This window comes from Triturus cristatus, chromosome 3_2, assembly GCF_964204655.1.
Source record: "Triturus cristatus chromosome 3_2, aTriCri1.1, whole genome shotgun sequence".
Lineage (NCBI taxonomy): Eukaryota > Metazoa > Chordata > Amphibia > Caudata > Salamandridae > Triturus > Triturus cristatus.
Genome location: NC_140584.1, coordinates 162,263,929 through 162,408,107, shown reverse-complemented (window position 1 = coordinate 162,408,107; position 144,179 = coordinate 162,263,929). Strand labels below are relative to the sequence as shown.

Genomic DNA, 144,179 nt, shown 5'->3' with positions numbered 1-144,179 from the left:
TCGCTTCACGGGAGACGCTTCGCCCAGGACCAGGAACAGCCATTGAGTGCAGGGCGGCGGGTGGAAGCAGCGCAGGAGGCACGAGCGCTACCCAGCCCCGCCCCCTCACACCGGATATTGCTAGCAGCCTTCTCCGGCCCACGGGACGCGCGCGGGCAGCACCGGGCAAAGGGCGGGCCGTCTACGGCCGCCAGAGGCCGAAAGAGGCCGGGCCGGGCCACCCCCCCAAAGCATCGCAATGGGAAAGCGCAAACATGTAGTTAATATGGAGGGGGAAGGGAAGAAAGCGAAGGTTGCCAGAACATCAAACAGCATAATTTCCTATCTGTCCACCGCTGTTGGGGTCCTATCTAAAGAAATTGCTAATGCAGAGCAGGAACTTGGCTTGGTACCCCCTTCTTTACCCTGTGATCCTATTGACTGTGTGGCAGTGCCTAGCATACCCCTGGAGCCCATGGTGGTTGTGTCCAACCCACCCATTGTGAGTGACCCTGCTAACTCTACCCAGGTTGTTGCTGTTCAGTTGGGGCAATATGCCCATGGTAATGTAGGGCTTGCAAGGGCCTGTAAGAAGAAGAACGTCAAACGGCCCAAACCTCCAAAAGCTCCGCAGTCTACTGAGGGCCCTTTAGGGAACTTTTCGGTGGAACTACTGGGAGATCTAATCACCTCACGATTAAACCCGCTACTTGTGGGCATTGCAAAAGACATCGTCGAGACTTTGAACGCTTGTGTCGCTGACCTGCTTAATAAATGTACCAAAATTGTTGCCTCCATCAAAGAGCTTAGCTCACAACTTGTGGGGGACAGTCAGGCTATGCATGGCTCAAGTGGGCCAGAGGGGGGTATGAGAGTACCTTTTGGGCCGGTGGGCCAACCAGATTCTCGTGTGAATTGTAGTGCCCCGGGCGGGTTGCAGAGCATGGGCCCATCTTCTTCTATCGTGCAGCCGCCATTAGGCAGGTGCACCTCTGGTAACATGCCGTGTGCGGCTAGCCATGATGTAGTCCAGCCCCTGGGCCGAAGTGTGAGTCAGGCAAGGGGTGTTCGGTTACCCTTGACCTTCCCCCGGAAGCGGCCCTGCTGGTGGCTGTATTTGTAGGGGTCCCACCACTCCGTGTGGGAGTGATGGAGTCTACCCATGATCTGTTGACGGTGGTTAGATCTTGGTGCACAGTCTCCAGCTGTGGGGGAATGGACATCTCCTCCAATATCATCATGGCGAGAAGGGTGGGGTGGGTTGGGCGGCGGCCGAAGCGGCTTGAGGGTGATTGTGTAATAGTTAATTTTAATAGCCCTGATATAGCAGATAGACTGTTTTGGGATGGGTCAGAGGTAGCGCATAAGGGAATTAGACCAGTCCCCTTAGGGTTTTTCTACCCACCCCCAGCTAAATTGTCATGCGGTATACACAGTCATGCGGATGTAGCTCGTGTTGCTAAAACCATTCTCCCCCACCCCCCAGGTTTCAACCTTCTTGCCGACAGTCAACCACAGTGAGGTGTCAAAGCTCTGGGGAGACGCCGAGGCTTGGAGACTGGCAGCTACCCACTAATGTTCCTTTGCCCCATCCCTCCAATCTGATTTTGAACAATCGCTATACCCCACTGTCTAATTTGGAGGCAAACGATTGACTGACAGATTTGGACCAGCCACCTGTACCCTGTTACGCAAATCCTGCTGTAGGGGTTAGCTGTAAATTAATTAGTTGGAATGTTGCTGGGATTAGATACAAGGGAGCGGATGCAATTTGGCTTGATTTTTTAGGTAAACATGATATCATTGCAGGAATCATGGGACCCCTCAAGCAACTTTTGTTTGGATGGCTATTCTAGTTTTGCAGTACCAGCAGTTATGGGTGGGGAAGGACGAGCGAAAGGGGGTTTAATATTCCTTTTTGCACTACATTTGAAGGGCACATTCACTCATCTGGTCTCTGGCTCGAATAACTTTCTCTGTGTTGAATGGTCTGTCTCCCATTCTCTGAAAATCCTAATGATTAATTCTTATAACTCTAGGGAGTGCGCTGATTTTAATCAACATGTGGCCGCTTTGCAATGTTTTATTTTAGAGTACAGTCAAAAACAAAACACTGGTTTCAAGATCTTCCTTATGGGCGATTTTAATGTTCATCCTTGTGATGCTGAGTGTCATGCGAGGGTCCATGAAGCCCATGAGGGGCCAATAGGTGCTGCGGTCTTTCATTTTGAGCACACCAAGCTTGGGGAAGCCCTAGAGGAATTCCTTGCCACTACCAATATTTTTTAGTCTAATTTTATAGAGGTAGGGGGTAGGGTTACTACATATAAAGGCACTATCTTGGGGACAGTGATAGATTATATTTTTATGTCCTCTGGCATTTTAGCGAGGGCAAGAGCTTACAAAGCCGTCCCGTCCGCTTTCAGCGACCACAACCCTGTGTACTTGGAGTTGGATATGGCCGAGAGCTCGGGCGACGGGCGCTATGTTTGCCAAAGCGACCTTTCCCGGACCACGAAAGATCAGGGTCGTAGGATCAAATGGGCCAAGGTGGTCCCCGCAACCTTTCTGGAGGTTCTTTGCGCAAAAATTGAGGGGCCGTGGGCTACTTGCCTTAATGATAATTTGCCTGCTGCAGAGGTGGTTAGTGCTTTTGAGGCAATCTGTTTACAGATCTCTAGGGACCTGACCTCCACCAATACCCGTAGATGTAGTAATCCCTCAAGATGGTTTGATGGAAGTTGCTCTAGGGCCCATAGGGTTTTGCTACAGGCGCTAAAAAACAGCCCTAGGGATAAGGCGGCAATTGCCGTAGCGAGAGGGGCCTATAAAGAGGCTATTGCCAAACGGAAAAAGGCGAATAAATCGGAGGCTTGGGATAATCTCCTATCTATCGATGTCCTACGGGACAGCAGAAAGTTCTGGGCAACAATTAATCATCCATTCTTTTCGGGCATCGAGGGCACAGACTTGGACTGTGTAATCCCGGACGAGCAATGGTTTGATCATTTTAGCAACATGTATGGTGCGGGTGGTTCAAGTCCCTTAAGCAGCAGTATCTCTCTAGAACCCCATTCTCTGCCTTGCTTACCTTTTGAAATCTTGGATGTGGAGAGAGCTATAAAGGAATCCTCTAGAAATAAGGCGCCGGGCCCCGACGGTGTGCCGGCGGACTTATATGGCTCTTCCCCTAAACTATGGGCAAGGATTTGAACAAATGTTTTTAATGCTGTCTCTGGCCATAGGTTCCCTGCATCGTGGGCTACTGCGATCATACCAATTTTAAAAAAGGGTCAGCGTGGAGACCCCTTTTGTTACAGACCCATCTCCCTGTTAGACTCGGCAGTGAAGATCTTGCGCAGGGTCTTACTCATTAAACTTAGGGATGCCTTAGACAATCGGGGCGTCTTGTCCAATTTGCAATATGGGTTTAGAGCGAATAGGGGGACTTTGGATCAATGTTTAAATCTCCAGCTTTTAATTAGTAAATATACGGTGGCGAAGGACGGGTCCCTTTTTATGGCCTTTATGGACCTGTCGTCTGCTTTTGATTTAGTTAATCGGTCGAAGTGCTGGAAATAGGTATTGACCCCTCCCTAGTGAGTTTTTTAGCAGCACTCCATCAGGATCTTTCTGCCTCAGTAAGGGTCACTCAGGACGGGAAATGCACTAAGCACTTTAGGTCAGAGAGGGGGGTGAGGCAAGGGTGTATCTTTGCCCCACTCCTCTTTACCATTAATATTAACGGCCTGGAAAAGTCCCTGGGGATTCCGAGGGCGGATGCGCCGCGTGTAGGGGATTTAGTTATACCGGTTCTCCTATACGCGGACGACGCTGTCCTGCTGGCTCGCACTGGCGTGGGGCTTCAGAGACTGCTGGATGCCTTTGGCGCCTTTATGACTGCCTTAGATCTTAAGGTGAATATAAAGAAATCTCATTTTATGGTAGTGGGAAAACAGGGCAAAAAGCTTAAGTCTAGGTCTTTTTTCTGTAATGGGGAAAAGATTTCGAGAGTAAAGGTTTTTTGTTATCTGGGGGTTCTTTTTGACGAGAGAGGCTCTTGGGGCCCACAAATTAAGCTTAAAAGCAACTCGGTAGCCAGGTCCACCTCAGCGTTATTGAGCTTTGCCAAAAGACTGGGGGCAAGGCCAATGGAGGCCCTGCTGAAAGTCTATAACTCAAAATGCTTGGCCATCGCCACATATGGCGCTGCACTGTGGGGCTATGCAGCTCAGGACCTGATTCAAGTGGTTGAAAATAGATTTCTGAGACACTTGCTCTCAGTTTCTCAATCTACTCCCACTTTTTCTATTCACTCGGAGGTTGGCTTGGGTTATGTTAGGGACAAACTGAAGATGGCCCCATTATTGTGTTGGGTGAAAACCTCGTTAAACCAGGAAATCACTCTCAATCATATGATCCTTAATGATATTCTAGCTATGGACAATGTTAAAAGAATAACCTGGCTGGAGTACGTTAGAGTGGCGTTCTCCCGCCTTGGGCGTCCTGAGCTTTTTTCATCCCCATTACATATTGTTAAGGCAGATGTAGCATGGGTTAACCAGTCTTTTATAGATAGAGCAAAATTGGATCGTGAAGAGAGGGAGCTTACAAAACCATGTTGTAGGAGAGTGGAATCTGACTAATGGTTGCCCCCAACTTTTTGCCTGGTATTTGAGTGGTTTTTGACTAGTCTGGCTGGGATCCTGCTATCCAGGACCCCAGCCTATCTGCTTTCTCCCTAAAACTGATGTGAGTACTCTAGGTACAAACCTAATTGGATGCTGGGCATGCCCTACCAGTCCCTTGTAGATGGTACCCTAGGTACCCAGGGCATGGGTCCCCCAGTAGGCCTACCAGGGCTGCAGCACTTATTGTGCCACCCTGGGACAGCCACCCAAACTGACACCACCAGACCACTACTGTAGTCTGGGTAAGGTGGTGCTAGCACCCCTTACAGGGATGTAGGTACCCTATATCCCATACCATTACAACACATATACTCTCATAGGTCACCCCTATGGCAGGCCCTGGTAATCCTACAGGGCTGGGTGCTGAGGTATGTGTGAGGGGGGACCCCTACGTGAGTAGGACCTCTCTGCAACCTTCGTAAAACCGTTACTGGGTTGTTTGTAGTGTAGCCATACCATATACTCTTAACCGCATTATAAGTTATCGCGTCATCGCTGTAACTTGAGAATGGCTACACAGAACCATATCGTGTTTGGTGTCAAACATGTAGGAATCATACCCCCAGTCCAGCCATGGGCATGAGGGTACGATTCCCCCTTGCTAGGAGGGTGATATGGGAAAAGCGGTAGAATTTAGACACCAATTTAAAAGTGCACATGTACCACAAAATGGCTACTGTCCGCCACCTACACGACTCTGGCTGGCTGTTGCTAGGAAAAACCCCAGCCTCGCCATCTGGACAATAGGGCTCCTGTGGCAGGGAGGTGCCAGCACCTCCCCAGACAGGATATGTGGATTGGAACAGGGTGGGTGCACCAAATGTCCTTTCAGAGTTGCACGTAGGCAGCTGCAGAGCCCCAATTCTGCATACACCGCCTGGAACCGGTTCAGGGGCATCCTGCCCCTCGCCCAGGTGGGAAACACACAAAGGGGAGTGGGTGTAGCCACCCTTTCCCGCCTCTACTCTGATTGGTAGGCTCTATTTGGGACCATCCCCTAATCTTGGGGATATATGTGAATAACTTTGCCCCAGAGCCTCAGATTCGTCCAGAACTTCACAGAACTGACCTTCGACGAGCTGCTGCCCAGCTGACTGAAGAAATCTCCCTTGGGATAAAGGAGTTATCCCCCTGCTTGGCAGGCACCTAAAAGACTGCAAGATACCGGGTTGGAACTTCGCTGCTCTCACTAACTTCGACGCCTTCCATCAACCTTCAGGTGGGTCTCCAGTGCATCCCAGAGTCCTGTGAGCGCGCCCAGCAAGCCTGCGCACCGTGGACCACGTGGGTGCCGAGATCCCTGCATACCCCGAGACCCCGGCCACCTCTTGCATAACACACGACCCCGACCAGTGGGGAAGTTGTGCTTTGGCCCATTTCTGAGCCAACCTTCGAGCAGCATCTGTGCCAAAGCTCAGCTCACTAGTCCGCTCCGGTGGCCCGTGGGAGCCCTTTTACGCACTCCATTTTGCTGCCCTCCACGGTCCCTTGTCTCTCGACTTGTGGGCCCTGACAGAGGAAAACCTACCTTTCCAAGAGTTCCCCTGGTTGCTCCAGGCCTGCTCTGCGCTCCCTGCAAAGGTGAGCACCCTCAGACCTCGTGGGTCTGCACCAGCAGCTGCTTTGTACATCTTGCGTGGGTTGCGGTTGCCAATGCTTAGTGGATCCAATCGGGACACTAACACCGCAGCGACCCTCATCCGACGTGGGACAGTCGCTCTCCAGAAGCTGGCCTTCCTTAAAGCCTCCCGGAGCCCGTGACTGCAGAGCCCAGCTGTACCTTCCACACCTGAAGCACCCGACATCCACGAGCTCCTTCCTGTGAGCTCCCTGGTCACTGTGCTGTGACCCAGACTCTGTCCCCTCTGCTTTCAGGTTCATCTTTATCTTCTCTTCATCTTTAATCTTCACGACTTCAATGACGCTTTCAGCTAGCAGCAGTTTGGACTACTTTTCCATAGAAAATCAGCCCGCGACCCGACACCAGAATCGACCTATGCACCCGGCTTCCCTGGGGCAGGTTGTGGTAAATTTAATTACCTAGACTTAATTTATGCGGTAAAATTCAATAAGAATAACTCAGTAAAAATAAGAGGCAGAATCCGTGGTATTTGAGGTTTTAAAATGGGTTTATTCCTTACAAAGGAATTGGTTCGAACCAGGCAATCGGATTCCGTCACCACGAAGGTTCGGGAAGGGATAGAGGCAATACTTTATTGACAGGTTGTCATATATATAGTCAATGCATTACAGTAAATACATATGCAGAAGGCGTGACAGTTGAGAAGAGAGATAAGAATACACATACGTAGTGAAAAGGCGTTACAATAGGCGTGTACTTAGAAACGTCATTATGATGATGACACAGGTGGGTGGATCCATAAGAGAATCCTGCAAAGTCAGCAGAAATACTTGGCAGAGAGGTGCGCGCAGTAGCATGACGTGTGTTTGACGTGTAACTGGAGGGTGAAGGGGACTTGACATTTAGCCCTACATGAGGAGACAGAAGTCTGGGATGTCAGAACAACCTAATCCCAAATCGTATCTAATATCTTGTGTTTAAGGAACTGTATTATCTGGACGGAAAGGTCTCTCAGGCAGAGGCTATCCTATACTAACTACTAGTGCGTGTATAAGCGTCTACGTGTCTAAATGAGATGCGAGGGGGCATGGGCCTACCATGGCAACAAAAGCCATGAATTACTTGCACGGAGACAGTAAGGCCGGGCCCTTTGCTCTGTAGCTGGATGGATGTTTACCTAAACTACTAGACAGGAATGTATTTCTCGAGGAGCGGAGCAGATAACTTGAAGGCTGAATACAGTCTTGGCAGGCAACAGGCCGGGCCAGGCACCGTTAGCCGCGCAGGAAGTAAGACAAAGGTCATGGATACAGATGCAGGTCCAGGCTGGAGCATTCAGAGGCAGAAAGCAGGAAAAGGCTCGATGGCAGAATTCAGGGCCTACCTTGCCAGAACTGAGAAACGTGAAAAGTATACCATATAAAGACGGTGGCAAGGCATACTTAGGAACGGAATATTCGACCCATTCATGGTGGATCTGAAAGAGGACATGTTAACGTTGGACGCATATGTATTTGCGTCTTCATAGCTGGAAGTGGAGGGAACATACATGTACTTGTAGCATGTACATGGAGCCGTTGGGGTCTAAGATAGGGGACACAATTGATCATAAAATTCATATTTCCTCATTCCCTCCTTGTCCCCTACGGACCCTTCATGAGATATCGATCCTCAGGAATCCATCAATCTGTTCATGTAACATCATTTGCTCTTCTTTCTTCTTCCGGGAGTTTGAATTAGAACTTAAGTGTGGAATACATGATGTGGCACACAGGCCGCAAATCGCTGGTCCACATTGTAGACACAGGCAGCAACTGAATACTATGAGAAGGGCAATACCTAGGAAGGATAGGACTTTCCATCCCCAGGCTGACAACATGCTCCAGAACCAACCGGACCACGTCCAGGTGCCTGGATTCTGATGTATCTGGCTTGCAATTTTATGAAGACGAGTTATGGCTTTATATACGGATGGCGCGTTTTCTGGAATGAAAACACAGCAACTTGATCCGATGACTCTACAGGCTCCGCCCCTATCGGCCAGGATGACGTCAAGGACAAGACGATTTTGGAGAACAACAATCCGCATCGCAGACTGCTCCTCTGTTAAGTTGCCTAGGGCAGAGGTAGTTTCATTCACTACTGCTTCAAGGGTTCTGGTTAATCTGCGTATCAGTTTACTATTAGAGACAACACCTATGTAGGGAAAGAGACCTTTATTGAAGTCTGTATATTGTTCCCATGCTGTTCCAGTGTAGTCGACAATCGGGAGATCTCTCTGGGGTCTATTGTGTACTAGATGGGTGTTTCTATGGTAATCAGGAGGGGCTAGGAAAACAGGTGGCAGAAGGAATGCAATGTAACAGGTACCATCCCAATCTAGAGGTAAACGTATATATGCGGTATGACCACAAATGAAGTAGGAATGACGGGAAGCTCTAAATGTAGACTTGCCTTTATCACTGAATTCGATCACAGTAGTACATTTACTATGACCCAGGTGTACTGAACCATTCTTTCTTACACATAATTCACCTTTGACTGGTAATACGGACATAGCAGGCAAGACTAGTGCAGCTTCGGATTCAACATTTAGAATCATGAGGTTAAGTGTAAAGTTACCTAATCCATATACTTCATTTTCTAGGTCAGTTCCTGTCCTTTTGGGAAGTCCCTCCTCGTTAGGGTAACAGGCTTTAAGCAAAACTAAGTTCAGGTTTCCCCATACCCAGTTGCTCTGGTAAACTACGGTATTTGAATCTAAAGAATTAATCAAACTAAACCATGCACCACAGGAACCATTGTGCGTGAATGGATACGGAAAGAGAGGCAGAACTCCCTTGTATTTCTGATAGGGAGGGAGTCGGCCACATATCCAACAATTTGTAGCGTTGTTGGCTTGATGGGAGTGATGTAATATACTAATGAATGTGTTGTTGCGCAGCGCAAGTCTATAGGGCAACTCATGTGAAGGTAATTCGCTAAAAGAATGTTCGGCAGTAACATTGTAAGCAGAATGAGCACGCTTGAAAATAGGATAGTATATGTGCAACAGTATACTTGCAGCAATAATCAGAAGATTTAGGAAAAACATAATCAACAATGTCACTATACAGTGACTATGAAGTAATTTACAATATGCACGCTTCTTGAGCTGTTTTTGTCTATCTCTCTCTCGATTTCGGTCTAGAGGATACATGTCAGAGACTAATTTAACCGATTCACCTAGAAGAGGACTTAAACAATCAAATTGTCTGACTTGCTAGACCTTAGTTTCAGTTTATAGTTTTGGGAAGCAGTGTTCTCGACCAGGGGGAGTTTTGAATCAGTCTGTGGAGGGGGGCAGGGCTGAGAGTTCAAATCAGAAGGTAGTCCATGAAATTTCTTGATGTGGCTCGAGTGTAGCCAACCCTTGCGACCCTCGACCTTCACTGCTGTCCTCGTGGTCAGAAGTACTAACTTCGGCGTTTGCCAACGAGGCTCCAGCGGGCTCCTCCTGTCGAAGTTTCTTATGAAAACAAGATCTCCGGGAACCACTTCATGGGGCTTCACCTCGGTGTTGTCGGGAAAGGCTGCAGCTACCTGTGAACGGCAAGATTGTAGTGCAGACATCAAGGAAGCAAGGTAATCTGTCAGCATAATACAATCAACATCAGTTATTTTACGAGGTATAGGCGTCCCCCACATATTTGGTGGCCTACCGAAGACCACCTCGTACGGGGATAGCCCTGTTCGAGAATGTGCTATCATTCTCATGTAAAATAGTGCAACTGGTAAGGCTACTATCCAGTCGACGCCTTTCTCTCTACAGATTTTAGAGAGTCGAATTTTCAGAGTCTGGTTATGACGTTTCACGAGACCTGCTGCCTCGGGATGCCGGACACAGTGGAATTTCCATTGATAGCCTAACAGGAGTGAAATGTGTTTCATTAGCTCGGATGAGAACGGTTGGCCATTATCTGAGTACACGATACGGGGCAAACCATACCGTGGGAAGAATTCACGAACCAACTGCTTGGCAGTGGTCGGGCAGTGTAATCTGAGACTGGATATGCTTCTGTCCAACGGGAAAGAGCGCATACAACTACGAGGACATATTTGAATCCTCGACAACGTTCCATCTGGATATAATCCATCTGGAGGACTTCAAAAGGGTGATCAGGAGGTTGAAATCCCCCTTGCTCTACAGGAACGCCTTTACCTGGGTTGAACTGACAACAAATCATACAAGTACGGACTTTCTGTTTGGCTGCAGCTCGTAAGTGTTTATTAAACCAAATGTTTTGAATACTGTCTAACATAGCTTTCTCTCCTAGATGTGCTGGACTATGTATTGTGTTAATGATAACTTGAACCATTGAGTCAGGGAGAAACCATGTAGATTTTCCCTTCGTCATCCATCCCTGATCTGTTTGGATCCCTCCTAGTTCAGTCCATTTCTTGATTTCCTCTGGCGTAGCATGTGTCTGTATGTCAATTACATCAAGGGCGGGATCCTTAACTGTCATGCAGTGTGTCGGTGTCGGAACTATTGTCTTTGTCAAGTCAGTATGTAAACAGTAGAGAGAGACCCCTTCGACTGAGAACAAAGGGACTGGAGTACTATCTAATAGTTTGAGTAAAGGTATCCCTTGTGTGCTAGAGCGCGAAACAATGTTATCTGCACATATTGTACTATGCTAGGTTAAAAAGATTCTTTTTATCACAGCCAACATTTATATCAAAAAATATTTTTATTGCATTTTTTCATTAAAAACCTAATCACATACACATGTGGTACAATTTTCTTTAAAACCAAAAAATTAATTTTTCATTAAAAACACTACATCAATAGTATAAAAACATTACAATATTATTCGATAGTCACAAATTAAACACAGAGAAAAACCTATGAGAAAAGACACTATAATTTGTCATCAATTCGACAGATCACATGGAAAGGTATATACACTCGACCTGGATGAGTTCTATAATTTCAACTGCAGGTCAGAGTGGTTCCACAGATTCTGCCGCACAGAAAAAAAGGGCGTCGACGCGTTTCGATGGTATTGAATTATTGTTCCATCTTTATCAAGACTAGCAATTTGAATCTCTCTGTTAGTCACTTGATTGGTTATTACAGCTACCCTGCATTATAAACAGATACCGAAAAATCACCATTATACACAAACAAAATACAAGGGTAATGTTATCAATTTGCATTGTATTTTGTCTAACTAATCTAATACATATGTGTTATCCTATATCTTGTTCTTTTCTTAACAACCCATTTCAAAATTCTCATTATGATATCTTATAGTATCATCTTCATACCATTTGTTATTCTATCTCACCTGTAATTATAGATTGTAACTTTTATTTCTTTAAGATAATTGATGTTGGTATACACTTGCTTCCCACCTTGGGTAACCTAGAGAGACAGCAATGGAAAACAATACTGCTATTAGGATGTTCCTAACCCTTCTGGCTTTAATTTGCGCAATAAACGTCATTTATACCTTTCAGTGATGCTCCTCAAATTTCCATTTGTTGTGGAGAGATGTTTTAATAATCCATCTATTTAATTTCCTTTTAATAAACGTACAAGTTGTACGCGCAGGTATGCCTGCAAGAATAAAATGAATGCGTCCATGCTTATTACGCACATTATTTAGATGAAGGAAACTCTTGTAATGGAAGGACTTCTATCGTACCTTTTTGTTTTGGATATAATGGAGAAGGAATAAATCTCTTTTTCTTATGAAGATTCTGCAGCTTCTATGAAATCAAACAAAGCTCCTCCCCTTAGTTCTCTTCAGTTCATAAACTATTAAAGAGGAAGTGAAAAAATATATCTAAGTAAAACTTGCTACTGGCAAGAGGTGTTATTACAGATTCCTACGCTGTCATAAGAATCCTCTAACTGCTTCCTTGCTCACCTTCAAGTATGAAGAAAAACGGCGCAGTGCTGCATACGTCTCCTCGCGTCCGTACGATGACAAAGAGTCAGACAGGAGCCTGTTTTAAATACCCTGGTCGGCGAAGTGATTGGTCTAGGGGTAATTGTTAATTACCTATTTGGCTTGTGTAAATTAAGCGTTTCCTATCCGTGCTAACTCTCCTTACGTTGACCCGGAAGTTCTAAAAGCACCTCTGCTTACTGATTTAAAATTAAACGCTACAGCCCCTCGTTTTTCACGCGGTATGGGCGCATTTTATTATCTACACTCTACGGAGAAATAATAGTTCAAAATTCCGTATGTGTGACAAATATTGTTATTGTCTATCTCGTTCTCCTATTGTTGACCCGGAAGTAGTAGATACCCGCTACTGCGTGCGATCGTACTACGCGCTGACGCTGCCACATTTCACTCCTTGTTGGGTGCACCCAACAAGGAGTGAAATGTGGCAGCGTCAGTGTAGATAATAAAATGCGCCCATACCGCGTGAAAAACGAGGGGCTGTAGCGTTTAATTTTAAATCAGTAAGCAGAGGTGCTTTTAGAACTTCCGGGTCAACGTAAGGAGAGTTAGCACGGATAGGAAACGCTTAATTTACACAAGCCAAATAGGTAATTAACAATTACCCCTAGACCAATCACTTCGCCGACCAGGGTATTTAAAACAGGCTCCTGTCTGACTCTTTGTCATCGTACGGACGCGAGGAGACGTATGCAGCACTGCGCCGTTTTTCTTCATACTTGAAGGTGAGCAAGGAAGCAGTTAGAGGATTCTTATGACAGCGTAGGAATCTGTAATAACACCTCTTGCCAGTAGCAAGTTTTACTTAGATATATTTTTTCACTTCCTCTTTAATAGTTTATGAACTGAAGAGAACTAAGGGGAGGAGCTTCGTTTGATTTCATAGAAGCTGCAGAATCTTCATAAGAAAAAGAGATTTATTCCTTCTCCATTATATCCAAAACAAAAAGGTACGATAGAAGTCCTTCCATTACAAGAGTTTCCTTCATCTAAATAATGTGCGTAATAAGCATGGACGCATTCATTTTATTCTTGCAGGCATACCTGCGCGTACAACTTGTACGTTTATTAAAAGGAAATTAAATAGATGGATTATTAAAACATCTCTCCACAACAAATGGAAATTTGAGGAGCATCACTGAAAGGTATAAATGACGTTTATTGCGCAAATTAAAGCCAGAAGGGTTAGGAACATCCTAATAGCAGTATTGTTTTCCATTGCTGTCTCTCTAGGTTACCCAAGGTGGGAAGCAAGTGTATACCAACATCAATTATCTTAAAGAAATAAAAGTTACAATCTATAATTACAGGTGAGATAGAATAACAAATGGTATGAAGATGATACTATAAGATATCATAATGAGAATTTTGAAATGGGTTGTTAAGAAAAGAACAAGATATAGGATAACACATATGTATTAGATTAGTTAGACAAAATACAATGCGAATTGATAACATTACCCTTGTATTTTGTTTGTGTATAATGGTGATTTTTCTGTATCTGTTTATAATGCAGGGTAGCTGTAATAACCAATCAAGTGACTAACAGAGAGATTCAAATTGCTAGTCTTGATAAAGATGGAACAATAATTCAATACCATCGAAACGCGTCGACGCCCTTTTTTTCTGTGCGGCAGAATCTGTGGAACCACTCTGACCTGCAGTTGAAATTATAGAACTCATCCAGGTCGAGTGTATATACCTTTCCATGTGATCTGTCGAATTGATGACAAATTATAGTGTCTTTTCTCATAGGTTTTTCTCTGTGTTTAATTTGTGACTATCGAATAATATTGTAATGTTTTTATACTATTGATGTAGTGTTTTTAATGAAAAATTAATTTTTTGGTTTTAAAGAAAATTGTACCACATGTGTATGTGATTAGGTTTTTAATGAAAAAATGCAATAAAAATATTTTTTGATATAAATGTTGGCTGTGATAAAAAGAATGTTTTTAACCTAGCATAGTACAATATGTGCAGATAACATTGTTTCGCGCTCTAGCACACAAGGGATACCTTTACTCAAACTATTTGTCAAGTCAGTTACATGAATCCGATTCTGTGCTGTTTGCTTAGCTGTTCGGTCTGCTAGGTCGTTACCCTGGGAAATGATATCGGTGACTTTTGTATGAGCCTTGCACTTCATGATAGATATCGAAGTAGGCAGATGTATTGCATCTAGCAGAGCTTGAATGAGGGGACCGTGTTGAATGTTGGCACCGTGAGAAGTCAAATAACCTCTCTCTCGCCAAAGGACTCCGAAGTCGTGTACAACTCCGAATGCATAACGTGAATCTGTGTATATGTTGACTCTTTTATTTTTGGCTTGAATACAGGCTTGTGTCAGAGCGATGAGCTCTGCTGCTTGAGCTGACAATGTGTCAATACAATTTGTTTCAATAACTTCGGTGTCTGTCGTGACTGCGTAAGCGGCCACTAACTCTCCTGTACTTGTTCTCATGCATGAACCATCCACATAAAGTGTCAGGTCTGGATCTGGTAATGGAATGTCTGTCAAGTCTTGTCTGGGTTTCGTCGTAATAGTAATGACTTCAATACAATCATGTGCCAATGGGTCTGTTCCACTTAATGGCAAAAGTGTGGCAGGGTTTAATGTACTACAGCGTCTGATTTCTATGTGTGGCTGAAACAATGTTAATTCGTAACCTGTCAGTCGTGCTATAGTCAAGTGCTGAGTCTGAGTTCTGTTTAAAAGAACTTCCACGGAATGTGGAACTTGCACTGTCAATTGATGTCCTAATACTATGGAATCGCTTTGTCTGATTGCTAAAGCTGTCGCTGCGACTGATTTCAGGCACGTAGGCAGAGCCTGAGCTACTGGATCTAATGTGCTAGAAAAGTAAGCACACGGCTTGTGTGAACCTGCTTGTTCCTGAGTGAGTACTGACAAGGCAGTACCTTCGCGTTCTGTAACAAAGAGTGTAAAAGGCTTACTGTAACATGGTGTCGCTAAAACAGGTGCTTGACATAAGGCTTTCTTTAAGTCTTCAAAAGCTTGTGTATGTGCCTGAGTCCAAGGGAGGACAGTCGGAGTCGCTGCCTCCTGGGTTGTCAACTGAATGAGTGGTTTTACTAGAAATGCATATTGGGGAATCCATTGTCTACAGTACGAAGTGAGACCTATGAAGGCCCGCACCTCCTTTTGTGTCTTGGGTGGTGGCATGTTTATAATTAACTGGATGCGATCAGGTGTGAGCTGTCTCCCCCCCTTGGACAGCAAGTGCCCAAGGTACACAACTTGCTGAACACAAAATTGCAGCTTCGAAGGGGACACCTTGTGCCCCTTGTCGGCCAGAAAATGTAAAACCGTCAGTGATGCTTTTTCACATTCGGGTTCGCTTCGGGCGGTGATCAGCAGATCATCGACATACTGAAGCAGGGCAGTGTTAACAGGCATGTGGATACTGTCAAGTTGTCTTTTCAGTGCTTGGCTGTAGATGCTGGGGCTTTCTGTGAATCCTTGAGGTGCGCGTGCAAATTTGAAGCTTCGTCCATTTAAACTAAATCCGAACAAATATTGGCTTTCCGGATCAATTGGGACGCTAAAGAAGGCGTTCTTGAGGTCAATTACAGTAAAGAACGTTGCTTCTGAATCAATAGCTGTCAATAGTGAAGAGATATCTGGAACCACGGGATATTGTGGTATAATGCATTTCTTTAATTCGCGCAGATCAATAATCAATCGATAAACTGGGGGTGCTTTTGGATCAGTTCGTTTAAGAATTGGAATAATAGGAGAATTACACACATTGGAGTCGGTTTCCACTACCACTCCTTGTGCAATGAGCTCGTCAATGATTTGCAGCAAAGCCACTACAGCATCTGGAGGTAACTTGTATTGTCGAATTCGTGGTAATACCACTCCTGCTTTGAGTGTGACTCGATATGGTGTAATGTGCATACAACCTACATCAGTGGGGCCTTGTGCCCATAAATGTGCAGGGACATTCTGTAACCTGTGATCCATGTCTCTAAATACATAGTGACATTTAAAGTCGCGCAAAAATAATCGTACCCCCTCCGGGGAACAACATATTACAGCTCCTAGAGCTTTTAGTGTCTTTATACCTAACAAGTTTTCTGGGCATGATTTTGTAAGCAATAAATCTGTAGTCCGTGTCAATGGACCAACTGCAAGAGGCAGAGGTTGCGATACTTCATTAACAATAGGCTTTCCTGAAAATCCAAGGGAAATATTCTGTGAGCCTGAGAGGGGTGCCCCTGGAACCTCGTCGTGACTTATAGTTGTTCTGCTTGCCCCTGTATCAATTAAAAACTTTCTGTCTTTCCCTAATACTTGACTATGTACATAAGGACCCTCTTGATCTACAGGGACCTCAACAAGGGGTAAGCCAACTTCCCTCTCTAGGCTGTTTCATGTGTATCGCTGATACTCTGGATAGTCATTTTGTGCATACTGGTACATCTGTTGTGCCGTGTTCTGTGTTGCGGCAATAGGCTGCGACTGTGGGACCGCTACGGTCTGTTGTGCAGCTTGCATAGGCTGTACATTCTGGGGAACTTGTTGTTGGATCTGATCCTGTCTGGGCGGACGTGGTCTCTCCTTGGTTTTACCCGTAGAGATATTATGTTTCAGAACTGCACAATCGTTTATATAATGACCTGGCTGTTTACAATAGTTGCATGTCCCTTTAACAGGAACTGCTGAATTACTGAACTGTGTCGCACCCTTTTTATGACTGTCAGCTGGAACTGACTGGGCGACGAGCATTTTCATTTTTGTGTCTTTCATACGTCTTTGTTCGTGTTCTTGTTCTTCTCTAATTCTATTCTGGTGGTACTGTAACATTTGTAACATTTGTGACGGGGTATTAGCTTGCCAAGAGCTCTCTACCTTTAATACTCTGTTCTTAACCTGGGGCAAGGAATTCTCGACTAATTTTGTTACAAAAAGATGTGGATATGAATCGCTACTTGCTTTCAGGCCGCTATTAATACCAAAACATTTTTCAAATCGGGAATAAAAATCACTAGTGTCTTCATCGGGTTTCTGTTTGCAAGCTGAGATTGCTCCCCAGTCTTCCTTTTTCGTAGTTAACAAACGTGGCAACACTTGTACTAATAATCCTGGTAATGCTTTAGTTTTGTCTCCAAGCCCTAGGCCTGCAGTTCGGGCATTTTCTTCATTTTCTAATGCGGTCCAATCAATCTTTTGTTCTCCCACCTCCCACTCTTTTTCTTTGAGTTTCTCGTAAATACCGGCAGGTAATAATACTTTCAATATTTTCATAATGTCAGGATAGGTATAATCACCCATGAGTAACATGTCTTTTATTTCACGGTGAAAACCTGCTGGATCTCTGTCATGGCTGGGCACTAATTTTTTCATTTCCAATAGTTCTATTTTAGTTATAGGCGTGTACACGAACACGCGTCTAAAAGTATTATCATCATTTCTAACTGGGTGCACTTCGCGTAAGGGATTCTGTCTGTCTATGTAATACGTCTTTCTTTCCATGGAGGGAGCTGGATCGTGCTCTGGACACAGAAAGGCACTATATCTGTGTCGATGTTCTAGAATTACTTTAATTAGATCTGTACCTAGACCTCTCCATTTATTCATGAGTAGTTCTATCAGTATATCAGGTAGGGGACCAGGATCGGAGTGTTGGCCTTTATATAATATGAGGAGATGTTGTATCATGTATATACCAGCTAATCGCTGTTTGTCTGGTGAAAGATTCAAGAACGTATGTGCTAGCGCATCATCACTATATTTATCAGAACTGTCAGCCCATTGTACTGCTGACCTGGCTAATTCTTGTTCATCCATAGAATCGAGTACATGGTACCCCATTCGTTCTTGAAGTATTTTATCAGTAGCCTGAAATAAGTGTTCAGGGGTCCTTGGGTTTGACATAGCTGCTTGAAAAATTCTCTTACCTTCTGGACGTATCGGACGTATTGGGTTATTGATGGATCTTCCTTTTCCTACATAAGCTATCGTTTCTCTAGCTGGTAATTGTAATTGTCCTGTTGTCATTTCTAGTTGTTCCTCATCCCCTGAGGACTCGGTTTTATCTGCATCTGTTTCTCTTTCAGGCTGTTCTTTTTCACATATTTGTTCTACTTTTTTCCTGATCCTTCGGTACATACTTTCTATACTATTCTGTTTATCATGTTTTCCGTCTGCTATATTCTGGCCCCATTTGTTAAGGGCTCTCATTTCTTCCGCGTCTACACCTGGCCTATCTCTGTGTCTTATCAGGCAGTTTATAAAGAAGCGTAACAACAGTTTTTGCGTGTCCACTTTCTGGTATGCCATGGCCTCGCCAATACTTTCAGGACCTTGCCCTGTTTGGACAAAGTGATATATTTTGTCTAGATGTTCAATCATTCCTGGTAATATCATTAAATAGTTCGCAACTCGTCGTAGACGTACTGATGATAGCATCATTCTGTCGTCTTTACCTGGTACTGGATCATATCTACAATCTGTAAGAGGTTCTTTAAGTATGTCATAATTCGCTGTTTGCGGTGTACGTTGGTGTGCTAGATCCCTATAAGTCAATCGACGCACTGATGGCGGCGTATGAAAACTTCCTGTCGCACCTCCTGAGGTGCTAGGTCCAAAAGGATTCGTTGGGTGTAAGGTAGGAAGAATAGATGCAGGGAGAAGTGAAGGAACGGGCGGAAGGTTTTGGACGGGCGGAGGAGTATGTTGTTGCAAAAACGGGGGCGGATTATCTCGGGGTCGAGCACCATTAGCAGGTGGTGTGCGTGGCGGCGGAGCATTAACATATTCGGGGGCTACATCATCTAAATAGGAAGAAAGGAAAATGTCCTTTGCAGTCTTGGGGTGCAATTTAGTCGGAAGCAATGGAGGTGGCAGATCTTTCGGTACTTCCGGGGTGGCCTTAGGTAAACCCTCGGCCAGAAGAGGATACATACCATTCATAAGAGTGTTTCGTTGCCTGTCTACTTGTTCTGCTTTTACTCGGATACCTTCCCCAATCAATACGTTTTCTCGGGCTTTGTCTGAATCCTCCCTACTTTTCTCTTCTTTTCTGAGCGCTTTCTCTGTGCGTCTATGCGATTCTTTACGCCATAATTCAATGGCATCTTTCTGTGACTGTCTGGGTTTCTTTTTCCATAATGCTTCTTCTACTCTCATGATGCAATCTGCATCCCATGTCCCAGTAGTGGGCCATCTCTGATTCTCTGCTAAATCCTTGGTGTAGTCTACCCACAATTCGAGATATAATACGGCATCTAGGCCATGCTTATGGTACATAAAGTACCCTGGAGTGTCCCTAGGTGGAATGGGAACGGCTTCCTCGAGTATCCCTTTTCTAGTTTTTATCTGTCTTAATTTCGAGAATAACGGCATCTTGAACCTTACTACTTGGTTCTTACTCGGACTTGAACACAATTAATACAATAAACACAGTAATGAAGATCGAACAATCACTCATACCACGACATTTAAAACATATTAAAACATTTTAAAACGAACAATAATAATTAGAAAAACTAGTTATCTGCATAATACTAGATATACTGCTAAACAGTACAGATACACTGCTGAAACAGTGCAGACCAGGTCTGTGTACCCAAACCCGTCTTGACCGGCACAAACCAATGCGCACGTCTAGATGCGTCCCCAGCAACAGTACTCACCGGGAAGCACGGAACGGAACAGAAGGCCTCGGAAAGTCTGGTCTGGACTAGACCAACCTGGACTGGACTCGACTCGTGACTTAGTTACTTCGGAACTTCGGAATCTGGTGGGCCTCTGTATACCTCGGATCTTGCTCTCTCAGCTAGGCTCTGGTCGGGATCCTCCGCACTCCTCACCGCCTCGTCTGGGTGTTGATCGCAGCCTCAGTCACCCCCGTTGGCCTGAGGGAGATACAGGAAATCCTGCGGGTACGCGTAGTTGTCCGTCCGGCTGTGGCAGGAGACCGGGTCTGCAACGCACCTCCGGCGCGTGAGGTGTGAGAGGTGTCCCTGTTCGGGCGCCAATTATGTGGTAAATTTAATTACCTAGACTTAATTTATGCGGTAAAATTCAATAAGAATAACTCAGTAAAAATAAGAGGCAGAATCCGTGGTATTTGAGGTTTTAAAATGGGTTTATTCCTTACAAAGGAATTGGTTCGAACCAGGCAATCGGATTCCGTCACCACGAAGGTTCGGGAAGGGATAGAGGCAATACTTTATTGACAGGTTGTCATATATATAGTCAATGCATTACAGTAAATACATATGCAGAAGGCGTGACAGTTGAGAAGAGAGATAAGAATACACATACGTAGTGAAAAGGCGTTACAATAGGCGTGTACTTAGAAACGTCATTATGATGATGACACAGGTGGGTGGATCCATAAGAGAATCCTGCAAAGTCAGCAGAAATACTTGGCAGAGAGGTGCGCGCAGTAGCATGACGTGTGTTTGACGTGTAACTGGAGGGTGAAGGGGACTTGACATTTAGCCCTACATGAGGAGACAGAAGTCTGGGATGTCAGAACAACCTAATCCCAAATCGTATCTAATATCTTGTGTTTAAGGAACTGTATTATCTGGACGGAAAGGTCTCTCAGGCAGAGGCTATCCTATACTAACTACTAGTGCGTGTATAAGCGTCTACGTGTCTAAATGAGATGCGAGGGGGCATGGGCCTACCATGGCAACAAAAGCCATGAATTACTTGCACGGAGACAGTAAGGCCGGTCCCTTTGCTCTGTAGCTGGAAGGATGTTTACCTAAACTACTAGACAGGAATGTATTTCTCGAGGAGAGGAGCAGATAACTTGAAGGCTGAATACAGTCTTGGCAGGCAACAGGCCGGGCCAGGCACCGTTAGCCGCGCAGGAAGTAAGACAAAGGTCATGGATACAGATGCAGGTCCAGGCTGGAGCATTCAGAGGCAGAAAGCAGGAAAAGGCTCGATGGCAGAATTCAGGGCCTACCTTGCCAGAACTGAGAAACGTGAAAAGTATACCATATAAAGACGGTGGCAAGGCATACTTAGGAACGGAATATTCGACCCATTCATGGTGGATCTGAAAGAGGACATGTTAACGTTGGACGCATATGTATTTGCGTCTTCATAGCTGGAAGTGGAGGGAACATACATGTACTTGTAGCATGTACATGGAGCCGTTGGGGTCTAAGATAGGGGACACAATTGATCATAAAATTCATATTTCCTCAAGGTAACAGTGGTACTTCGGTACTCCCGTGGTGGTGGGCTCTCCAAAGCCTTAAGTCTCAAGCCTTAACTTTGTACTGTTGCTAGAAGTGTCCTTAAACTTTAAATATTCAACCGCGACATTCTCCATAGGCTAACATTGCGATCCCGATAGCAGCTCTTTGCACTGCACGCGTCTCCCGTGGGTCCCCTTCCTCTTAACTGTGGGTGGATTCTGAAGGGGCAAGCGATCCTGAATGCCCTAGGCATTGCCTGTAGAATTGTCGTGGTTCTTATACCACTATTTTAGTATATGGTTTGGTCCCCCCCTGGGGCCCATTGATTTCTGTGCTATTTATTGTGTTTATAAATGCTTGTTTGAATTGTTACTTTGCCACTAGCCACATAAAGTGTCTGTGGGATTCTGTCTAGAATAAATACATATATTTTATATATATACCTGTGTGGGCTACTCTTTCATTTGGTTATTCAAGAGGTTATTATGGTAAAACAATAAGCTTAACACTCCTTCAAGACTTAGCCTGAAGGCTGCTCTCCACAGCTACCACTAGGATAGCTTTCTTTAAAGGTTGTCTTAAACCTATCATCACTAAGAGTCGAATTGGACTGGTGCAAGGTGTCCCTATAACTAGGAACAGCATATGGCAGGCCAACTTCTCACACATGTGTTAGAGCGCATTATATGCTTCTCTTATCTCCCTCACTGGAACCCTACTTAAGCATTGTCTCCAACCCACACCATAGATTTCTATTGCTGAGATTTAGATTTAACCTGATTCATTACTCACTAGGTTTTTATTCGTCCTGGGGCAAACCTGAACGCAGTAGGCCGTGCCAATGTGATAATTTCTCACACCAAGATACATTGCACTTTATCATGTTTTGCGAGATTTATTCTGCTAGCCGGAAAAAATATTTGCTCCCAATTCTGAAGGAAGCCGGCTTTTTACAAGTTAGACCTGCTTTGTTATTTCTTCAGCAGCTGAGCAGTATCCGCACTGTATCTAGCGTGGCAAATGTTTTGGTGGCAGCCGTGCGTTGCAAACCAAAAATTCTTCCCAGCTTGTCTAATCCTGACTGACCTTTTATTGATTGTTTCTAGGTATGGTATTCTTAACTCTGTGGTTATGTTGTAAACATTGTTGCTATATATCATGTTTATGATTGTATTATTTATTGTATGAAACTTGTACTTTTATGATTTTAATTAATCGAATAAAGTGTTTTCTGACTGACTGACTAGTAAGGCATAGGCCGGCATCCGATGACGATGTGGAGGCGGGCCCGTCGCGTGCAGCAGTGACGCGGCGGGCGCACCCCAGTCAGGGATTGGTTGTCCGGTTCGCGCCCCGGAAGTGATACTAAACACTTCTGGGGCACGCGTCGCACAAACGCCGGGGGCCGGTCTGAACCGGCTACCGGCAGGACTCTATGAGAACGGCGAAGACTGCCTCTTTGCACGCCGCTCCCTCAGCCAACACAGGGATCCGTCTGGTCCTCGCTAGGAGGCTCCATTTAATTTTCTGTCTTTTTTTTTGCAGGTGGTTTCGGGTCATTTGGAACGCGGACCGGCGGCTTTGGGAATTGGGCAGCCTCGCTTTGGGAGGCGTTACAAGCCTTCTTGTTCTTGTCTTCTTGTACTCCTCCCACCAAAAACGCACGAATATCCAGACCACGCGATTGGAATGCGCCATTCAAACTGGTCAACGAGAGTAGGGGGGACAAAGTTCAGTGGCCGTAAAAGGCAGGGAATAGGGAAATGGCCCTTCTGTCAGGCGCAGCTGGCACAGGTAACAGCGGTGGGGCAGGGGTGGAGCAAGTGAACAGACAACAGGATAGGGAAAGTAAAATAAAAAGAGAAACAAAACCACTTACCTTGCGCTCACAGCATCGCCGCAGTGCGGCGAGAGCAACGTAAGTGGTTTTATTAATTTTTTTCTTTTACTTTCCCTATCCCTTTGTCTGTCCATCCCCCCCACCTGCCCCGCCCTACCCTACCCCATCCCACCACTGTTAAATGGGCCAGCAACGCCTGTTCACTATTCCTGAACTGTCACACCCAGCAACACCTAAGGAACAAAGTCCCTGCGTGTCACAGTTCATAGTTGCGAACCTTTCCAGAATTAGTGTGATGGAAGCATCACTATTAAGCATTATCAAGAACAACGAAGGATGGCAGGAAGGCCTAAGGAAGGGTGTGTATGGAAAACTGACGTGTCTTGGGATGCCTAACAGGCAGGCATCGGGGGGAGGAACAGGAGATGAGGAGGTAGTTGTAAAATATACAGCACTCGCAGACCGGCCACGGCCTGAGGAGCCTTCAAGGTCAGACATCAATAGCAAGGGCAGCCTAGAAGCTGCTGCGCTCAACTCACAGTACAGTCCAATGTTGAGTGACAACTGAATTTCCACCAATAAGCAGTGACATTGATTTATGGTTCTTATCAATGATTTATGGCTCTATGGGGGTGATTTAGGGGTACAATCAATGATTTATGGCTTTATGATGAGTGATGCATGACTCTTAACAATGATTTATGGTTTGAATAATTATTAATTAATAAACTCCTGCCTGTATTCTCCAATGAGAGTCTCTGTGTGTTCATTCAGTGGCGTAATTAAACTTGAGCCACCGCTGCAAGTACATGGAGAGCCCCCCCGGCTCCCGACTCAGTCAGGAGCTCTCAGGCCAGGGGCTGGCCACCTGTAAACAGTGCCAGAGGAGCTCGCCCCACGGCGCAGCAGGGGCTTTTGTTAAACCACTGTATTCACGGGTAGAGGGTAGTTTGGGTAGTGGACAGTTGGGACTGGCTAGCATGACTGGGTGGGTTAGAAAAGGTGGAGAAAGAGGAGGTGCTGGAAATGTGAATTTAAGAAAATTAGGTAAAATACATCAAAAGAGGACATGTGGGAAAGTAAGTGTTGGAAGGAAATGGGAGCCAGGAATGGTTCATGAGAAAAGTAGTCACTGCAGTCGCAACGGGACTGATGAACTAAGAAAGGTAGTTACCATTGTCTAGGAACTGCTCCAGCGGAAAAGGCAAATTTACATATTCTCCCTATGTCACAGACTCGTCATCACACTAACTCATTCATACATCCATTCATTGGTGGGGCCCATAACACTGATGTAGCGCCTAAAGGTTTGGAAATTTGTAGGGGTGCATCATATTCACTGTTAGTTGGCACCCGCATATAATCAATGTAAACTTAGATGGGTCGTGCGAAATGTATTAAGAAATGTATCAGCTATATCGCAACATAGAAGTGTTAGAAATGTGAAACTATATTGTGAATGTATTCAGTAAAATACATGATGATTAGTTTTCGTTCAATGCAATGTATTAGTTAAATGTGGGACTTGATTAAAAGGTTACTTATGTGGGTCGCTTATTCATGTATGTGAAAGTAAAAGTACTAATGCTTACGATGTGATTTAATAGCGTGTTTAACCGAGTAGAGGCCCGAATGCACATATATCGTTGAGGAGAAAGGCCTGTTATTTTCTTATGTTAGCTGAATGCGGTAGGCCGCAATGATTTATTCTAGCAGAGGTTTTGGGCTGCAGTAAATTGCAAAGTTAAAAGATGCGAAGTATTTCTCCATCCCATGATCTCACCGCAGGTGCAAGGACAGTTGGTTCGTTAGTAGAAAAGGTCTTTGTCTAAGAATTTAATTATGGGGGAAGCCAGACATGGGAGTACTTTGGAATGTGCCAATCGCAACTCCTAGCGCGGACGGTGTCTGGGACCCAAGGCCAAGCTGATGGACGATGGAAGATGGACAGCGCTGGATGGAAAAGTACTGGAAGAAGACCTGGTTGAGGAGGTGTGCCGGAGGGCGTGTTCTATGTCTTGGGGTTTCGTATTAGGGACAGTGCCCCGAGGGTGGAGAGCAGAGTTGAGAAGAGAGGAGAGGAGAGGAGAGATAGAGAGGAGCGGAGAGGAGCATGGTAGATCAAGCTCTCTCTAAGTGAAGACTTCTTAGGGAGTTTCACTTCTGACACCTTTTCACGATTCTTGGGTCTTAATGGAATGCTAAGTAGGGATGCCAACTAGCATAGAGTAGGGACAGAGATGCTTTGGATTAATGATTCCTAATATTGACATTGGCTTGGTAGTTATCTACCTCATGCTTTTAGAATTTGTACTTTTGTTTATATTTAGCCGAATGCGGATTCTTCGTAGAGTGGCATTTGTTTTAGTGCCTTTTTACCTGTTGTGCCTGGTACTAAGGTGCTTATATCTGCAGATGTTCATGTTGATAATAAAATCCCGAGAGCACTAGAGATTGAGTCTCGGGTCCTTAATTATGTCAAATTGCAGAAGGTATTCTCTGATAATTATGTTTGCTCCCTCCACGCTATTGGGCAAGTAAAAAGGTTCATTCGACCAGAGTGGGTTCTTGGAGATAATTGAGAAACAAGAAACTGGGCCCCAGCAGTTGGTAGCAGAGACGGATGGTTACTTCCGATAGCGAGGGACGATTAGATTAGGATAAGTGATCCTTGAGACCCATAGACGATAAGTGATGGTGAATCATCAGACGTGAGCAGCAGACGACGGCGGATGGTGAACATAGACGGCGAGTAGCAGTGCGGCAGGAAGCAGCAGTTCGTGGAGTGAGTATGAATAGGATGAGATGTTGTAGATTGTGGTGTTGATTTGTTGTGTGATGTCTTGCGGATATGGAGTGAATGTTGAGTGATTGTGAGATCAGGCTGTGAGCGCGCGCAGCCCGGGAATTGTGGTGTAGAAGACACCCGTGGTAGGTTTTGTTGACCACCCAAAGGAGATCGTGAGGTACCATCGATCACCTGGACCGAGATAGGGGGGGCGAATGTGTGAGTGCATGACAACTCGATGTTGGTCGTGGGTTGCTGTATGTGGATTTGAGTATTTGTAACCTATCAGAGGCGATCTGTCTGGCCGGCGGGGACAGACAGTTGCCAACCGAGGTCAACAATTTCGAGAGACTGTGGACGAACAGTCAGAGGCTGTGGACGGACAGCCAGAGAAGTTACTTATTTGGGACAAACGGTTATTTCAGTGTATGAATGGGACGAAGGCAGGCGTGAGACTTAAGTGTAAGGAAAGGGAACTGCTGCGAACGAGGGAAGGTGATGTCAGAGAAGTGTCGCGCTGTGATAGGCTGGTTGGTGTTAGTCGCGCTGTTATTGGAGGCTTCGACATCAAGAGGTAAACAGTGTGTGAGATCGAATTTTGTCAATCATGAAGTGTTTTAAGGTTTTTCGAGAACTGTGTAGAGGTGACAAACATGTGGTTATTCGAGAGGGAGAAGAAGCCCCTCCTGAAGATACTCCAGCACATTACATGGCAAAGAATGTGGGATTGCATACGATAATTTGGCTTGAGAATTGGCATAAAATGACTCAAAGTGAAGGAGAATTAGCATTCCCGAGGTATGGCTCATTCAGATTAGCAGTGTTGTATCAGCTGAAGTCTGTGATGGCGGCTTTACGACCTTTGCCAAGGCAAACACAATTCGAAGCACTACATGCATGGATTAGAGCAGCGCATGATAGAGAAAGAGGAAGAAATCAGGAAAGGATTAAAAAGTCGGTCGGGGCTTTTCAGGATGCCAGATGGGATGCAGCGGAGAAAAGATGGAGGGTACAGGCAATAGAGGGAGATAGACTGTATCCCTTATTGATCAATTCGGAGGGGATAAAGAACGTAAGGTTAGATGATGAGGATGAGAGTGATTTTGAGGATAGCCTATTGGAGAGGTTGTTATCAGAGACCACCTCCGTATAACCCAGAGGTCCCAGAAGAAACGTTGGTTCGGATAGAAGAGACTAGAGGAGTAACCTTCCAACCAGAGACGAGAGTAGAAGGAAGGATCTCGATAGGAACTGAGAGTACAAGGAGCTGTGGCTAGCGTAAAGGTCGCGAGAGATGTGAGGTTACCGGATGCTCTAAAGGTACCGGTCACTATTGGGCCTATTGTCTCGATTTACCATCCAGATTCAGAGGAGGTTGCGGACCCAGAACAGACACCCGAGGGAGTAAGGAGAGAGGTCGCAGGAAGTGGCCTAATGGGAGGAAATGGCTTAGTGGGTGGAATGGCTTGGGCTCCAAACCCTATAGAATGGAGTACGCCATTGCCAGCCATGTCAGACTCATCTCGGAGTCAAGGAGAACAGAGACCAGAGAGGTCGAGGTCTCTGATGGAATCGAGATCGGATTTACGATCATGGGTACCACCAGTGAGAAAGCAAAACCCAACAGTGATGACAGCAGAAAGAGAGCGGGTTACTTTCATGAATCGGTCCGCTCCAATGTGCATACCAGAAGAGAGTAGGTCGCAGGAGCAAGAATGTGAGGACAGCGATAGAGAAGGGGCAGGCTGTAGAGAAGTGCTGAGAGGAGCCATGAAAGGGGGATGATAGATGTAGTAAGGTTAAAGGCGGAAGTGGATGAGATAATAGGTGGAAACTTACCCCTTGAGAGAATATTAATATATGGACCAGATGAATTACTCTTCGTAGCGAAGGATGTGACTCGGAAAGCACGAGTTGCACATGAGAAATTGTCAGAATTGGCTAAGCAATATGAGGTGGATCTGTCCAAGACTATAACATTGCAAGGAAGTCATAGGTACAGTGACCAGGAACTGGAGGAGAAAAGGGTTGCTGGATTGAGGGCCCACAGCAGAGATCTGATCACAGCCATGCGTGCATGGATGATGCTTGACAAATGGGAAGAAAAATGGTCCAAGAAGAAAAGCTCTAGGAGAACGATATGAGAGACCCCACCTCCGGGTGGAGGGGTGTTGGAGATAAAGAATTTCCCTTTAAGGGAAGTGCAGAATGGAGGATACGTGCATGTACCCTGGAGCAGGGGTGATTTTGCGGCGTTTACGAATTATTTTCCCCGGCTTAGGGAGAAGCCCGCAGAGTGGTATAAGCAGGTTGACCGCTTTGTAAAGATCTCGAAGGTATTATGGATTGATCTGAACACCTTATTTGATTTTGTAGTTCCGGGAGATTTGTGGGCAGCATGTAAGATTGCCGTTGATTGGCCGACTTACGAGCCTGATAGGAATGCGATCACCAATGGTCCGGCAATGATAGTGATGAGGAAGTACGAGCAAGTGATTGCATGGTTGAAGTCGAAAGTCTCACCACAAGACATCGATTGGGTGAAGATAGACAGAACAGTGCAGGAACCTAAGGAGACGGTACATGAATTCTATGAGAGACTCTTGCAGGCTGTTAAGCAGTACAGTGGCCTAGATGCGTTGGACACGAAAGATATGGGACAGTTTTTTTCAAAGTTTGTGTTGGGATTGAGGCCGGAGGTTAGTCTTATGATACAGTAGCATTTGATTTGTTGGCAGAACAAGCCTGTTGATGAGATTTTAAGGTACGCCAGATATTGCACAGATGAGATTGAATCAAAACACAGGAAGCTGAAAGATAACCTGATGCTTGTTCAGATGCAAACCGCTCAGTGACAGCCTAATGGGGGGAGCGTTGGTAAGGAGACAGGGAAATTATCCGGCGGGAAATCAGAATGTTCAGGGGCAGGGAAGGCCAAAACCAATAGACCCTAGAACAGGTATGGATGTGGCGACATTGAAAAAGACCACAGCATGTCATCAGTGTCACCAGGTTGGACACTGGAGACGCGAGTGTCCCCTGAACCCATGGAATCAGATACAGCTGGAAGGAGAAATAGTTCAGGTCCCTGGGACGGAGGCGGTACCGACAGTGACTAGACCTAGAATGATAAAAGTGGGGACTGGTGTTCCGCAGTGCAGGGTCCCCAGCCACCCAGAATACAGAATGTACAGCAGGGAGCTCGAACTTATTTGCAAATGCCAATGTTTGAAGTGAGCGAGGAAAACGATACAAGCCTGTTGGCACGCTCATGTTCAAAGAGAGATAAGGATTGCATGCTTAGAGCCATCCTAGAGGTAGATCAGAAAGGACCCTTTGTGGCAGCAGATCTTGATGGTCACCCTACAACCTTTTTGGTTGATACGGGGGCTACCAGATCGACTATAAGATCGGCTGTGGTTCCAGGTCTAGCTCTTTCTGGACAAAGTATCCAGGTTGTTGGTGTGGCAAATAAGAAACTGATTAGTCCACTGACGGAGCCAATTCCAATCAGGATAGGAAATTTCAGTGATCGACGTCAGTTCGTGGTGTGTGATTCTAGTCCGGTTTGCCTGTTAGGGAGAGATCTATTGTGCAAGCTCAACTGCACGATCTACTGTACCCCGAAAGGAGTGGAGGTACAGACGAGAGACGATGACGCGACCTTTAAGGTTGCGAATCAGCGTGTGTGTGTGGAAATGTACCCAGCATTGACAGTGGAAGAGCTTCCACTTGATCTGAGGGACTCAGTGTCTATTGACGTATGGGACCTTAGTGGGGAAGAGATTGGTTTAGTCAAGGGAGTAGACCCAGTGAAAATCCAGATTAAACCAAACGTAGAGTTTCCGAGGACACCCCAGTATAAGTTATCTCCTGAAACTGTTGCAGGGATTAAACCTGTGATTGAGTCTATTATCAAGCAGGGAATACTAATGGAAATTATGGGTAGCCCATGTATTTCGCCTATCATGGGACTACAGAAACCAAGTGGGAAATTTAGGATTGTGCAAGATTTGCGGAAAATAAGCGAAATAGTTGTTCCATGTTGTCCTGTGGTACCGAATCCATCTGTGATCCTATTTCAGATCCCATGTGAAGCTGAATGGTTCACAGTGATTGACTTGTGTCAAGCTTTTTTCTCGCTCCCTCTACATAGGGACAGCCGATTTCTTTTTGCATTTCGGCTGGAAAATCATGTGTTAACGTGGTGTCGTATCCCACAGGGGTATACCGAGAGCCCATCTATCTTTAATCAGATCTTGAAGAAAAATCTCGAATGTCTTGTGTTGCTACAAAACTCTGTTTTAGTGCAATACATTGATGATCTGCTTGTTGCGTCGGAGACGGAGGACGCCTGCAGAATTGATACTGTGGCTCTGTTGAATTACCTGGGAGAGAATGGTCACAAGGTGTCTCCAAATAAGTTGCAATACTGTCTGAGCGCGGTACAGTACTTGGGGCACCGAATTGAGAAAGGCAAGAGGAAGGTGTCTCCAGATCGCATTGATGCAATTCTGAGAATGCCGGTTCCCTCGACTCAGAGGGAAGTCAGAATGTTTTTGGGAATGGTGGGCTATTGCCGCCAGTGGATCCCAAACTTTTTCTTTGAAGCGAAGCCTTTACAGCGGCTGACGCGAAAGGATGTGAGTGATCCGGTACCATGGGATGACGACTGCTTAAGGTCATTTTTGAGGCTGAGAGAAGTTTTATGCAGCGCGCCAGCTTTGGGAATGCCAGATTATAACAAGGCATTCGCCTTATTCTGTTGCGAAAAGGAAGGTTGCGCATTAGCAGTGTTGACTCAGAGTCACAGGGGTGTCTGTAGACCAGTTGCTTATTTCTCAGCTACTTTAGATCCAGTAACTTCTGCGTTGCCCGGATGTCTCAGATCCGTTGCTGCAACAGGTGTCAGTATCGAAAGATGTGAGAGCATTGTGATGGGTCATCCGCTTACTGTTCATGTGCCACATTCTGTTGAATTGTTGATGACTAGGACCAAAACACAGCACCTCACAAATAATAGATTGACTCGTTATGAGCAAGTCATCCTTGCTGCAGACAATGTGACGCTGAAGAGGTGTTCTGTTTTAAATCCTGCTACATTGTTGCCTATTCCAAAAATAGATGATGATGAAGATTGTGAGGACCACGATTGTCTCGATGTGACTGAACTATGCACCAAACCGAGACCTGACATTGTCGATGAACCGCTCCCAGTTTCAGATGAGATTTTCTTTGTGGACGGTTCATGTTTCAGAGACAGTGTTGGTCGACTGAGAGCAGCATTTGCTGTGTGTACCATCACAGGGGTGGTTGAAGTCGCTTGTCTAGAAGGTGTATACTCCGCACAGGTGGCTGAGCTTATTGCCTTGACCCGTGCCTGTTTGGCTGCTGATAAGATCCGTGTAACGATTTACACGGATAGTCAATATGGGTTTGGTGTGGTTCATGATTTCGGACAGCTATGGTCCCAGAGAGGGTTTATGACGTCTTCTGGTTCACCTATCAGAAATGGGGATTATGTACGACAATTGTTGGAAGCATTGCAAGGCCCAGATGAAATTGCTGTTGTTAAATGTTCTGTACACACTAAAGGAAATGATTTTGTGTCATTGGGTAATAATTACGCAGATGAAGTTGCTCAATATTGTGCCGAACAGGGATGTAATTTTACTGAGAACCATGTTGTGGAAAGCGAATAGAAAACAGATTACGATGTGATGTTAGCTATGGCAGACTCATGGGAGGAACTGAAGCAGTTGCAGGACGGGGTCTCCGATCAGGAGCGGGACAGCTGGAGACGAGCTGGATGTGAGAAGGGAGATGTGGATGTTTGGGTTTCGAATGATGGACGAGCTGTGTTACCGGAATGTTTGCTGAACTCCGTGGCGAGATTGATACATGGTGCTGTACATCTTGGCAGAGATGCAATGATGCGAGTGTTTCGTCAGACGTGGTTCAATCCGAAGTTTCGGACGGTAGCTGAAGCTGTGTGCCAGAGGTGTGTTACATGTCAACAGATGAATGTAGGAAAGAGGACCGCTGTGACGTTGAGTCACATAGGTAGGTCAGGTGGACCTTTTAATAGAATGCAGCTGGATTTTATTGAAATGCCGAAGTGTAATGGGTTGAGGTACATATTAGTCATAGTATGTGTCTTTTCCAGGTAGGTGGAGGCTTACCCGACACGTAGGTGTGACACACTCACTGTAGCTAAGTTACTATTGAGAGAACTAATCCCGAGGTACGGTTTTCCGACCTCTTTTGAATCAGATAGAGGAACGCATTTCCACAGTGAAATCATGAAGCTGCTTTGTGCTGCCTTAAATGGAGATCAGAGGTTGCACTGCAGTTACCGACCAGAGGCTTCTGGGATTGTGGAGCAAGTAAATGGGACTTTGAAAGCCCGAATGGCTAAAGTGTGTTCTTCGACATCTTTGAAGTGGCCAGATGCATTACCTTTGGTTCTCATGAGTCTCCGTAGTGTCCCTGATAGGAGGACTGGATTGTCACCCCATGAAATCCTTATGGGAAGGGCGATGCGCTTGCCAGCAATACCTGCTACTGCTTTGATTAATATCACTGATGATATGATACTGGACTATTGTAAAGGCCTGGCTGACGTGGTCCGTTCTGTGTCTCAGCAGGTGCAGACAGCAACGGTTCCAGCCGCAAGCGACCTGTGCCACGACTTGTGCCCAGGGGACTGGGTATTGGTGCGCAAACACGTGAGGAAGAGTTGCCTGGATGCTCGCTGGCGTGGGCCGTATCAGATCATATTAATAACGAACACAGCAGTGAAGTGTGGAGGAGTTCCGAACTGGATACACGCCTCCCATACCCGTAGAGTTCCAGCACCCTTGGAAGAAACAGCCCCTCTCGAGAACGAAAACCCAGCTGAGGTGGCAGAGCCATCTGAGAGGGCAAGTCAAGCTGTAGGGGTTGCTGACGCAGCTGGTTGTGCACTAAATCAACCGAAAGAGAACGTGAAAGTAACACTGAAACGGACTCGGAAGAAGAAGAAAGAGCTGCAGTGGGCAGTACCGAGTCAGATCCTGCGGAAGAAGAAAGCAGTGCACAGGGTACCAGTAGACAGAGTGGAGGTGCCACGGAAGCAGGAAAGGTCTGGCCCGTGAGTCAAAGACAGGGAAACCTGAGATCAGTACCAAGAACCGATCTCGCCCCAGTTTCCGAAGAATCAGAAGCAGAGCAAAGTGACGAAGATCAACCCCAAGGTGCTCTGAGACGATCGAAAAGGACAAGAGTGCCGTGCCAGAAGTACGCCTCACCAGAGTGGGCATACTCAGTGACTGATGACAGGTTTACTGACCACGGGAAGGCTGAGATCGATCACACTGGTCAGCAGTTCTCCGTTTCCAAGAGTGGAAGTGTTGTTGAAGATCCCAGGATTGGAGATCGAAGGAATATTGACCATCAATATTCCGAATCCGCCACTTCTGAGCATCATCCGTGGTCTGATTTTGGAAACGCTGGACTTCCCAACTTTCGCAGTTATACCAGCTCCCCAAGAACTGACATCCCTCAAACTTGAAATTTTGCAGGGGGTCCTACAGCTGTTGGGACCCGCAGTTATTCTGGACTGATTGTAAATTGCTGTATATAAAGCTTGAAAGAAGATAACCTAGGATTGAGTGGAAGAAGAATAAATTTAGGGATTTTCTGTTGGAGAGCGAAGAAGAGCTAGGGAAGTCTTCCTAATCTAAAAAGATAAGAAATTGAACTTTGTTAAAGGTTCCCCCGGTTTAAGAGAGCAGCTGAACTGAATTGCTGGATGAGAAAGAGACTTGTGTCAACAGAGACTGTACTGAACATTGAGAACATTTCAAAGATGGCGGAACCTGGAAATACACACCGTAGAGCCAAAATAGTGATAGGCACACTGTTAGGGGTAGTGATAGCTGTTATATTTGCAGTAGTAGTAACTTCATACATGGTGGCCCATAGACAGGAGGGGGAGGTTCAGGGAACACCCACACCTATCACTCTAGGACAGGGAGGGGTCACTATTAGAGATCAGAAAGCTCAGACGCTTGAGGAGAGTCGTATGTTTCATATAGATTTGTCTAGAGCTGATTTTAAGCTTAATGCTTATGCAAAGCTGTTGTATGAGTATGTTGATGCGATGGATGCGAAGGATTGTTGTGTGCATGCAGTTGCCTGCTTCAGTAGACGAAGGGATTAGATACCATCATCTCCCATTGACATATGGGATTTCCTGCAGCCTATTGCTTAGTTTGTTTCATGAAAGGAGACAGTTTGAGTATTTCTTTTCGAATTATGATACAGTACTTCCTGAAGTTCCGGCATATAAGCATTTGAATAAGTATGACTATTACAAGTCAGAGGATAGACTTGGGAAGTATTTCATACCGACTGTGAAGCTAGATACAGCTTATGCTCATAGACATAATTTGACATGTTGGTTGTCCGAAACGGAAAAGAAGTTCATAGGTCAGATAGAGGATAGGTATAGAACGCTGACCCAGACACGAGATACAGGAGATAGTCCAGTGGATTGGACGGATGAGGAGAGATTGCACAAATCTAAGGGAAGTTATGGACCAATTGCATTGGATGAAGTACAGAAGGGGAAATTGTGTATTGCCCGTCCTCAAACTCCTAAGGAGAAGGTTCCAGTGGGACAGAGTACGTGTGATCATACCTTTACCATGGAGGACTCTGCTAAGAACTTCTTGCAAAGTCCGGTACAGGTGATTCCGACTGTGTATTATGTATGCGGGAAGAATGCATATGTGAGATTGCCTGCGAATTGGTATGGTGCGTGTTATTTGGCTATCATTTTCCCAAAGATATATCATGCTGAAGATTTGAATCTATTAGAGACGGGACGTCATTCTAAAGTGCGTAGAGCTGCAAGTGCAGGAGCAGTGATTGGTGATATATTCGGAGCGACTATACCTAGTTTGGGTGTGGTCCTGAGTGATGGGAAAATAAGAAGATTGGCAACTGTGGTGGATGAATTGTCAATGAATTCGGCGAGGTCATTGTTGTTGGTGAATGGGGAAATGTTATCGATACGTTAGACGTATTATTGGCAAAAGAGGGCGGAGTCTGTAAATTGCTGAAGGTCCAGGAATGTTGCACGTATATTCCAGACAATAGTAAGGACCTGGAGAAATACATAGACAACATCACTACAATCCATAAGGAAATAGTAGATTTGACAGAAGAGAATGTGTGGGAAAAGATTGGTCAAGGATTTGGTCGAGTGGGAACTTGGTTTGCAAACTTGGGAATGGGATTTCTTGGATCTGTGTTGAAGCCCATAATAATTGCTGTGGTTTGCGTGATTTGTTTGTGGGGACTCGTAAGAGCATGGAAATGGTACAGCGGGAATAAGGCCGAAAGAGTCCTCCGAGCGAATGAGCAGAGAATGGCGAGATTGCAGGACCGTCAATATCAGAATCTTAAAAGGATGGAAGAGATTCGACAGAGTGGAATGGTAGTAACTGCCGTTTAGATTAGCTTCTGATTCCAGGAGAAGTGAGAACTGATGGTGTGATGACAGTTGTCATCAAAGGGGGGGAACTGATGTAGCGCCTAAAAGTTTGGAAATTTGTAGGTGTGCATCATATTCACTGTTAGTTGGCACCCGCATATAATCAATGTATACTTAGATGTGTCATGCGAAATGTATTAAGAAATGTATCAGCTATATCGCAACATAGAAGTGTTAGAAATGTGAAACTATATTGTGAATGTATTCAGTAAAATACATGATGATTAGTTTTCGTTCAATGCAATGTATTAGTTAAACGTGGGACTTGATTAAAAGGTTACTTATGTGGGTCGCTTATTCATGTATGTGAAAGTAAAAGTACTAATGCTTAGGATGTGATTTAATAGCGTGTTTAACTGAGTAGAGGCTCCAATGCACATATATCGTTGAGGAGAAAGGCCTGTTATTTTCTTATGTTAGCTGAATGCGGTAGGCCGCAATGATTTATTCTAGCAGAGGTTTTGGGCTGCAGTAAATTGCAAAGTTAAAAGATGCGAAGTATTTCTCCATCCCATGATCTCACCGCAGGTGCAAGGACAGTTGGTTCGTTAGTAGAAAAGGTCTTTGTCTAAGAATTGAATTATGGGGGAAGCCAGACATGGGAGTACTTTGGAATGTGCCAATCGCAACTCCTAGCGCGGACGGTGTCTGGGACCCAAGGCCAAGCTGATGGACGATGGAAGATGGACAGCGCTGGATGGAAAAGTACTGGAAGAAGACCTGGTTGAGGAGGTGTGCCGGAGGGCGTGTTCTATGTCTTGGGGTTTCGTATTAGGGACAGTGCCCCGAGGGTGGAGAGCAGAGTCGAGAGGAGAGGAGAGATAGAGAGGAGCGGAGAGAAGAGGTGGGCGAGGAGCTAGAAGGAGCATGGTAGATCAAGCTCTCTCTAAGTGAAGACTTCTTAGGGAGTTTCACTTCTGACACCTTTTCACGATTCTTGGGTCTTAAGGGAATGCTAAGTAGGGATGACATCTAGCATAGAGTAGGGACAGAGATGCTTTGGATTAATGATTCCTAATATTGACATTGGCTTGGTAGTTATCTACCTCATTCTTTTAGAATTTGTACTTTTGTTTATATTTAGCCAAATGCGGATTCTTCATAGAGTGGCATTTGTGTTAGTGCCTATTTACCTGTTGTGCCTGCTACTAGGGTGCTTATATCTGCAGATGTTCATGTTGATAATAAAATCCCAAGAGCACTAGAGATTGAGTCTCGGGTCCTTAATTATGTCAAATTGCAGAAGGTATTCTCTGATAATTGTGTTTGCTCCCTCCACGCTATTGGGCAAGTAAAAAGGTTCATTCGACCAGAGTGGGTTCTTGGAGATAATTGAGAAACAAGAAACTGGGGCCCAGCAACACCAACACTCCTACGTCTCACTTGAATCTGTACACAGGAGAAAAAGCGCTGGACATGTGGGGGTACCTTGTTACCTATCGGGAGTAATTCCTTTACATTATATACATCTGCACCTATAGAATCCTGACTTTGACATCAAGGCACTCCACCACTTGGTCGACGGACCAATTAGTTGGACTGGTTGATGGTGATTTAACCCAGATAAACCACAATTAAAGCCTAGGAACCATTTGTTTAAATTCCAGTACTCAGTTAAAGAATCACAAACTCATTTCTTATTAATTCAAATTTTGTTTATCTAATGTTAGTTTGCTCTGCATTAGCATTTAGGCGCTACAGAATAGAACATAATTCGATTTATTTCAAGAAGACATCAAATCTTTAGAACATAAGCATGGATTTTGCATTGCATTATATTTACCAAAATCTCGAAATTGGCGACCCTCCGATCACACCTAGGATTATTCAAGTCTCTGCGACAATCTCCAGGATAAACTGTCCAACCCACGGCAATAATCAAACCATCAGATGAAATCGCTCTCTCGAATTTAAAGAAACCCAAGTTAAACCAAGGAAATCTTCATCAGCTCAACATAGACTCAACGCCATAGACAATCACCCCAGTGACCCATCCCCCTTTGCAGATCAGAGTCTTTTATACCCTTTTTCCAGCTGACTTCAGATCAATATGCAACAATTTTAGGGGTAGAAACTGTTAAGATTGGCTAATCCAATTCAATTTGCAAGTTCTCCGAGTTTTCTCATGTCCGACTGGTTTCCCATGAGACCTGACACGGCAGAGAACAACTGTATATCCTTTTCTGTTTTTCACAGACAAAAGTTCCAGAGTTATAATGAACTATTGTCCCCTTGGTAGTTCACACCGTTCATCATTTGGCAATCCTCCATGCTCCGAACCTTGATAAGGGACATGCCGGTACAGGAACTAAGGTCACTTGGAGATCTCCCGAGCCATCCAATTCTGCGCAGTAGACATCGCGCTCACATAATGGCGGCATCCTCGGAGCTCCATATTAAGTACTGCGGCCTAGCAGGCCCGAATGCCAACTTAAGCAAAATCAGACCTAACAGTAATTAGAATATAGAAATGAAGATTCTAATGTTTAATCCCACACTAATCTCAACATATATTAGTATTTTCCTAGCTTGTAGCAACATTTAAAGCAATAATACTCACCATTCTGCATTTCTGAGAGGACAAAACATCACAAAGCAACATGAACCATGCAATTCTCTATTTCACCACACTCTAAAGTTAGTTTGCGTACCACAGTTAATTAATTTAGTTGCTCTGCCATGCAATTAGCATGTTAGTCCCACGTGTATCTTGTGTTTATCAAGGTGTAAGGATTGGTTAGTTGTTCCACTTCAAAGTAATTAGTACGAGTTAATGCTTAGAATGATTACGTAATTAAATTTCATGCAATTAGAGGAGGCATACAAAATTTTGTTTTACCTGCTCCATCAATCCCCCCCCCCCCCCCCCCTTTGGTGATTTTTAATATCACCACTAATCACAAAAAAAATTCAAATGTTTTCTATGGAAATGGTTACTCAGTTCCCTTGCATTTGTCAGGTTACATCATAGTGTTTCCCATATAATTCTCTCTTGTTTTCTTGTACATGTTTTCTTCCAATTCTTCTAGTTCTATATCTTCTACCTCTCTTTCTCTTATTTCCTTCTCTATTCTTTTCTTAATTTCGCTTTTTATCTTATTTTGTAATTTTCTTCTTTTTATACACGCACATCCTAGTCTAAATAATAACACCAATATAATCACAAAGGTCACAGGTATCAGTATTTTACCCACAAAAGAACTACCTAATTTTGTTAATAAATTCTTAATAGTAGAAAAACTATTACCAAGTTTCTCCCAAACACTTTCAACCTCCAGTGGAACAATTTCTTCATGCAAATCAGTTATATTCTTAATGTATTTCTTTACATTTTGACTTTCGTCAGGAATGTAAGTACAACAATGTTGCATTTTCAGCATTCCACAGACTCCTCCCTCTTTGGCCAATATAATGTCAAGGGCAAGTCGATTTTGCATAATCATAGCTCTCATAGCAACCATTTCAGTATTTACCATCTGGAACCCTCCAGCTGTGCTGGTCGATAAACGATCCACAACTGTAGACAATTTTCTAATTTTATGCGCATGCAGAGATATTCCAACTGCTGGTATCAGTGCTCCAAAAATATCCCCTATAATTTCTGACCAACTCTCCCTCTTTCTACGTGATAGTTGTCTACCTATTTCGTGCAAACCATCCTCTCCCCTTTCCACATGAAATATTTTTGAGAAGACCAGGCCTAGGTAGCAGGTTCCATACCAGTGGTCCGGTAACCTATAATAAGCTCTGTTCCCACAGATGTAATATATTCCAGGAAATACAGGATCATTTCCTCCTTTAAATCCCCATCCTCCCATGATTTTATATAAGTCATGACATTCACTTGCACCTATACAAAGTAATTATCATAGACAGTATTATCTCTACTGATGCACAACTTCCCTTTCTGGGGCCAATCTAAAGCCATTGCTGGATTTGTTTCTCCCTTTAAATGATTTTAAAATGTTGTTTCCATCTTTTCCCCAGACACTTTCCTTTGCATCTTAATTCTCCTCTCCTCAACCATGTTCAAGAAGGTTTTCTCTTCTTTTCTCAAACTACAATTAAGATTATTCTTAAACACTTCTTCTAAAGTTAATTCCCTTGTTTCCAAGAAAAATTCACCTAAGAGTCTACCAGGAATCACCTTGTTTAGTTCAGGAACTACAGGTATTTGTGAGAAAACATTATCAACATCATTGTATTAGTGTTCTAATTTCCCAGTTCTATAAAACAAACTAGCTAAAACACTACAAGTTATCCCATATGTCAAAGGAAAATGATAAGTGACTACTTCAGATACAGATGCAGGTAACTGCATGCAAACGTAGCAATCCCTAACCTCCATGGTTTTTACATACTCATACAGTAACTTTGAAAAAACATTATTAGAAAAATCACTTATAGACTTATCTTTATGAAGTTCTGTTCTATCTACCAGCTTCGTAACATGACTGTCATCAATCTTTCCCTTGTTTGTTCTATTCTCGGTGTGCCTTTCTATATCTTCAAATGTTATTCTAAATGAAATTATTATTGCCAATATGATCCAGACAAGCATTAGTAATCCTGTGAAACAAAAACACATTTTACACCATTTTTGGAGAAACCCACATGTAGGTTTTCTACCTTCTCTGTTTGCCATTTCAGTAACTTTGAAAAAACATTATTAGAAAAATCACTTATGGACTTATCTTTATGAAGTTCTGTTCTATCTACCAGCTTCGTAACATGACTGTCATCAATCTTTCCCTGGTTTGTTCTATTCCCTGTACAACAAAAACACATTTTACACCATTTTTGGAGAAACCCACATGTAGGTTTTCTACCTTCTCTGTTTGCCATTTCGGTAATGATCTGTGTCTTTTGACTTAGCCTCTTTTCATCAATAATTTTCCTTCATCTAAACCCAAGGCTCTGACTGCCTACTTGGTTCTTTTCTGGTCGGGTCTCGTCAAGAGTTTTAATTCCTTGCGATTTTCTTTGTCATCTCAATCCATGCATGAATCGTCTTTGTCTTTAGGCTCACAATCTGTATTCAGAACTTCCTGATCATCCGTTTCTTCTCTGATGTCACACAAGATAACTCTCAGGATTTCCGAATCCTCTTCCTCTTCAACCACTTCCTGTACATTCACTCCTAGGCTTTCTTGGCTATCTGCTTTCTCCTGTATATCAGGAAGTGCCACATATGTCCATTCCGGTGACTTGTACTTCTGGTTCGGTTTCTTTATCCTCTTTACTCCTTGCAAGCGTTTTTGATCAGTGTCTTCTGATTTTTCCTGACTAGATACCTCATTCACTTGTTCAGCATTAGAAGATTTTACTCTCGTTAATCGGTATCTCAATCTTTTGAGTTTATTGGGCCAAATTTCTTCTTTTGATGGACTCTTTTAATTTTGTTCCTTTCCCTTCTCGCTCAGTTTTCCAAGCTCTTTTCCTTATAGTTTTTCCTCCTTTATCTTCTTCTTCACTCTCTTCAGATTCTGTATCGGTCTGGCTTTTACTGTCTTTGGATTTTATTCTCAGGACTTCAGGTTCAATATCTACATTTATCCCTCCTCGTGTTTCTTCCACGCAATCTTCCTGCTGACTAACTGTCCCTTCTTCTACCTGAGTTCGTGTTATCCCTACACCTCCTCGGAGGTCTTCTGCAATGATCTTACCCTCACTCTCTGTATCTTATTCCTCACCTTCTATTTCTATGATTTCGGGCAGAATTTCTCTCATGCTTTTCCTCAGGACTTCTTTACCAAAGATTTCTTGTTCAGTTTCTCCAGTATTCTCATTTATTCTTTCTTGTATTCCCACTTGTTCTGTCTCCGATTCAGAGCTGTTATCAGAAATTTCAAGTCGTCTCCTTAGCGATTTGTCCCACAATTTGGCTCAAATCCGCTTCTCCTCCTCTTGGGGTTTGTATTGTTCTTGTTTCTTCTGATTCAGAGCTGGTATCTGACACTTCCAGATGCTCTTCTTCAGACCGATTTCCAGGACCAGGGACTCGAAGAGTCTGACTGGCATGAATCCAATTCTTTACCTTTGCACACTTCACAGCAGTCGTTGTGGTCAGAATCACTTGACGTGGTTTCCCCCAGCGTGGAACCAGACCATTTCTCCTTCTGTGTACTTAGATGCGTACCCAATCTACAGGACTCAAGTCATGAGCTGGCTTCTTTTCGAGAGTGGTTGCATCTGGTCCAACACTGATGAAACACAGAATGAACTGTATCAGCCAACCCCTTGCAATAATCCAAGACAAAGTCATCAGATATAGGCAGCCGTTTGTTGACAGGAATGAAAACATGTCTCATTGCTCTACCCATGATAATTTCATGGGTGCTCAGGCCAGTGCTCCTATCAGGAATTGACCTAATAGTCATAAGCACAAGAGGCAAGACATCTGGCCATTTAAGACCTGTGGCCAACACATTTTCCCCAATCTGTTCTTTATGGTGCCATTTACCTGCTCAACCACTCCAGAAGCTTCTGGTCGGTAAGCACAATGCAATTTGTGTTGTACATTCAATGCTTCACAAATCAATTTTATAATTTCGTTTTGGAAATGCGTTCCTCTATCTGATTCAATCGTTACTGGGAAACCAAATCTTGGGATGAACTCTCTCAGTAAGAGTTTTGCTACAGTAACTCCATCATTCCTTCTAGTCGGGTAAACCTCCACCCAACGTGAAAACAGACACACAATCACCAGTACATATCTTAGCCTGTTACATGGGGGCATTTCAATGAAATCAAGTTGCATTAGAGTGAAAGGACCTCCCTCTCGTCCTATGGTTCCCAAGCTTACCTCATTTTATCTTCCTGGATTATATTGCCTGCATATAAGACATCTCTGACAAAGACTCAACTATAAGCCGAAACTTTGCATTATACCAGGTCTGCTTGAAGAGTCTGATCATGGCATCCCCACCTATATGAGCCTGCCCATGGTACATCCGTGCCATGGTAGAGTTCATGCTATCAGGCATCACTGGTCTTCCATCGCGATAAACCCAAACTCTGTCTACCTCTCGTGGTGCAGACCCTGATTTTATCCACTGTTTCTTTTCCTCTCCTCCTGCCTCTTCCTGTAACTGCCTCATCTCATCCCATGTATTCACAGTGTTAGTAAAAAGCAAGGGACATGACTCCATTTCCCTCTCCCGATTAAGATTCAATGAGGTTTGGTTTCGCGCACAATATTGTGCTATGTCATTGGCAAATTTGTTTCCTGCTGACACATAGTCAATTCCCTTAGTATGCACTGCGCATTTTATAACTGCAATTTGTTTAGGCAGCTGTATCGCCTCAAGTAATTTTCCGACCATCTCTGCATTTCTGATTGGAGTTCCACTCGCCGTCAAGAAACCTCTTTGGGACCAAATCTGCCCAAAATCATGCACCACTCCAAACCCATACTGACTGTCAGTAACCACAGTGACTCGCAGATTCTTTCCTAACTTGCATGCTCTAATCAGTGCAAATAACTCAGCAACTTGAGAAGATCGTACTCCTCTCAAACAAGATGCTTCCAATACAGCCGCTACAGTACATACAGCATATGCAGCACTCAAAATCCCTTCTCCAGTTCGCAGACATGACCCATCCACAAACATCACATAGTCACTCTCTTTCAGGGGCACATCTTTTATGTTCGGACGCGGTTTGGTGCAAAAATCAAGTACTTCCAAACAGTCGTGATCAACATCATCCTTCACCTCCGCATTCACAGCATCAGGTAGTAAGGTTGATGGGTTCACATTAGTGCATCTTAAAAGACTCACATTTGTAGCACCCAAAATTACCTTTTCATATTTGGTCAGACGACTATGCGTCATGAATTGTGTCTTGCTCCTTGTCAAATGGATTGCAACATCATGGGGCACAAACACTCTCAGGATATCCCATCACGATTCCTTCACTCTGTTCCAAACTTTTACACGTGGCTGCCACAGCTTTCAAACAACCAGGCAAAGCTACGGCTACGGGATCTAGTATAGCTGAAAAATATGCAATCGGTCGTCTTAGTTTTCCATGCCTCTGTACCAACACAGAAAGTGCACATCCATCTCTCTCACTGCAATAGAGCTCGAATTCCTTTTCGTAATCAGGCGTTGAAAGAGCCGGTGCTTCACACAAGCTGTCTCTCAATTGTCTAAAAGCTTTCATCTCTTCTTTATTCAGCTCAAGGGGATCTTTCACATCACTTTTTGTTAAGAGTACCAATGGTTTTGCAATCAGTGAAAAGTTGCTGAGCCACTGGCGACAATATCCTACCATCCCAAGAAACATTCTGACTTCTCTTTGTGTCATTGGTGCTCTCATTCCTTTTATTATTCTAATTCTGTCCACAGTCACCTTTCTCAGACCCTTTTCAATCTTATGACCTAAGTATTGTACTTCTTTTTGACAAAACTGTAATTTCGATGGGGATACTTTGAGTCCTCCACCTGCGAAATGATTTAACAGTGCAACTGTGTCCACCCACACATGCCTCTCGTGTCTTCGATGCCACCAATAGGTCATCGATATACTGCACTAGCACTGAACTTTCGTGCATTTTTAAATCTTCCAGGGACTTCTTTGGAATCTGATTAAATATTGATGGACTTTCTGTATACCCTTGAGGGATACGGCACCATGCAAAATACGCTCACCGAACTGGAACGCAAAAAATTGGTTGGCTATCGGGGTCCAATGGGATAGAAAAGAAAGCATGACACAAGTCAATGACTGTGTACTATTCTGCATCATGGAGAATCTGATATAGGATTACCGAAGGGTTCAGTACAATGGGACAACAAGGAACAAAGATTTTATTCACTTTTCTCAAATCCTGTAGTATCCTAAAAGTCCCATTCGGTTTTTTCAAACCCATGATCGGAGAATTACATGGACTACCCATTATTTCTCTCGAAACTCCTTGTTCAATCATTTTGTCAATGACAGGCGTTACTCCGGCAATTATCTCTGGTGTCAGTTTATAATGAGGAATATTCTGGAAATGTACTCCTTTTACAATTATTTTCACAGGATCTACTCTCTTCATCAATCCAATATCCTCTCCTGTGAAATCCCATACTTCAGATTTTACGGTTTTCTTCAACTCGAGGCAATCCTTCCGGATCAATTAGAAATGTGTCAGTGATTTCAGGTTCTAAGTTTGCCATGGTCATTCTATACAATACGTCTTTGTCAGGGGTTTCAAAAGTAATGCCATCACGGGTACAGAAAATAGTGCAATTCATCTTGCACAACAAGTCTCTCCCCAACAGATTTACGGGGCTAGTGTCACACACGACAAATACATGTATGTCAGAGAATTTCCCTATTTTAACCTTAACAGCATCCGTAAGATAAGGTTTTATCTGTTTGTTTGAGACTCCAACTACTTGGATTGTTTCACCAGAGAGAGGAAGATTTTTAACGTCAGCTGATCTAACAGTTGAACGAGTAGCACCAGTATCTACTAGGAAAGTGATGTTCTCTTCATTCATCTTTCCTTTTACAAAAGGCCCTGTCTGGTCTACCTCTAGAGTTGCGCCAAGTACGCACTCCTCTTCCTCTCCTAGTCTTGTCAATAACTCTCTTCTGACTCATTCTCATCGCGTTGCAGCCAATACTGCAAAACAGCACTAGTGGGCGGTAGCTTTGTTACCTGTTCCTCGGTGTAGAATCCGGTCTCATTACTGTATCTCTGAGGATTTACGTGCTGTGGAAAAGGTGGCTTTGGCATGTGACACTGTTGGGTAACAACCTGCTGCTGTCGTGGCGGTTGGCAACTCACCTCATTCTGCACCTGTGGATTCAATGATGCATTATCATCATTAGCCCTCAGTGGCAATTTACACTCGGATTTCCAATGCCCTAATTTTCCGCAATTATGACATGGCCACTTCTTTTTAGCTTCTTCTATGCTGACCTGTCCTTTTCCCTTTCAAATATTAGGCTTTAGTTTAACTTGGCCCATGCCATTAGCTTGTTCGATCAACTGGGCTTCTTGTCGCTCCACTACTTTAACCTGAGCCCACATTGCCTTTTCTTTCAGTTTACGCTGTTTGACTTCAATTTCATCTCTAAAATATTTTGCATGTCGTAACACTTCATCTATATTTTTATTCTGCCAATCTACTGTATGTTGTTTGATCATCTCACTAACCTGAGGTTTTAAACCATAAACAAATCTATACACAAAATGACTCAGATCCTTTTCGCTTAATTTCTCATCTCCACTGTATTGCTTAAAAGCTAACAACAGCCTTTCATAGTATGCACAAATGGATTCTTTAGCCTCTTGGTGAGTTCTATCAATTTTTACCTTACCTTCCTTACTGCTGGATCAGGGGCACCCCCGTCTTAGGATCCCTAGAATACTCTTGCGTTGGTCAATCTATTGTAATTTTATATTCTGCCCATAAATCTGCAGGTACAATTATATCAAAAAGACCATTCAGATCTATCCACAACACCTTTGACAGCTTGACGAACTTTTCTAGCTGCCGGTACCATTCAACTTGTTTTTCTCTTAACCTTGGGAAATCATTGGTAAATGACAAAATATCCTGTCTAGTACAAGGAACATGTACATAACCTCCTCCTGGGATTTCCCTCATAGGACATTCGGTTACCACTGGCTCTTTTTATCTCACCGGGAATGCTGAGAAAGTCTTATCTGTAGCTTCCTCTCTCTTTCAGAACCATCTACTCTTCCACCTATCTACATCACCCCATTTCCTCAGAAAGGCAATCAGTTCTTTAATTTGGGTCAATCTTCCTGTCGTATTTAAGTTCTCAATATCTTTATCAGAAAAATCTACTCTATATGGTTTTTGTATTGACCTTATTTTCTCAAAATCAATTCCCATTTCACTCGCTGTCTCTTCTAATTTTTTGTGCAAAGTTCTCGCTCTCCAAGTTATACTTTTGCAGAGGAACATTAGCTCCTCATCCTGATATGCTTTTAACTTTTCAGTTGGAATGGTTCCTACGATTAATTCTTCTAACGTTACCTTGAATTTTGCTACAGAACCGCTTCTTTCTGTCTCTATTTGTCTACCACAATTGTAGGGAACTGTTAAACAATGCTCGCTATTTTTCTGTTTATCAAAGACAGGCATTACCGGTCCTATAGTTACAGGTACGGTCACCCCCTTTCATATTCTTAGTTAACTCTCTAATTTTCTCAGTTAATTCCAGGGTAGTTCTAGCTAACTCGGTTGAATTCTCATTTCCAGTTCTAACGGGTAGTGGCATTTCAGAATTTTATATTGGATGAATTTTCCTCGAATTAGGTGGCGTTTGCTCAAATTCTTTATTCATCATAGCTTCTTTTACCGGCGCACTCGGCGTCAGTAACGTAGAATTCGGTTGATATGGGGGCGGATTTTTATAAAATATGTCCCCCAGCACTTCATCTTCTGATTCACTCACTCCATACCTATAACCTTCTGACCCTGTGTTATTCCTCTTTTCTGTACATTTCCTGCCACTTGTCTCTTCAGATTCCTCAGAGGAAACATACCATCAGTCATATTCACATTCCGCCATCTTCTCATTCTGTCATCATGACTTTCTTGACCACAATGTCTACCAAACATGTAATTGTACCTCCTTCCACTCCGATGCCTTTCCCTTTCATACATCTCTTCTTCCCACTCTGTTAAAGCCTCGAATTGGGTAGGTCTGGGTTTCGGTTCTAACATCATTCTTTCTCTCAAATTTCGTAATACCGCCAAACTAAACAAACCACTTTCTGGAAACGCTAGTACTCCATCATCTTTGGTATACTTTGCCCAATTCTCTAACCAGATACATGTATGGTACCCATATTTCGCTACCATAAAAGACGCAGGTGATTTTGGTGGAGGAAGTATCTGACTTTCCATAGTCACAATCAGCTTATCCTTCTTAAAAAGGTTTTTAATTTTCCCAAACCATGATTTTTTCTCTCTCTCAGGTGGATCGCAGTACATCATTTTTAAATTTCAAAGTTCTTAATCACTAGGCTTTGTAAATCCCTCCCTTCACAGCTTCCCCGTATTCTGTCCAATCCCTGTGTGACTCACACTAACGCACCAATCCTGGGTGTCTACGTTACTCCTGAAGCTCTCCAATCCCACCGCGACTCACACTAATGCACCAATCCTGGCTGTCTACGTCACAACGGTAATTCTTCAATCCCAGCGCGATTCACACTGTCGCACCAATAATTGAAGCTTTGTCTCCCTACAGCTGACCAATCCCAGCGCGACCTTTCTGTCGTTAGCCTTTCTCGCTACTCCTGCTTCTGCTGACCCCTCCTTTACAAAATTGTATCAACAAATGTTTTCTTACGTTTTCTTTCATTAAAACCTGTTAGTAACAACATAAAACATCTCCATTGCCTGTTTCGCTAAACCAAAGAGATAGTTTTGTCCATTTACACACAAATTCTGTATTTCCAGTAGGCAGCGCTTACCTCTACTCTACCACAGAATTGTTCAGTTTCGTCGATAAAGTAGCACTTCCCTCTACCTTACCCTTCTAACAAGCAAAAAGGCAAACTGTTTCTCTGGGGATAAAACACATGTGGAGACTACAATGCTCCGTAGAATTAAGGCCAGAGTTTTACAAGAGAACCTATTGCTATTTCACTCACACACATTCTTAATGTCCCTAAAGATAACACACGACGATGTTACTGCTGGAGTGAGGGTTTCTTTTAAAATTGTATACCCTCTCCATTTTGCATGTTTAGATTAATAAGATTAATTAATTAATTGTAATTATACTAATAGTTTGCTGTGTGAATTAATCAACATTACTAATATAAGAAATATACGTGGGAATTGCAGTGGCATGGCCTAACTAATGACGTAAACTAAATTTGTATGCATATTAATAATATATATTCAGAAATTGCATGATTATATGTTGCTTTCGTGATGTATCTGTGATTTGTGCTTTATTAATGTGATTATAACCCGCATTAAGTGTTGCTTCTGCTAGATAAATACATACACATATGGGTATTAGTAAGGGGATAACAGATCATTAGTCATTTCTATGTATTAATTATATTTTTGTGTTTCTTTGCTTAAGTTGACCATTTTGTGGCCACAAAATGGCCGGCGTCCCGGTTAGACGAGAACAACTCCATTATGAGCATCTCTGGGTGAAGTGCGCATGCGTCGCCATCAGCGGCCGCAGCCTTTACATGACCCCGACTAAACTGTGACAACCAAGGCTATTTCCCGGGCTTGCGGCCAAGCTGCTCTGAAAGAAACAATGAAAAGATACTATTGCGTGGATTGGAACTATATCTAAAGACACATTATATGTATGGGAAAGAAGTCGAACTTTCCCCAACGGACCAATCAAATTTGTTCAAAAGTTCAATAGTTACACTTTGGAATGTAAATTTACTATAAAAATGGTAGATTAGAGAGGGGCCTTAGCTTTTGCCTTTCAATTGCTCGAGAACCTTCAGAAGATTTGTGATTTACTGACGGAGAAGACGGTGACACTGCGGGACAGCTGTTTCCAAAGACTCTGACAGTATGAACCGATGACCGGGATTTTGACTTCGAGGGCGACTTTTAGCCAGAATAGGTAACTATGATGATCTAATTTGCTTGATTAAAACCCAGAGAATCAAATTCAATTATTTAGATAAAATGTAATATTCATTACAAAGAACTATGTTGGGTCGTTATTATTTGAGAAAATGTATTTATGTAAATGATGATATAGATTTCGTTATCACTTCAACCTGCAGCTAGTAGATCCATGGCCTATACATGGGAGGAGTACTAAAGGTGAAGTTTAGATCTTTATGAATAGGGTTATGCGAGTACTCTCTCCCATTACAGCGAGTGGAACGATCACCTCTTTGAAACAGGCTATTTGATGGGTGTATGTTGGTGTTATGGGCCCCACCAGCGTATGTAGTATTGTTTGTGATCTATGACCTGTGACGAAGAGAGGGATTTTGCATTCCGCGCTGCATCAGTTTTGCTTGGTAGCAGAGGATGGTTTACTACTGTTTTGGTTTAGTGATCATTGCTTGTAAATAGCTTATTGATTGGTATTGAGTTATATGTTGTTAGTATGGCCTCTGGGATGTAGGAAGTCGGAAGTTTGTAACAGTTCCCTAGTAGAGCAGAGGTAAGCGCTGCTCTTGAGAAAGACGGAATTGTTGTAGCCCTGTAGGTACACAGAGGAAACGTGTGACAAGTGAAGTTGCACGGCGCATTGTCTGGGTTCGATTCGGCTGCATAGTCGTGTGTTGCCATTAGAAATATTCTCGTGTGAGAGAAGTGTGTATGAAAGCAAAGGTTACCTGTGAAATTTTGGTCTTTAAGTACCAGGAAGCCAATTGGCATACTGATAACGCTTATCACTGAAAAGGTAGCAGGTGTTCACTGAGCTTGTTAGAAGGACAAAGTAGAGGGAAGTGCTGCTTTGTTAACGTGTGTCATAATTCTGTAGTAGGACAGACTGTTCACTGTTCTCAGAAAAGACAGGATTCTGTACGTATGTACTACATTTTCTTGTATGAACGAGTGTGAATGTAAGGCATTCGGATTGATTGTGAAATTCTAGGTTTATTTCTAAAATACCAGAGAAACATTTAGCTAATGCTTGCTAGAAAGGTGAAGTAGAGGGATGTGCTACTTTATCAACTGAAGTAACGATTCCGTAGTAGGGCAGAGGTAAGCGCTGCTCTCGGGAAAGACGGAATTCTCGTGAGAAAGGTCTATTGCTATTCTTTGGTTAGCGGAGCAGACAATGGAGATATTTTAGTGTTGTTACTAACAGAATCGTAAAAGTTGCAGTAAGAGTTCACGGAGCGGTCTTGTAAAGGAGGGGTAGACAGGAGCAGAACTGCCGCAGCGGCTGCTGATGTCAGAACGACCGTGCTGGGATTGGACAGTGGGTCAGAAGTGTAGAACGCTCCGGATTGGTGCGTTGGTGTGAAGTCGCGCTTGGATTAGAGGACTGGACAGTGACGTAGACGCTCTTGATTGGTGCGTTAGCATGAAGTCGTGCTGTGAGTGGACGAAATAGCGGTACAGTCGTAAGAGACTAGCGATACACAAAAAACCAAGAAAATGTATTACCAGCCACCAGATAGAGAAAAGAAATCCTGGTTTGGTAAAGTTAAAAGGTGGTTCAAGAAGGACAAGCAGGTCAAAACTAGGGAAGGACAGTTAATTCCTCCACCGAAAACCCCCGCAGCTCTAATGATTGCGAAGTATGGATATCATACTTGTATTTGGGTAGATAATTGGGTAAAATACACCAAGGACGATGGAGTCTTGGCTTTTCCAGAACATGATTCCTTTAATTTTGGCTGTTTTAAGTAACTTGCGCAAAAAAATGATGTACTTAGAACCAAGACATAGACCGGCGCAGTTTGAGGCATTGACAGAGTGGGAAGACGAAGCACATGAGCGAGAAAAACAGAGAAATGGTAGAGGTTACAGATATATGTTTGGCAGGTCATATGGACATGAAACGCATGATGATCGGATGAAAAGATGGAGGAATGCAAGTATGACTGAGGGTTTGTTTCCTGTAAGAGCGGTAGGAGAGAATGAAGGTAGAAAATGTGTGGAAAAGAGGAATAATGTGGAATCAAGAGGTTACGGAGCAAATGATTCGGATGATGATGTGTTGGATGATGTGTTTTATAAAAATCCACCGCCGTACCGACCAGAACCGGAAATGTTGACACCAAATGCCCCAATGAGAGCAACATTACGAATTATCAAGACAGAGACTATGTCACCAGATTTAGAAAAAAGAAACTCCATCAGAGAGGCAGAAAAGAGATTTGAGAATAAAATAGATAACGAAAATTCAACGGAATTGGAGAAAACCAATCTAAAATTAACAGAGAAAATAAGAGAATTAACTAAGAATCTGGAAGCTGTAACAGTCCCAGCGACTATAGGTCCAGTAAGGCCCGTTTTTGAGAAGCAAAAGGATAGCGAACATTGTTTAACGGTACCATACCGGAACAATAATGTGGTCGAGAGTCCAGAACGGAGTCAAATTGAGAATCCATGGGGACCGACAGTAAATATGTTTGAACCACACGTTTCAAATAATCCCTTTATTAATCAGAATTATGCGGAAAGGAATAGAATGACAGTAGAAACTTTGTTAGAACCCCAGAGAAATCCAGAACAGAGAAGTGTAGAGAACCCGGTAGGACCTTCTGTGGAAGAACTGAGTGAATGGTTAAAGGGGTTGCAGAGACCAGATAAAGATTCTCAGTCGATAGATGTGGCAAAATTACGGATGGTATTGGAAGAATTGATTGTAGGGACTATTCCGGTAGAAAAATTAAAGTTATCAGGATGAGTGTAGGAAGGTGGATATCTGACTATGGTTACCCCCAATTTTTTTGCCTAGTGTCTAGCTGGTTTTTCGACTTAGTTGGCCTGAGATCCTGCCTTTCAGGATCTCAGCCTATCTGCTCTCTCTTTAAAATGGACTCCATGTACCCTAGGTGCATAACCAATTGGAATTGGATCACCCTGTGAGCCCGTGTACCAGTGTCCACTAGGTACCCAGGGCATTGGTGTATCTAAGGCCTACCAGGGGCTGAAGCATGTATTGTGCCACCCCTGGCCTGGCCTAACAATTTGACACAACTGGCTGATCACTCAGCTGGGGTAAGTTGGTGTAACCACCTCTTACTTAGGTGTAGTATACCTATACCTAACCTTAAATGGGACACAGGTTAACCTATAAGTCACTCCTATGGCAGGCCTTAACAATACTGAAGGCAGAGTGCTTGGTTCCATGTGAGATGGTGCTCTGGCATGAGCTGAGCCTGTCTGCAGTGGTCGGAACAACTTCCTTCTACCGTTTCCAGATATCGTCATACCATATACTCTTAAGTGCATTATGAACCTCGCGGTTAAATGCTATCTTTGGTTTGGCTTTATCAAAACATGTCGAGTAAGGTGTCATACAAATTGGAATACTACCCCCTCGCCAATTCTGGCGACGGGGTTAGCATTCCACCCTTCTAGAGGGACACGACATGTACAGCACCTGAAACCCAGGTAAAATCAGACATAGCCTCAGCTCCACAAAATGGACACTGCCACCACCGACACTAGTCTGCCCTCCTGCTGCTGGGAGTCCTTCCAGCTTGGGAGACGTGGACAAAGGGTTTCCTGCCAGGGGCGGTGCGAGCACCACCCCAGACAGGATTTTGTGTATTGGTCAGGTAGGGCTTGAATAGAATCAGACATGCCTGAGACAGAGGAATCACTCAGGTGACTCTAATGCTTCTCATGCCTCTAGAGGCTCTCAAGGTCACTCCAGAAGAAGGATGACCAGCCCTCAGAGGAGGGAGCATGAGGCCAGAATGAAGGAAGCTCAGCAGAGGATCAGGAGACAGGAGCTAGAAGTAGCCCTGATGGAAGAGAAACTGAACAAGGCTAGGCAACCTAGAGAGAGTGGGTCTATACCCACTGGTGGCAGCATTGTCCCTAGGGACAAAGATAGGGTCTTTGATAATAGGAACCTGTCCAAGGTTGTGCCCCCTACAAAAGTGGGGATGATATCCACAAGTGGATGACTGCTCTTGAGAGAGCCTGAAAAGTGCAGCAGGTTGCTGAATACCAGTGGGCAGCAATCTTATGGCTCTCCTTTGAAGGTAGAGGCAGAGATAGACTCCTCACTGTTAGAGAGGAGGATGTCAGAAACTACAGAGCCCTGAAGAGTGTCCTGGTTGATGGGTTAGGCTTAACCACTGAACGGTACAGGTTAATGTTCAGAGATACCCAGAAGGCACAGACTCAGGACTGGTCTGAATATGTTGAATGTGCCACTAAGGCTTTGGAGGGTTGGTTGCTGGGAAGTAATGTTTCAGATTATACAGGATTGTACAATTTGATGATGAGAGAACAGATTTTAAGTAACTGTCAAAACCAGCTTCTCCATCAACACCTGGTAAACTCAGATTTGACCTCTCCCCAAGAATTGGGAAAGAGGGCAGATAAATGGGTCAGGACCAGGATCAGGCCTAAAAATCAGGGTGGTGACCTAAAGAAAGATACCACCAAACCTCAAGAGAAGGGTGGGGATAAAACAAAAGAGAGATCTTCCTCAGGGCCCCAAAAATCCACACAGGGTGGTGGGTCCCAAGCTCCCTCCTCTACCACAGGTAAAAAGCCTTACTGCCATGAATGTAAAATTCCTGGGCATTGGAAAACTGACAGCAGTTGCCCAAAGGCTAAAAACAAAACTGTTCCTCCAATTACTCCTGTCACACCACCTATTACTGTCAGCAGTAATCCCCCAGGTGGTGGGAGTGCACCCAGAAATTTGGGTGGGTTTACTTGGGGAACACAGGGGGACCCTGGCTTAGCCAATTCCCCTACAGCAACTACTCTTGTCTGTGATGGTGGCATGGGGTTTGCCAACTTCACTGCCTGTCCCAACACTTTGGGTAGGTACAGACAGGAGCCCTACATCAATGGTACAAACGCTGAGGCCTACAGAGACACTAGAGCTAGCATCACTATGGTGGCCCATTGGCTAGTTCCCTCTGAGCAGCTTTTGCCTGGTTTCTCCTACCAGGTAACTAACATTGATGACAAACAGAACAGTCATCCCATGGCAGAGGTGTGTCTCAGCTGGGGAGGTGTCACTGGCCCTAAAAGGGTGGCAGTGTCCCCAACCTTGCCTGTAGACTGCTTACTGGGGAATTGTTGGAGCCGGCCTCGTGGCGTGGTCCTGTTCCCCCCTCGCTCAGCTGCACGAGGTCCCATGCACCTCGGGGCTCCTCCATCTTGGATTACACGTCACTCCACGTGACCACCTCCGTGACCCTGCTCTACCCGGCCTCGGTCCCAGCGAGGCCCGACATCGAGGCGCCCACCCCTGGCCCGGGGGATACCACGTGAGCCCTTCCCACTCCCGGCGGAGGGCAGTATCGATGGGACCCCCAACCGTCCTTCCACACCTAGGTGCGACCGCCCCACAGCTCTCTGGGGCCTGGCGCCTCTCCTGCTGGGCATCTGGCCGCGCCCTACCCGGTCTCCCCGCCCTCCTGGGCACAAGGGTCCGGACATCAAAGGGCTCAAGACCTATATCTGGGGCGACCCGACAACAAGATGACAGTTGTATCCTGAAGTCAAGAGCCCTGCTGATCGGATCGCGGCTGACCCTACGGAGAAAGACTCTTCCTGAAACTACTTGCTGAACCCTGCTGACGACGTCGCGGCTCCATCGTGCTTACAAGACCTTCACGAACCTTTGGGGCCCTGCTGACGCCGTCGCGGCCCGACCTTGTTGCAACAGACCATCAGAGCCCAGCTGACCTCGTCGCGGCTCGACCGAAGCGGACCTACCACCGGAGCCCTGCTGACTGTGTCGCGGCTCGACCCAAGCGGAACTACCACCCGAGCCCTGCTGACGCCGTCGCGGCTCTCCACGTCCGAGCCGCTCTGAGACAGCATCCAAGGTCTGGTGCAGAGCCCTCCCGTACCTGGTTGGTACTAAGACTGTCCCGCTACCCTATTCCTTCCAAGACATTGAGACTCTTACTGGATCTCTCGATCCCACTGTACATATTGAACGTGCTCCTTTGTTTTATATAAAGAACCAAGATAAGCAACTGATACGGAGTCCTGTGTGGTGGTGTTACTGGGCCTAGTACGTTTATAGGAGAAGGACCTCTCCTAAGAGGCTTCTCAGCGACGCTCGGCTATAGCTTGGTGGTAGGAAGGTGCCCGGAGTAGTCCCTCCGACTCCCCGGTAGTCCCTCCGACTCCCCGGTGGTCCTCCCTCCAACATTTGGTGGCCAGCGACGGGATCCGAGCCAGACGCAATCGTACAAGCAAGTAACGCACCCACTACCTAACCAGACAGAAAAAGAAAAAGGGAACCATGGACGGACAAGAAGCAACCGTGGCCGCAACCTTCCAGCTGGAAAAACTGGAAGAATACACCCACAAAGAACTAAAACAATTCTGCAAAGACAAAGGGATCCCAACCACAGGATTGGGCACCAAGGAAGAAATGCAGAAAGCCCTGAAAGCCTGGGCCGAAGCCGAGGCCACTCCACCCCGCACCGAAGGGACCTCGGCCCGGGATGAAAACCTGCCGACCACAACCCCGACAGATGGGGGGCAAGGCATCCCCGAAGCCCGCCTATCCCACAAAGACATACGAGAACGGGAGAGGGTCCGGGCACACGAAATGGACCTCGCACGACTCCGGCTGGACGGCGAGCTCCAGCTAGCGGAGAAGAAAATAGCCCTGGAGCAACTACGGCTGCAAGAGGAAATCGAGGAGAAGAAACGGCATCGGGAGCTCGAAGAGAGACGGCTAACCCTCGAGCACGAGAGGAGCCTCAAAGAACTCGAACTGAAATACAAAACGGGGGAGACCAGCACCCCCGGGGCCCGGGACGCCCTGCCACTGACCGAGCCAAAGGTTCATATCCCCAAGGATGTCGTCAAAGAGTACTACAAGAACAACGACATCCAGCAGTGGTTCCGAGCCTATGAGGTAGCCATGACCTCCCATCGGGTACCCCGGAAGGATTGGGGTGCCGGCCTATGGGGGAGGTTCCTCAGCGAGGGCCGGGATACCCTGCTGCAACTCCCCGACGCAGTGATGACCTCCTACGATCACATGAAGGAAGCCCTACTCACCCGCTACGGACTATCAGCCGAGATGTACCGGCAGCGCTTCCGGGACTGCAAGAAGCTCCCCAGTACCACCTGGGTCGAGTACGTGGACTTCTTCAGCCGGGCTTTTGAAGGGTGGATAAAAGGGAGCAAGGTCACCTTGTACAATGAACTGTTCGACCTCATTGTCTGGGAGCACCTCGCCAACAACTGCTTTGTAGAACTAAGGCAACACCTCCTGGACAGTAAGCTGACCGAGCCCCGGAAGCTCGCCGCTGAAGCAGACCGATGGGTCAACACAAGGGTCCCCCGGAACACCGTGGGGGACTACCAACGGAGTACCACGGGACCCCCTCGCCAGCGGGGCGGAGGAGGGGGGTCCCACCGCAGCCGAGACTTCCCGGCCGGACCGCCCAGAAGCCCGCCACGAGGCCAAGCCGCCAACCACACGTCCCCGACCCTGGGCCGAAGGGGGACCCCCATCGCCCGACCAGGGCCCCGACCACCAGTGACCTGCTTCGGCTGCCAACAGACCGGCCACTATGCGAGCGACCCGGCCTGCCCCGTGAACCGATGAAACGGGGCCGCTGGGCCCCCTCCCCGACAAATAGCCGCCGCTGCCCTGGGGGAAGGAGAAGAAGAGGAGGAAAACCGCGAGGACGGGTCCCCCGAGTGGGAACCAGCTGCCATGTCGCTCGTCTGCCTGGGCTCCCGAGAAATGGTGCCCCGAGCGGCCATCCCGAGCAACACCCAGAAGTACCAGCAGTGGGTCACCATCAACGGACGACGGGCCGAAGCCCTCCGGGACACTGGGGCTAGCGTGACCACTGTCCGCTGCCACCTAGTGACCCCCGAACAAATCCTGCCACATGTCCTATGCCCGGTCCGGACCGCGGACAACACCGAAAGCATGTGCCGGATGGCCAGGATCCCCTTCGAGTGGGGAGGAGTGTCCGGCACCCTAAAAGTGACTGTCCGCGACGACGCCCCCGTGGACTGCCTCCTGGGGAATGACCTAGAGAGCTCCCCCTGGGCCCAGGTGGAGCGCCGAGAGCATCTGGGGATGCTAGGGCTGCCTAAGTGGGCCTGCGCCACCACCCGGTCCATGACCGCCCAACCCGCCGCTGCCGCGGCCACCGACCAGCCTACGGGCCCAGAACTATCACCCTCCTCCGGCACGGAGGAACCCGACGATGAGGCCGGGCCGTCCGAACTGTCTCCCGACGAGGCCGCCTCCCTCAGCGAGATCCCCGAGCTGGCTCAGTGGCGCCACGATGGGGGCCCCACCCGCGAACAGTTCCAGCAGGAACAGAAGGCCTGCCCGTCCCTCGAGGGGGCCCGACAGCAAGCGGCCGCCCAGGCCTCGGGGGACCCCACGGGAACCCACTGGATCTATTGGGATAATGACCTACTATACAGCGAGAAGAAAGTCGCCGAGCTGGGAGCCGGCCGGGTGTTGGTGGTTCCCCTCCGGTTCCGGGAGTTCCTCCTGAACCTGGCGCATGACGCGCCCCTCGCCGGACACCTCGGGCAGGACAAGACTTACAGCCGTCTAGTGACCCATTTCTATTGGCCCCGAATGCGGAGAGACGTGGACCACCACTGCCGGTCCTGCCAGACCTGCCAGGCTAGCGGGAAAACTGGGGGTCGAGTTAAAGCCCCCCTCCAACCATTTCCAGCCGTCCACAGCCCCGTTCGAACGAGTGGGGATCAACATCGTGGGGCCCCTAGACCCCCGAACCGCCCTAGGACACCGCTTCATCCTAGTACTGGTCGACCACGCCACCCGATACCCAGAGGCCATCCCACTCCGCACTGTGACAGCTCCAGTGGTGGGCCGGGCCCTGATGGGCATCTTCTCCAGGGTGGGGTTCCCTCGAGAAGTGGTGAGCGACAGGGGTACGAACTTTATTTCAAAGTACATGAAATCCCTCTGGCAACAATGTGGGGTCACCTACAGATTCACTACCCCTTACCACCCCCAGGGGAACGGACTGGTCGAGCGGCTCAACAGGACCCTAAAAGGGATGATCCAGGGTCTGGAAGAGCCCCTGCGGAGGAGGTGGGATGTCCTGCTGCCCTGCCTCCTGTTCGCCTATCGAGAGGTACCGCAAAAATCCCTGGGCTTCAGCCCCTTCGAACTATTGTATGGGCACCCCGTCCGAGGGCCCCTCAGCCTGGTCAAGGAGGGCTGGGAGGCGAACGTCCCAGATGCCCCCCCCCCCCCCGACGTCTACCGGTACTTCCTGACCCTGCGGAACCAGACTCGGAAGTTCCGGGCCCTGGCAGAAGCCAACCTCGAAGCCAGCCAAGAAGACATGAAGCGCTGGTATGACGCAAACGCCTCGACCATCGAGTTCGAGCCAGGCCAGCAAGTCTGGGTCATGTCACCCGTGGACCCCTGCGCCCTGCAGGACAAGTGGACCGGGCCCTTCAAGGTGGTTGAGAGGAAGAGCCCCGTCACCTACCTAGTCGACATGGAGTCCCCGAGGAACCCCCTCCGTGTCCTGCACGCCAACCGGCTCAAGCCCCACTTTGCCCGAACTGAACTAAGCCTGCTGCTGGCTACTGATGATGGGGGCGAAAGCGACTCCGAGCCCCTGCCCGACCTCCTGGGGTCCTCGAGCCAAGACGGTTACTTAGAGGGAGTCCACCTCTCCGACACGCTGACCCCAGAACAGCGCCATGACTGCCGGAGGCTGCTGCAACCCTTCGCTGCCCTCTTCTCTCTCACGCCCGGGGTGACACCCTGGTGCGTACACGACGTGGATACCGGGGACAGCCCCCCTGTGCGACATCGCGCCTACAGAGTACCCGACCGAGTCCGGGCCTGCATACAGACCGAGGTCGCCAAGATGCTCGCCCTCGGAGTCATTGAGCCCTCCGACAGCCCGTGGGCCAGCCCGGTGGTCTTGGTGCCGAAGGCCGCCGCCCCCGGTACTTCTCCGGAACTCCGATTTTGTGTAGACTACCGGGGCCTGAACGCAGTCACCAAGACCGACGCCCACCCCCTGCCCGGGGCAGACGAGCTGATCGATCGCTTAGGGGCCGCCCGCTACCTAAGCACCTTTGATCTCACCGCTGGGTACTGGCAGATCAAGCTCACTCCCGGCGCCCAGGAACGATCCGCCTTTTCCACCCCCGATGGGCACTACCAATTTCGGGTGATGGCCTTCGGTATGAAGAACGCCCCAGCGACCTTTCAGAGGCTGGTAAACAAGGTCCTGGCCGGGCTAGAAACCTTCAGCGCGGCCTACCTCGACGACATTGCAGTCTTCAGCGACCATTGGGCCGCGCACTTGGGACACCTCGGCAAAGTCCTGGCCGCTCTCCAAAGGGCCGGGCTCACAATTAAGGCCAGCAAATGCCAGATCGGTCAAGGATCTGTGACCTATCTGGGCCACCAGGTGGGGAGTGGCCAGGTAGCGCCCCTCCAGTTGAAGGTCGATGCCATCCAGGCGTGGGAGCCCCCCGCAACCCAGACCGCTGTCCGGGCCTTCTTAGGCCTCACAGGCTACTACCGGCGATTCATTAAGGATTATGGCAGCATTGTGGGCCCCCTTATGGAGCTCACTTCCAAGAAACAGCCCAAGGTGGTGCACTGGACGTCCCGCTGCCAGACCGCTTTTGAAGCCCTCAAGGCGGCCATGTGTGCTGCCCCGGTGCTACAGGCCCCTGACTACAGCAAGGAATTTGTGGTGCAGACCGACGCATCCGAGTACGGGGTCGGAGCGGTCCTCTCCCAGATGGACGCCGAGGGCCTCGACCGGCCTGTGGCCTTTATCAGCCGCCGAGAACAGAGGTGGAGCACCATCGAGCGGGAGGCCTTCGCTGTGGTATGGGCTCTCAAGAAGCTCCGGCCCTACCTTTTCGGCACCCACTTCAGGGTCCAGACTGACCACCGGCCCTTGCGGTGGCTCATGCAAATGCGGGGCGAGAACCCCAAACTGTTGCGATGGTCCATCTCGTTGCAAGGGATGGACTTCACCGTGGCGCACCGGCCCGGCAACGACCACGCCAATGCTGACGGCCTGTCTTGATTCTTCCGCCTCGGCGAGGAGAACCCCCAAGGAGATGGGTGACTCTCCCTGCCTTCAGCTGGGGGGGGGGACGCGTGTTGGAGCCGGCCTCGTGGCGTGGTCCTGTTCCCCCTCGCTCAGCTGCACGAGGTCCCATGCACCTCGGGGCTCCTCCATCTTGGATTACACGTCACTCCACGTGACCACCTCCGTGACCCTGCTCTACCCGGCCTCGGTCCCAGCGAGGCCAGACATCGAGGCGCCCACCCCTGGCCCGGGGGATACTACGTGAGCCCTTCCCACTCCCGGCGGAGGGCAGTATTGATGGGACCCCCAACCGTCCTTCCACACCTAGGTGCGACCGCCCCACAGCTCTCTGGGGCCTGGCGCTTCTCCTGATGGGCGTCTGGCCGCGCCCTACCCGGCCTCCCCGCCCTCCTGGGCGCAAGGGTCCGGACATCAAAGGGCTCAAGACCTATATCTGGGGCGACACGACAACAAGATGACAGTTGTATCCTGGAGTCAAGAGCCCTGCTGATCGGATCGCGGCTGACCCTACGGAGAAAGACTCTTCCTGAAACTACTTGCTGAGCCCTGCTGACGACGTCGCGGCTCCATCGTGCTTACAAGACCTTCACGAACCTTTGGGGCCCTGCTGACGCCGTCGCGGCCCGACCTTGTTGCAACAGACCATCAGAGCCCAGCTGACCTCGTCGCGGCTCGACCGAAGCAGGACCTACCACCGGAGCCCTGCTGCCTGTGTCGCGGCTCGACCCAAGCGGAACTACCACCCGAGCCCTGCTGACGCCGTCGCGGCTCTCCACGTCCGAGCCGCTCTGAGACAGCATCCAAGGTCTGGTGCAGAGCCCTCCCGTACCTGGTTGGTACGAAGACTGTCCCGCTACCCTATTCCTTCCAAGACATTGAGACTCTTACTGGATCTCTCGATCCCACTGTACATATTGAACGTGCTCCTTTGTTTTATATAAAGAACCAAGATAAGCAACTGATACGGAGTCCTGTGTGGTGGTGTTACTGGGCCTAGTACGTTTATAGGAGAAGGACCTCTCCTAAGAGGCTTCTCAGCGACGCTCGGCTATAGCTTGGTGGTAGGAAGGTGCCCGGAGTAGTCCCTCCGACTCCCCGGTGGTCCTCCCTCCAACAGGAATGACTTAGAACTCTCAGCTTTGGCTGGTGTTGAACAAGACACCCATTCTAAAATGGTAGGCCTTTCACAAAAGGGTAGTGGGGTTGTGCCAGCCACAACCCCTGTCCAAGTAGATTTCCTCCCTGAAAAGGTTGGAAGGGCAGTGGTAGCCACAGCCCAGGCAAAGACAGACTTCCCTGTAGAGACTGGCAGAGCTGTGACAGTCACAGCTCAAACCCAAACTGAGTGCCCCCCTGAAAAGGTTGGCAGGACTGTAATGGTCTCAGTCCATACTCAGACTGACATAGGTGTAGTGAAGCCTGAAACTATGGATCACTCCACACAAACAGAGAGTAGTGGGGAAGAAGAAAAGTCTCCCTCTCCCCAGACATTAGGAAAAGGTCAGCCTCCCCAGGGATCTGACCCCACCCCTTGTGAAGGAACTGCCCCCGAGGTAGCCAGGCCTAGCCTGAGAGAGTCTCTGGTGTCAGTGGACCTTTCCAAGGTGGGACCCAGTCTGGTGCAGGTAGCCTGCCTCTCTCTACCCTGCCTCAGTCAGCCCAGGGCTGCAGAGGTCAGGGAGGCCAGTGACCCCCAAGAGGGCCCCTGTCCACAAGAACCCCCCCATCAAAAGAATGAGGATTGCCTGGCTAGTAGCCCTAGCCAGGTGATGGTTAAACACATTTCTGAGGGATCCCCTTTACAGGTAGTTAGGGACCTCCCCCAGAGGGATTCTGTTGGGCACAGGCAAACATGGGACCTTAGGGCCCCAAACCTGACCTGTCCCTCCAGTAAGCCCACAAAAGGGACCCAGCCTCCAGCTTTAGGTAGCCAGAGGCTGACCCTGAGAGCACACTGCAACTCAGTGAAAGAAAGAAAGGCATCCATGGTGGAGAATGATTGGAGGAAGCTGAGGCCTCACTTTGAGGACACTCACTTCAGTACTCCATCTCAACACCAGCCTTTTTCTTTGCAAAGACACACCAAAGGTAGAGATTCCCTATGGTGGAGACCCTATGATACCTTTAGGGTGAGGGGTTGCTTAGTGGACCATGAGACAGGGGGTAACCATGCCAGTGCTGGTTCTTCCTTATATGGCCACTTAGGCAATATAGGCTTACCTGGTCAAGGTCAGCCTTATCTCCCTTCGTTTGGGGGGGGGGGGGGTTGTGTAGGAAGGTGGATATCTGACTATGGTTACCCCCAATTTTTTTGCCTAGTGTCTAGCTGGTTTTTCGACTTAGTTGGCCTGAGATCCTGCCATTCAGGATCTCAGCCTATCTGCTCTCTCTTTAAAATGGACTCCAAGTACCCTAGGTGCATAACCAATTGGAATTGGATCACCCTGTGAGCCCCTGTACCAGTGTACACTAGGTACCCAGGGCATTGGTGTACCTAAGGCCTACCAGGGGCTGAAGCATGTATTGTGCCACCCCTGGCCTGGCCTAACAATTTGACACAACTGGCTGATCACTCAGCTGGGGTAAGTTGGTGTAACCACCTCTTACTTAGGTGTAGTATACCTATACCTAACCTTAAATGGGACACAGGTTAACCTATAAGTCACTCCTATGGCAGGGCTTAACAATCCTGAAGGCAGAGTGCTTGGTTCCATGTGAGATGGTGCTCTGGCATGAGCGGAGCCTGTCTGCAGTGGTCGGAACAACTTCCTTCTACTGTTTCCAGATATCGTCATACCATATACTCTTAAGTGCATTATGAACCTCGTGGTTAAATGCTATCTTTGGTTTGGCTTTATCAAAACATGTCGAGTAAGGTGTCATACGAATTGGAATACTAACCCCTCGCCAATTCTGGCGACGGGGTTAGCATTCCACCCTTCTAGAGGGACACGACATGTACAGCACCTGAAACCCGGGTAAAATCAGACATAGCCTCAGCTCCACAAAATGGACGCTGCCACCACCGACACAAGTCTGCCCTCCTGCTGCTGGGAGTCCTTCCAGCTTGGGAGACGTGGACAAAGGGTTTCCTGCCAGGGGAGGTGCGAGCACCACCCCAGACAGGATTTTGTGTATTGGTCAGGTAGGGCTTGAATAGAATCAGACATGCCTGAGGCTCACAAGGAGCCTCGGTGCATATGCCAGTTCAAACCGGTCCTGGGGCACACCAGCCCCGGACCTGGGGCGAGCTGGACAAAGGATTGGGGGTGTAACCACCCTCCTTCCTGGTCCCACCCTTAGGGAGGAACCTAGCAGGTAGTCCGGCCCCTAGAATCCGCTTAAAGGTAGGAGCTGTGTCCTAAGACTTCAGACATCCTGGAATCAACTTAATACTAAGAAGAAGACGGGAACTTCGACGCTGCACAGAGGACAGAAGGAATTCTCCCCTATGGTCAGGGAGTGACCATTTTGCTAACGCAAGCACCAACCAGCTACTCGACGTCTGCTTTGCCGCCGCCTCCTGCCGGAGCCCGAGCCCAGAGCCCGACAAGACCTGGACCTCCAGACCTCTCACAGCCCGATCCACAGTCCCTGCAAAGAAGGAACCCGTGGAGGCACCGAGACACGTGGAGCCAGCCATCTTGAAAGACCCACGACAAGCTGCAAGCGCGACAACAGAGGCTCCCTCCAAGTTGTGCTTTGGGACCTGAGAAGCCCAACACCCGAGCAGCATCTGCACCAAAAGTGAGCCCTCCAGCATCTCCACGATCTGCGTGGGGCCCCTCTGCACTTTGCAACTCGACGCGCCTAACCGGACCCTGGCCCGTTGGCTAGTGGCCATCTTGGCGACCTACTTTGAAAACTACGACGCTGGTCTGGTTGCTCCAGACTGGCCCCTGCTTCCCTCCAAAGGAGCAGCCCCTCTGACCTTGCTGGTCAGAGTAATCAGCTTTCTTCAATTCCTACGACTCCTGCTTTTGCCAAGGCTTGTTTGCTTCCTTTGAGTCGCCGACACGGCCGACAGCGAGAGCCTGCGTGGGACAGCTCGTGAACCGACTCCTTCAGGGACCACGTGGCTGCAGAGACAAGCTACACCTCTTTGCCTGTTTGCACCCGACATCGCCTCGTACCTACCTGGTGCCACGCCGGTCACTGGCTAGTGACTGTGAACACTGTCCCCTCTGCTTACAGGTCTTCTACATCTCCGATCCACCCTTGGATCCACCGCATCTCTTCTGGACCGGCCGCCTGCAGCATCCTTGTCGTCAGGCTCCATTGAACAGATAGACGAAACCCGACGCACTTCGAGACCTATGCACCCGCTTCCTGTGGGTGAGGTAAAGCTGGCACTCCGATGCACAAGTGTAGAGTAACATCTCTAATGTCTAGATCTGAAGTCTTGATTTCGTAGTTCAACCAGAAGACCCTTTTAGCAGTAACTTTTGAACTTTTACGCACCCATTGAAAACCTATGGGAGCCCGCGTGTAACTTTCCTCACTGCACACGCGACCCGTGGACCTCCTGGTCACTAACTGAAGTTAGCTCCTTGTAGGCCCAGCGATTCTAGAGGCCCTAGGCCTTTTCCCTTTCCTGTTCGTGGTACTTATACCACTATTTTAGTATATGGTTTGATCGGCCACCAGGGCCTATCCATATAAAGTGCAACTTCTGTATATTGTAATACTTTCTTGTTTAACGATTTGTGCTCCTGTGCTCATAAAGAGTCTAGGGGATACTTTGAGTAATAAATACATAAATATTTTGAATATATATCTGTGTGGTGTCCTTTCATTGGTATAAAGGGGGGTTACATATGGTAAAACAGCTTGCTTTACATGCCAAAACGAGTTTAGCCTGAAAGACTGCTTAGCCTACGCTACCACTAGGGCAGCTGGTCCGAAAAGGTTGACTTACAACCACACCATAAGGGTTGCTTGGCATGGTACAAGGTGGTCACTTTAATTAGTGAACATCATATACCAGGCCAACTTATCACAATGAGGAGCTGTTATTCCTGTGTAAAAGTGTGACATGGAGAGTGAGGAATCTGCATGAAAGACTGGGAGAAGTTGCGAATGAAATGGGAATAGATATTGATAAGGTAAAAGCTTTACAGAAACCCTATCGAGTTGATTTTACTGAAAAAGACATTGAAAATTTGAACACCACAGGACAGATAGGTCAGATTAAGGACATAATCATTGTTTTGAGAAAATGGGGAGATGTGGATAAATGGAGAAGTAAATGGTATAGAAAACGTAATGATGCCCCAGACAGGACAGTTTCGGCGTTCCCTGTTAGAGAAAAAGAAAAGGTAGTGACTGAATACCCCATGAGAGAGATCCCAGGAGGAGGATATGTACATATCCCATGGACAAGACAGGACATTTTGTCATTTACGAATGATTTCCCTTGACTACGCGAAAAGCCCGTCGAGTGGTACCGGCAGGTAGACAGATTTGTAAAATTATCAAAAGTATTGTGGATAGACTTAAATAGTCTATTCGACATAATAGTACCAGCAGATTTGTGGTCTGAGTGCAAGTTGATGATCAACTGGCCAACTCAGGAGTACCCTAGGGATCCTAAGACAGGAGCCCCAGACCCTGAAGTAATGAAAAAGTATGAACAGGTTATGGTATTTTTGAAAAACAAAGTGCCCCCTAAAGAGACAGATTGGGTAAAGATTGATTGAACGCATCAGAAAGCAAAGGAATCAGTACATGCATACTATGAGAGACTAATTCAAGCCTTTAAACAGTTCAGTGGAGATGAGAACTTAAGTGATAAGGATTGGAGTCATTTCGTATACAGATTTGTATACGGTTTACGCCCAGAAATTGGTGACATGATAAAGCAGCATACAGTTGATTGGCAGAATAAGAAAATAGATGAAGTACTGAGACATGCTAAATATTTCAGTGATGAAATTGAGGCTAAACAGCGAAAATTAAAAGAAAAGGCAATGTGGGCACAATTAAAGGTAGCAGAAAGGCAGGAAGCACAATTGGTCGAACAAGCAAATAACCCAGGAACTAAACCGAGATTTGGCTCAGGAAAAGGGAAAGGTAATATAGAAGAAGCTAAAAAGAAGTTCCCATGCCATAATTGCAGTAGGTTAGGGCATTGGAAATCCGAGTGTAAACACCCTCCAAATACTAATAATGAAAATGCATCATTGAATCCGCAGGTGCCGAATGAGGTGAGTGGTCAACTGCAGCAACAGCAGCAGGTGGTTACTTCACAGAATCAGGTGCCAAAACCACCTTTCCCGCAGAGCAGAAACACTCAGAAGTATAGTAATGAATCGGGATTCTACAATGAAGTACAGGTAAATAAACCGCCGCGCGCTCGCGCCGTTTCACAGTATTGGCTGCAACGCTATGAGAGTGACTCAGAGGAAAGCTATTGACGGTGCCGAAAAGAGGAAGAAGAGTGCGTACTTGGCGCAACTCTAGAAGTAGACCAGACAGGACCATTTGTAGATGGGAAGGTTAATGATGAAAATATTACTTTCTAAGTGGATACTGGTGCTACTCAATCAACTGTTAGATCAGCTGATGGTAAGAATCTTCCTCTTTCGGATGAAACAATCCAAGTGGTTGGTGTGTCCAACAGACAGTTAAAAACATTTTTGACAGAACCAGTGAAAGTCAGTATAGGGAAATTTACAGAGATGCACCGCTTTGTGGTGTGTGACACCAGTCCAGTCCAGTGAATTTATTAGGTAGGGACCTGTTGTGCAAGATGAATTGCACTATATTCTGTACTCCAGATGGAATAGCTTTTGAAACCCCAGATGAGGATGTGCTATATAAAATGACTATAGCTAATAGAGAAAATGAGGTAACTGAGACCTATGCAATATTCAACCCTGATGAATTACCTAAAGAATAAAAACAGTCAGTGAAGGCAGAAGTGTGGGATTTTACTGGAGAAGATGTAGGGTTAATGAGAAATGTAGATCCAGTCAGGATAACTGTGAAGGAAGGAATAAGTTATCCAAACATCCCTCAGTACAGATTGACACCGGAGATAATTGAAGGGGTTACTCCAATAATTGAGAAAATGATCAAGCAAGGAATTTTGAGAGAGATTATGAGTAGTCCATGTAATTCACCGATAATGGGACTGAAAAAGCCTAATGGGAAATTCAGGATAGTGCAAGATTTGAGAAAGGTAAACGAAATTGTGGTATCATGCTGTCCTATTGTGCCGAACCCATCAGTAATTCTGTACCAGATTCCCCATGATGCGGAATGGTATACAGTAATTGATCTATGTCATGCATTCTTCTCTATCCCATTGCACCACGACAGTCAGCCAATTTTCGCATTTCATTTTGGAGAGCGGATTTTGGCATGGTGCCGAATCCCACCGGGGTCTACAGAGAGCCCCCCAATATTCAATCAATTGTTGAAGAAATCGTTGGAAAGTCTGCAAATGCCAGTACTAGTGCAGTATATCGTCGACCTTTTGGTGGCATCAAAAACACGTGAAGCTTGCGAAGTAGACACAATGGCACTATTGAATCATTTGGCAGACGGAGGGTTGAAAGTGTCACCAACAAAATTACAGTATTGCCAGAAAGAAGTGCAATATTTGGGACATAAAATTGAGAAAGGACTGAGAAAAATAACAATAGACAGAATCAGAATTATAAAAGGATTGAGAGCCCCCATGACCCAAAGAGGGATTGTGTGAAGCACCAGCACTGGGCATGCCTGACTATGAGAAAGAGTTTGAGTTGTATTGCAGTGAGAGAAATGGATGTGCACTCTCTGTGTTGATCCAGAAGCATGGAAGATTGAGAAGACCAATCGCATATTTTTCCTCAATGCTTGACCCAGTGGCTGCAGCTTTACCTGGGTGTCTGAAAGCAGTGGCTGCAACATGTCGAAGTTTGGAGCAGAGTGAAGGTATTGTGATGGGGTATCCATTGAAAGGGTTTGTTCCTCATGATGTGGCGATTCTTTTAACAAGGTGTCGTACTCAGTATATGACGCATAGTCGGCTAACTAAGTATGAGAAGGTCATATTTGGTGCAACGAATGTGAGCCTTGCGAGATGTGTGAACGTGAATCCTGTAACGTTGTTACCTGATGCTGAGAATTTGGAAGTGAGAGATGAAGCAGATCAGGACTGTTTGGATGTGCTTGAGTATTGCACAAAGCGACGACCAGATATAAAGGATGTACCACTGCCTGAGAGTGATTTTGTGTTGTTTGTTGATGGGTCATGTTTGAGAACAGATGAAGGAGTGCTAAGCGCAGCATATGCAGTATGCACTGTTGCAGCAGTGATGGAAGCATCTTATCTGAAAGGAGTGAGGTCAGCTCAAGTAGCTGAACTTGTTGCTTTGACCAAAGCATGTAAAATTGGGAAAAGTGTGAGAGTGACTGTGATAACGGACAGCCAGTGTGGCTTCAAGGTCGTCCATGATTTGGCCAGCTTAGCCTGCAAAGAGGTTTCCTGACCTCAAGTGGAAACCCTGTAAAGAATGCTGAAGTGGTTGGGAAGTTGATTGAGGCGATACAGCTGCCTAAACAATGGGCTGTGGTAAAATGTGCTGCCCATAGTCAGGGAAGCGATTACATCACTACTGGGAATAGGTATGCTAATGAAATGGCACAATATTGTGCACGGAACCCGAATTCAGTCAATCGGGCTAAGGAGAGAGAAATGTCTTCTTGCTCAGTAATGTTTACTAACGCAGTAGGAACCTGGGAGGAAGTGAGACAATTGCAGGAAGAGTCAGGAGATGAGGAAATGAAACAATGGATAAAAGCAGGGTGTGCACCAAGAGAGAAGGACCGTGTGTGGGTCTATCGAGATGGAAGACCAGTAATGCCTGATAGCATGATGTCTACAATGGCACGTATGTATCATGGCCAGGGACACATAGGGAGAGACGCCATGATAAGGTCTTTTAAGCAGACCTGGTACAATCCAAAATTCAGACTTGTAGCAGAAAGCCTGTGTCAGAGATGCCGGATATGTCAGCAATACAAACCTGGGAGAAAGACAGTGGTGAGTCTAGGGACCATAGGCCAGGAGGGTGGACCTTTTACCAGAATGCAGGTGGACTTCATTGAAATGTCTCCGTGTAACAGACTGAGGTATGTTCAGGTTGTAGTTTGCCTGTTCTCCAGGTGGGTGGAAGCATACCCAACAAGAAGAAATGATGGGTTGACAGTGGCAAAGCTACTTTTGAGAGAATTCATCCCTAGGTTTGGGTTCCCAGTGACTCTTGAATCAGACAGAGGAGGATATTTTCATAACGAGATTGTAAAATTGATTAGCGAAGCATTGAATGTACAACAGAAACTATATTGTGCCTACCGGCCAGAGGCTTCTGGTGTCGTTGAATAGATGAATGGTACAATCAAAAACAGAATTGGGAAAATGTGTTTAGCCACTGGTATGAAAGGGCCTGATGTCTTGCTTCTTGTTTTAATGACCATTAGAGCAACACCAGACAGAACCACAGGGTTAAGTCCTCATGAAATAATCATGGGACGAGCGATGAGGCATGTTTATATTCCAGCCAACAATCTGATGACAATAACTGATGACATGGTGTTGGAATACTGTAAAGGCCTGGCTGACGCAGTTCATTCTGTGTTTCATCAGGTTGGAGCGGATGCCACCACCCTTGAAAGCCAGCCCATGATCTGAGCCCAGGAGACTGGGTAAGGATAAAAGTCCACAGAAGAAGAAACTGTTTGGTTCCAAGGTGGGGAAAACCAAGACAAGTCATTCTGACCACAACAACAGCTGTGAAGTGTGCTGGAGTGAAAAACTGGATCCATGCAAGCCATACTTTGAGGATACCAAATCCAGTTGACAGCAAAGGAAAAGAGTACTATGACGAATCAGAGTCAAGTACTGAATCAGATAACGAAGAGCCAAGAACACAAGAAAATCCTGAAAGGGGGGAAAAGGAACCTGATCAGATATTAGTCCCCAGAATTATCTCTCTGAGAAGACGATTGCAGATTTCTGATATCAGTTCAGATTCTGAAGACGAACAGGGATGTCAAGGTCTCAGAAAAGAACACAGAAAGGAGAAAGGAAAAGACAACCAAGAAGCAGTGAAAGAAATTCGAGAGAAGGAAGTTTCAGATGAAAAACCAAGAGAAATTCCACCCGAAATAATAGATCAAAGTGGAATAGGGACAGGTACAGAGAGAGCGGGACAGATTGCGGAAGACCCCCGAGGAGGTGTAGGGAACTGCAACATCCAGCTAGGTGAAGGGACAAGTAGCCAGCAGGAAGATTGCGCGTCGGAGACCCGAAGAGGGACAGAAGTAGGGAAAACAGTGGTGGAAAAAGAAGTTGTCGAAAAGAAAAAGCAAGTTGAGACAGAATCTGAAGAGAGTGAAAATGAGATACCAGAAGGACGAGTTCTAAGAAAAAGAGCTTGGAGAGAGGAATAGAACAATAAAGAAAGTAAACAGAAAAGAGTAAAAAAGGATGAAGTGTGGCCAAATAAAATAAAGAGATTGAGATATCGGCTGACACGAGTAAAATCACCAAGAGAAGATCAGGTGAATGAAGTGACAAGCCAAGACAAATCGAAAGAAGAAGAGGTTAATCAAGAAGAGGGGAAAAGAACAAGAAAACCCAACCAGAAGCATAAGTCACCAGAATGGACGTATGTGGCACTGCCTGAAACGGAGGAAGAGGCAGATAGTCAAGGAAATCCCGAGGAGGCTGTACTGAAAGTGGTTGAAGAAGAGGAAGAAGCAGGAATCCTGAGAGTTATCTTATCCAACATTGGAGAAGAAGAAACGGAAGATCAGGAAATTCTGTATTTGGATGCACTGGAAGGAGTGAAAAATGATGAAATGCCAAACTGAGAAAAATTAGAAAACTACTGATGAAGAAGTAACAATTGAATCAAACGATAGATACTGGTAGAACTAAGTAGGGCCTTAGAGGCCTACGGTTAGAGAACTAGTGGTGAAATAAAAGAGGCTAAGTCAAAAGACACAGTCCAAACTAACAAGATGGCTAACATAGAAAGTAGCAAAGGTAAATGTACATTCATGAAGAGATGGTGTAAAATGTGTTGTTGTTGTACAGGATTATTAATGCTTCTATGGAGCATACTTGCTCTATTAATGTCTTTTAAGGTCACTATAGGTACACTAGAAGGACACACTGAGAACATTACTAACATAAAAAAGATTCCAAAGGTAGTTCCGACTAGAATAGATAATAATTATTTACATAAGGATAGGTCTATTAATGATTTTTCAAATAATGTGTTTTCAAAGTTATTGAATGAATATGTAAAGACCATGGACGTAAGGGATTGCTACGTATGTATGCAGTTACCTGCTTCTGTGTCAGAAGGAGTGACATATCATCACCTTCGAGCAACATATGGAATAACATGTAGTGTGATAGCAAGCTTATTTTATGAAACAGGTAAATTAGAATATTATTATTCAGATGTAGATAAAAACTTTTCGCAAGTGCCTGCTAATCATAAACTAAACAAAGTGAGACCTGCTAAGGTATTAGGTGAATTTTTCTTAGTAACTAAGGAATTAACATTAGAATATATATTTAAAAATAATTTGACATGCAGTTTGAAGAATGAAGAAAAGACATTCCTAGACATGGTTGAGGAGAGGAGATTGAAAATGAGAAGAAAAGGATCTGAAGGAAAAGGGGAGAAAACAGTCTGGGATGTAGAAATGGAAAAACATATGAAGGGAGAGTCTAATCCAACTTTGGCTCTAGATTGGCCTCAGAAAGGGAAACTGTGTACAAGAAGGAATCAAACAGCGTACGATAATCATTTCGTAGGGAATAGTGAGTGCCATGATACATACCGAATCATAGGTGGATGGGGATTTAAAGGTGGAAGAGATCCAGTTTTCCCTGGACTTTATTTTATCTGTGGGAACAGGGCATATTATTGTTTGCCAGACCATTGGTTGGCACATGTTACGTAGGCCTGGTCTTTCCAAAAATCATTCACATGGACAGAGATAAAGATGGTGTACATAGGTTAGGTAATCAATTAACACGTAGTAAAAGAGAATCTTGGGCAGAAATTGTAGGTGACATTTTTGGAGCATTGATACCAGCAGTGGGAATATCTCTGAATGCGAACAATATTAGAAGATTATCAACAGTAGTGGATCGCTTGTCAACAAGCACCGCTGGAGGATTTTTATTGGTTAATACTGAAATGGTTGCCATGCGTGCTATGGTAATGCAAAATCGACTTGCCCTTGATATCTTATTGGCAAAAGAGGGTGGAGTCTGTGGAATGCTGAAAGTTCAACATTGTTGCACTTACATTCCAGACGAAGGCAAAGACCTAAAGGTTTACATTAAAAATATTACTGAATTGCATGATGAAATTGTACCACTGGAGGTTGAAAGTGTTTGGGAAAAGATTGGGAAGAAAATTGCTGCTATTAAAAATTTCTTAATAAAAATAGGTAGTACAGTTATAGGTAAGATCTTATTCCCATTAACTTGTGTGATTTTCATCTTACTAATATTAGGATTAGGATGTATGTGTTGTAAAAACAAGAAAACAAAGAATAAAATAAAAAGAGAAAAACTAAAAAGAAAGAAGGATGTAGATGGAGACTTAACAGAGATAACTTTAGAAGAGTGGAAAGAAAGTTTGTATAAAAAAGCAAAAAGAGATGAAGAAGAAACTGAACTATAATTAAGAGCAAGAATACATTTCAATTTTCCGTAAAACGGTGAATCAATTTAGTGTTGTGGTGGTGATAAAATCACCAAAGGGGGATTGCTGGAGTGGGGTTTTCTTTTAAAATTGTATACCCTCTCCATTTTGCATGTTTAGATTAATAAGATTAATTAATTAATTGTAATTATACGAATGGTTTGCTGTGTGAATTAATCAACATTACTAATATAAGAAATATACGTGGGAATTGCAGTGGCATGGCCTAACTAATGACGTAAACTAAATTTGTATGCATATTAATAATATATACTCAGAAGTTGCATGATTATATGTTGCTTTCGTGATGTATCTGTGATTTGTGCTTTATTAATGTGATTATAACCCGCATTAAGTGTTGCTTCTGCTAGATAAATACATACACATATGGGTATTAGTAAGGGGATAACAGATTATTAGTCATTTCTATGTATTAATTATAATTTTGTGTTTCTTTGCTTAAGTTGACCATTTGGTGCCCGCAAAATGGCCGACGTCCCTGTTAGATGAGAACAACTCCATTATGAGCATCTCTGGGTGAAGTGCGCATGCGTCGCCATCAGCTGCCGCCGCCTTTACATGACCCGGACTCAACTGTGACAACCAAGGCTATTTCCCGGGCTTACGGCCAAGCTGCTCTGAAAGAAACAATGAAAAGATACTATTGCGTGGATTGGAACTATATCTAAAGACACATTATATGTATGGGAAAGAAGTCGAACTTTCCCCAACGGACCAATCAAATTTGTTCAAAAGTTCAATAGTTACACTTTGGAATGAAAATTTACTATAAAAATGGTAGATTAGAGGGGCCTTAGCTTTTGCCTTTCAATTGCTCGAGACCCTTCAGAAGATTTGTGATTTACTGACGGAGAGGACGGTGACACTGTGGGACAGCTGTTTCCCAAGACTCTGACAGTATGAACCGATGACCGGGATTTTGACTTAAAGGGCGACTTTTAGCCAGAATAGGTAACTATGATGATCTAATTTGCTTGATTAAAACCCAGAGAATCGAATTCAATTATTTAGATAAAATTTAATATTCATTACAAAGAACTGTGTTGGGTCGTTATTATTTGAGAAAATGTATTTATGTAAATGATGATATAGATTTCGTTATCACTTCAACCTGCAGCTAGTAGATCCATGGCCTATACATGGGAGGAGTACTAAAGGTGAAGTTTAGATCTTTATGAATAGGGTTATGTGAGTACTCTCTCCCATTACAGCGAGTGGAACGATCACCTCTTTGAAACAGGTTATTCGATGGGTGTATGTTGGTGTTACGGGCTCCACCAGCGTATGTAGTATTGTTTGTGATCTATGACCTGTGACGAAGAGAGGGATTTTGCATTCCGCGCTGCATCATTACCACCTTGAAACCAGACAATGTGCGGTGCGACTTCACTTGCCACACATTTCCCCTGCCTGCATAAAGGGCAACCAACTTCCTACTTCCCGGAAATCTTTAAAACAATTGACACCATAAAACGCAACACAAACTCAACATAAGGTGTTAAACCAATGCAATAAAACCATCAAACTGCTACCAAGAAAACTGCTCCTGCGGAAAAGGCAAATTTATCTATTCTACCTATGTCACAGACTCGTCATCACACTAACTCATTCATACATTCATTCATTGGTGGGGCCCATAACACCAACACTCATACGTCTCACTTGAATCTGTACACAGGAGAAAAAGCGCTGGACATGTGGGGGTACCTTCTTACCTATCGGGAGTAATTCCTTTACATTATATACATCTGCACCTATAGAATCCTGACTTTGACATCAAGGCACTCCACCACTTGGTCGACGGACCAATTAGCAGGCCTGAATGCAAATTTAAGCATAAACAGACATAACAGTAATTAGACTGGTTGATGGTGATTTAACCCAGCTAAACCACAATTAAAGCCTTGGAAACATTTGTTTAAATTCCAGTACTCAGTTAAAGAACCACAAACTCATTTCTTATTAATCCAAATTTTGTTTATCGAATGTTAGTTTGCTCTGCATTAGCATTTAGGCGCTACAGAAATAACATAATTCGATTTATTTCAAGAAGAAATCAAATCTTTAGAACATAAGCATAGATTTTGCATTGAATTATATTTGCCAAAATCTCGAAATTGGCGACCCTCCGATCACACAGAAGATTATTCAAGTCTCTGCGACAATCTCCAGGATAAACTGTCCAACCCACGGCAATAATCAAACCATCAGATGGAATCGCTCTCTCGAATTTAAAGAAACCCAAGTTAAACCATGGAAATCTCCATCAGCTCAACGTAGACTCAACGCCATAGACGATCATCCCAGTGAACCACCCTCCTTTGCAGATCAGAGTCTTCTATACCCTTTTTCCCCGCTGACTTCAGATCAATATGCAACAATTTTAGGGGTAGAAACTGTTCCGATTGGCTAATCCAATTCAATTTGTACGTTCTCCGAGTTTTCTCATGTCCGACTGGTTTCCCATGAGACCTGACACGGCAGAGAACAACTGTATATCTTTTTCTGCTTTTCACAGTCAAAAGTTCCAGAGTTATAATAAACTATTGTCCCCTTGGTAGTTCACACCGTTCATCACATGGCAACCCTCCATGCTCCTATCCTTGATAAGGGACATGCTGGTACAGGAACTAAGGTCACTTGGAGATCTCCCGAGCCATCGATTCTGCGCAGTAGACATCGCGCTCACATAACGGCGGCATCCTCGGAGCTCCATATTAAGTACTGCGGCCTAGCAGGCCCGAATGCCAATTTAAGCATAAACAGACATAACAGTAATTAGAATATAGAACTGAAGATTCTAATGTTTAATCCCACACTAATCCCAATATATATTAGTATTTTCCTAGCTTGTAGCAACATTTAAAGCAATAATACTCACCATTCTGCATTTTTGAAAGCACAAAACATCACAAAGCAACACGAATCATGCAATTCTCTATTTCACCACACTCTAAAGTTAGTTTAAGTACCACAGTTAATTAATTTAGTTGTTCTACCATGCAATTAGCATTGTAATCCCACGTGCATTTTGTGTTTATCAAGGTGTAAGGATTGGTTAGTTGTTCCACTTCAAACTAATTAGTACGAGTTAATGCTTAGAATGATTACGTAATTAATTTCATGCAAATAGAGGAGGTATACTAAGTTTTGTTTTACCTGCTCCATCAGAACTAAAGTTCTCTATAAACTCAAACGCCTAGCAGAGCTAAGAGTCAGTAACCTACAGTACTTCTGCCAGTACAGCTAGTGCTGGAAAAACTAGAAAGTCAGGAAAAGTTCCAGTGAGCAGGCTTCATGGAACACATTTGCTAAGGGAAAACCAGCAACATCCACGGTGAGCCTCCTGCCACAATCTACCTCCAACTTTCTCCTAATATAACTGTGCCTTTCTTACATCCTACAACTCCACTTTTCATTCCACCTTCATGATCTCATTACATCATCACATTCCACAATCCACTCTTTACTCCTACATCGTCGAAGCAAGCCAACACTACAGCAAAGATGGCACGAGGGATAGGAGAGGGCATGGGCGATTCCTGGTGAAGGCAAAAGTGGATCCCTAGGAGCCCAGAAGTAGGAGCTGCCATTTTACCAGTGCAGTTATCAAATGAGGTAACCGTGCGAAGGGGAAAGGAGGTAAAGAAGAGTGTGCCTTCACTGAAGAGGAGCAGAAATCTTTGCATTGACACAAGTAGGTAGGGAGAAAGATTAAAGTAGGAGATAAAAGTAAGAGGAGGGAGATGAGAGCGAGAGAGTAGTGAACGTGAGAGGAGTGTGACAGAGTATGTGCAAGAGAGTAGGAGGGGAAGGTATGAGAGAGTATGTGCAAGAGAGTAGGAGGGGAAGGTATGAGAGGCAGGTGTGAACGAAGAGTGTGAGGGAGGAAGGGGTAAGAGAAGAGGATGAAGAAGAGTCAAGTGGAGACAAAATTGTGATGCAACAGAAATGAAAGCCAAAGAGGTGAACACCAGAGTAAGCAAAAGCAAAATAGAAAGGGGATCAGTATACTGACTAGATGGGGAAATGGATAGGGAATGCTTAAAGTCACGGCTGTGTTGCAGGTCCGACTGGGCGCTGTGGTTCATTCGAAGAGCCAGGTCTTGAGATCCTTGATCCTGAGGTGGAGAGGCATGGTGTTCCACGATTTGGCGGCGAGGTAGAAAAAGGATCTTCCTCCATTCCTGATCTTGCGGATCCGAGGGACGGTGGCGAGTGCCAGTTGGGCGGAGCATATGTGTCTGGTGGGTACGTTGAATGAGAGGCAGTGGTTCAGATATGCTGGTATGGCATCGTGGAGGGCTTTGTAGGCGTGGGTGATGAGCTTGAAGTTGGCTCCTTAGTTGACTGGGAGTCAGTAGAGTTCTCGTAGGTGTTCGGTGATGTGGCTGCAGTGGGTGATGTTGAGGAACAGTCTGGCTGCGGTGGTCTGCCCATTCTGAAGTTTCCTGAGGAGTTTCAGGGTGGCGCCTGAGTAGAGTGCGCTGCCGTAGTTAAGTTTGCTATTGATGAGTGCGTGGGTGACCGTCTTCCTGGCCTCAGTGGGGATCCATCTGAAGGTCTTCCGAAGCAGGAAGAGTGTGGAAGCATGATGAGATGATGGCGTTGATCTGAAGGTTCATGGTGAGCGAAGAGTCCAGTATGATACCGAGATTTGCAGCAGTACGATCTGCAGGATGTGACAGCAGCAAAAACTGCAGTAGATGACAGCAACAGCAGTTACTTCAGGGGCATATGGTCTCAGAGAGGTCGCAATACTCCCCTCCCAGGTCAACTAAAGCTTGGTCATTAGCACTGCAAGATTCCCTTCTTTGCAGAACCGGTACAGCGTGGCAGAATCAAAACAAGCTTCCCTTTTCACTTGAGCTGGAATTTAATTTGCTGCAATTAGTGGATAGGTGGGTGAAAGAGCGAATATGTGGGTGCTTCAGCCGCTCATGCTTGGGTTTCATTCTCTTTCAGCACTCTTGCTATCTCTGTTATGCCTCCATCTGTTACTTACAGTGCTGTAGGTCATGTTTCTGTCAAAATGTGAAAGACCTGCTGTGACCTCTCTGAGCCCCTGCAGTAACTGCTGTTGCTGCCATCCACTACAGTCTTGCTGCTGTCACGTCTGCATATCATACTGCCGCCATTAACATCTGTTGTGAACCTTGGATCTCATTGCCCAGGGTGTCTGTAATACCTATACACAGACCTCTCCTTTTCATGGTGTGAAAGGGGCGGTAGGAAGAGGCCGGTGCATAGTAGGGCTGTTTAATGACACGTGTTTCAGAATCTTTGTTTCTTCACCCTCTTTTCTTACCCCTTCCTCCCTCACACTCTTCATTCACACCTGCCTTGCTCATACTCTTCCCTCCTACCCTCTTGCACATACTCTCACACTCTTATCATGTTCCCTACTCTCTCATCTACCCCCCTCTTACTCTTATTTCCTACTTAAATCTTTCTCCCTACCCACTAGGGTGAATGCAAAGATTTCTGCTCCTCTTCAGCGAAGGCACACTTTTCTTAAACCTCGCAGTTCCCCTCGGCAGGGTTACCTCATTTGCTGACTGTACTGGTAAAATGTCAGCTACTGCTTCTGGTGTCCTAGGGATCCACTGTGGCCTTCACCAGAAATCACCCATGCACTCTCCTGTCCCTCGCGCCATCCTTGCGGTGGTGTTGGCCTGCCTCAATGATGTAGGAGTGAAGAGTGTGGATTGTGGAATGTGATGATGCAGTGTGAGCATGAGGCTGGAATGAAAAGTAGAGATGTAGGATATGAAGGAAGGTACAGTTATGTTGGGAGAAGGTTGGTGGCAGCTGTCCTGGGGGATGAAGTTTGCTAGCTGGGGGTTGACTGTCTTTTCAATGACCTTGGCTGCGAAAGGAAGTAGTGAGATGGGCCTGAAGTCCTTGAGGTCCGTCAGGACTGCAAAGGGTTTCTTCAGGAAGGGGTTGACTTCGCCGTGTTTCCAGTCATCCGGGAATGTGGCAGTCTCAAGGGCGCAGTTGAACGCCCGGCGTAGTTTGAGTGCGATGGCCGTGGTAGCTCTGTGGAAGATGTGTGAGGGACAGGGATCTAAGGGTGCTCCGTAGTGGATGCTCTGCGTGGTCTTTATGGTGTCTTCTGTCATGAGCAGGGTCCAAGTGAGTAGGGTTTGTTGGGTGGCATTGCTGGGGGTGGGGGTTGATGCTGTGCAGAGGTCTTGGTTGTCGAAGTTGTTGTACAGCATCTTAATCTTCAGGTGGAAAAAGGTGTTGAGTCTGTTGCAGAGGTCTTGGGAGGGTGGGATGTCTTGTTTCGCTGCTTGGTTTGGCTAATTCCTGGATGATGGAGAAGAGTTCTTTGGAGTTGTGGGCATTGGTGAGGATTCCGTCTTGGAGTTCTTCTTTGTGGATTTGATGAGTTTGTGGTGAGTTGTAGTGGCTGTTCTGTAATCAGTGCATGGTTCGGCGGTTTTGCTGTTCCACCATGTCTTTTCGAGTCGTCGGCAGGAGTGTTTGGAATCTTGGAGTGCAGGGGTAAACCAGCTTGCTTTGTTGTTGTGTCATCCTGTAGCTCTTTTTGAGGGGGGAGAGTGTGTCGGCGCAGTTAGTGATCCAGCAGTTAAGGTTGCTTGTCGCGGTGTTTGCATCTGGCGTCATTGGAGGCGGAACGCTTGTGAGGGCGGAGGTCAAGAAAAGTCCCAGTGTGCGGTGCTTTATGGAATGTATGCACTAAGGGAAAACAAGCAACATCCATGGTGAGCCTCCCCCCTGGCAAAAAAAGCATAATGTATGATGCGAAATTATATGTATTCTGACTTATCAGTTGTCAAGGTTATTAGGGGTTTGTACTCGTGCACCAAATTAAAGGAGCAGGACAGGCTTTTCTGGATTGCTCATGTTGTTCTGTGAGTCTCTGTCATTTTTATTTGTTTGGAAGTGCATGCTTGAGCCTAGTGTGATTCCTTTACAAAAGCTTGTTAGGGCTCCCTCTGGATCGCATCGTCCTCCTGTCACATGGATAATCAAATTTGCACGAGTGCAAATCCTTAATAACTTTGACAACTGATAAGTCAAATTCAAAACCTTTGTCGTGCCCCCTGAGAATTCACCAAATCCTTGAAGAGAACCCCCAAAGAAAGTGTGGGTTTGAAACACGTAGACCAGGATCAATAGGGGATCCTAGTTCAACCAGTATCAATATGGACGTTTAAAGTCTAAAGAAACTATTGGAAGCTCATATTTAATACCTTTGGACCCTTTATACGTTCCAGTACTAAGAGCAATTTCTGTGAAAGTAATGCTCTGGTCTTGTAAAATCTTGGATTCGTGAAGATGCAATTTTAGCCTAGTTCATGTATACATTTTGTGGTATCACAATGTATATTTGATTTATCTTTCCATATTTCATACACGTTTTTAAAATATTTTTCACTATATATCCTTCGAGTTGAATGTGGAGCAGTGGCGGCTGGTGACATTTGAAAGTGGTAGGGCGGAAATCCAGGCAACTTTTGTGTCGATGTATGTTAGTTAGCAAACCTTGACTGAGACAAAAACTGACAACAAACATGCAAAATAAATATACGAGTGAAGATCTATGAAAAGTGAAATTAAACTCAAGGGTGACAAATTGGTATCATTTTCAAACGCTTTGCAGCCCTTTGCATATAATGATCTTTTTGAGCAAGACAACATAATGTGCTAACCTGAAAGGCAGGTCAACGGCCTTTTTTGTAGTTTTTATACAGCGCAAACTTGGTCAAGGGGCATCGGAGGGCTTATGCAGTCGTGGCTGGCAAAACAGGGGGGTGGGGGTAATCTATAAGTGATGTCATGCACAAACATATGTCCCTTTCTAAGCACTGTAGTGATGGTAGGCGCTATCCTGTAAACACTTCTGGCACTATAAATATACAGTGAATTCAGACATATGTAAATGCACTTGTGCAATCACACTACATCGCTTGTGCTACGACACCCAGTTTATACAACGGAATGAATAGTACACACACACATAAACGTACCAGTGCATAGGTCCCCTATCACAACCCACCCCGTGAGATAAAGCTCCAGATTGAGCCTGATTGCCCCATCACAAGCAGCGCGTGTGAAATCATAAACACACCTGTCCCTTCAAACACACTCCTGACACACTGAGGCCAGTCTTGTGAAATGTCACGATCCCGCCGTCTTCGTCATCCCATGCATACCGGTGCTGCCATAAACACATTCCAGTGCCGCACAAATAACCACCATAAATCCGATTAATGGATTTAATCACCTGCTGTCTCTTCATCTCTGTGCTCCGTCCTCCCACCCACCACAGCTGCGTCCAAGACAAACAGGTAGCAGTTGCTGTGCCAGTTGCAAAAAAAGTTCTAAATGTAAAAAGAAGAGCTGAGCTGAAACCCCACACCCACGTGTATTGACTATCTTTCGTGTGCGTCGTCTCCCAAGGTTTGTTTGTGAACATCACACACTACAGAGCCTTTACAGATCGCCATCAGTGTGAACGCTTAAAGTGCCATTGGTGCAAGTGGTGAAAGCCGCCTCCTTCAGTCGCGGCTTACAATACTCGATGTGGGGGTGGACTCGGGTGGGGACAGGGGGAGTTTTAAATTAAAATAAAATAAAAACTTACCTGACCGGCCTCTGCTCCTGGGCCGGAGTCCAGCGTTGGCGCTCTTCAGTTTGTGAACAGGAGCAGCAGCGTCACAGGACTCCCGCCCTGCGTTCTTCAATTCCGGCTGGCTGCAGCTCTCCTCGCGTCATCGGACACGCAGCCTCCCTCCCTCCCCTCCTCCAATCAGAACTCTCCAGGCGAATCTCAGCGCGCCCCACCTGGGCCATTTTCTCCATGCAGCAGCCTACATAGAGAGAAGGGAGAGTGGGCGGTCCTGCTCAAGGGTAGGGGGGGGAGTGGCTTGCCCAGTGTTGTGCATACGGACTGTTTGATCAGCCCCAGGGCCGGCCAAACAGTCCCTATGCACAACAGTGGGCAAGCCACTCCCCCCTGCCCTCAACCAGAACCGCCCACCCCCAACCAGGCACTTATGCTTTCTCGCAGTGCGAGAAGGCAGAAACATAAATGGTAGTTATTACCATTTATGTTTCTGCCTTCTCGCACTGCGGGAAAGCAGGGGGGCGGCGCCCAAACGCCCCTATGGAGGAGCCGCCACTGATGGAGTGTCCTTTCTTATATCACACCAAATATAAGCGTTTAAAAAGCGATTGTGTTCAATCATTACTAAAACAAATTTGAGGTCACGATTATGGAGTAAAATGAACCTCATACATGAGTAAAGATGTGTTTTAATCTCACAATCACCTGATGTTGTTTTGTGTATACAATTGTCCAAGGGCCATGGCAAGGGCCAAACCCCCCCAATTCACACGGGAAATCAAATGTGGCATGACATAATTTATTAGGCTTTGTACACTAATACACCCATATAAGATGAATGACTGGACATATATAGACGCCGGGTAGGCAACAGACTATCAGGATGTGTGATGAAACGTGACTGGTGTCTAACTAATATTCAGCTTGATTTACATATCATCTGCTGAGTTGTTTATAATAATTATGACCTGATCATTCTGATAGAAAGGATTTGTAGACAAATATTTCAAGAGAAATAGTCGTACAATAGTGAAATACAAACCAGTGCTTACTGATTTGGGGTGAAAGAATGGGCCTTCATTTTTTCATCACCTGCAAATAAGAGATTCTCAGACAGGTATGTACGACTCCTAACTCTCAAAGTCTGACGGAGCATAACTAGCTAGGCAGAGAGTAAAACACTTGCCCTTTCTTTTTTCCTACGTAAACTGTATGCTCCCTTTTGGGGCTAAGGGGAAATCCTGGGTATGACAATACTTCCCTCCCATTTCAACTATAGCTTTGTCATTAGCACTGCAAGCTTCCCTTCTTTGCAGAACAGGCACAGCATGGCAGAATCAAAACAAGCTTCCCTTTTCACAGACGGCAACTGCAGTACAAGGTTAGCTTCCCATCAGAATCAAATTGTGGTATGCAATTCAAGTCCAGTCAACCTGTTTGGCTGAGACTTATTATGCAAGTTAAATTGCATAATTTATTGTACACTAGAGGGTGTAGCGTTCAAGACCCATGATGAAGATGTGGATTTCAAAATAGCAAAAAAAGGGGACAGCTTTTGGGTTATTCCCCATGATGACTATTGATGATTTGCCTACTGATCTGAAGGATGCAGTAAAACAAGAAATCTGGGGGTTCTCAGACAACGCTATTGGACCATAAAAGGTGTAGAACCTGTCTGAATCACTGTTAAACCAAATACTAATATGCCCAAATCTTTCACCAGAGATGGTAGAGAAATCGCCTCCGTGATTGAGTCTATGATACAGCAAGGAGTTCTGAAAGAGATTTTGTTGCGTCCATGTAATTCTCCTATAATGGGCCCAAAGAAGCCTAGCAGCAAGTATTTCATTGTGCAGGACCTTAGAAAGATTAATACCATGTTGTCCCATGTTGACCTGTGGTACCGAATCCTGCTGTGATACTGTTTCAGATTCCCTGTAAAGCACATAAGTTCACAGCTATCAATTTGTGCCAAGTGTTCTTCTTCATCCCACTGCACGAAGAGTCAGTTTTGGTCCCATAACAGAATTTTGGCATGGTGTCGAGTTTCACAAGGGTATACAGAGTCCCTTGATTTTCAACCTGATCTTGAAAAAGAATCTGGAGACTTTGAAGCTACTGTGTAAGTCAGTCCTTTCTCAGTATATTGAAGACCTGCTGGTGGCATCAACGTCACAAGAGGCATGCAAAACACTATTGCTCTGTTAAATCATCTGGCTGAAAATGGACATTAAGTGTCCACCAATTAAATTGCAGTATTGCCAAAAAGAAGTCTTGTGTCTTGGACATCATTTTGAGAAAGTAGCAAGAAAGGTGTCACGAGATAGAACCTCTGCCATTTTGAGAATGAACCCTTCCACTACTGTCATCAGTCGATATACAATTTTTTCCTAGTGGCAAAGCCTCTACAGAGGTTGACATACAAGTATGTATCTGATCCAGTAACATCAGCCAGCAACAGCATGAACGCCTTCTTAGAGATGAGTAAATGTTTGCCGTGCCCCTGAGATTGTCAAGCAAGGAATTCACCTTGTTTTTCAGTGAGAGGGAAGGGTGCTCTCTTGGTGCTTCCACAAATGCATGGTGGTTCTTGGAGGACAGTTGCCTATTTTTCCAGACACTTCATCCAGTAGCCACAGGGCTTCCGGATTACCTAAAGGCTGTGTCTGTAGTAGGTGTCAACACTGAGCAGACGGAGAACATGGTCATGGGCTATCTTCTTAGAGTGAAGGTTCCCCCCCCAACTCAGTGGAAGAGCTCCTCACTGGTACTTAGAGATACAACTTGACCAGTAATCGCCTTACAAAGTATGACCAGATCATGCTAGGGGCCAATAACAACGTTAAGTAGATGTTGGAGCTGGAACCATTCCAGGTTATTTCCATTTCCAGAAATTGATGGGGTGGAGGGGTGAGGAGCTTGACTATCTCAATGTAACTGGACTATGCACCAAGCAAAGACTGGATATTAAAGATGAACCTACTTTAAGAGCCCAATTATCTATTGTTAGTGGATGGTTCATGCTTGAGACGAAGGTGGAAATTTGAGAGCTACTTGAGCTGTCTATGCCTTAGAAGGTGTGATGGAAATCTCCTGGCTCTGTGACATAACCTCTGCCCAAGTGGCTAAGTTGGTCGCTGTTACTAGTGCTTGCTGTGTCGCAGACCAATTGAAAGTTACAATTTACCCTGATGGTCATTATGGCTTTGATGTCATCCATGACTTTGGACAGTTGTGGTCACAAAGAGTTTATGAGCACTTTATGGGTCTTTGATTAGGAACCAGAATTATGTCATGAGATTGTTAGAAGCACTGAAAACGCCTTTGGAAACTGGAGTGGAAAAATACACAGGAGCACAATGATTGTGTTACAGCTGGAAACCAGTATGCTGATTAGATTGCTCAGTAATATGTAAATGTGTCTTATAAATTCAATGGAGAATATTCAAATGAATCCGAAAACGAGATCCTCATTAGCGTACTGTTGCAAATACGTGGGAGAAAGTCAAGAGATTGCAGGAAGATCCAGAGATTGAACAGCAAGGTTGGGTCAGAGCAGACTGTATAAACAATGAAGAGGAGGTGTGGGTTTCTTCTAATGGGAGAACTGGGATACCAGATCTTGTCATCAATGCTTAGACATTTCCATGGTCCATCACATATAGGGAGGGATGCTATGTTGAGGTTGTTCAGACAGAACTGGTTTAATCCCTGCTTCAGAGTGATGACTGAGAATCTTTACCTTAATGTTGCATGCCAGCAATTCAATGTTGGGAGGAGAACCGCAGTTACAATGAGCCACATAGGAAGGTCAGGAGGTCCCTTTAAAGAATGGGGTGTGATTTTATTGAGATGCCTTTGGTGCAATATTCCTGGTTGTGGTGTGTATTTTCTTCCTTTAGGCGGTTTGGTGATTACCCCACTGGAAGAAATGACAGTCACACCGTAACTAAGCGGCTACTGCAAGAATTAATCCCCTGGTTCAGATTACCGGTTCCTCGAGTCAGACCGTGGAACATATTTTAACAATTATATTATAAGAATGTTGTGTGTAGCCTTACACGTTGAACAGCAACTGCACTGTAGCTATCAACCTAAAGCTTCTGGAATCATTGAACAAGTGAATGGGACTTTGACGCCCCACCTGGCTAAGGTGTGTGTCTCTACCTCTCTGAAGAAGCCAGGTACTTTGCCCTTCGTATCGATGAGTCTTTGGAGTTCTCCTGAACAGGATTGTCATCCCATTAAATTCTCATGGGGTGGGCTGTGAGACTGCCTGCTGTGCCTACTAATGCACTTAAAAATATTTCAGATGACATGGACTTGACTACTGAAAAGGACTGGCTGATGTGGGGTGATCTGTCTCTCCTCAGGTTGAAGCTGCAACTGCCCTCCCAAAATACGTTCAGGCCATGACCCTAGTCCTGGGGACGGCGTCTCTGTGAGAAAGCACATCAGAAAGTTGTGCCTGGAACCTCACTTATGTCCTACCTTCGAAGTGATACTGGTCAAAAAATGTGGACAGCCAAATTGGGAGCACACCTCCCATACTCAGCGACTGAGACATCATGAGAAAGAAGTGGTGACAACAACCACTGATTCACAACGTCAAACGCTAGATCAACCAAAAACAAAAGGAGCAGAGGTGGTGACTAGAGCAACCAGGTACCTCAGTCAGCAAGTGCTTCAAACCGAAGAAGCGACACGGAGTCGAACTGAGGTAAGTCCAAACCCTGTGGTAAATGACTCAAGAGTACATGTAGGAGGCTGGCATAGTATATGGTGTATACTTATTTAAGTCAAGCACCTTGCACTAATCCAGACAACCCTTATGGTGATTGTAGTGGTCTTAGACAACCTTAGAAAGCTCTCTAAGTGGTAGCTGTGGAAAGCAGCAGCCTTCAGGCTTAGTCCAGAAGGTGTGTGAAGCAGCTTGTTTTACCAGAACTAATCATACAGTTTAGGTTATGTGAAAAAGAACCACACACTGTAGTTATAAAAATATGTATTTATTATAACCACTCACCAACACATTTCAATAACTCCTCCCAGGAGATATAATCACAGTACACACAATACTTCAGTAATAGAACATGTAACTAGCACAAATACACAGTGGTCTCCAGGGGAGACCAAACCATATACTAATAAAGTGTAATGCGACCCACAACTTGAGTCGAGACTGGCCCCAGAAGACTTAGAAGAGCCAGGGACCCAAAGAACCACCCAAGGTAAGAACCCAGGAACCCCACGGAGACAGAGTGGAAACACAACACGTGCACAATAAGTCAATGGGTAAGTTGCAGTTGCACTTTCAAGAAGGACCCTTCCCAGAAGACCCTGAAGAAACCCAGTGGAAGATGGAAGGTTGGAGAGTCACCCCACCCATGGATAGCCCAGGAACCAGGATACCTACACCAGGGAAGCTGGGTGCATAGGTGCGAAGTAACGTCGGAAACCACTGTAGACCACAATGGAGGACGTCAGTAAAGATGCTGCTGGCGAAGAAGGTGAAAGAGTCCGGTGGAATCCAAGGATGGATTCAGGGAGAGAGGTACCTGCAAGCAGAGGGGACAGAGTCTACGCCACTCAGTAGGGACCAGGAGGCACGGAAGATGAATGCCCATCAATGTTGAAAGATGCAAGAGAGTTGACGGTGACTTTGGCGATGTAGCTGTGTGGATCAGGCGACACTGTGGAAGACTAGGAGCCGTTCACGAGCTGTCCCACGTCGGATAGGGTCGGTGTCTGGCAGGAGCACCGGCAAGCCTTGGCAGTAGTAACAAACATGGCAGACAAAAAAGGTGCAGTGTCGGGACCAGCAGGTTCTAGGGGACTCAACCAAGGTCTGGTAAGTCAGAGTAGGCCCCATGAAAACATGGGGGGGGGGGGGGGGGACCACTGGAGCCAAAGAAGACCCTCTAGAAGACCCACGGGTTGAAGGCACAGGATTCGCTAGAGGACCTTGAGCAGCCTACCAATGATGCAGGCTCACGTTGCAGAGGATGCGGTGAGGACGAAGATCTTAGTATTAATAGATGCTGGAGCTTCTTGGAGCACCAAGATCTCTGAAGAAGAGAATCAACATGCCTTGGCAACAGCAAGTCGACACACTGCACAGGTGTAATGCTCCAGCAGTTCCGACGAGGGATACTGGCTTCAAACTTGCTGTGAAAACAGTGCAGGCCTTGAGGGAGTTGCAGAACCACCACCTGTGTTGCTGAACCTTTCAGAGTCCATGGGAGCTCAGGAATAGCAGACCGATAAGCTTCATGCCGGCAGATGCATGGAGTGACTCCTTCATTCCAAGGCAGATTCCTTCTGGTGTCTTGGATGCCCACAGGCCTGGAGAAGAACCTGTATGGAGCAAAGGCACAGATGACACAGAAGACTGGAAGGACAACGTGACCAGGAGCAGCAGGAGTCTTCCCGGTGCAGTCTCTGCTCCCACAGCGAAGTCCAACAAAGTCCAAAGAGCTTAGATGGAGGAGGATGAAGTGGTTTCGGATCTGAATCTTGTCCCACAACGAATCTGAAGAGCCGCCCACAGGTAAGCCCTTAAGTACCCTATGGAAAGGGTTAGGACGATTCAGGGGTCCCTCCCAGAAGAGGGGCTGGGCAGTGGGGAGGATACTCCCATGTCCTTTGTTCAGTTTCGCACAAGAGCGGGAGCCTGGTTTGAGGAATATAAAAGATGTGGGTCACGGGCAGCTGACTTTTCCCATATAACTTGGGCTTGTCCGGCACTACTATCTCATTGGGAAGGTGTGCTCGCACGCCTCCAAGGGGCCACGGGATGGGCAACTCCCATGGAGATACGACAGGTGTTGCTGGGTTGACTCCCTGCCCTAAAAAACAAGAAACTAAGTAGATGATTTGTTCTCCTGGAATTAGTGCTAGTAGAGACGCATTGTTATAGGGTGGGTTCGACCTCTGCCCCCACGAGCAGAGGAATAGGTAAGAGACGTGTTAATGGGCAACTGCGGAAATGGTATGAATTAAATTTGTATGGAAGGATGAAAAGCTTAACGATGATCTCTAGGCACAGTCCTACATGCTGCCTCTGAATTGAGGGACCCACAGACCCCAGTGATGCAGGATGCTGCAGTGGGGGATTGGAACACAGTTGGTCCAGGAGAATTGACTGGGGATCGATAGTTAAGAGGCGATAACCGAGAGCACACTGGGTGGCCTGAGACAAACTAGAATATTTTACCATCTTTTATAGATATGATAACCTGACACAGGAGGGGGGGGGGGAGGGGGTTGGGGGGATGGGGGACTTATGCTAAAAGTTGGCATGGGACTCCATGGACAGAATGAAGAGTTTTGTAAATTACCATCACAGGAGATCCTATGTAATGTTATCTTTTTCCTCTTTTGGGGAATTGGAAAACTTATCTACACAAGATTGATATGTTGTCACCCTCCCCTTCTCTCTTCCCAGGGGATGACCTGCGACTTGTGGATGATGCCACATAGCTTCTTTTAAAGTTGCAGGGGGAGGGACAGAATGGTGAGCTTTGATCTCCCTTTGGTGGACTCCTATAAAAATGAGGTCTATGTGATTCCTAAATGCCAATACAGTTACATTAAAAAAGCATTAAAAAAAAAAAAGTTTTATGCAAAGACACTAAGGAAAAGATTTTTCTTCTAAGATGTTTTTCAAGATGATATAGGAGTATACTAATGTTAAGGTAAATTCTGTCAGCGCCCATTTGCCTGCATCAGTAACTGAGAGTATTACATATCAATACATTTCCCTTATTTATGGTATTACCAGTAGCATTCTCAGTAGTCTTTTATATTATCAGGGTCACTTTGAATATTGTTTCTGAAATTGTGATCAAATCTTGTCAGAAGAACTCCTGTACAGTCACTTGAATCCCAATGCTAATGAGAAAAAGATGGACAGTTTGGAATTTCCCCTTTTTCTTTTTAGATGTGTAACTAAACTTAACATTGCATGAGCTCATAGAAATAATCAGGTACGTTTATTGAGCCCCACTGAGAAGTTCAGCAATGACTAAGAGGACAGGAGAGCTGTGATACATCACAGAATATTCTAAGAGATGGATATTTTGGAGGATATGTGGAAAGAGGAGTAGAAGTATAAAGAGATGGAAGTTTATTGTAAATTAACCTTAGATTGGCCACAGCGAGCGAGTGAGTGAGTGAGCGAGCGAGCGCTGGGCCTTCAGATATCCTCCCATGTCCACTGCTGGGGATCACAGGCTTAAAATATTCTTGAAAGTTATCAAGGTAGACTAGTTGTGTGGACCAGGTTAGCTGGAGGCAGGTGATGTCTCAGCGAGTCAGAAAAGAGGCGCATCTGGGTTTTGAAGGATTTTATGCAGACTTGCAACATTTCAGAGGAAAATTGTGAACAGCTATAGGGTAGAACCTAAGTGAGTAGCTTGAAGTGCTTTGAGCTGGATAGGATTTCCAGCTGGGCCTGGAGCCCAAAACTGCAGGGAACAGCTCCAATCTGTTAACTTCTCTTACTCAATAAAAGGAGTGACCTTATATTCTTGCTCAGTATATTTGCGGAGAGTAACCAGAACCACACTATTGCTGACTGATAGCGTGGTCAAGTGTCCAAGGCATCCTTTTAAAATAGATTGCTGGAAGTACCTAGGCAGTCTTCAAGAAGGACTTTTGATATTAGATAGAATGACTGGAAATTTTTCAGTTTATGTTTCCTTTATACTGACTCCGATACCCCATTTCTCAAAGACTGTCTTGGCCTTGACCCTGACTTTGCTATTTTAGCTGACTTCCAGTTTACCTCTGTTGCCTCCGTCCAGGTTGAGTCCTGGCATGGGATAAAGTGGAAACTAATACTGTCATCAAGGGATTAAAGTTGCTGAGGCTGGAATGTGAGTTGTTAGCCACAGGTCAGTACCTCTGTTTAGTATGTCATGTTTCCACCTTGACCAGTATTCTGAGGTACACATTAAGGTTGGGCTGCTAATCCCAAGATTTCCTATGCCTGAACCTGGCATTTTATCCATTGAGAACCGATGCTCGAGGAGTACTTTCTTTCTGCCATCAAAATGTGTCCAGTCCTCACCCTGAATTGAGCCAGGATTCACGCCTTGGGTCGCTAAGTGAGAAATGTGGTCATAAAAAAAAAAAACAGATGAGTTAGGGCAATTGTAGGTATTTAGAGGCGGGGTGAGGTGGAACTAAGATTTCCTGTTGACTTAACTAACTCTCTAGACGGAGTCATCTTGTTGCCAAATAAAGCAGCTATTGCACAGAACGTTATTTCCTTGCCTTCGACTATACTGCAGCGACTCCACAAGGTCTGATTTGGAGTGCACACGTAGAACAAAATGGATGCTACCCGCCACCCACACGACTCTGGCTGCCTGTTGCTGGGCAGAACTCCAGCCACGGCAGCTGGACAATAGGGATCCTGTTGCAGGGAGGTGCTCCCCCCCCCCCCGACAGACTATGTGGATTGGAACTGGGTAGGTGCACCATAGGATGCCTTTCAGACTTGCACGTAGGCTTCTCCAGTGCCTACTTCTGCATACACCGCCTCAAACCAGTTCAGGGGCATACTGTCCCCTGCCCAGGCGAGAAACCACACATAGGGGAGAGGGTGTAGCCACCCTTTCCCGCCTGAACTCTCATTGGTGGGCTCTGATCTGGACACTCCCCTAATCTTTGGATAAAGGCGAATACAGGGGCCTCAGATTATTCTTGAACTTCACAGACTTGAACTTCGACTTGCTGCCGCACAGCTGAATGAAGAAATCTCCCTTGGGGTAAAGGAGTTACCCCCCTGCTTGGCAGGTACCTGAAACACTGCAAGTGACCCGGTTGGAACCTCGCTGCTCCTATGGACATCGACGACTCTTTCCTACCTTGAGGTGGGTTTCCAAGCATCCCAGAGGCCAGTGAGTGTGCACAGCAAAGCTCAGCACCATGGACCCCGTGAGTGCCGAGATCCCCAATACCCCAGGACACTGGCCACCTCTTGCACAGCACCCGACCCCGACGAGTGGGGAAGTTGTGCTTTGGCCCATTATTGAGCCAAACTCTCAGCATCATCTGTGCCAAAGATAACCGCCCTAGCCCGCTCCGGCGACCCGTGGGCACATCTTTACGCATGCCAAATTGCTGCCTCCTGCGGTCCCTTGTCTCTCGACTGGTGGGCCCTAGCAGGGGTCAATCTTCGATTCCAAGAGTTCCCCTGTTTGCTCCAGGCCTGCTCTTCAGTCTCCTCGCTGGAGACCTCGCGGGTCTGCACCAGTAGCAGTTTTGTGTTTCTTGCGTGGGTTGCGGTTGCCAAGGCTTAGTGGATCCAATCCGAACACCAACACCGCAGCGACCCTCATCCTTCGTGGGACAGTCGCCCTCCAGAAGCTGGCCTTCCTTGACGCCTCCTGGACCCCGTGGCTGACGATCTAAGCTACACCTCTTCTACCTGGAAGCACCCAACATTGAAGGGCTCCTTCTCCTGAGCCCCCTGGTCACTGTGCCGTGACCCAGACTCTGTCCCCTCTGCTTTCAGGTCCTTCTCTTCAAGATCTACATTTTCATTCTTCACAACATCGACAACGCTTCTTGCTAGCAGCAGTTCTTCACGTTTTGCCATTGAAAATCAGCCTGCGACCCGACATCGAAAACGACCTATGCACCCGGCTTCCCTGGGGCAGGTAACAGTGGTACCTCGGTACTCTCGTGGGTGTGGGCCCTTCAAAAGCTTAACTCTAAAGTATTGAACTTGAACTCCTGCTAGAAGTGTTTTTAATCTTGTAAAATTAAACCGCGACATTCTCCATAGGCTTTAATAGAGATCCCGACAGTAGCTTTAGCCACTGCACGCGTCTCACAAGGGGCCAGCGACCCTAAATGCCCTAGGAATTGTCTGTAGAATTGTCGTGGTTCTTATACCACTTTTTTGATATATGGTTTGGTTCCCCCCTGGGGCCCTGTGATTCCAGTGCTATTTATTGTAACTATCAATGCTTGTTTGAATTGTATCTTTACCTCTAGCCTCATAAAGAGACTAGTGGGGTTATTCCTAGAATAAATACATATATTTTATATATATACACCTGTGTGGACTACCCTTTCATTTGGTTATTCAAGAGGTTATCTATGGTAAAACAATAAGCTTAACATTCCTTCAAGACTTAGCCTGAAGGCTGCTCTCCACAGCTACCACTAGGATAGCTTTCTTTAAAGGTTGTCTTTAACCTATCACCATAAGAGTCGAATTGGACTGGTGCAAGGTGTCCCCTATAACTAGAGGACAGCATATGCCAGGCCAACTTCTCACATACTGTATCTGCAAAGAGGGCCTAACAAGGATTATTGAAGTGGATATCTTCGATCCCCATGGTTTGTTCTGGTGAGTCACTAGAACCCCTGCCTGCAAGCAGTTCTCAATTTGAGCCAGCGGTTTCCGATGCTCCGGCACTCAGTCTGCCACATGGTGGCACTGTTTGTTACATTTAGAGACAAGCACAACAACAATCGTTATTAAATATACACTATGAAGGACTAATACCTGCAACCAAACCAATTCTTTTGGCTTTGGGAGGCTGGAATTGTCGCACTTATAGGAGTGTGACGGCTATTAGTTGTGTTGTTGCTGTAACTGGCAGCAACAACAGTGGCAATGGGGAGTGCAAGCGGAAGTGGATTTTTTCCACTTATTTTTCTTTTTTTTACAAATGAAGCACTGCTTGCGAGGGTAATTTGTGAAATACCATGTAACAAAATACATGCTTACAGGCTTTAACACCGTTGAATAACAATCCATCTATAAAAGCCCATTGTCTTTAACATGTGCTTTTCATAATAAGTAAGTCAAGTCTCCTGACTCGGCCTTAACATTTCATAAAAACAGAGCAAACCTATAAAATCTGCCAGGACTCTTCCCAATGATCAGATGAAGCTTATTGTCTTTACCATTGGCTTTACACCATAACCAACATGGGCCTTTTCAAGTGTAGCTAAACTAGCAACCATTACGCACAGAGGTTAGAATTACAAATATGTAGAAACACACAGCTTTCAAAACAATATACAAGCCTTCTCGCCAGGGCCTAACAATAATTATCACAGTGAAAACCTCCAGGGTTTATCAGAGTTGATGGCCAACGACAAAACCCTTGCCTACTACAGTAATTTGTGAGATTACATGTAACAAAATTCTGCACAAGAATAACCTGTAAAATAATGTAATGACAACCAACTGCTAACGTCTTACTGGCTTTAACAAATGCTTTTCATAATAAATAAGCTAGGCCAACTGCCTTTGTCAACAGGTTTCATAATAAACACACCAGACCTATGGCATCGGACAAAACATGTCCCAGTGCATCAATCAGATCTAGAGCCAACCACCATAACCAAATCAGGCCTACAGCACTGAGTATAAACTATTCCACGAAGCAACCATTAGGAACAGAGTGATAAATGTATACAAAATAACAGTTGGCTAAGCAAAACAATATTTCTCCTAAGGGGGCAAACTAGGATTCTCACAGAGCAAACCTTCATTATCCATAGTTTGTCACATAGGGTGACCAGCAGAAAATTCTTACCTACCATGATAATCTGTGCAATTCCGTTAAAAAAACTAAGAATCTCTGTAGGATAAACTAATAAGCATCTACACTTAAATGCCTATTGACTTTAGCATATGCTTTTCACAATCAACATTTCAGTCTCTGTGCCTTCATCATAGCATTTCCTAATAAACAGATCAGGCCAATAACCATTACCATTGGCATTGGCATGCCACCATAATTAACGGAGTCCTGTTGTATCAAGTACATGATTTGCCACAATCCAAAAAGTGCAATACAACTGGTCTTACTGAAAGAGCAAAGATTCTGACCAATCAAATCCTATGTTCCTGTGAATCGTCATGTGGTGGAGCCTTTGCCCCCCTCTCATTAGTACCTGGAAAGCTCATATTTGTTGGCCTCAAAGGTCACAAGCCACACCTAAAAATCCATGTTGATTAGTGTAGCCCTGCGCATCATATACTGCTCTCAAACACAAAACTGCACCCTGAAGTCTTAATGTTAATGATGAAAGGGATACATTCCTTATGATTGTTCTCCTTCCATCTGTGCTGCTGCCAGAGAAAAACAATAACTGTAAATTATTTTGAATTCTAAGACACTTAAACAGCATATCAACATCACGTATATACACCTAAAGTTCAGGTAGCTACACTACTGCTGGGTCAGGCGGATGGATAAATAAACAAAATAAGCACAGCTGCATGGAGGGGGAAGCACTTTTTTCTGTGGAAGCACACAACTTCTGCACAATCGAAACATGTAGTCTGGCTGCCAACATGAGGGCGGAGCCAAATCCCCTCTGAGTACTGCTACTGAAAGCCCTTTTTTCTGTTGGCCACATTATGTTTACCGAGATCTGCGCTATCAAGCCAGACCCCAATAATGGGCCCAACAAGGATCCATTTCAAAGATAGTTTTTGATTAGTGCTAGGTCTTCAATTATCCTCTTACCAAACAGTTTATTAGTGCCTTTCAAGAAAAAGCGCCAGCTCTGCGGGTTTATTTAAATAGGATTTATAAGGCCAGCGCCAAGAGACCCAGAAGGGTAGTGTGTGCATAGTGCTGTTTGTAGTTTTTGTAAACGGGGAGCACGTTTTCATTTGTCCAGAAGGCAGTATATACCCAAATCAGTAGCATAAAATTCTGTTGAGCAAGAATGTGCAAGTGCTCATTTTGTATCTATCCTCTAGCGGCACCACATACCTATAGATCATGAAACGTTTGATAAGATTTCAGAATCAGGGAAACCAACACTTCTTGGAGGCAGTGTACTCAATGAAAATGTAATTTCCAGCTCCACTTTTTGTGAGGTTACCCATTTTGCACCTTTTATTCCTAATACATGCATAGAATAATCATACATACCTGGACAGTTGAAAAAAAAACACATTTAGGTAGGCATGGTAACAGAAGGAAATTTCAACTTTAAGAATGATAAAATAGGATTTCATCAGTTACTCAGGCGGGTTTCTGGAGCGTTCCACACCGCTCCCCACAAGCTCCAGTAGCACATTACAGACCACAGAATCACAATTTAAGTGAGCGTAAGGCTGTATTGTACTTGGTCTTCAGCTGGTCCAATAAAAAGCATCTAATTTCTCCCACCCACATAGGTATGGTGGTGCCAGCAATTTTAGGGTGCAGAAATGCAGACATCAGCAGCAGCACAGAAATGATGTGGGTTGAAGGGTGGAGACTGCCCTCTGCATAAGCATATGCAGTTCTGGGTCAGAACAGACCAAGGTGCAAGTTTAGAAGAGAAAAGTCTGTCTCAAGGATCTAATTTACTGCATACATTTCGTTCAAAGTCGAGATTTAATAAAGCAATACATTTTGTTAATGCAATGATTTTTGTCCATTAAATACATGGTTATATATACACATCTACTTTGGGATTCCAGTTCAGCGTTAAATTGATGCTGTTCTGCGGTAGCATGGTAGGAAGCCCCTATTTCTTATGCCAGGTTATGCTCTGGCCAAGATCTCCCCCTAAGCTCCACTGTGACAGTCACAGGACATATCGTCTCGAAGAGCAGAAGGGACACACAGCTGCTCGAACTCCACAATCCACTCGTTTGTACACGTCCTAAAGTGGAGCATGCACAGCAGCTGGGTGTCGTGGAAGATGAATGCTGCGTGCCCTATGCCTTCGCGACATCAACAGCATTCGTAGAGCGGTCTTTTTCAAAGCTGCAAGTGAATCCTTAACCATGTCTATATGCAACGTAGGAGCATTGCCTAATGAGTTACCAATGTAGAGGCATCATGCAAGCAGCAATAAACCCAATGTTGCGGAGCGACAAAAAGTAGCAAAACACAGTAAAGTGACATGGGCAAATTACTAATATTCAATGGAGTGCATCATCCACTCATGTTCCACCGTAGAGGCATCAGCCAATCAGTTAAAACAAATACAAGTGTGGCCAGGCCACTGGAACCTATAGAGGCCCAATTCCTAGTCACATGCTACTAAAGGCAAAACCTAATCAGAAAAAAAACAACAAAGTGACATCCAGTTATCAGTAAGGCAAGGAGGCGGCATTGGTTAATCACCATTATCAAATAAGCAAATACCAATTCATATCATTTAATGGCAAATCATCTTTCAATCACAGTATCCAACTTTGAAACATCACCGTATCTAAGCATCTAAAGCAATGACTTCACCCTATCACAGCATCCAACCAGAAAGTTTCACACAATCATATCATCCAATGGAACCAATGCCAAACTACCACCGATCAGGCATCCAACCACAAAGGTTTCACACAATCATATCATCCAATGGAACCAATGCCAAACTACCACCGAACAGGATTGCTTTCCAAATGACTGGCATCTAACTGACTTGAGCCATCTGACTTTGGACATCCACAAGAACTGGAGAACGCAGTCAGGAATAAAATAAGCCATTTGGTACACACCAACATTGCTTTTTTTTTGTTCTGCTGGCCATTTAAATAAATATATATGTACAAACACTCACACTTTAAAGCAGGATGTTTGTATCTCTTGCGAATATTCTGATTTGTAAACAAATATATACATATTCCTATAAAAATAGAAAAAGTGTCTTGGAACGATGGAGTTTTCCTTTTCTCAGTCACTAAAAGGGGGGTCCACAAGAAAGGAGTTAGGAAGCAGGCTGGCAATGCTACACCCCGGCAACTTTAGAAAAGGCACGTCTGTCAGTGGTAAGAGTCCAGCGTCATAAAAAAATCCGCTATCAGCGCTCTGGGACATGCTGCTCGTCATCAGAATCCTGCAATGGGCGAGAAAAAGGAAGAGGGTCACGACACACAAGCTCACAGGATCAACAGTCGGTCAGAAGTTCATTGTGCACACAACTATGAAGTGTGTTTGAATCACATAGCAGCCTAGAAGAAGAACAAGCCTTCATGAAGGTAGGCTTGGAATGCAAAACTCACTATTTTCACCTCTACCTACCTTTTGGATGCGAGTGGACTAATAAAAACATAAATAAAGCAAATAAGCTTTCTTAATGATCTGAAACCTCGAAACTGAGTTGCCCCACAGGACACGTTTTTAGGTCGAGCACTGTGAGGCATGCTGTATTGTGCCATGGACTTGAAGCTCTGCCCACTCTCCGCCAATATTTTTCATTGGCTTGCGCGATTGTCATTTGGAAACTGCCTTGTCTCAATTTGTAACCTCCCATGAGGACACGCCCAGTTACATGTGTTGTTACCCGGTAGGCTTTGATTACAGCCTCCAAGCACTATTTTGCTAAATGGTTTTCTACAGCAGCAGACAGGACACGCTCTCTGCCAACACTTACTTAGATTAATTTAAAAATGGCAGCCGCGCTTCTTTCTTTAGATGCGGCTCGTGTAAAGAAAGGGTGCGGCAAACATTAAACGTGAAAGTGGAGCGCTTTTACCGAAAAAAGCATTTCTTGGTCAACTTAACAAATGCTTTTCTTGTGCGCCCACTTAAAAAAAAAAAAAAAAAAAAAAAGGGAAACAAGCAGCAAGGCCGCAGAAAGGAAAAAATAGGCAAGAGAACTTTACTGGGGTCTCTCTGGCTCAGCGGAGAAGAGGATATTATAATATACACTGCACTACGGAAACTCGCCCCATTAAGCTTAGCGGGCCCTTTATTCAAAACACATTTTTGCCCATAACTCAGCCTGTGGTGGTTCTAGTACCATGGGACATATGCAAAATAATTCCGCACGGCATGCTTTTCCTTTCCAGGTCATCTTCTGGGTCCTCACCTTAAGCTGGAGGTACCCCAAAATAATCACCTTTACTACTGTGTGTGTTGAGTTTTAAAGTCATTCTCCATAGTAGGAGCTAATGTTCTACAGGAGGTAGGATGTGTTTCATGTAACTTTTTTTAAGGCTTTCAAGACTTAAGAGTGGTGCAAAGACTTGTTAGCCGGTAGATAGTACCACACCGACTCCCCTAATGAAGCTTCCCTTGAGACCACGCAGACCTAACCTACCCCCAGAGACTAATGATTTCACTGTAGTCATGGCGGGTGTCCCCCCACTCGAAGAAGGTGAAACTGAGGATTTTTGTGCCCTGAAAAGTAGGGTTATTAAGTGGTTAAACATAAACAGACCCCTCCCGACACACCTTAATAACGAAATCATAATGGTAAGAAGGGTGCCATGGGTGGGGAGAACATACAAATCTATTATAGGGGACTGCATATTGCTGAGTTTTAGGGACACAGGAACCGTGTCCTACATATGCCAAGGGAAGAATAGATCCAGAGAATCCACTATCCAAACCCTTCGTGTATCTTTCTTTTTCCCCATTATTCCAGTCCCATTGCAGCCGCCCCAAATTCATGACAACTGGGAGAGGGTTGGCAGGAGGGGGAGACACTGGGCATTCAACCCTAGGCCACTATTTGGCCGACCAGAACCACCCTTGTACACCTATAACCGGTTTAAATTGCCTGAACGGTCTAGAGGGGGTGGATTGACAAACAGATAATGTCCTCCAGGGTTACATGGATAAGGGCGTTTTGGTAGAGGTGGTGGAGGAGCAAAACTCTCAGGCTCAGCAAACTCTACCGAGTAGTGTGGGGAATTCCATGTTTGCTGAACCTAACGCTACAGCCATAGAATGTATAGGAGGGGGACATGGGCTGGCTACGCAAGGGTCAATACAGGAGATACCATCAAGGCCCCAGGGGGGTTCAAGACGGAGGGGAGAGGGAGTGAGATTCATCTCCTGGAATGTAGCAGGCATAGCGGGCAAATTTAATAACAAGGAATGGGTTGATTTTATTAGAAAATTTCAAGTCATATGTGTACAGGAGACATGGGCCTTGGTGAATAATTACCATCTACAGGGGTACAAGTGTTTTTTTGTCCCCGCCCGAATATCCAGATCAGGGAGAGCAATGGGCGGTTTGTCCATCTACGTAGATTTAGACCTCCCAGGCTCCTGGTCCTCCCCAGATTGGAACTCACATGGGATTCAGGTAGTTCGGTTCCTTGGAAAGGGGTTAAGATTTTCTGTTTTTAACATCTAGAACACTGAGATAGTAAACAACCATATCCCGCTACTAGCTGAACTAGACCATAGGCTGGGACAAGAAACAACATTCCAAAATAAGGGGCCGCCGCACGGGCTGCTTTTAGTGGGAGACTTTAATTGCCACCTCTGTCCGGCACTGGTCAAGGTAAACACAGACTGGTCACAATGCCCAATGGAGAAGGGGCCGCATTTTTCTCATACGCCTACTGGGTTGGCTCTTAGGTTGCTTCGGCTTAAGTACGACTTAGAGCATACCATTAATATGATAGACCCACAGTCGGATGGTACACTTCTACCAACTTTCAAGGGCAGGGGTTGCTCATCTATTATAGATTATATTCTGGCCTCGAGATCCCTGATAAACAAAATAATCAGTGTAGGGATAGATTGGAGCAGTTTCAGTGACCACAATCCCCTTGTTTTGATGCTCTCATATAGGGTGGGTGCTGGAACTAGAGTCCACCGCTCAATTGAGGAGAGGGTCACAGATCAAGGTAGGAGACTGAAATGGTCCAAAATAGATGGGGTAAAGTTTTATAAAATTTTGGGTGACAAGGGCCTACTGGCCATTAACGACTGTCTAGACCTAGAAGTCCAGGGACCAAGGGTACTGGAAGCATTTGACCAGATCGCTAACCTGGTCGATGGCCTACTTAGGACCAGTGCGCCCACACGTAATCTGGTAAATCCCCGGTGGTTTGATAAAGATTGTTCTAAGGCATTGAGGGAGTTGAAATGCTCCCTTAAGCTAAAACCAAGGGACCCTCAAAAAATCAAGGTATGTAGAGAAAAATATAAAAAAGAGACCAAAAGGAGGAAACTTGCCCTGCAGGCAGAAGCTTGGGCAGACTTAAGAGAGGCAGGCGAAAGAAGGGATCTAGCGGGATTTTGGAGAATCATTAATAAACCGACCTTTCAAGAAAATGATTCCCCAGAGATAGGGGTTAACATCCTCCCGGAGCAGTGGGTCACACACTTTAGGGGTCTGTATAACCATGAGCCCGGTATCCATGTAGAGTCACCCGTAACCACAAGTCAGGTTCCCTCGGTAGTATTTACTCTTAAGGAGATTACTGCAGGGATGGAGGGTCTGACTAAAAATAAAGCCCCGGGGCCGGATGGAATTCCCCCTGACCTGTTTCTTAGTAATATAGAACTATGGGCCCCGCTGATGACCAGGGTCATAAATACTGCGACCACTTGTGGCCTGCCGCCATCCTGGTCTAAAGCGATCATCGTGCCAATCTTCAAAAAGGGCAATAGGGATGACCCCAAGTGCTACCGGCCCATTTCCCTGATTGACGTATCGGCTAAACTTTTGGGTAGGGCAATCCTCAACAGACTGTCTGAGTGGACCGAAGAGAATAACACCTTCTCGGACACTCAATACGGGTTTAGGACAGGGAGGTCCACCAGTGACCAATGCCTGAACCTTTACATGCTGACTGCCAAATATACTCTGGCCAGTGATGAACCCATTTATATGGGATTCATGGATCTGGCAGCAGCATTCGATCACGTCAATAGAGGAAAGCTGTGGGATATGATGTCAAGCATGGGGATTGAGAGTGGTTTAATTACCATATTAAGGGAATTACACAGCGACACCACGGCCAAGGTTCGATTTAATAGGGAGGGAAGATTGTCTGACTCTTTTCCCTGTAAGAGTGGAGTCAGACAAGGTTGCATTCTTGCCCCTTTTTTGTTCTCCCTTTATATCAATAACCTGGAGCAGTTCCTTTTGGGGTTAAAGGCAGATTCCCCAAGGGTCGGGGCGCGGCATATTCCTGTTCTGCTTTACGCAGATGATGCGGTTCTGCTTGCACGCACACCCCAAAGCTTACAAATCCTGATAGACGGGTTTGTTAGGTTCATGAGTACACTGGATCTATCTGTCAACCTGGGCAAATCATATGTACTCCTGGCCGGCAAAAAACCTTCCTCTAAATTTACTTATACAATAGGCACCCATACTTTAGAGGAGGTCAAAACGTTCGCTTATCTTGGAGTAACCTTTGATGGTGTTTTGCAGTTTAACTCTCTAGTGGCGGAACGTTGTAGCAAAATGATTGCCTCTAATAGGGCTATAGCTGGATATGGAAGGAGGCTAGGTAGATGGAGCCCGGAACAGGTGATGAACTTGTATGGCTCCGTATCATGCTCCAAAGTAATCTATGGGGCAGAAGTATGGGGCTTTGTGAACACCACTAGAATCCAACAGGAAGAAAACAAATATCTGAAATCTATCCTGAGGGCACCACCAAGTACCGCTGGAATCATAGCTCATAGGGAGCTAGGGAGACCATACTTGGATGACCTGTTAAAACTTAGGCCAATTGTGGCCTGGCTAAAAATATGGGTTAATCCAGATGCGCATCTAAGCAGAGAAATTTTATTGGACTGCTTAGATAGGACCCATTGTATGCGCATCCCCTGGCTTAAATATGTTAGAAACACCCTTGAAGATTTAGGCTTTGGAAACCTCTTCACGAACCCCACAACAATTTCAGCCCAGCACAAGAAACAAGTAGGGGAAATTTTCCTAGAGCGGAAAACCCAATGTAGAGCTGAGGCTGAAGGTGTTAAAAAGACGGTGAGGGCTCATAATTTGGTAAAGAGTGTGGAGGGTATGGAGCCTTATCTGTATCTTGTGCATAATGCACAGGATAGATTTCTTATGTGCCGTTTTAGACTGAATTTACTTCCTTTTATGTTGGCCTCACCAGCAGGTTTCACCACGTCAATTGAGCAGAAGGGACCCTGCGGCTGCGACAACAAGTCTCCGCAGGATTCCCTCCATTTTGTTTTGCTCTGTCCCTATTTCTCTATGCCCAGGCGCAGATTTCTTGTAATTATTTTAAAAAAAGCCCAACAGGAACGTGCCAGGGACGCATTAGTCTTTTTGCAAAAAGCCTCTGATCCACTAACATTGTGCTGCATTATGAATTTTATTAAGGTTGCGGTCCGATTAAAGATGACTAGGGGAGAGGAATGAAAGACTTTGGATTTTCTATTTTTATGACCCTGTATGTCGGTATCTCTATTTGCACTAACTCTGTATAAGGATCTCGATTAATGTTTAATGACTTTTTACCCATGTATATACATGTGCTTTTATGGTGTTTTTTAATCACCGAATAAAGATTCTAAAGAAAGAAAGAAAGACTTGTTAGCGAGATGATGATTTCTAAGGAATAATTATATGGTTAAATAGTGTTGCTTTAATTATAATGATGGTGACAGGGGTGTACCACAGGCCCCCGCAGCCCCCCACGGTGTGGGTGTGGGCCTCCAAGCTCCAGGGGGCCTCCTCAGCACAATAATGCGGCCGGAGAGCTCCTGATTGAGCTTGGAGGGGGGCCCTCTACGTACCTTGCAGGGGAGACCCCTCAAATTTCGTTATGCTACTGAACTAAAGTGAATGCTTACCCATCAGTAAAATACTGTATCTTTATACAGTTTTACATAGGACTTCTCCAACAGAGTAGCTCTCCTGTGTGCATCCCAGCACTTTAAATTGGAACTGTTTGTTTAAATTAACGTGTGACAAAATCAATTATTCAAAGATGAAAACGTGTACATTTTCAGAGCTTGTAAGCTGATGTTTAGAGAAAAATGGTTGTATTTCCAAAATATATTCAAAGGTGATGTGAGTGATAAATCATGTGCCGAGACTTGATGCACATAAGTTTTCACTAACCATACGACTGGCAGCCATCTGTTTTGCTTTGAAAATCGTGCGATAACAGGAGAAATACCATAATTTCACACAGAATATCAATACTCTAGCCTTTATTTTTCCATTTGTTCCTTTCATAATTTGCTGTATGTTCTTATGACTGTCTTTTTACTCAGGATGGAGACCAGTACCGCAATCTGCATACTTAAGCAGTTTATTATAGGTATTGACTTAAATGCTGCAACGTAACAATAAAACCATGATTCAACCAGACCATGGTATAAAACCATGCAACATATTTACACGCCACATAATACCACTCAACAACACAATTCAAGTACACAACACAATTCCACTACATACCACATATATCCAATTCACAACACACAATTCCACATTGTGGTACGTAATTTAACACCACACAATTCCACTCCACTTCATGCCACTCCACGACACACAATCCCACTCCAGATTATTCTAATACACTCAATTCCACATAATTTCTATCTACATAATATCACTGCACATCATGGCACATAATTCTACTCCACACAACTCCACTCAACGCCCCACAATTCCAAACCACACTATTACACAATAAACAATTACAATCCACACAGATCCAATACACTCCATAACAAATGGCTAAAAGACAAAACAATGACAATGCCATAGCTCTCAAACACAAAGCTAGCAATACTGTTCAAAGCCACACAATTTAACTCCACACATTTCCAAACCACACAGCATTTGACACCAATCCACATAATACAAATCAACACAATTACACAACACACCACTTATATCCACTCCACACCACACCACACAATGACACATCATGTTACATTACACAGCACACCACATAATTAAACTCCACTGCATACCACTCCACAATATACCATTCCACCTAATTACACTCCATAACACACAATCCACTCCACATAATTCAAGTACACCCAATACCACATAATTACTATCCACATAATTTCACCGCACAAATTCACTCAACACAATTCCAAGCCACACAACTAACTAATCCCTTCCAACCTATATAATTCACCTACACATACAAACACTCCATATCACATAGGTAAAAGACATTGCCATTTACAATGCCAATAAACCTAAATCAAACAAGTGCAAGGTCAATTATATTTCCAATGCTTGTTTTTTTTTTTTTAATCAAGTCAGAGTCCCTCATGTCATACGATATTCATCATCGCTGTAGCGGACAGTTGGACAGCCAGCTCCGACACCCAACCACAGCAGAGCTTGTGGTGAAACTGAGTACACACATCTCCACAGTGACACCCTGCTATGTTCATAGACTAGTTTAACAAGACGAAAGGCAAATTTGTCCTCCAGGCTAGTATGTGGCCTTACCTTGCAGTAACAAGACTATCCACCCGCAGACAAGCCCCAGACAAAGCCTTACCCACTTTGTTCGACCTGACCCAGCACAAATATTTTTTGCTAGTGCTGTACTCCGGCACTACATGTGCATCTTTCTTTAATAGCCCCTTTAAATAAGGACAGAGGTAGAAAACAATTAGACTGACAGCGACACCCCAGTATACAGCCTCAGGGATTGGCTCTTATAATCGAATAGGAATGGCTCTAGAAGTGTCGCCACCCTGAACAAACATCCCACAAAGGACAAATAACAATTTTAGTGCAAGACGTGTTCCAAGTACAACTTACATCAATGCAGTTGGCACATCGCAGACACATGCGCATCAGGCATCCTGGCTTCTTGTCCATGCCGGTTCTGAATAGGAGAGAGATTTAACATGTAGAAAGCAGACAGATATTTAAAATCAGTGGTGGGGGTCCTTCTGTACAACCAGATACATTTTCAGTCATCTCACATATATCCGCATACTATACAACTTCAACTTACTCCTCATCTGTAGCACCATTTTCCCACACTGACATCACTAGAGTTCTGCAAATGTAGCTCATTCCTGTTATGTTGTTCTTATTTGTAGGGTGCACATAGCACCCGAGACGGTATTCAGGTGACTGCAAAGGAGGTGTCGGAGGTAGGCCTATTGAAAGAGTGAGGCCTCCGGTTTCTTATGGAATTCAAGTACACAGCTGGCAGATCTGATGTGGAAGAGGATCTTGTTCCACGCTTTGAGGGTGAGGAGTCAGAAAGGCCGTCCCCCAGCTTTCACTCGCCGGATGTGGAGAGCGAGGTAGGCTGGCTGCACCGAGATGCATTGTGGGGGTGTGGAAATGGATGCATTTGTTGAGGTAGGCTGGGCCTAAGCTGTGTTGAGCGTTCTGGGTGTGAAAGCAGCTTGAAGAGTTTGCGCTTCTGGATCAGGAGCCAGCGCAGTGCTTTGACATGCTTGGATATGCAAATTCGGTGAATTAGGGGTTGCCAACTTCAGGCCTGCTAGTGATGAGGGCTTGTGCTAATGTCCTGCGAGTGTCCAGCAGGGGACATTTATATAGTACATCCAAAAGGAACCACGTAAAGCTCCGATAATGCACCTTAAGGCTGAACTGCAGCAGTCCATGCTTTTTTACTAGGCATCACACACAGTTGTAAAGCAACAGCAATGCCTGTAATACTTTCACTGAAACCCACTTATACAGCCCTGCTAGTGCTACTCAGACCTATTCTTCATCACCCTCCACTATCCTAGCACTGGGATCCATACTCACAATCGTGCAAATGCATCTCAATCGTGACATGAAGCAGGACCATACTACACAGACCTTGCCATAGACTTTAACATGGCACAAGGATAGCAGTACATAAGGCACTCCGGTTTAAGTGTCAGAGAGTGTTGGCAATGATATAGTTTGCGGCAGGCATTCCGGTACACGAGGATTTGGGGGCCACCAGACATATGGCAGGCAGGGGCTTACAGCTCACGAGACACACTGCGCTAGGCCAGCATGGAATGCGGGGAAGAGGTGTACGAAGCATGCACAGCATGAGCCTTACAGCTCATGAGGCATGTGGTGCATAAAAAAAATAAAAAACAGTGGGCATGAGGTACATACTGCAGGTAACATGCGGACCACAAGCCATCTGGTACACAATCCAGGGGGCGCCCAAGGCACATGTAGAAAGCTCATCTCACCTATGCAAAAGAGATTAAACATCCAATAACATCTAATGTCACTCACTCTTTGGAGACTTCGATGGAAGACTTCTTGGCGCTCTTCCTTCGCTTTCCCAGAACACCATTCTTCCTCCCCATTCTGACCAGCAGCAGCACCACAACGACCGTTGATGGTGCAAACACCAGGATGGACAAGAGAGTAGTTTCAGAGAGTTGAAAAAAGATGCCTTGGAGAGAAGAAGTGAACAGATAACTAAGGAAAACAAGAGCTTGAAACCTTTGCTTCTGAAATCTCATTGAACACAGGATTGTAAGTGTAGTTGCAATTGAGAATACAAAACAAACAAGCATTTGCAATGCAATAGGTCTCGCATTATTAAAGTTTGAGCTATTGGCATTGCTAAATAATGGAACACCAATAGCTCAAAGTTTAATAATTCGAGATAGAGCAGGTTATGCAGATGAGAACAAATATATGGAATAAAATGTAGTTATTTGCAAATTTGAATAATGTAAGGTATGCAAATATCTTTAAGAATATGAAGGTGATACGTATTGTGTATGGTAATAGTTGTGTAAGGTGAGCACATCACGGAGGGAAGTGGGGAGGAGTACACATGGGTGATCACATCACGGAGGGAAGTCGGGAGGAGTACACATGGGTTAGCACATCACGGAGGTAAGTGGGGAGGAAGCACACATGGGTGAGCACATGACGGAGGGAAGTGGGGAGGAAGCACACATGGGTGAGCACACCACGGAGGGAAGTGGGGAGGAAGCACACAGGGTGAGCACATGACGGAGGAAAGTGAGAGGAAGCACACAGGGTGACCACATGACAGAGGGAAGTGGGGAGGAAGCACACAAGGGTGAACACATCACGGAGGGAAGTGGGGAGGAAGCACACATGGGTGACCACATCACAAAGTGAAGTGGGGAGGAAGCACACAGGGTGAGCACATGATGGAGGGAAGTGGGAGGAAGCACACATGGGTGAGCACATGACAGAGGAAAGTGAGAGGAAGCACACGGGGTGAGCACATCACGGAGTGAAGTGGGGAGGAAGAACACATGGAGAGAAGTGAGGAGGAAGCACACAAGGGTGAGCACATCATGGAGGGTTGTGGGGAGGAGTACACATGGGTGAGCACATCACGGAAGGAAGTGGGGAGGAAGCAAACAAGGGTGAGCACATCACGGAGGGTGGTGGGGAGGAGTACACATGGGTGAGCACATCACAAAGTGAAGTGGGGAGGAAGCACACAGGGTGAGCCCATGACGGAGGGAAGTAGGAGGAAGCACACATGGGTGAGCACATCACGGAGGGAAGTGGGGAGGAAGCAAACAAGGGTGACGACGTCACGGAGGGAAGTGGGGAGGAAGCACACAGGGTGAGCACATCACGGAGGGTGGTGGGGAGGAGTACACATGGGTGAGCACATCACAAAGTGAAGTGGGGAGGAAGCACACAGGGTGAGCACATGACGGAGGGAAGTGGGAGGAAGCACACATGGGTGAGCACATGACGGAGGAAAGTGAGAGGAAGCACAGATGGGTGAGCACATGCTAGAGGGAAGTGAGGAGTACACATGGGTGAGCACATCACGGAGGGAAGTGGGGAGGAAGCACACGGGGTGAGCACATCACGGAGTGAAGTGGGGAGGAAGAACACATGGAGAGAAGTGAGGAGGAAGCACACAAGGGAGAGCACATCACGGAGGGTGGTGGGGAGGAGTACACATGGGTGAGCACATGACGGAAGGAAGTGGGGAGGAAGCACACATGGGTGAGCACATCACGGAGGGAAGTGGGGAGGAAGCAAACAAGGGTGACCACGTCACGGAGGGAAGTGGGGAGGAAGCACACAGGGTGAGCACATGACGGAGGGAAGTAGGAGGAAGCACACATGGGTGAGCACATCACGGAGGGAAGTGGGGAGGAAGCACACAGGGTGAGCACATGACGGAGGGAAGTGGGGAGGAAGCACACAGGGTGAACACATCACGGAGGGTGGTGGGGAGGAAGCCCACGTGTTGCGTTTGCCTCAAACCTTAACATGCTTCAGAAGATGTTGCTTGTAGAGCAAATGTGTGCGACGCACAGCGGGAGAAGTGTGGGCCTGTCAGCAGAAGTAGAAGGGCTGCACAGAGGGACAGTTATTTGCTAAGATTCAGTACTCGGTTGACTGAGATGGGAAGCTACAATATTCTACTACTTGGGTATACACAGTATCACACTGAGACCAGATGAACGAGGGTGACCTCGGGAGAGCTCTCTGTGGTATTAAATCGCAGATAGCGTGTTAGACTACATTTGCCATATGCCAATAGGGCGATGATTATACTATCCCGGCTATGGTATTAGTTTGTAAATCTTCCTATAATTCTGCATTGATCTTTTTTTTATAGAAATAGACTCAATGATCACCAGTTTGAGGCCCCACCGAGTGTCCCTGGCAACATAACTGCTCCAGTGGGAGCGAGACGACTTGGACTACCCAATCTGCAAAAATATGACGTAGCAGCCCGACTCTGCTAAGCATGTGGTTGGCTGGCCACTGACCTACAAAGAGTTTACCTCACTGACGGCACACTCCTCTAAGGCATCTGAAGGAACGCCGTTTAACTCACTACTGCACAGCTTTGACAGGTCTAAAGCAGCCTATTTGCTTCTCAAACATACACTCCCCTACGCACCTTTGACACCGCTGCTGCGGCTCCAGACTCTCATAGGGTGGTGTAGGCTCACGCAGCTGCGCACTTGGCACGAACAGCGCTTCGACACAAACACAGCAGCATCAGTTCCCAAAGGAGGGGAGCTAGACTCTGAAACCGGTGACAGGGAACATAATACACGAGGGCAGTTTCGCACGTGCCTGCAGATAACAAGCATTGACCGCACGCGCGCCTCGCTCTTAAAGTTTAAAAAAAAGACAAGCCCGGCGGAGCGTGGTGCGCGCGCGCTTGGGGGCGGGGGAGCGGACCCTTTGAAGTGCTCCCAAAAGGCGGATTGCATGGCGGCACGATGCGCGTGATTGTGCGCGTGCTAGCCATGCAATCCGCTTTTTGGGAGCACTTTTCAAACCCGCTCTCTATAGTCTCGCTTTGCGATCGCTTATGCGATAGCAAGGTCGAGACCTAAAAAAGTGAATTACACCACCTTAAGAGACAGTAATTGAAGCCTCTGCTACTGTTTCGACAATTGGATGAAGTGTTAATTAACGAGTGGATGGGATATCAGGACGAGTAATAAGCAAACTATCATATAAATAAATTGGTAATGGGAAGAAATAGCTTTCCCACTTAGGGAACAGGAAAGGATCTTTTAAGATCTCCAAATAGCTCCTATTGAGAATGACAGCATTGGAGCTGCAAATGGAAGAAACCTAAACTCCACGAAGTGTGCGTCTCAACCATATGGTTAAAGAAGATACTGGCAGATGAGTTTACTTAAGCCAGACAGTTGACAATGGCACTAAGATGATCAGAATCTATCCGAGGAGTTTGATTTATGCATCTGATTCGAATCAAATGGTTTACGTGCAAATTGTTTGAAAAGGGCATTGATTTGAATAATTTTGTCTCAATCTAAATTCTTAACTCTGAACTAAATTTTCATCTTTAACCCTTACCGTCTCCCTGGCTTTTTGTGAAACTCTTACCTGAAATGTAATGCTTAGTTTTATCTTTCATTTTTAACACTTAAATGGACTCGAACCCTACCCGTGACCCATACTCTAATGCAAATTTTAACCCAATATCTAACATTCGCACTAACTCTAATTTGTATCTACTGTCTCCCCCTCCACCCGCTCCTACCCAATCTCTTTCTGGCTATTTGTTTCTCGCTATGCAAACCATTTGGTTAAAAGTAGGTGTAATTAAGTCACAACGAGTCAGACTAGTTACTGAATAACAGTTTAAAGACACTGGACCACGAGTCGCTCAAAGGCATCCTTGAAGCACTTACTTTTCTCAGTCACTGTGAACACCGTGTGTGGAAGGTTGCTGAAGACATCAGGGGGGTTCTTGACAGTGCAATAGAAGGTCCCATTGTCTTGCAGGGTCAGGCCTTCAATGGCAATGGAGGCATCTTTCCAAGGTAAGTTCCCCTTCCACAAGATACGTCCCTTAAAGATCCCAGTGGTTGTCGGATATGCTTCACCTTGGTAATGCAAAATCTACGAAAGAAAAAGAATGCTTTGAGACATTTGTAGCTGGAAAACATGCCAACACAACAAGATCGAAAAACATGTCTACACTGAGCCACTCCTTGTGTATCTCTGGGTTTTGTAACCTCGTTCAAGCAACTCACCATCTCCAAGGGACCGCCAGTCTGAGGCTTGTACTTCCAGTCCACAGTGACCTTCTCAGAGATTGCAAAGTCAGACTGAAAGCTACACGGAAGCTTTGCCTGACCCCCAATTACTCCGTACACTTCGGAATCCATCCTGACATTCACAGAAATAACTCTAGATACACCTGCTGAAAAAAGAAGCATGGTTAGTCCCATAGAGGTAAGGTAACACTGATTTGGAAGAGGCAGTTTTCCTCTTATACTTTCCTCCCCATTTCTCCCCCACCCACAAACACCTTGCCCCATCTCTTCTTCCTCCACCAGCACTTACGCTCCAGCTATCCCCACCAATAATGTTTCACTCTCTCATCACACCTTCATCCACCTCTATTCAAACAATGTTCTCCTATCCCTCCTCTTCCGGCCTCACATCACATACTCTACGATATTAGTCCATCCATATCACGGCCTGCATAAAGTCTCTTATCAAAGAGCTGAAGTTATTTTGGACTAAAAGCTCCAAAAATGAACCCCTTACCTCCAAAACGGAAACTCCCTTTACCCTCGCCAGTTCACACTACCATCCCGAAAACACACAGGACAGCTCAGTCTCTTAATCTTTAGAACACAGGCTCCCTGCTGGTACAGTGCCAAATGTCTATAGGCAAAAGTGGTCTCTCATCCTCCTTCAACACTGCACTCAATCGTTCTGCAGTGATCAGGCACACCAATTAACATGAGCCTCTGAAAATATCCGTGTAGAGAGGTTTCGAGTAGCACTCAACCTCTGAGAGGGGTGAACCCCATCAACCTCACTGGAGTTCCTCTAGAATCTACCACCAATGTATCTTCTTATACTACTAAACTCCGTTGAATGCTCCGCACCTGAAAATCTGTTGCAAAACACAAGGCCTGAGAGTGCGGACTCAGTCAACAACCTGCACCTAGACTATATGCTCCTGACAGAAACCAAATTCAACAATACTGCTCTATCATTCCTAGACTTTCTAATTCCCTACAACAATGTTATCATAAGCCTTGACAGAGAAGACAAAACAGGTGTCAGATGCAGTTATTCAAATTTCAAAGCTTTATTCGACAGCATGTCATAAAAGCAAGTAAACATCCTAACACATACTATAAATACTACAAGATAAAATTCATTATTTTTAAAAAAACTCATGAAATCATGGTGCTGTCCATTACAAGAATTAAGAAAAGGATTTCATCAACAATGGATTAAAACAAATCAGAAAAGAACATGATTTTAAAAGTTAATCATACATTATTCGATGTCAAGAATTCATTGGCTAACTTCTGAAGGCTTTAAAGTGCGGGAGCGTATAATCCAAGCCCACCCTAAAAACTTTGCAACAGCAATTGCCACACAGGGTGTGCAATCTGATTTGAGTATTCTTAGGGCCTCATTGTACCTACGTGTCCCCAAATTTATACACACTGGTTTTAGCCACTTACGACGGGGGTTGGTGTACAGGGGACATACGAACAGCAAATGGCCTATGTCCTCAATCAGATCTTTACAACAGTGACACTTGTTGTCCTGGGTAGATGACCATTTATGGGTGAATGCTTTTACGGGAAGAGTCCCAATTCTGAACTATAATATCCCAGTAAGCCTCACAAGATGGTATAGATTTAATGTCAAGAAAACGATCCGTTAACTTAGCATTTGGACCAGAACTATGGGCAGACATCAAGATCATGTCCCAGTACATTTTTTTAAAAGTTAATTTTGATGGGAAACTTGAGCCATTTGGATCATCCCATAGGTAATCTAGTTCCAGCTTTGTTAACAAACCCCTAATTTCCTTAAGCCATAGAATGGAATGAAATCGATCAGCCCTGATGATATCCTTCAGGGCAGTGGCATAGTGGGCTAGTTCGGGAGTTGTCATAATCCGTCGCCAATAAAGTAGGGGACGTAACCGTGCTACATCCTCTATTTTTTTCCTACCCAGATCATATGCAAGCGGAACGGTTGGGGTACTTTGGGGAACCCCAGCTAAACAGCGTAAAAACTTGTTCTCAGCCAATCTTAATTGTTTCAAGTTAGCAAAACCCCACAGTTCCGAGCCGTACAAAGAGGCACTTATGACTTTCATATTATACATTTCTAAGGCAGGAGTAATGGGCTTGGTTAAAGAAGATTTATGTTTAGAAACGATTGCACCCGCCAGCTGGTGAAATTTTAGGGCAGCCATATCAATAGGACTTTTCCAGCTCATATTGCTCTGGAGAAGTATTCCTAGGTACGTAAAAGCCTCGACCTGTTCTAATGGGATACCATTAAAATTAATTACACCTCTGAATGTTTTCCGTCGATTCAGGGACATGAACTTGGTTTTGGAGGTATTTATCTCAAGTCCACGCGTTTGACAAAAATCTCCAAACGCGTTTATTGCCTTTTGAAGCCCACTCGGTGTCCGGGAAACTATCAGCGTGTCGTCCGCAAACATGAGGACTGGCACGCGAACCCCTGCTAGTACCGGGCATCCGTAGGGGAACAGCTAAGGTGATCTACTATACTGTTAATGTATAAAGAAAACAACGTGGGTGCCAGAACACACCCCTGTCGGACACCACGCTCGACAGGAAATGGGTCGGTCACCTCGCCCTGAGCCCCCCACCTAATTCTTGCGTAGTTGTTCTCATGCAGGCGGACAAGTTACGTTAACAGTTCCGGCGCCATCCCTGCTTCGGCGAGAACCCTCCAAAGTTTGGAACGGGGAACTAAATCAAAGGCTGATTTCAGGTCGATAAAGACCGCATAAAGAGTCCCATTGGTCAAAGTCATGTTCCTCCAATATAGTGCTAAAAAATAAAAGACCTGATCAACAGAGCTAGTACAGGGTCGAAAACCAGCTTGATACGGGGATAGGATGTCGTTTTCTTCTACCCAAGATTGCAGTTTATTTTGCACTAATCGACCTATATGTTTTTGGGCTGAGTCTATAAGACTGATAGGTCTATAGTTGCTAGGTAGTGATTTGTCACCCTTTTTAAAAAACTGAATTATTTCCGCACCTTTCCATGAGGTGGGAATAGGCGCACCCATAGCCACAGAGTTAGCTAACCATTGAAAATACTGACACCAAGATAATCTATCACTTTAAAACACATCGGCTGGGATGCCATCCATTCCTGGGGCTCTACCCCCAGTCACGCAATCTAGTGCTAGGTTGACATCTTTGATCGAAAATAGCTGCTTTTGATAGAAAATAGTGGGGGGAAATGAACACTCTCCTTCAGATGGATTAGAGGCATATTGCGGTCTAAAAAAATCAACCCACTGGTGTTTGGCAACATTATTTTGGGGTGGTTGGGCGGTCCCTCCTCTATCCCACTTGACTATGGCCCAAAATTGCTTTTGGTCTTTAGCTACACAAGCGAGTTTCAGATCACGCCACTGTTCCTCATCCCACTGTTTCTTGGCCACTTTCTGTGTGTGCCTGTATATCTTTCTAGCCTTTCTCACACCTTCCAAGTTTCTAGATCTAAGTTCAACACTGAGGTTCTGGCGGGCTACTTTGCAAGCTTTATTGTACCATCCCGCCTCAGATATTTTTATCTTATTGGCCTTATCTGTTTTTATGGTCTTCATAAAGAACCCTTGAAGTTTAATAAAGAAGTGAGTATGAGCCTCAAGCAGAACTTGGGGAAAATTTTGATTGGCAGATTGAATGTTTAAGTTAGCCACTTCATCAAACACCACTTTAAGGTCCTGCAGCTTCTCTGGGCTCTCAATAAATCTGCCCCATTTAACATGGCGCATGTTATTCAATGCTACAATATCCAAAGTAATTTTCTCCCCCCCTAATTTAGGTTCTCTAGACCCATTGGGAGCTTTGAATTCCATACAGAGAGGGTTGTGGTCGCTTTCCACCCTGGATATTATGATCAAATCAATCAGCCTATGCCATTCTCTAATATCCACCAGGAAGTAATCTATGCGACTAGAGGACCTACCATTGTCAAATGTTTTTACTCCCAGGCGATCAGACGGGGTACGCCCATTAGCTGCTCTGAGCCCTCTCTCTAAACATAGAGCTTTGAGTTGGATAGCTACTGCTGACTATCTTTTAACTACGGGAAGGTCCAACTGGGGGACGCCCCATTTACTATCCTCCTCAGCAGCAAGAAATTGGTCCTCAGGTCCAAGTGGCTCAAATGTAGTATTAACGTCACCTCCCACAATAATAGACAACTGCGTTGGAAGTGCTACAAGCTGTTGGTCCAGAACAGTGATTACATCAGATGTATGTCCCCCGGCCATCCCTCTAGCATAAATGTTGAAAATTGCCACTCCATGGCCAGATGCCCATGTGATATTCGCTGACAAAATGTCATTTGATGGGGAGCTCTGTTGCTTAATTTTGCAGCATAGTGATTGGCGGATCCAAGTTATCAGACCCCCTGATGGTCGACCTTTGGTTTTTTTGATGGCGGGTGTTTGAAAATTAAGGAACCCCAAGCAGTGTACTGGGACCAATGACCAAGATTCCTGGAAGAGGATAATGTCAAACTGGTCAACAAAGCTGCACCATTCAGGAGACTTTAACTTGTTACTAATTCCAGCAAGGTTCCAGGAAAGAAAAGTCAACCCTGCCTCAGCTGCTAAAAAGCAGGAACGTCTTGTATTGTTAATAAACTTTGAACCTCACCCTCTGTCCCATTCTCATGTTCAACATTAGTATATAAGCTACCACGTGGTTCTGTTAATAATACCTCAGGTCCTAAACTATCACATTCTGAAGGGCTAGAGTATATCGCTTTGTCTGGGTCAATATTCTCGGACTGTCTCTCTAGGGGGTTAGATGCTCCCCTCATTTCAGGTCGGGGGATAAGATCAACGTTCGATGAAATTAATCTCTGCACTGTGGGAACATACAGTTATCAAACTTGACTTTGTTCTTATTCTCTAGTCTATCATCCCTTTCAAGTCAATCACATTCGTTCAGATCAGACAAAACCCCAAACCTGAGATGGGAATCCGCCTTGGTCTTGATCTCATCGGATTCGCTTCGCTGTCTCCCGTACGATAGAAATATTTTAGCGTTAGTGGGATTATAGCGGTACACCTTCGTTGTGGGGGAAATATATTGGTCAGGACATTTGGGAGAACACCTGGGTTTGAAAAATTGAGAACTATACAGTCTCCCGCATATTTTTTCGGGTTGTTCCCTAACCATGCTACTCTTCTTGCCATGATAATTTCCCCTGCTAATTGTTGTTCACCCCAAGGAGACATCTTCTTATTATTTAACATCCAATGCAGCGATTTACTAATCAAAGAGGATGTAGATGTCGCTTTACCAGGCAACAGGGTGGGTACGTTGGCAAGAACTAATACAAGGGGGGGAAGCCTCAACAATACATTGGAATGGGTCTCTCTCTTGGTGTAATGTAATAGGTCTTGGTGGAGGATCTTCATTAGTTATATTCTGATCATCCTTATCTACTATAGGTTGAATAGGGGGAGGATTCACTGTCACTTTTTCCTCAGCCCCTGCCCCACACCTAGGGTGCGCCACATTTGGTGCGAGTCTACTTGGCACCAGGGTTGAAATACTACCCACCTCCTCCACTGTCTTATTTAAAAGAGCGCTCAGTCTTATTACCTCTGCCATGAGCTGATCAATTTTAGCCACCAATGGTTTGATAATACACTTAATCTTTGAATCGATCATGCTAGCTATTTTTATGGTTAGCTCATCCTCGTTCTCTTTGTTATCGTATATCCCGTTTACCTCATTCTTGTCCAGGCTTTTGGATGTAGAAGTTGTCTTTTTCCTACCTGAACGAGAGCCACCACTTTTGGACTGAGCTTTTCTACATGCTCTGACTGCTCTAGTCACAGGTGGGGGAACGGGAGACAGGGATTTCTCTGCTTCAATGTCTGACACTACATCTGTTTCGAGGTTAATTTGCAGGTTGGTAACAGAAGACACACTTTGTTTGAAGGTATCACTAACTAGAACCTCTACGTCAGCAACGGCACTACTATTAACCTGCAATGAGGATTCTAGCTAGGGTTCTGACAAGGATCTCATCGTAGGGAGAATGGAAGAGCAACTCAACCCTAATGACGCCCTTCTATCATTGTTAATTTTACTTACAACCTGCACCAGATAATTGTCCATGGTATTAGACACAGAGGAGACCTTTGGTTTAGACATACCTCATAAAATAATATAACAATGCCACACTATTATGCGACACTGATCGTCCCAACCCGTAGGTAGCAAGTGATATTTAGGCAATTGAGATTGTCCACATATATTTTGCAATATTACGACGCTATATAGGGTAAGCAGATAGCACTCAAGATCCAACAGTACCTTTATGTCCGTGGCCCTATCAGTGACGGATCCTAACGGAAAATATTAGGGGGATGGCCCGTCCCGTCCTCAGACAGCCGCAGACGGTCCGGCCCTTGTCCCGGGCTTACCCCGGCGCCACCCGCGCGCGAGCCCGCGACGCGGAGGGTTGGGTTGATTAAATAGCGCCTCCGGGCGCGGATAGTGTGCGTGAACTTCCGCCCTTGGTAGCTGGTGCTCCTGGGATATGTAGTCCCCCTCCTGACCGCAGGCGCGAGGATGTAGAGCGCGGCGGCGGGAGGGAGGGAGACACAGGCGAGGGCAGGCTGTCCAATTCGGTCCACGACCCAAGGAAACTGCGGCAACGGTCAGTAAAGATCCCCCCAGTTATTCACAAAAGATCTATTCCTTCAAATGAGCAGGACAATAAGTTTTCCCATCTTTCTAATGTATGATTAAAGACATTAAATCCTAATTTTGCAAACCCATTAAAGTCATCATCATCTATTATCCACCCAGGAACAACAATCCTTTGCTGAACACTGCATTGTCTTTTTCACCTCACAACTAACTGTGTCAAACCATCATCGTGTATTCCTGAGAGACTTTAATCTCAGCAGGGATGACCCTACATGAGGCCTTCAAAACCCTTGCAACTTTTTCTGCCTCAGCATTCCCCAAAGCCCACTCATATTAAAGGGGCTACCCTAGACTTAATCATCGCAGGGAAAGGTTTCATAGGTGTCTCACACCACATTCCTGTCAAATGCTCTGACCATCATCAAATTGCTTTTGAACTGCCCCTCTCTAAATCTATAACCTGTGGTCAACCTAAAATACCTAAAATAATGACAAGAGGCAACAACAACATTATTCTTGAAACATTGAGTATTGCCTGATTCTAAGACTCTCAAACCCTAGTGCTCAACAGTGCACAAATTCCACAAACAACCTTTTCACTAACCTACTGAATGAATAATATGCCCACTTCTTTGACACATAGATCCAAAATACAAGATCTTCAATTGTCATCACTCTCACAATCCCATACAGTACTCCCATTGATAAAATCACCCATCAACTGGTCTACCTTCAAGGACATCTCCCAGATATGCTCTTGAAATTCATCCCCAAACCTTCAAATTACTTCCACGATGCCCTTTCTGCTCAACCTGCCATAGAAATTCGAATGTCCTCATACCCAATTAGGCCAACCTTATCAGTCTTTCTACACCAAGGATTGTTTCTTGATTGCTTGAAAACTGAACACCTTTCACCAGTACTAAAAAACACACTGATAATCCTCAAACCCTAAGCAATTATTGTCTAATCTCAGGACTCTCCTTCCTGGCCAAAATCCATGAAAGCTGTGCCAACATACAATTGGGCTAGTTCGTTACAGAGAATTATCTGCACGACGATTTGAAACTGTTTCATACCTGGTTGGAGTGCTGAAACTGAGATCCTGCAAAACACTTATGACAAACTCATAATTTTAAACAACAGCCTGCATAGTTCAAGACTTTACAAACAGACCAATCTTAAAAATTAACACAATGAATCAGAGTCTCTCCGGAATTCACTTTCCCCTCCTATCCAGACCTTACCGTCTCATTCAGCTTTCAAGAAAAAACTGAAAAGCTTTCTCCTAATTAAAAGGTTTCCGAATACTGCTTAGTGTCCGAGTGATGTTTCAGTTGGTAATATACTGTATGGTGTCTTTTGAACATGACTCAGCTCTCAGGAGTGAGTCTATTATCTTTAATTTTCTCTTACTTAGACTCATTGTAACTAGTCACCTACTGAGCTATTTCGCTGCACTTGGTCTCTCCCCTCTCTACTTGCTATCCTTCTCCCTGTTTTGTATGTTCCTGCTTTTCTTTTTATGTTTTTTTGCTGTCATTTGTAAAATGCGGTTGAGCCTTGTACACACTTTATAAAAATCTGAATAAATAAATATCTTGACTTATTTCGACTCGAACTATAAAGAATTCTTAAGGAGAAAGCAATCTATTATTTCCCCGACAGGCACAACAAAAAACCAAAATGTACTGCTGCTATATAAAAGCGCCTGAACAGGAGCTTAGCTTTTATTTGTTTAATGTACGATTATCCCTAAGATAAATGACAAAATGAAAGGTTCATATTGGCAAGGACCGAAAACTAAATTATAAACAAAAAGATTATGGTTATAACTGGTGGCCATTAGTGGGAGGGTTGGGACTTGGGAGGTAATTAATTTGATAGCCAAGCCAAAAGGCACTGCAACACTGACTGTCTTGAAGAAGGTCAATGACCAAATTTCTGTTGAAATAGGGCAGATCACTAACAGTGGCACCACAGTTCCTCTAGCATCACACGGCAATCATCTTAGCCTGGATTCCCTACTCCGCTACCAAGATTCCAACCCTCCTTGGAACACAGCCCCCTCCGTCTAAGATGACACACTACCGAAACATAATTCTCAGATTACCGACCTCCTACAGCTCAATGGAAGAGGTTGATGTCCTTCTACCCACCCTGCACCTCCTCCTGTCCAGAGGGTAAGCAACCTTCACCCCGCATCTGTAACCCCACATACTGTTACAAAGCAACGTTGTGACAACACATACCATTACCCCGCAAGTCATTACAACGACTTGCGGAGGGGGAGAAGGCGTTGGATTTTAAAATCCAACACCTTCCCTAGAGTCCGCACAGACAGGAGTTGAAATAGTAAATGCTACTATTCCAACATCCAGCGCCCCCCTCCGCAAGTCGTTGTAACAACATGCAGGGTAATGGTATGCGGGGAAAAAGAGGCATATACTTTTCTCACCGATCACCACCACAGACGCTATAACCAAACACTCAAAAAAATTCCCACCATTTTTTAAGCCGACGCTGATCATATATTTAATTTTAACTTCCATGCTGAAATATTGACAACCCGGACCATAGTCTCTTCACTACTTGAAATACCACAAATTCAACTGGCTGTAACATTTGGTCTGTACCCAGTTACACCACCTATCACTACTGTTCTGCCTTTTACGCCCCTTTTCAAATTATAGGTGGCAGCAATCATACCCATAAATTAAAACCCCTTTACTCTTCTCCATCCCCCGCTACAGGATATGACTACTAGGGGCGCAAACTCCATGACAGCACAACACTATGTTATGCGCCCATCTACAGATTGTCTTTTCCAATCATAATTGTGAAGCTTATCAATTCAATTGAGATGCACCAAGACTACAACTCCCACAATATATTAGAATTTTGAAGACAAAAAACCCTAAGTGGGTAAACATGGTATCCAGCCAAGATTCAGCAATATGGAAAAGCTAGTTATTCGCCAAACCAACCTTCTTCTAGACCGGAAAACGGCCTATCTATGCCAGACTTATACCTCACTACCCATAACCTCTGCACCCCCTTCAGGGAGTATCACTATGGTATCAGCTTATGGTGAGCAAGCCAAGTGATGCAAAATTGGCTCAAACCAAGGGGACTGGTCTGTCAATAAAAGAGACCTACGCTCTTCTTCTATGTGTCTCATTGAAGGCTTGTAGCACCATGAGAGCCAACTCTCTGGGATCTCTGACACCTCTTTGCTTTACTAATATGTGTAATTGCCTTTACTGAGGTGTTCAACCTTCCTGGAATCGTTTTCTTGGTTAAGTCAGAGGAAGTCAATATTTTAACACACACATTGTGCCCTGCTTTACCTTAGGATCAACCTTGTTTTTAAGGAAAATATTTAATATGCGATCAGTGTATTTAACAGTGAATTATTTCGCTTCTGACAGAAATGAACTGGAAGCCCTATCTTAAGTATTAAACGGGACAAGGAAGAAATCAATTTGCTTTTTTCCTCAGGCTAGAGGCTAAATTACTCAATGTTTAACAGGAAGCTTGGTATCAAATACTGGCTTCCACCGATTACTAAATTGTGTAATCTTAGTAAAATTACTTTACTTCACTGTGTCTTTTTCCTTGAGCGTCATAATCGAGAGCACCTTCAGTGCATGTTCAGAATTTTTTTTTATAAGCCTCGCTCGGTGCAGTGATTAATTAATGTACCAAATCAAAACACTTCCAAGTGTTAAAAAATACACTTAACAACTTAAAGCCTTTACCATGTTTTATATGAGGTTTGGTGTTAAATTTGTATACCAAATTATTAAATGGTCCTGCTCATTATTTGGCTTTTGAGGGCCATGCCAGATTCCTGGCTGAGCTCTCACCTTTAATTCGCTTGTATGCCCAAAGTCAAGGTCAGACAAGAAACCAAATCAAGCCCTGTCAAAATGTTCAAACCACCCCCACATTGTATGAGCCCTGATTAAAAAGACATCAAGTGGGATTCTAGTGATGGTTACTAATAGTCCAGCCTGCTCTGAAACGGACTATCGCATCCTATTGTGACCTCAATCCATTCAATCCTTCAAATGACTGTATTTTTCTACTTTTCAAAGTGAAACTACTCAAGGTAATTATAACTATAATATGTCTGCCATCGACCCTGAAACATCATCTTCCATTCCATCTCCCCCAAGCTAGACCCATCTTGAAAGGGCTTGCACTGCATCTGTGCACTGCCTCCCCAGCCCCCAAAGCTGGCCACCCTTTTCCTCTGGCATTTAGATTTATTCTAATGTTTCCACTTCACTGGGATGCTCCCTTGCTTCCACCTCAGAAAGGAAATCACTCGAAACGCCTCCAGAACGATGATAAAAACTCACATCGTTCACTAAGTGAACACCCCCTCTCATCACACACCTTACCAACCATCAGTCCTATGCGGCTAGCAGGACACTGAACACTGCATCCCATAAGAATTAATTGTGAAAGCTACCCATATTCCACCGAACACCTTCACTCTCGCCGATGACCAGAAGGAGACCTACCACAAACCGCATGAATGAGGTCGAATAAACCCTATGTTCTCGACGCACTAGTGTAACCATTGGGAACTCTTTGCAAGTATACCGCTACTCTCATAAGTCACACATGTACTACAGTTTTTTGCTGCCTGTGTGGTACAAACATTCGGTAAAATGTACAGCCAAATAAATAAAATACAAAGTTTCAAAACAAATACTGCAAAGCCAGCAAGTCTAGCCTTGGCAAACTGGTGAATTTTTTTTTCATGCAACCATATTCCACAAAAGATAAATAAGAAGGGGAATAAAAATTAGAACATGCCACCACTATACCTGGCGGCACATATTTGCAACAAAAAATGTTACCTTTCAAAAAGGTAACCATTGCAAATAATTGTAATAGAACAGTGCGCATGCTTTCTATCTGGCAGGTACTTAGAAGGGGCATAGATAGCCCTATTAGTTTAATGCACATCCCAGAAAAATATTATCGCTGGGACAGAAAAGGTGCCATTAACTTTCAATTACTGCGATCCGACGGCATAGTTTAAGCAGAATTTAAACACACAAGATGACTAAAAAAAGATTAAAAGCTTAAAGTATCAAAAAGGAGAAAAACCATTGTCAAATTAAAATTCCGGACCACCGACGCTGGCACTAATGTACAAATCTTTTTAAGCGGATTCGCATATGTGATCTTTGCCCCACACAGAATGCTGTGGGCATGGAAGCATAATGTAAATGGCAAACAATACCAACCTATGGACGAAGAGGGCCGAACAAACCCCCCGTCTGTGTAGGGTACTTTTTAGGCCTTGGTTAGTCAATAACAATTAGTTATTTTCCAACAATATATTTATCAAATGCATAAAAATACATATCTGAATCGAGCTTTCGGTCAATCTTCTTCATCGATTGGTCCGTTGCACTTTCACATTTTCCTTCTGCCCACCATGGCATGCCGCATGGGAAAATGGGTCGGGGCACTTCAACCACTGGCTCCCTTCAATGCGAGTGAAAGCATTTAGCTGGTGCACAAAGTGTACATACGCTTAGAAAGTCAAAGGCTCGTGCGCAAGCTCACATACGTGGCAACAGGAGTAGTGATCTTAAAATCTTTTTTGCTATACTTTAAAAACAATATGAATAAATCAAGCCATGACAATGGCTCGGTAGCAAAGCTAGACCTATCGTCTTTGCTGCTCGAGAGTCTGGAAAGGTGAATGACGCGTTAGCAGCCCAGACTTACCTTGGGCGAGACTCCGTTCTGTTGAAGCCACACCTAGGAGGTGCCTGTTGAAAAGCTAATCATTAATGATTCGTCAGGGAGCCGCGGAGGAGCCAGGCACCTATGTAAATGAGTTTATCGTAACACTTAAGATAAGAGCCCTGATGCAGGCAGGAGATCCTTCACTAAGGTAAGTCAGAGAGGGAGAGTGGTTTGAAACACGATGCGCAGGCGTTCAGCTGATGAGGGGCATTGTTTCATACACAATCACTTTATTGTGCAACTCCATGATTGAATCTGCAAGTGCGATAGCAAATCTGTCCCTCTAAACAGGGCGCAATGTAAAACACCCTGCCGGTGGCACGTTCTGGGACAAGGAGAAAGGAAAACAAGCATCGGCAAAGCCAATAGATCTGGCTTTGGCGATCAGCCTTTGTGCTGTGTCAAAGCTTATTTCGTCATGGGTTTTGTAAAACTTTCTTTTGAGCGATCTGTCAGGCCCTCGCCATTATTAAAAAAAATACAATGCATAAAATCACAAAACATTAATATTGTCATAAAGCGCATAGTCAGAGTGGTCCCTGGCAATGCCGCAAACTACTGCGAGTGTGGATGTGTTCCTTGCGAAGGAGCAGAAGTTCGTCACTCGCAGAGAAGTTCGACAATGAATTGGGCTGACTCGCAGTCCCGTGATGTGCACCTCAGTGGGCGGGAGAAATTGTGAATGACGCAACAACAAACTAATGGATGAAGAGGGGTGGCAGAAAGCACCTATAACTAAATATTATACATCATTTTAGTAAAATCATAAAGTATTGGCTAATGCCAGACCTAAAAGTTGGGAACTAGATCTCATCGGGGACGAGAGGTAGCCAAAGACCTAAACCACATTCACAACGCACAGCGGACAAAAAATAGTTCATACCCCTTAGAATCGAAAAACGTTGCCGGTCTTGGAGCACCAGATCGGATTTATGCACAAGTTATGTACATGAAACGTCATTTTCATGAGTCTTGTTTCATTGTTAACAGGTAAGACTGTGCCTAGCCTGAATGCCCACTGCAGAGAGGTGTGTGTTAACTTCATGCCACAAGCTCCAAGCCCAGCAGTGCAACCTCAGCCTTACATCTATCTGCGGTCGATAAAATGAGCACAACTAAGAAGGATAATGGGAACCTGAAATGTAGAAAGCAACAATATAAAGATTCAGTTATAGGTGAGCATAATGTAAACGGCTGCATAAAATACAGGGGTGGATGGCCTGGTGGGTGCAAAAAAGGAGGAGGAGGGTGCAATGAGCCTCCTGTGACAAGTTTTCATACTTCTGAACCTGCCATAGGACAGCTTGTTAATCACTCTAGAAGACAACAGAGAGGTTTATAGGTCATACAGCAGCATTCTGGAAAGGAGGCACTGAGCTTGCAATGTCATAGCGAGCTCAGCTTTCTTAAAATAATTCGATGCTACAGCACAGCTCGCTCAGCATCCTGGGAAGAGGCCCTTGAGCCTGCTGAAGTGAAGGGTGGCAAGTATGCTAGAAAGAAGCCCCTAACCTTACTTTGGCATATGTTCTCAAGTGTTCTAGACAAGTCAACGAGTCTGTTAAAAAAGCGTGCTCAGCATTCATAAGACACTGCTTGCTTAGAATTCTAGAAGGAAGTAAGTCACTGAGGGTGGTATGTCAAAGCTTGCTCGACAGTCATAGAAAATACCATTAACATAGATACAGGGTTCAGCTCCTCAAATACGCGGCGTTCAAGATGAAAGAGGAAGGAGAGCAGGGGAAACTGAAAATTGGATGATGGGTGTTATTTTTATGACCCTTGAATCCAAGTTGGTCAAGAAGCTCTAGATATGCAAACAAACAACTCACACTGGAAAAACATCTGCATTTTCATGAACTATTTACACTTGGAACATGGCGAGGATCCGATTACATAAAACAAACAAGCATTTACAATGCAATGGTCTCGGCATTGGTAAAGTTAGAGCTATTGGCATTGCTCATGAAATTTTTTTTGTTTATGTTTTTGTTTTTAAAACATTTAAAGAAACGGTATTGTTATTTACAATGTCAATAGCTTAATCACTCTCAAATGCGAGACCTATTGCATTTGCACCCACACACAGGACCACCTACACAAACTGATTAAGCTATTGACAATGTAAATAACAATGCTGTTTCTTTACATGTTTTAAAAACAAAAACAAACAAAAATGTCATGAGCAATGCCAATAGCTCTAACTTTAACAATGCCGAGACCGTTGCATTGTAAATGCTTGTTCAGATAACCCCTCGATTTACTTAGCTGACTGTGTTTATACCCCTTCACTTCTGAAAGCTCTCAGTTGTCCCCTTTTTCACCCGCCAGCTGCTATGCTATACTCTCCGTCTTTTTCGCAGAGAAGAAAGGGAAAGCCAGAGCAAATTGGGATTTTTAAAGCGCTTTCCTTTCTTCCCGCGGCATAGCTTCCTGGCGGGGGAGGTCACACCTGAGGCACAACTAGAGTCAAATTTCGTGTGGGTGGGGGGGGGGGGGGTCTGATTCTTCAAGCAAAAGATAGAGTGGAGGTGCAGGGGCTCTAAGGAGTGAGAAACATCAAAGCCTCGTTAACGAGCAAAAGGTCTTTTAAAGACCTGTGAAGTACTCGGGTGCCGATGTGTTTGTACCCAGGAAACGGTCTCATCCCGGGCTGCGACACACGAAGGGGTGGCGAAGGCCTTTGAGTCCAATGGGCGTTGCTCGCCTGGGTCACACGTTGCTCTGCTTTGGCGCCATAGCGTCACTGCTCTCCTTGTGAAATCACCAATATGTGAGCATGCGCCGGAGTGTAGAAATGCGATGCATGCTCACATGACTTTGTGTGACAGTGAGTACCGGTACTCTATTTAATAACGGAGAAGTGCCGGTACTGCGGATAGGCACCGCCGCAAGTCTGCTCCAATGCGCACACAGTGTCTCTCAATGCTCAGCAGGCAGCTTTGAAGATGAAATGATCCGCTCTCGTACATAGGACGGACAATGGCTCCCCACTAAACACGCCGCCTCCCGAAATCAGAATTAAGCACGCCTCCTAGCATGCGAAGGTCGACTAAGTACCCAGAGGACCCTCCTACTGAGGCCTTCTGGGAAATGTAGTTTGTTGTGGTTTTGTACCCGGAAACAGTACAAATTAGCAGGGTCAGATCCTGACAGTCCTTTTTCATCTCTTACATATGTTATAGTAGGGTCCCCTGGTTATTCATATATACAGACTAATTGCTTAAACCTTAAGAAAGTGAATTGGTGCTCCCGGTGAAGAGTTAAGCGAGGTGATGCCTTTTGATTAGACAGGAGATGAATTGTCTATCAATCCTATTTAAAACCGGAGAATCATTATTTCACTTCAAATGGAATTGAGTGCAAGGTATAAAACATCATAGCAGCTGATGTTCCATGAGTCGGATGTAAGGAGACATCCATGTGAAAACAGTTGTGTAAACAGTTGTGCGCGCGAGTAATTAATGACAGAAGGCATAGTTGATATGATGTAAAAGGAGTAATAGACGTGAGTAAAATGAGCGCACGAAACAAAAAAATCAGCTGACGTGGCGCAACAGAAAGTTAAGTTTAAGAGGAAAAAGTTAGATAACTTACTTAGATCCGGATAAAGCCTGGTAAAGTCACAAGAGTGAAACAAGTCTGCCGCAGAATTGAAAGGGAGCGCGGAGATCTAGGGGCTTTGTCCAATTTAGTCCTCCGCCTTGATAGAAACCATCTAGGAAGGAGCAATAATGTTATATCGCCGCACAAAGGGGGAGCGAAATTGCAAGTACGTTGCAAAATAGTAAGCAGCGGAGCTGCAGATGATGGATGGATTTTAACTTGAAGATGGCCAAACAAAGTATCAATAAGTTTCACATTCCTTCGAGAGTCTGGCTTGAAATATCCGCGACTTTTCACAAACTCTGATATCCTCCCCCGCTTTATAGACATGTTTTTAGAGCAAAACTCTGCTGGAGTTAACTCTCCTTGTTTCAGAACTGCTTTGGCTGTTTTAAGTACAGCCACAGCACACAACCCGAATAACATGCATCTGCAATGTGCTGTCCTGCCTGTTGTCAGGACAAACTGCTCCGGGTACGTCATTTCGTTGCCTTTCTTAGGAGTCTTCCTCCGGGGCACATTTTTGGGCAGTGACGTTTCACGGAGAGGAGGGGGCAGAGCGTTCCGGGTTCGGGATAAGCGGGCACACCCAAAAATATACAAACAAGTCCATTCACGCAACAAACAGGCAACGCAGAGGTTTCATCCAAATTTAACAAAACAATGAAGCAGATCAGACTTCCTGTGGGGACAAACTGCGTCAGTAAAGCCGTGAGTTTCCTGAACTTTTTGCAGACAGGACCCGTGCAGCGCCCAGACATAAACACAGGGACTGTGGGCGCTTTATCTCTCCCGCTCAGTACAGTGAGCTGTACCAATTAAAGCGAACCGGAACGGCTTACCTTCCTTGGCTTTTTTCCTTCTTGCCAAAGTTCCTCCGAGTTTCCCCAGGAACGAGTCATCTTTCTTTTTTGATGGAGGCGATTTAGGAGTCGGGGACTTGGGCGTGGAGGGGGATTTTTGCGGGGACGTTGCCATGCCGCGGCGGTAGTAGTTCTGGGGGTTGACGAGTGCAGTGGGACCTCCCGCCCGGTGGGATGATCGCAGAGTCAGATTTGTGAGCCCTGCTCTGTTAAAAGGGCTGTTACCTTTCCAGCGGAAGCGGAATCATTTCAGGCATTCCAGGCAGCTCCCCCTCCCTCCGCCCATCCCGCGAGGCTCCAGTCCAGGGAAGCGGCTCTGCAGACGGTGCACAGCAGCAGTAACCTGGAAGCAGAATCCGTTCTGACGCTGGCCAGGCCTCCTCGGCGGCCTGGCCTCGCTGACACGCTGGCTGCCCAGGGACTGGTGGTTCGACCACTCAAACCAGGTGGGAGAGGAGAGTTCCGCAGTTCTGCCAAATGTACTTCAGTTTTCATGTCCTCTCTCGGCTAAGAATGCCGTTCCTCAAACTCCAGATTTACAAATGTCTCTCCTACACACCGAGTCTCTCTATTTTCAATTGTAGCTTACAGTCTGTATGAAAATATGAGTCCTCTGGGTCCACGCCGGGGTTAAGAAGCGCCATATAAGTGATACATGCAGAGTCGGTGCTTTTTCAAGCATTGAAGCCCTCTTCGGGGCTCGCAAGAGTAAAGGAAACCCGTCATATAAATACTGATACAATCAGTGTTTTAAAGATTTAAAAGGGCAGTACTCTCCGGCACTGAGCACCTGCATTGAGCACCTGCACGTCTTCAAGGTGAAAGGGAGGGTACCTGCACTTCTCAGTGCCGCAGGAGGAATCGGAAACGCGCCAAAGCCATTTTATCTAAGGGTCGAAGGCTCAAGGGAGGCCCTGCGGGCACATGCTACACAGAGTAGCAAGCAAGCAATCAATAATAAATCTTGGGTTTTGCAAGCGCTTAACACCAGGGAGGGCAACTGCAGGCTGTAAACCCCTGAAAGTGCGACGCGAGCAGAAGGTCCTCGTAGTAGGTACAGATCGGAATCCTAATTGAGCACGATCACGTTCAGGCAGGAATTGCCCTGGACACCACCGCCTTTCTCCGAGGCTAAGCAGAAATGCCTCGGAGAAAGGCAGCGGCGTTTCCGGATTCGGGGGCGTGTTTTTCTGTTCTCTCCTCTTGCCATTGGCTCGAGGAGATAATTAGAAAAGTTGCAAAAAACACGCCCCCGAATCCGAAAAGGACGGGGCCTGTTCGGAGTGACGGACCTCTTCTCCAATGGCTGGCCAGCATTCAAGAGGCCAGCCAATGGAGAAGAGGGGCGGGTTCAAGCCCCTCTTCTCCAAGTCATTATATCTCGCGAGCGAGACTGCGCAAGCGCAGCCTTCGCTAGCCGAGACCTAATAACAGCTAATCTTATCTATGAAGTTTAGAAAGCTTCTAAGGGGAAATATGCGAGCCATTTCCTGACACCAGATTCAATCTCCCAAAAATGAGACTGCTCAACTGCAGGTGGAAATCTTCTGACTGCACGAAGTACCGGTGCGGCATCGGAGCATGTACAGAACCAACACAAATGCCCAGCGTCACCTTTCTATGTTTAAAACAATCACATATAACTCAGGGTGCCCTGTGGTATATTAGACTCGTAAAAACTGCGTTACGCCTGTGAAATTCCCAAATTTCATGTCTCCGAATTTTGAGAGTACAAAACTTTAAACAATTTTTGGGCTGAGGACGTATTTCAGCAGTAAAATTCTCACATGGTACTGTTTAATGCAGAAAATGTCTAGTGGGTGAGAGAGAAGAGTACGAGCAGAAAAGATTTTGCGGGAGAATGGTTCCAGCATAAACAAGAATTTGCAATGCAATAGATCTCGCATTTACACGAGTTTAAGCTACTTGCATGGTAAATGACAAAGCCTTTTATTTCTGTTTTGGTTTTAAAAAAATAAAAATAAAAGGCATTGTCATTTATAATGCCAATAGCTTAAACTATCGCAAACGCGAGAACTATTGCATTCCAAACGCTTGTTTGGAAAAGCGCCCCATGCCAAGGTTTCCACTTTAATGGCAGCCACGCCCCTTTCTTTAAGACGCGGCTCGTCTAAAGAAAGGTGCGGCCACCATTAAAGTAAAAGCGCAGTATGGTGTGCTTTTTTTCTTTTTTTACAAAAAAGAATTTGTTAAGCAGCATAGTGCGTGCCGGAGTGCAGTGCTGTGCAGGCAGCATTTTGAAAAATAAAGCGCAGCGTCCATGATCGGGCGCCGCACTGTCATGAAAACAGGGTGGGTTTGGGACAGCCTGTCTGCAAAAGCAGCTAGATTAAAGAAATTAAAGAAAATAGTGCACACAGACAGTAGATAAAAACAAACTGTGTAACAATAGAAGTTAAATGACCAGTCCTGATGAGAGGTTAAAAAGGCAGACAAGGCGTTACCTAGGTGGGACGAACAAGGCTATTAACAAATCAGAAGCAACCTTTTAGAAAGGACAGTAACAGGAGCCAATTGAAAAGATGGGCAGAGTGGGCGGAGCTTCAAGTCCATACCCGAATACAGCATGCCTTGCAGAGCAGCCCATACGCTGCCCAGGCTATACCTAAAAATCTTGCGAGAGAAACATTCTCTTCATGAACGCCCCCTTCTCTGGTGACCTTTAAGCATGCACTTCAGTCAAAGTACGCCTTTATCTAGACTGAGGACCCAAGGGCACTGGTCCTAGATAATAGGTATGCTCCTTTTGGCTTTCCACATCTACGTTTGGGTGACATTGAGATCAGTATAGGCACGGTCCTTCTTACTCTTATGGTATTATCCTGCTTCAGCAGAGTATTCTCTCTCCACTCAATATAAGGTTGGACCTTTTTTTAACTTACAGACTTTTCAACGCAAAACTTTTTTGCGTTTGATACACATACTATATGACCACCTTTTATTATGCTTTTGTATCTATGCTTCAATTATGCACTATTTATCCTTCTACAGGTGCCCCTTGTGACTTTATTTATTGCTGGTACCTACTTACGGACTTGTGAATCTAGCTACCTCATTTTGGTAAGCAGTAGCCAATCTATTTCATTATCATTCTACACTTTGTCTCTGTTAAGGTGTTTTTCTGGTCTAGGGACCGCCTCACGAGGACACCATGGTCACATTTCTCTACAAGCGGTCTCTCTTGGGCTGCATTACCCTTTTTTCTCCCTACCTCCACACTTAGCATGGATTTCTCCACTGCCGTTTTGAATTGTTCTGCTCAATGTACCACGTTGAACTCTTACCGTCCTTCATTTGCTTTTTCTATCACTTCTTCCAAATCTTAAAACGTCTTTTTGTTTATTTTGTTTAACTAATAGCTTTTAGTCAAGTGGTTTCCTACCATTTGTTATATTGTATGATATTCACAGCTGTGAAGAAGCCCTTTTGAAGGGTGAAACGCGTTGGCTGTTCTTCAACATGTACATAAAGGACATTTGAATAATGAAAGACTTGCAATCAACATCTGAAGACTATACATTATACTGTGTACACTATAACAAGCTGATTTTGTGTGTTGCCTCTCATCACCCTCTTTTTGATCATGCACTAGTGTTCAATTATCATATGAGGTATCACAATAAGAATTTACAAAGTTTAGTGTCTTTTGTGCAAGGCCTGCAGAATTTAACAAATATAATCATCGTTTTTCACACCTTTAGCATATATGCTTAGCAACAATGCAAACCTGCCATAGAACTGGTTCAGCACCATCATAAGTACCCCATGCAGAATTATGCAATCACCACATGTAACATTTCAAAGTATTTCAAACCACTACAACACACCACATGAGACCTCAACATATGTTCAAAAACCTTACAAACACCCCAAAAGTCACCTCTTTGTACGTTCATAGTCTCACAAACACCCCACATAGCATTTACATTTATGTCTCAATCATTATAAATGCTAGTTGCAACACCTCAGTGGATACTTTTAGAGTCACCAACATCACATGTGACATCAGTGTATTTCAGAACCCTGACACTCCGAGTAACACCTCGGTGTACGTCTACAACTTTTGAAAACATTTTCAGCTCCTTCACAAGCACCACTACGGAGAACCAGATATATATATTCAGAACTGTTGCAAGGACCTCATAGAACCTCAGTGAATGTTTAGAACCATTACAGCATGCAATGCTGTAATGGAGATTCATAATCACCAGAAATGCCACATGGACTGGGACTACTCTGTGTGTCCAGACCATCACAGGTACTCCATGTGGCACTTTATTTAATGATAAGAACCATGATTGATATTACATGTAATACCTCAGTGCATTTTTAGAGGCAATGCAAACAGCTCATATGACATTTCAGTTTATGTTAAGACCATCATACCTATCCCGTGTAACATCTAAATGTATGTTCAGTACCATCGCAGGCTACCATTTTGACACCTTAATGTATGTTCAGAAGAAACATCACAAACATCCCACCTAACAAGTATGTCAGTGTTTCATGCTCCATTCACTCATGAGAATCAGTCCCTGTCCAACACCAGTGGTGAAAAGAGAGGCTTAATGGACTGTATCATAGAGGAAAGGCTTTGTTCCCCTGGGCAAAACTACACATGACACATACCTATTTGCAGACATTTCCAGACAGTGGCCTAAGTCACAGACCTTGGCATGTTTATATACCATGGAGTCTACTCCATCCTCAATCATAGTGTCTCCTCCAAGTACAATTCCTAAAGGAGCAGCAACCTCACACAGAAAGCAAAAAAAGGGGGAACAAATGACCTGGCATTCATGCCACTCAAACTACAGACATCTAACTTTCACAAAATCACGCTTTGCCAATGCCAATTGGTCTGCAATAATCTAACAATGTACACAAACGCAGGCATTCACAAATGCTATTTTGCAATCACAAGTGCAGTTTATTACGTTAGGGCATTTCCAATTGGCTTTGCCTATGCTGGGGGTAAATAGAGATTGTTTTGTGTACCGAATGCATAATGGTGATACCTGAATGTGACAATCAGCATGATGACTAAGTGAACTTTGCAAGTGTAAAATAGTCACTTATGCATTCCATTATTTGCACTTCCTGTGGAGCGATAAATAAAATAGTCACCAGCTTGCAGTGAGAGCGTAATACTCCCTATGGGTAGAATTAAAGATCTCTGTGCGATTATTTTCAATAATTGGTAACAAGAAGTCAAAAAGACATCTTCACTGTCAAGCCAGACCGAAATATACTTGCCAAACATAACATGGTCCAGGTAATGCAGGACTGCGCCGCCTCCAAGCACGCGCTCTTCCCTAAACAGTAATTAGGCTTTCACACTCTGCAGAATCCGGTGCCAATATGCTAAGACAGAGCGGCTGTCATCCAACTGCTGCCTCGGCTGTTCCTGGCAAGAGCAGACTATTGATTTTAAAGGAGGCCAAGAAAAAACAGGAAGAAGATGCATCAGTTGCGTAAATTGCCCTGTAAACATGATGACGGGCGTTGTGCGCATCCCTGCAATGCAGCCCTGGTAGTCAGGCTGGACAGGATGCACAGGAAGTGAGCTCATTCAACTCACCAGATGAGGCATCTCTCAGACCAGAAGCTTCTGGCCCAAACACCCACAGCTCCCAATTGCCGTGAGTCATCTGCAACACCTTCAGCCAATCCTATCTTTCTACCAGCAGCAAGTTGCATTCTGGGACTTGGTAGCTCAGCTGTGAACAGCAAGTATGTGCTTAAAAAAAATAAAGTGGTATTGGCTAATAGGCTAGGCTGGTTGAAGGTCCGAAACGTCACCAGGGGCATGACCACCGGTTATGAAGAGCCAGAAAGGTCTACGAGTGAAAATAGTTAAAAACAATGACTGAAAAACAGACTATAAATATGAACTGCTAAAATATCTCCTACATATAACTATCCCTCGACAAAAAATGTCAACCGATTGTATATTTCTAACTTCGGCAGAACTCACTTCCTGCCACCTTCATAAAGGAGGGCTGGGTCAATTCACTATTTTTGATCCAGCGACAGCTTATATGAGAGCAGAGGCTTGCTAATGGGTCTAGATGCCAGTCAGCACTTTTGTATAGAGATATTGATGTACGACCAACAATTTGAGGGAATATCTTTTTCACTAGATAATTTCACAGTCCATTAGTTGGAAGCCTGTATTCAGATACTACTTTTTAACTACAGATTCACCCCTGGTCTTATTCCTACCGAACCGTTCATGGACTGAAAATGCGTGTACTGTAGAACGCCTCCTTTAATTCTAGAGAGATCACAGGAAGGCACACAACTTATTTGATGCTTCCTGCGACAGCTGAAAAGTTGCATGTTGCCCTGCACAAATAACAGCGCATATAGAAATCGGGCTGGGCAGCTGGTGGCCGCCATTTTCACAGCCTGTGAAATAAGCACTGTCTGTTGTTCTTTATATTGACAGCTTTTTCTACTTGTTTTTATTTGTGGCCCCATTAAGGCAGTCTGATAACCTAGTCCAACGTGCTTCACTAAACTCGAGCCAGTAAAATCTAAACAGTTAGTGATCAATAAATTCTATTGTATTGCACGTATAAGTAACACTTGATACCCCCTAAGTGGGACGCTGAAGTACAAAGCAGCACGCTACTCAATGTATGGTATGTGGTGGAAATGGTTTGCCTTTGTTTTGATCCTGTGTGGGAAGTGTTTCCATCTTGTGCGTGATGACCATTGAGGTGTGGTTATCGTGTTATGGGACACAGCACTTAGCAGTGTGATGGATGAAGAAGTATGAGAGACAGGCACTCAGTTTCTGATTTTCAATAAACTGTCAGCTTTGAACAGCTCTGTATGTCCCTTTATGGTATGTGTTATGTTCCTAGCCCACTTAGCTCCTTACTGCACTGGCATGTCCATTGTGAGACATTTTGTTTGCATTTTATGCTCCTGAAGAGCCATGGGTTAGAGCGAATGGTGGAGGAACTTGGCTGCAATGAACTTTGTTAATATCACTGCATAACTAATTGTCATTGTGAGGTGTCACGGTGTGGTCATAGTCCTCCACTGCAGGTCCCAAGAAAATAAATTCTAACTTAAAGTAATGAGTTGCCAGTGGCATTTGGCAGATCTTTTCAGTTATTTCATGACTGTTCAGTTGGTAAGAGGTTTTTTTTAGCTGTGCACTGGTACAATACTGGGTGATGGGCATTGCCTTTAGCAGTTTTGTCTTGTGTATGGATAAGAGCATCAAGCAGTAAAAGGGAATCATTATACAGCCTGTATGAACTCCAATAGGCTGCCTGAATGCTAAGAATTATATTAGTATAGGTTATATTTTGCATTGCAATTGCATTTGTATAGCACCTACTACTCCATACGAGGCGTTGTAGTGCTATACACCAAGCAGCACACAGCTCAGGAACCCCTGCTTTTTTCTTTTTTATATCGTTGTTGGTGATTGGGTTTAGTATTACACTTTAAGGAAACCATTCCATGCATTTACTCCAACCTTATTTGCATGTGTTACACCAGCGCACACACCACCATTACTTAGGGGGTAAATAAAAATAAAATAAATAAGCCTTCATTATTCCATAAAATCCTATGGAAGAGAATTGCAAAAACAGGAATTCTGTATTTAAAATGTTTGTGCTAGAGATGCTCTTCTCCCTTCCTTGTGATGATCAGGGTGGGATGAAGGAGAACATAGTTTGATTCAATAAATGTGTGTAAAGTAATGCTTCTCAGGACATGCAGCACTAGGGTCATATCAATGCCATACCTTGACTTGCTATAAGGTAGGAATATATATGCATTAACAACCATGTCAGTCATTTTATGTTATTTAAGACGTTTACATATAAATACCAGCAAAATAATCAACAAATGATGAAAAGACAGTAGTACTCAAAAAGGCAAATTGCAAAAGCGATAAATCACTTAACAAAAAAACACCAATAATAGTTGTGGAAAATGGCAAAAAGTTATATTCCCAAAGCTAGTGCCTGCACACTGTGGTGAAGTATCTTGAGAAGGGCTACTCAAGGGCTGTTAATTGTAATTTAAGTTTCTCACATTCACACTGCTTGACAGATTTTCAATATTTGACTGAAAACAATTTATTGTTTAGGTTTTATTCATAAAAGCCCACGCTGCACTTTCGATCGAACAATTTAAGTTCTGCTAAATAAAAAAAGTCAAAGACAACTTTATTCGGTTTCACAAGTAGAAAACCATAAAAGTTTCACAGCATCCGAATCTCATTTAAAACATGATACAATAAAATTACATACAGTTCATATTAGTAAAAGGGGAAAAAAGATGGCCCCATAAGTGTAACTCATATACTAAACATTAAAACAGAGTGCATTCTGTCGAGTGAGGATGCTAAATTTCCAGACAAGCCCTGGTTCTCACCGTAGATTTCAAGTAACCCACGAGGAAAAAGATACAGTCTGCCTTCAACAATTGCAGATACAGAAGCACTGGACGAACCTGGTTAAAATTCAACTTCTTTAAAAGGGGGAATAAAAAATATCTCTGGGGTACCTCGTAACATTCACAAAATAACAAAGTGTAGCAGATTCTGTGGAGACACCGTTGCAGCCACAGGGTGCTAACACCTGTCCTCTACTGCAACCTTTTGGAACAGCGAGTAACAAATGGAAAAGATCCAGGCGAAACCTGGACAATAAAAACCGCTCCTATGTAGACAATGACCCCAGGAGATAAGGCTCTGTGGATGGGTTTGTTTTTAGCACAAGGATTTTGCCAACACTAGGTTTTCGCATTTCTAGCTCGTCTCTTTCTATCTTCCTTAGACTGCTAAAAGCTTTCTTGACAAACTCCACATTCTTTTGTACAATAGAAGCAGGCTTTGAGAAAAGTTCATGGCGCCACAACTCTTCAAAGCAACCTTTAATATATTTCAGCGTTGGTATATGGGACATGTGATCAAGGCTCATACAATCGGTTATAATCTGCTGGCTGAGGGCTAAATCCTTATTCAGCCAACACTTGAGCCAGAACACTAAGGGGCGCAAATCCAAGGTGTCACTTAGAAAAGGCACCCCCAATTCCTCATGAACCACCAAGTTCGATAAACCGCTTGGCACGCCCAGCAGGCACTTTAAAAAAGTATTCTCAACCACCTGCAATGCATCTGTGGTGATGTGCCCCCAAATTTCACTACCATAGCAAGCTGTTGCTACACTTTTGACCTGATCAACTTTCAACATGGCTGCAATTGGGCGCTTGCCCATCTTTGCCGCAAAGTTGAAAATAGCAGCATTTACCCTTGTAAACTCCCCCTTTTTCTTCTGAATAAGAGGCCCCCACTTCAAACGGTCATCCACTAAAACTCCCAAGTATGAAAAGACAGTCTTCAGAGGGACCTTCTCTGGATCTACTGTGAAGAGATACTTTTTCTTGGGCTGCGTCCCTACCTGCAATATATAGGATTTTGCGTTGTTTATTGCTAAATCTCGGGCCCCCATAACATTTAAGAAGGTGTCAAGCAGGGATTGAAGTCCCCTAGCGGTTCTGGCTGTAAGGACCGCATCGCCCTACATACGGGAAATCTGCCCCTGTGTTGGCCAAGGCTCTGTCCAGATTGTTTATATAGAGGTTGAACAGAAAAGGGGCCAAGATGCAGCCCTGCCGTACCCCTCTCACGATTTTGAAGTCCCTGGAGACACAAAGATCCTGAGCGTATCAGACATTCGCCTTGGTGGCCCTGTGCAGATCCTCTAGGAAGCTGACTATGTTGGCCTCCACCCCCATGGCCCTCATGGACTGCCACATCTTGATCCGGTTGACACAGTCAAACGAGGATGAAAGGTCCATGAAGGACAGGTAGATCGTACCCGGACAGGCAATCGTGTACTTACCAAGGATCATATAAAGATTGAGGCATTGGGCCACAGTAGACCGCCCAGGGTGAAACCCGTATTGAATTTCAGAAATTATCTTGTGCTCCTCTGCCCAGGAAGATAATCTTTCTAATATCACCCCTCCCACAACCTTTACCACTGAGTCAAGAAGGGAGATCGGCCCGGCCTATAGCAAAAAGTGCTATTGCGGTCCCCCTTCTTAAACACCGGCACAATAGCTGAAGTGGCCCAGGAGTCAGGGCAGCCATCCCTGGCTGCAACATTAAGCACAGCACAAGAACCAGTGTCCAAAAAAGTGGATCCGATTTAAAGAGCTCCGGTGGGATGCCGTCCGGGCCTGGTGCCTTATTACATGTCAGGCCGGCAATCCCAATTTCAACCTCTTTCTGCTTGATAACCACAGCGGCAGTGTTAATGACCCCATCTGTCTGTTGAGATTGATCCGTAGGGCCCTTAAACATAGATTGAAAATGGGACACCCAGTGATGTGGGAGCCTAAGTCACCACTTGTATCTTTCTCAAACAGCGGTCTGTTGACGATACCCCAGAACCTCGAACTGTTCCTTAGAGTGCTCGTCTCTAACAGCTCCCTCCAAGCCTCCTCCGTCAAGGCACCCTTGTGTATGGCCAGAACCGGTTTATATGCGTTATGACAGGCACGTATCTGTAGTGGGTTTCCCGGATTAACATTCAAAGCCTCCTTCAGCATCCGCGCCGCCTGAGAACAGGATGAGTCAAACCATCTGGGATTTGGAGTAACTACCCTACGTGCAGGTGCACTTAAGAGTTCCCCTACCTTAATGGTGATAACATTAAAGGCACTAAGGACATCCCTCGATGAGGTACCCGGCGAGACACAGAGTGCTAGTTCCGCAGCACAAGAGTCTCTTACCACACCATAAAAGACATCAGGGGAGACCTGTGACCATTTAAGACGGCGCCTACCGTCCGTTGGTCTTAGTGTGCCCAGTATCACCACCCTGGATATTTTAGATAAAAGTGGGCCACTCAGTTGCACGCAGAGAGGATTATGGTCACTGTAAACACTTTCCATAATAGTAAACCCACAAAATAAAGACTGGTGGGTAGAAGAAATTAAAATATAATCAATAAAAGATTCACTACCTCTCCCTTTAAAAGAAGGAACAAGGGTTTTACTGTGTGGGGCAGAGAGAGACATTAATGACATTAGATCAAATTCGTTGAGTAGATTATTCAAAACTTCCCCCTGTGTAGAATGCTCGAAGTGAAACTCCCGCATTCTGGGGCAACCCAGATGAGCCATACTTGGGTACCTTGGATCTCCACAAGGGTAGATGTTAAAATCGCCCAGCACCATTAGGTTATGTGATAAAAAACCACAAGACTACCTTATGTAGAAACCCAGCTGGGTGATGTTACATTCCCCCAGGGTACTTGTCGTCGCGTTGTAAAAGTTAATCAGGCCCATACTAGTAGTCCCCATCTTCAATACAATGGCTTGAAGACCCAATCTTGGAGATGGGAGGACCTGAATCAGGCAGTCCACTGCCAAAGATAGATAAATAACCAGACCACCCTTAGCTCTGCCACAAGCCGACGGGGAAGCTGGGACGAAGAAGGCCTTAAATCCCTCCAAAAATAAGTTATAGTTCACCAACCATGTCTCCTGGAAACAAATCGCAGAGAATTGCTTGACGAATTGCTGCCAAGTGGGATCCTGGAACTTATCTACCAGGCCTGCAATGTTCCACGACAAAACATTGTTGTTAGATAACCGGGGGACCATCACACTTTGCGCAATTGGAGGGTGAGCCTTCTACTGGGACTTTATCTCTATGGCGGGCTTTACAGGATTATGCACTCCTCCAACCTTGATAGTGTAGAGAATCTGTTAGATAACTCTTGGGGAGAGGCAGAGTAGTGCCAAACTGACTGGTTTAGACTGCGTTCTGCTTGTGGGCACTATTGATATTTTACCGCAGAAGGTTTTTGAATCCACCTATCTCGAGAAGCATCCATATTGCTAGTCCCTGGAATATACCTTTGTGTATCTGCTTTGTAAAAAAAAACTAACAGTAGTGCCTGTACTACAGACCCATGATTTGATGTGACAGAATAAAAGTCCCTGGACAGAATTCTTTCTGCTAAAGATGATCTACTAAAATTCACAATAACACAGTCACCCCCTCCAGATTTCCACGAGCTACCTATCCAGCCAACTCGACGCACCATGATAATGTTTCGTTCCGCCCTTAAACTCACAGTGGTATTATTAGATAACCAGTGAAGTATTTTGTTTTTAAGCTGGTTAAAATCCACATTAATACCCGGTGGGAGCGGTGGCACGTTCTCCAGGATCACTACGTAGGGCGCAGATTCTGGTGGCAGATGAATAACTGGTAAGCGCTGAGATTCTTCCACTAGCTGCCCCTGCGGGCCCGCTAACCGATCACCGGTAGATTATGGATCCAACCCATGCTGATGTACAGACAAAACCCTACTGGATACCTGACTTTCACTTGGACCAATCTGCCTCCCCCTGTGCTGCATGAATCGTCAGACACTGGGTACGTGGCTGTTCCCTGTTAGTAATCTGTAGGCGTGTAGATAAACCTGTATCGATTACAGTGCTGGTTCCTAAATTATCACTAGGCACTCCTGAGAGAGCAAATTCATCAGGCCGATTACGCAGTGCTAGACATTTCTCGATCAAGGTTAACCTCTCAAGGATGGGACCCAGATTAGTGTCCAGCAGGCTAGTCAGTATACCTTGGAAGGCTTCCGTTACCACCGAGGGATCTATATTCGCAGCTACCGGCACAGATGCCATGGGCTTGGTAACTGGCTTAGTGACTGGATTAGATTTGGGTTTCTTAGCTTTGCCCCCAATGGTTTCAAGTTTCCTTTTGGTGCCCCCACTGGTCCTAGGAGTCCCCTTTGCGGACAGTTGGGGGCACTCCCTACAAGGAGCTAGATGTGTATCTGCATGTTTTTTTATAGAGTTACCATCTTTCCCTTGTAAAGAGTGAGGAACACTACTCTCTCTGTTTTCTATTATAATAACGGGAGAAAGAGGCCAGTACGTGGCCTTAGGAGGGGCTTCCTGGAAGGAAAGTAACCCAACATTGGCCTGAGACCCGTCACGCGACCCTGAACAGATGGATAAGTTTAGGGGTTCAGGGATAGCCTCGGCCAAGAGTGCACTAGGGCCGACTGATGTTGGGTACATGCTACTAGATGGCGACCTAGAAAGACGTCTATTCACTACTTCGATCTTCTTGTCAATTACAGCTGCCGCCCTCAGCAGAAAAGAATCCATAGTCGTAATAGTAGGATTAGAGCTAACCTTTGCCCCTGCTAAGGCCGTTAGTATCTTCCGTCTCCCATAACCTCTTTTTTTTTTTTTTTAATTAATATTGTGCCAATACGAGATCACAAATAAATACAGGCAAAGAAAACAAATATGTAACCCCGTATGTGGGGATGCTCATAGTGTTAGTCCAGAGTTACCACCACAGTCCCCGCCGAGAGTCTGTATATGTCTATATAAGTATGGTTCTGGCTAAAGTGATATGCTACACAGCACAATAGACAATTCTACCTCCTTCAATGACCAAAAGTCCTGATTGTCTGGGTGGCTACGGCGGTAGATACTGAGAACCAGCGATACAGCCAAGAGGGGTGGGCCAGCCCAGCCTCGACCAGTCACGGATGGGCGCAGGCAGGCACAGGCGGGCACAGGCGGGTATAGACGGGGCCGGGCGGGCCCAGGCTTTGCCAGGGCACACTCACGAGTGTCCCGGGCTGCAGGAGCCCGGTCCGCGCTTAAGAGCGCCTCTGCCCTGGTCACGTGAGCGGCTCCTGCCGCAATGCAGTGTGGACCTCAGTCCCTGTTGCCTCTTCCTTGCCGCCAAACACAGACAGAAACTGCCAAAGTCAATAGAGTACAAGAGTGTCACACGTTCTACAAAAATATCATTGGAACAGCAAACAATCCCCCATAACAGTTGCAGGGTGGGTTGGTATCTCACCCACGGTCTCGGATTTCATGCGCAAGAAATTCATAGTAAAACAAGGATAAACAAACCTTCCATGTTAAGACTCGTTTGCACTAATTGCACAGAAGCAAGCAATCGTTTAACAGGTCCTAAGAAACCCTAGACGCAATCACGTTCCCTTTTAATTGCCCATTCCTAACAAACACAGATGTCACACTGTCTCCAACTTTACTCTCATCTACTCAATATTTATGTTCCATGGAGCCTGCTTCTGGTCTTTCTCATGTAGTTTACTCTTTTTCCCTAAAAGCAGCTTTCGACCCATCATTAAGTTTTACATATTTTGTTAAAGTTGCTGTCCCTGGTTCACTTATATTGTTTACAGGCATTCTGCGGATGAAACATGCTGCCTCTATCTTCTCAGAGCCCTTTCAAATCCCATGAATGAATGCATTCTAGCGCACACTGTGGGTTGAAACACTTCCACACACTTGAGCAATAGTTCTCAAAAATGGGGTACGTACGAATATTGAAAAGCAGCCCTAACAAAAAGTATAAGAACTGGACCACAAAATAGATAGCAAACCTGGCAAGCAATGCTAGTTCTGTGTCACTTGCTGTACAGAGAGCCCCTTTAAGATGGGTAGACACTTTGAGGATAACTTGGGAAGTAACGAGAAAAAAAAGTTGCTTATATGAATGCGGTAATATTAACAACATACGACATTGCTCATAAGTGCTCCTACTAACTGGTTGATGTCATGGAAACTACGAGGAGAAGTGGTTATATAATGTCACATTAAAATGACAATGATGTGGTGAAGTATTAGTGAGATCCGGCTGAATGCGGAGCAACTCGGCTTAGAAGTGCTGGCAAAGCTGGAGACCCACCAAAAACGCAGCGGCGAAGCTCAGAAATGGTGAAATCGATTAAAACGTAACAACCCTGACGAAAAGTGCTGGTGTGGGTCTCTCACAAAGTTACGATCTGTACCAGTAAGTACTGGCAAAGTTCCATTAGACGTGTAGTAACCCTGCCGAGAAGCGCTAATTAAGTACTATAATTACACTAGCTGAGAAGTGGCATTAAACTCCTATAACTCCGTCAGTTTAGTCCCGAAGTCCCATCAACGTTGGGGTAGGCAGACCTGCCAATAAGGGCCATCCCACTGCCCAAGAGACTCACCCAGTAACAGCAGCAGAAGCCTCCCGAGCCCCATCCCCTCCTCAGCTCCAGCTCGGGACAGCTCTCTCTAATGTTGATAGGAGCAGTCGTAAATTAATGAAGGTTCAGGTGATACCGGAAATGACGTAGGTGATACAGGAAGTGGAGTAGAATTGAGATTCCAGAAACACAGTAAATGAGCGGTTCAGTGAAAGGGTAGAGCGGGTATGATAAGTAAGGCACCACAATACCGCTCCTGAAAAAGATGCAAACTATGCGATACAGGTAGGTAATCACAGTGAGCAAACCAAATCGACTATACTAAAATTAAGCCAGAGCAGGTAATACCGCAAAAGCTCAATCCGCCCATCTCAAAAAGTTGTTCCAACAGGTATGAAAAGAAGCCCAACTTCCTGTCGATAATCGTTCGAAAGTAGCTAAGCACACACACTGATGTAGATTGGCAACAAAATGACGAAAGTGACGGGGGTGGGGGGGGGGGGGAGTTGTTTAAGAAACTTGAAACAAAAATAATTAAAAATGCAAAAATAACTTTTCCATTCATTTACCGCGGGATTTCACAAAGCACCTGCTGCAGATATTTCCGTTTAAATTGCAGCGCGTTAATTACGGTTCCAGCAAAATAGGTCTGTGGCCATGGTTAATTATGTTTTTGCAAACGGATTGGCCAGTCGTTCCATTTTGAGCGGGGTTGTACCGCTGTATGCGCCCTTGGTCTGTACCAGTGCCACACAGAGGTAGTGCGGAACTTCAGATGTCTCGCTTTTTGCTCGTTCCTAGACAAACAGAAGAGGCCCAGAGAGGCCCCCGCCCCCCCGTCGTGTGTGGCAATAATAATAGTGCTCCTGTTGCAAATATGTCCGAGTCCTCGTGTGCTACTATTTTAATAGATAAAGGTGCTGAGGTTAGACAACATGACTAGGGAGTCAAAGAGAAAATAGATGGGTCAAGTAAATAGGCATTCAATGAGGGCATTATACCTACTAAACCTGCAGAGTATGTGTCAACAAATCTACCAACTGTTGAACTCCCTCCTGAATCTGTCCCATACGTGGTTATATTGGCAGGGATACCATCATTAGGGCCGGGTAAGAGAGAGACACATACAGAACTAAAAAATAGGGCCGAGATTTTGACTGTGAGAAGAGTAAATTGGGTGGGTAAAAGTGCAAAAACACTAGGGGGGGATTGTGTAATTGTTAATTTCAGGGATAGGAGATGTGTTGAACACATCTGTAACTGGCCACAAATAGACCCCAGATCACGGATCCAAACACTTTCACTTACCTATTTTTATGTCTCTGAGCAAAATCTAGATAGAGAAAAGTCCCTATAGAATAACCATTTTAGTTACCTTAATGTGCGGAATCCAAGCCTTTATAATAGGTTTTCAGTCTTGTCAGGTCT

At 45.2% G+C, this 144,179-nt stretch overlaps 1 protein-coding gene across 4 annotated transcripts; it reads right to left on the bottom strand.

Moving 5' to 3' along the window:
- Positions 1-95,487: 95,487 nt before the first annotated feature.
- On the bottom strand, positions 95,488-143,164 carry MPZL3 (myelin protein zero like 3). 4 transcript variants are annotated; one of them, XM_085647413.1, is made up of 6 exons: positions 142,773-143,164; positions 110,778-110,947; positions 110,433-110,643; positions 106,528-106,690; positions 105,085-105,151; positions 95,488-97,449 (listed from the first exon to the last, which is right to left on the bottom strand). In XM_085647413.1, exons 1-6 carry the CDS (start codon positions 142,804-142,806, stop codon positions 97,414-97,416), a joined length of 681 nt encoding a protein of 226 aa, XP_085503539.1. In that variant the 5' UTR covers positions 142,807-143,164; the 3' UTR covers positions 95,488-97,413. The 4 variants fall into 4 exon arrangements, with proteins under 4 accessions (XP_085503539.1, XP_085503541.1, XP_085503540.1 ...); XM_085647415.1 differs by having other exon boundaries at positions 110,778-110,944; positions 143,100-143,124; XM_085647414.1 differs by having other exon boundaries at positions 110,778-110,944; positions 142,773-143,061.
- Between the last annotated feature and the right edge of the window lie 1,015 nt (positions 143,165-144,179).

Coding starts and splice junctions, on each gene's coding strand:
- MPZL3 (XM_085647413.1), bottom strand. CDS start 142,806: ATGGGGCTCGGGAGGCTTCTGCTGCTGTTACTGG. Junction 110,948..142,772: donor GCTTCTGCTGCTGTTACTGG/GTGAGTCTCTTG, acceptor TTCTTTTTTCAG/CAGGTGTATCTAGAGTTATT. Junction 110,644..110,777: donor CTGGCGGTCCCTTGGAGATG/GTGAGTTGCTTG, acceptor TTTCTTTCGTAG/ATTTTGCATTACCAAGGTGA.